This window comes from Solea solea, chromosome 1 (genome assembly GCF_958295425.1).
Source record: "Solea solea chromosome 1, fSolSol10.1, whole genome shotgun sequence".
Taxonomy (NCBI): Eukaryota; Metazoa; Chordata; class Actinopteri; order Pleuronectiformes; family Soleidae; genus Solea; species Solea solea.
This window is the reverse complement of record NC_081134.1, coordinates 6,834,666-6,977,439: the sequence shown is the minus strand read 5'-3', so window position 1 is coordinate 6,977,439 and position 142,774 is coordinate 6,834,666. Positions and strand designations below refer to the sequence as shown.

General features: G+C 41.7%; 8 protein-coding genes and 1 pseudogene across 11 annotated transcripts; 8 read left to right on the top strand and 1 right to left on the bottom strand.

Moving 5' to 3' along the window:
* The first annotated feature begins 31,389 nt into the window (after positions 1-31,389).
* On the top strand, positions 31,390-80,263 carry dab1b (DAB adaptor protein 1b). Of its 2 annotated transcripts, XM_058630705.1 has the most exons (15): positions 31,390-31,875; positions 48,923-49,521; positions 57,559-57,698; positions 60,619-60,717; positions 62,933-63,064; positions 64,616-64,735; positions 65,008-65,046; positions 66,944-67,009; positions 68,212-68,271; positions 74,360-74,407; positions 74,812-74,920; positions 75,828-76,475; positions 77,774-77,892; positions 78,298-78,402; positions 78,713-80,263. In XM_058630705.1, exons 2-14 carry the CDS (start codon positions 49,452-49,454, stop codon positions 78,385-78,387), a joined length of 1,740 nt encoding a protein of 579 aa, XP_058486688.1. In that variant the 5' UTR covers positions 31,390-31,875; positions 48,923-49,451; the 3' UTR covers positions 78,388-78,402; positions 78,713-80,263. The 2 variants fall into 2 exon arrangements, with proteins under 2 accessions (XP_058486688.1, XP_058486696.1); XM_058630713.1 differs by lacking the exons at positions 66,944-67,009; positions 68,212-68,271 and having other exon boundaries at positions 31,391-31,875.
* Positions 70,795-71,702, top strand: LOC131460335 (pre-mRNA-splicing factor ATP-dependent RNA helicase DHX16-like; annotated as a pseudogene).
* Positions 72,882-73,361, top strand: LOC131460344 (pre-mRNA-splicing factor ATP-dependent RNA helicase DHX16-like). Its single transcript, XM_058630734.1, has one exon. The coding sequence runs from the start codon at positions 72,882-72,884 to the stop codon at positions 73,359-73,361; it is 480 nt and encodes a 159-aa protein (XP_058486717.1).
* A 937-nt stretch (positions 80,264-81,200) lies between the features above and the next one.
* Positions 81,201-87,798, top strand: c8b (complement component 8, beta polypeptide). Its single transcript, XM_058630695.1, has 12 exons — positions 81,201-81,308; positions 81,552-81,699; positions 82,739-82,886; positions 83,609-83,750; positions 83,868-84,000; positions 84,291-84,488; positions 84,605-84,845; positions 84,945-85,073; positions 85,162-85,325; positions 86,438-86,591; positions 86,739-86,810; positions 87,595-87,798. Exons 1-12 carry the CDS (start codon positions 81,244-81,246, stop codon positions 87,744-87,746), a joined length of 1,746 nt encoding a protein of 581 aa, XP_058486678.1. The 5' UTR covers positions 81,201-81,243; the 3' UTR covers positions 87,747-87,798.
* Positions 87,799-88,257: 459 nt separating this feature from the next.
* Positions 88,258-92,650, bottom strand: c8a (complement component 8, alpha polypeptide). Its single transcript, XM_058647491.1, has 11 exons — positions 92,425-92,650; positions 92,223-92,331; positions 91,564-91,711; positions 91,315-91,462; positions 90,488-90,677; positions 90,220-90,402; positions 89,856-90,096; positions 89,648-89,779; positions 89,319-89,476; positions 88,971-89,196; positions 88,258-88,561 (listed from the first exon to the last, which is right to left on the bottom strand). The coding sequence occupies exons 1-11, from the start codon at positions 92,535-92,537 to the stop codon at positions 88,410-88,412; spliced, it is 1,800 nt and encodes a 599-aa protein (XP_058503474.1). The 5' UTR covers positions 92,538-92,650; the 3' UTR covers positions 88,258-88,409.
* A 1,568-nt stretch (positions 92,651-94,218) lies between these two features.
* si:ch211-188c16.1 (uncharacterized protein LOC562677 homolog) lies at positions 94,219-102,701 on the top strand. Of its 2 annotated transcripts, XM_058647469.1 has the most exons (19): positions 94,219-94,435; positions 95,927-96,869; positions 96,969-97,160; positions 97,366-97,906; positions 97,985-98,100; positions 98,199-98,224; positions 98,385-98,425; positions 98,547-98,594; positions 98,787-98,919; positions 99,095-99,254; positions 99,790-99,913; positions 100,007-100,038; positions 100,324-100,387; positions 100,484-100,521; positions 100,688-100,751; positions 101,488-101,580; positions 101,720-101,733; positions 102,003-102,036; positions 102,193-102,701. In XM_058647469.1, the coding sequence occupies exons 1-19, from the start codon at positions 94,427-94,429 to the stop codon at positions 102,260-102,262; spliced, it is 2,742 nt and encodes a 913-aa protein (XP_058503452.1). In that variant the 5' UTR covers positions 94,219-94,426; the 3' UTR covers positions 102,263-102,701. The 2 variants fall into 2 exon arrangements, with proteins under 2 accessions (XP_058503452.1, XP_058503460.1); XM_058647477.1 differs by lacking the exon at positions 101,720-101,733.
* Positions 102,702-103,726: 1,025 nt separating this feature from the next.
* On the top strand, positions 103,727-117,222 carry LOC131459944 (phospholipid phosphatase 3-like). Of its 2 annotated transcripts, none has more exons than XM_058630131.1 (6): positions 103,727-104,091; positions 109,082-109,236; positions 113,737-114,017; positions 114,096-114,153; positions 114,255-114,431; positions 115,248-117,222. In XM_058630131.1, exons 1-6 carry the CDS (start codon positions 103,953-103,955, stop codon positions 115,374-115,376), a joined length of 939 nt encoding a protein of 312 aa, XP_058486114.1. In that variant the 5' UTR covers positions 103,727-103,952; the 3' UTR covers positions 115,377-117,222. The 2 variants fall into 2 exon arrangements, with proteins under 2 accessions (XP_058486114.1, XP_058486106.1); XM_058630123.1 differs by lacking the exon at positions 109,082-109,236 and adding an exon at positions 110,135-110,292 and having other exon boundaries at positions 103,728-104,091.
* Positions 117,223-128,854: 11,632 nt separating this feature from the next.
* LOC131470793 (leucine rich adaptor protein 1-like) lies at positions 128,855-132,303 on the top strand. The gene is made up of 3 exons (XM_058646771.1): positions 128,855-129,377; positions 130,360-130,532; positions 131,305-132,303. The coding sequence occupies exons 1-3, from the start codon at positions 129,174-129,176 to the stop codon at positions 131,714-131,716; spliced, it is 789 nt and encodes a 262-aa protein (XP_058502754.1). The 5' UTR covers positions 128,855-129,173; the 3' UTR covers positions 131,717-132,303.
* Positions 132,304-132,525: 222 nt separating this feature from the next.
* Positions 132,526-142,395, top strand: pgap6 (post-glycosylphosphatidylinositol attachment to proteins 6). The gene is made up of 13 exons (XM_058638504.1): positions 132,526-132,803; positions 133,819-134,002; positions 134,208-134,409; positions 135,271-135,398; positions 135,528-135,793; positions 136,189-136,535; positions 136,637-136,733; positions 136,811-136,925; positions 137,804-137,946; positions 138,034-138,212; positions 138,856-139,002; positions 139,116-139,232; positions 139,630-142,395. The coding sequence occupies exons 1-13, from the start codon at positions 132,740-132,742 to the stop codon at positions 139,963-139,965; spliced, it is 2,325 nt and encodes a 774-aa protein (XP_058494487.1). The 5' UTR covers positions 132,526-132,739; the 3' UTR covers positions 139,966-142,395.
* The last annotated feature ends 379 nt before the right edge of the window (positions 142,396-142,774 follow it).

Here is a 142,774-nt window from a genome sequence, read left to right as displayed (position 1 = left end):
CATGAACCCTGCCATGCGTTTGGGATTTGCTGTCTGAAGATTTTTCCACCTAAGGATTTCCGCCGCACTTAACACTTAAAGCTGGCATTTTCAGGGCAGACGTTGGGATTTCATTCAGATATTGAATTTGTTGAATTTAAAAATGTGCCTCTCAAACAAAATACTCGCTGTCCACTTTGATACGGAAAGCTACTACTCATCCCTCCCTCCACCCCTCGTGAATTAAATGATTTTCCTTGTCTGTACAGTGGAGTAGCCCAGGGCACTATGACCTCCCCGAGTTGCACATATAAGAGACGAACCTCCACATCTCTTTATTTGTCCGTCATTTTTATTCTATTTATTTTGCCCTGAGTCTCGACTGTACAGTGACTCCACGGCTAAGCAGTGACATGGTGAATCGCTGCTGACTGCGTGTGAAATAGGTCGCGAGAAGGTCAAGACATCATGAAACGATGTTTTAACCCTCAGAACACAGAGCATTTTTGGCTGCTTTTTTCCACGACTATGTTAAAACGTACAGTACATACAGAGGCTATAAGAAATGATAGAGTGTCTTATATCCTTTTTTTTCAGCACAATCTGATGTAAAAAACATTTAATATTCACCAACTCTACAAACACACCTGAGCAGTAAGTACTCAAAATGCTTAAAATCGGACTGAATTTGTGAAATTTGCACAGTTCAAAGTTCCCCTGGCTCATGTTTTATGAACAAGAAGAAAAGAAAACCAGTCTATTTTTGTGTTTTCTGCACAATTATTGCTACATTACATTATATCACTACTAATAATGTGATACAAAATTAATCATAACACATAAGAAGATGAACACAGGTGACTCATTTACATATATGGCTGTATAACAAAAATTAAATCAAATTACATTTGAGTGCAGTGCCGTCACGCATGGGTGGCAACAGCAGGAAGAGCATTAGGTTTATTAGTGGAGACATTGACAAATGTTTGGAAATTGGTATGTAATGAGTGAATAAACACATTGATATATTTCACTATTATTAGGTTATTTGTAGCTCTCCAATGTCTGTTATTGTCTTATTGTCTTACTGCGACCTCTTATCCAGGACACCCGTGGAAACTATCCTGGTAAAATCTAGGTTAAATAAAAAAATTAGGGAAATCTATTGCACAGAAGATCAAACCTGCGATACAAAAATGGACAATGCTTCAGACTGAGCTCCCCCTCAGTGTCTCAAAGTAGGCTTTCAGGGGAGCTGGTGTGTCCTATTCCCCCGTAATTCGAACCATGAAGATTGATTGAAGCAGCCACAGATCAGTGTTAAGTGAATCTTGAAAGTGGCTAAAATCAGTTTTTACCCTTCTGTTCCAGGTGGCAGCCACATTATCGGTGTGAGAGGGAGTGGCCAGGTCCCGGGCGAAATGGCTGCTGCACACTTAACGGTGTGTTCAGTGAGGTAAGTGTCATTAAAGAGTCAATAGCTCCTCACCCAAAAAAACACCTTTAAAGAGAAACGGTAACCGGCGATGGCACCACAATCAAAATGTGGTGCCATCACATAAGTGCATGTCATATCATGTTTTGTGATATAATATGTATTTATGCAACGGTGCCCCATTGGCTCCATTTGAACGATTTAAAGATCATTAAAGAAATTAAGATTAGAGTGACCTGTTTTCTCTTGCTTGGGTGTTTTTTTTTTTGTTTTTTTTTCGCTCTCTCATGCGCCTGCAAGCTCTTTTCAAAGTCTGCACTGTGTGTCTGCCTGCTTTTACTTAATAAAGCCTGAAAATGAAAGGTGACCGGTGCTGTTGCCGTCAGGGCCCCTGTGGGCTTCTTTGCCTGAGGAGCTTAGACTGCCCGGAGTCAGGACTGCGTTTTAAATCACTTCTTTTACAGTGGGGTTGGCATTTTGTAGCCTGATATTTTTCACCTTTGTCTGTAAAGGTTACTTATTTATTCATTATTGGTTTTAATTTACATTTTAACCCTTGCGTTTTTAGATTTTCACCTCTTCTAAAGTGCCGTTCCGTGAAATATTAGCGGTAACATATTCGTTTAGATAATGCGTGATGCACAGTAGCAGGCTCCACTCACACATTCTAAAAGCACAGTCTGGTGAACATGTAATTAAGATTAACTGAAGGATATTCAAGGAGATTTATGATTTGGATGAGGTGAGCAGAAGGCTGTAATTTTTTTTTTTTATTAGTACATCTGATCCTCCAGGTTGTGACATTCTGGACTTACTGTTGGCTACAGCATATGGCCGTCTTTTATTCTCGTCTGTGGACGCTTTAATTAACCCAGTGGTCCAAATGAGGTTGGACCATTGGAGCAGTGAAGGAAGGAAAAACCATATGACCGCGCACGTGTGTGTGTGGCTGTAAATGGGGTGAAGTGGGGCAGCAGAGTGGGTGGAGTATCCTGAGTGCGCAAAATGTTACGTCATCCAGTGCCTGATTATGTAAGGTTGTGATCAATGTCGTAGTGTAATAGTAGGAGAGCTGAAGTCTATCCGTGCACACATGCTAATCACTGCTCTCTGAAGTTCACAGCTAATTGTTTCTCAGGAGAGGCGCCGAGCATCCGCTGCTTCTCCTGCTGTGGAAACAGAGATGCTGTTGCACACTGTGTTGTCAGACAGGCACAGGAAGGAGTGCACGGCTTTATTAGACAGGTTTCCCCCTGTGCTTTTCCTAACATTAAAGACACTGGGCATGGTGGATTTTTCCAAATTGACTGGCAGAAGAAATGGGAACCTTGAATTACTTTTGAAATGAATGTAGATCTCCCCCCCCTCTCTTGTGTAAATCACCTTCTATGCTACATCTTTCATAGCAATCAGCCTCGTGATCGCTCGCTTTAGCCAGCCAGCTAATGTAAAATATAAAAGCAGGGTACACGCACTTTTACTCAAATTTACTCATGTGACTGAATTTACAGTTCAGTTCTTATCCGAACTGTAGTTCAGTTAAAAAGACTTAACAGTCCTAAAAACGTAGGTTCATCTCAATAACCATGGAAATGTCTAAAATCTCAATATTTAACAGAGGAGTCTGGTGTACTTAGCAACATCACAAACCCTGCCGCTGTATTTCAGTCCGTGCTCCGGTCATGGCGGAAGTGCTGAACTCATCTTTATAATGAACTGATTCCAATGATTCAGTTACACTGAAAACAACTGCTTTACAAGTCACTCGTTTGCATGGAAAACGAAGTCTCCGCAGTTTCATGCATCCGTGCAGTGATGACTCCGCCTACGTTGAGTAGGTACTATTTTGGTAGTAAACTGTATTTCTGGCAGCAGACACAGAGAAAAGTAGACTTTCAATGAACAATTAAACAATTAAAACTTCCAGATCAACCACATACTAATTTGACAACTGATCAAATGATTTGAAGTTGTGTGATTTTAAACTTCTTACATGTGATTATTTGCAGGCGTCTTTTCTCCTCTCAGACTGTGAACTGAGTAAAAACGCCGTTTGGTTTGTCTACAAAACAAAACTATGGATGATTCAATTCCACTGTTTTGTGGTCTTGCTCTGCTTTTATTCTCCAGCTGTGGAACAAATTTTCTGCTCCCATAAAGAACAAATAAACAGCCCACAAAATGATTCAATTAAAATGCTGTTGCAGCTTTTATTTTTGTTTAGTTTTTATAGTGAGCGCTCAATAAATTATTGATGTGACATTAAGGATTTTTGGATTTTCATGGTTTTCTTATATGTGATCCACATTTATTGCCATTTTCTGACATCTTATGGACAAAAAAGCTAAAAATAATCAACAGATGAATGGATAATGAAAACAGTAGTTGCAGCCCTAGTAAACATTAGTAAACTACATGTTAATCTTTTTCTTTTACGGCTGATAATTGTAAGCTGTAAACAATCCAGTACATGCATTTGATTGTTGGTTTTCTGGACAGGCTAATAAATCCAAATTCATCTGGACGTGAAATATTCTTGGTGTTTACTGGTCAGCACACTGTCTGCCCATGGTGTATATGATTAAGCTTCCAGTATGTCTTTACCAAACTCGTAAAGACTCGTGTTAAAGCTTCATTACTGCAAATCGCAATGATTGAGACGCATCGTCCACCTGAGCACGATGCAGGGCAGGATTGACATTTCACTTGAGCTGAGCGTCTGTGTAAGTGAGTCAGAAAGCTGACATTGTGCACCGTGGAGCTCAACATGACACCTGTCAAGACGGAGAAATGGCTGTTCTGTGTTTTCCAATTCCCCTGCTGCATCAGGAAGCCCTTGTTCCTTTTTCTCACTGTGGAGAGAGACACACGATCACAGGCTTTCCTTCTTCTTACACAGCTTCATCTTTCTCACCCTCTCTTGTCTTATTTCCACTTCTTTGCTCTCTCTTTTTTTTTCTCCTCGCTCTCTCACATCTCTCTTTCAGTCCCTTCCTCTTTGGTCTTATTTCCCATCATGTACGTTGTCTTGTTGCACTTTTTTTTTTGTGGGCCCACTCGGCTTCACCTCCCTTCACCTCCCTCTCTGGGATTGTCCCTCATCATTCCATCATTGTTGCCCTGTGTTCCCCTCATCTCGACCATGTGATATTAAAGTCAGAGGAGACGGATCATGTTCATGGAAGGAAGGAAAAGAGACTTTTTAGAGCAGAGGAAAAGGGAAGTGATGTCACCCACAGCAGAGCCAGCGAGATGAATGCGCTCTGACTAAATCTTCCCTTTGGCCACTTATTATTATTCCGAGTCCAAACCCATTTCTACTGCGACTCTGAAACTGCATATAAAATATGACACGGATACATTCGTCGACAAACAAAACTTTTGTGATTGATTATGCACATAGATTAGTGGACCTCTGCCTCAGATTGCCAAGTGTGAACGACATTTGAATTTTATCTTTCCTGTCGAGGTTTGCATTTTTTATGCGTCTGCTTTTGATGGGCGACCAACTGTTTTTGGGACTAAATGAACCACTTAAATTTGCCCATTATGAGGAAAAAATGAGGAGAAACAAACACAGCCTTCTATTATAGGTCCCTCTGTGGTGCAGCCCAGTGAGGCTACATAGCAGCACATGTGCAATTAATGCAGGACAGATGGGCCAAGTTCACATCAAATCAGTGCTGAGGATGAAGTGATGGAGAGGGAAGCCTCGGTCGTCCCATGGCACCACCACCGCTTCACTGTCACTGATGCACATTTCAGTTTGACATGTTTGATCAGGTGACTTCATGCAAGCGTATCCACTTTGAAATTGAAATGCATGCCAGATAGTATTTACAGTTCCCCCTTTTTTATTACAAAACCTATAGCTTTACTGTACTGTATGTCGCTCTCATACATTATACATGTGACTTCTACCATTAGTGTAACACAGGTAGGAGGGGGGTTTAATGAATTTTTCAGATAATGTTGATAGGAGGATTTGCGTTCGTGGGAGGCGACATCCTGTTTGTTCTGGAAAATTGGCTGAGATTAAGGTTCATGGTCGTGGTGTTCCTGTCGCAGTTAAAACTGTTATGAAGAACAGAGAGACGTCGACGTTGTTCTGTGTGGGCTTGTAATCTTTGGATGTCGCCGAATGAATTATTCTCTGAAGTAATCTTCACCTTGTTGGGGTTCATTTCCATGTCGATGAAAAGTAAATATAACCCGGTCTGTCCCGCAGCTTTGCTGCACATTCTTTGTTTTTTGTGAGACAAGTTGAGGATTGTAACTGTATACTGTTTAATTTTCAAGTCACTGTATTTGTTACCGTAGGTTTGATTTGCAGTTTTGGCATCATTTCGACAACCGTCGGCACAGACATGACAAACATAATAAAGGGTAAAATGAGTGAAATACAAGTGCTCCAGGCTCCAGTGCTTTAAATACATAATAAATGACATGATTTCTTTTTTTATCAGTAGAAGACCATACACAGGCATACAATATAGCAATAATGTAGTAAGAATTCAACAGCAGCTTTAAAACCATACAATGTTCTGCACCGTCCTTGCACCCTAGTAACAAAACACTTTTTTTCATAGCACTAGAAACAATATTTCACAAAATGACCTCAACTCAAGGTCTCACTTACTTGCTTGTCCACAGCTTTAGACCACACCACACAGTATTATTCCCAGAGAAAAATGTTCCACTGAAAACCTCACATGACGAGCTTATACATTTTTACACCTGACATCTGACAGTAAACATCCTGTTTAGATTGTATTGGTAATTCAGATCCCTATCTGGATGCAGACAATAAACAACTGCACTGTGCATCTTTGAAATATAAAACAAATATCCATTCGTTTAAATCAAATGTCCGTCAAATTAGTTCACAAAATGCTGATTAAGCCTATCGCTAAAGCTCTCATCTCACCCTGTGACATGTGATTTGTTCCATGTCAAGACACATGGAGGCAGCAGCAACATTGCGCTAGTAAAGCCAGACGGCTGCAAAACAAGTCCACATTTAAAATCATCCAAGCTTGGGTTAGGGTTAGTGCTTTAGAGAGTTAAAGGTATAGAACATAAAAGTAAAATAGTAACAAAATAAAATAATAAAAAAGGGTAGAAGTCTTATCCTTGTCCTGAAGTGAAGGCCAAAGAGAAGAGGTGGGTCTTTAAGAGGGATTTAAAATGTTCTGAGAGGTAAGATGGTGCCAAACCGTTAAGAGCTTTACAAACTAACAATACAATTTTAAAATCAATCCTAAAACGTATAGGAAGCGCAACACTTTCTTCATCTTTCTTCATGCCCTGTAAAACTATACTGTCTATGTAAATGTATGTCAAAACTACTGTAACTCTACTTCACACAGTAAATATTTCATACTGACCTGCCACTAACCAAAAAATAACGACTTCCAGTTTCTGTCGGTAGCAGATTTGAGTGTGTCCTCTCCTTCCTCCGACAATGACGCAGACATCAGAGGTCATAAACTGGTCCCTCCACTTGCTGCAGACTGTTAATATTCTCCCAGAGGCTGTGGTTTAAAATCAAACAAGAGCAACGCAGCGTTATCTCACTCACCGCCTATGCTGCGTCAATGCATAGCAGCTGTGATCACTGACTCAAGTGTTGTGTTCATGACCTTGCTTCGAGGTCCTTGACAAGATATTAATTAACGCTTCGCCGTGTTTGTGAGTCAACTGTGGTCGTTTTTTTGTTTTTTTTTTAGATTTGAATTCACTCAAAAAAACACACACTCATGGTGAGGGGGGGTTGTTGTTGTTGGTTGTTGTTGTTGGTTGCGGCACAATGCTCCTCTGACACACATTCATGAACAGTGCGATGAAAAATCAATACAGTAAGTAAAGGCAAAACAATACATGTCTATTCAGTGCTAGTTTTCATAGCTGTCTGACTCCATCATCCATTATTTCCTTCTGCACCTGCACTCACAGAGGAAGGTTGAAGGAGGAGAGAGAGAGCGAGAGAGCGAGAGATGGAGCATCCTCGATAATTAACTGTTTCTATTTTCCTAACCAAAGCCTGCAGTCTCTCCCTCTCTCTCTCTGTCGTTCCTGCCCCTCCTTGTGTACGACAGCTCATTCTGATTTGTATTCAGGTGGCCTCCTCTCCCGCCTGTGTGTGACTCTGCAGAGCAGGTGTCCATGGCTGCGGCTCAGACAATGATAGCCCACTGATAAGCTGCCTTGCATGGACTGATAGATAGGCAGCGAGCCCGTGTTTCCCACTGATGAGAATGACATGTTTTCAGCAGGAGCGCTGCCGTTATAAAGGCTCTGGATATACAGGGAGAATAAACACCCACCCACCACCCCCTACCACCAGCACCACCACCACCATGGATGTGCACTCAAAGTATTGCACACACTGTGGCACTTGTAAGCTCTTATTATCACCGATGCGATAAAGGCTGTGTATTTATGAAAGAATAACTGCTGCACGGTACTTAATATTGTTTTGTTCTGCCATTTTAAAGGTGTAGTGTGTAAAAAAAAAAAAAACTAAACAGAGTGACATCTAATGGTGAGACTGCAGGTTGCAGCAAATGAATGCCTCTTCTGCACACCCCAGCGGATCACATGGCGGGACGCTGTTGTTCTTCATGGCACAAAGTGGTGGACTCCCGGTAAACAAATATTTTTATGTATAATATGTTCAGGTTCTGCAATAACCTCCCCTAGACCTCCTTTTTTTAAAATCAATAATTCAAATGTATGTATGCTTTAAAAAAAAACAACAAGAAGATAATTAAGCTTCTTATGACCATCATGACAATCGGGCCGCCTGGATTTATTTAGATTTTATGGCTGTAGAATTGTCAGAAAGTGAAAGTGAAAGTTATCTTTGCAAAAGTGTCAGAAAGCCACTTTTTTTTAATGTTCTAGATATCACAACAGTCTAGGAGATACGGTAATGAGAAGTACGCATGATGGTAACACAATGGTAAAATCTAATATTATTAAAGTTGGAGTTGGTACAAAGTTAAAGTTTTAATAGATTTATATTTCCAGTTTATTCAGGCAAAGTTCTGTTCATTCATTTATTTATTTTTCCTATACTGACTGATGAGTTTTGCTGCAGACTGGCTCTAGTTGTTTTTATATTTGTATCACGAACCGGGGACTTTAACCCCTGCTGGCAGTCATGGTGTTATCTTTTAACAGATGTCAGACTTATAGGCAGATCCCACATGGTCCAGCATTCCTCGAGTAAACTGCTCTCTATGTGCTGATATTGTGCAGCCTGATCCTGGAATCCGGCATGATACCGCTGTGATTATCTCCTGTAATCTTTAATAATGTCCCAGGGAGGAAGACAGAGTGCAATAAAGTGCATCAGCTGTTACAGGCCCTGGCCAAGCACACACACACACACACACAGAGTGAGAGAGTTAAAGATATGGCAGATATTGTATATTATGGTGTTTTATAGACTAACTATAGGGAAAAATGTCAGTTCATCACTTACAGTCCTCACAGTTCAGCTTATACAACCAGTGACCTCAGGGTCTTTTTTTTTCTTTAGCATTAGTCAATTTACTTTGAGTTGTTACCATAGACTGTATTTCATTTTCCAATCTGAAAGTAGCAGTATATTGAACAGCCACCAGGGGGTGACTCTACTGGCTGTAAAAGGAACCTGGTTTGAATGGAAGTCTATGGGAAAATAAACCTTTCTTTCACTTGATAATCGATCATCAGAATTGATAAGGATTAATAACGTCAGTAAACGTTATCCTGAGGAGTTAAGGAGTCTAAATCACTGGTTTGGGTTCTTCTTCAATAGCACATGATATGAGTTTCGGTCCACGGAGAGGAAAATGGATGATAAAACACAGCACATGAATGGACACCATTGGTTATTCATCAAAATACACACAAAAAAAGAGCCAAATGAGTTTATGTGACTTCTAACATTTGTTTTTTAGAGTAGATATAGATTTTTGTGGACAATCAATTTAAGACCACTTTCACTTTGCTGGACTTAAATCCCTCCTCAAAGAAGGTCTGGGGCCGCAAGTGAAACATCCTAACATCCAAACTAATGTGTTGTGCAAGTGTCCTCCCTGCAGACACGGCTCTGTGTGTGTGTGTGTGTCTGCCTGTAGAAATAAAAGTGGGTGATCGGTCAGCAACAAGCAGTGAGACAGTTCTGATGGTGTGGAGTTTGGGATAGTGACGATGATGGGCTCATGTTTTGTCCGCCTGTGATCATCACGGGGAGAGATTCAGGGTGGCCACGGCTGCTCCCCGTCTGCCCAAATCCAGAGAGAGGCATAGGAAGTTGACAGCACTCTTTCTCCCACGCCGCCCGGAGGAGGATCACACAACCTGTCACTCAGATTGATGTCTCCCCTGACGGCACAAGTTAAAAGAAAAGGAGGAGAAGGTAATGAAGAGAAGATAGAGGATGGAGAATGCTCCCAGGGTTCCAGGGTTTGCGAGGATGCTGCTGCCTCATTGGTATTCAATTCATCCCAGTGATATTTCTCGTGCATTCACAAAACATCACAGTACTGTATGTGCAAGGAGTTGCAGCCAGTGTGTGCTGTTGTGTAGAGCAAAGCTCCTCCATCTCACAGAGGATTTGTTGGAGTTGTCTTTGATGTGTAGCCCGTTCATGAGAAGAGAAAAAGGAACCCCGCGGGGTAGAGCTCGTGTCATACACTCGGTGCATGCGCGTGGATCAATCGAAGAGGGAAATAAAACATTGGCATCAATGTGACCTCGCTGCGCGGGAGGAAGATGGGCAGCTGCAGCGCGTCGCCTCGTCATTGCCTCTTCAAAATGGGACATTGTGTTTGTTTGCAGGTACATTATTCAGCTACATGCAAGAACGAATTTTCCATCTGTGCGCGCTTTGATATCACAAACGACTTGTTTGCATATCACGGCCTTGCATTGTGCAACAGGCAAGTGCCTCTACATAATTAAGAGAGGGAACATAATCTAATTTCTACTTTCATTTACAGGACAGATTGTTCAAATGGAGTAATAAGTATCTCCTCTGCCCTGTGCCGCCGCTCCTCGTCTCTTTCTCCTCCTTGGCCTCCTTCTCTCGCGCTCCGTCTATTTCTGCCTTATTCATTACTGGAAGAATGCATTTCAAGCCATGCAAATGAGAACAAGTGAACAAATGAATGTTTCATGAATGCTTTTATGATGAGAAAATGCAAATGAGGATGAGTGAGTGAATGAATGTTTAATGAACGCTTGTTTAATCAAAAGGACTTATTAACTAGAGCGCTGACTTAGCACGGTGCCACAGCTCCGGCCCACCGCGCTTCAAAGCATCACATTATATTTTGGCAAGGAGGTGATACAATACATTTAGATGAACAAGTGCGGCTAATCAGTCAGACCTGATTGACAGGACAGAGTTGACTGTCACTTATTTCCCCTGCCCGCACAGATATACAATCTGATCGAGCCGCGCTCTCCTGGCGTCTGTGTAGGAGCTGAGAACAGAAACCCACGTGTGAGGCGGATACTGTATATCATCTGTCTGACTACATATTTCCCTTCATTAAGCACATTTCACCCTTATGTCCACTAGAAGACACGACCGAGAGTAATGCGTTTTCTGTGTTGTACATATTTTGGCTCAAGACCATCTTTGTGGGGACATTTTAACAGGCTTTTTTCAGAGTTAAGACCCGGTTTTATGGTTAGAGCTGGAATTACACTCACCGGCTACTTTATTAGGTGCACAGGACACATAATAACCTAGAGACACCTGGTGAGGTCTTCTGCTGCTGTAGCCCATCTGCTTCAGGGTTCGACGTGTTGTGCATTCAGAGGCGATCTCTGCGTAACTCGATTGCAATGGTGAGTTATTTGGGTTATTGCCTCTCTATCATTATAAACTGGTCCGGTCACCAGGCGTTTTTGACCAGAGAACTGCATGCGGCTCACTGGATATTTTGTCTTTTTTTTTTTTTTTTTTTTTTTTTACCATTCTCTGTAAACCCAAGAAATGGGAAAAAAAGCAGGTACTGAAATATTTAGACCAACTCATCTGACATCAACAACCATGTCACTTAAATCACATGGTATACACATGTATATATGTATACCATGTATATATACATGGTTGTATATGCCACCTGTCGTCCTTTGCTGCATGTCTTCCCTCGTTCTCTCCCCACTTTTACACATAACTGTCCAGTATAGGCAAAAACATCTTGAAAAAAAAAGAGATTTGCTTTTGTTTAGGAGTCTTGGATTCGTTGTGATTTCACACTTCAGTGTTCAGTGTCTGCAGGTCAACCGCTGAACTTTTCCTGGAGCAGCGCTGTCCGTGATCTCTGCCGTGCTATTTTGATATTCTATTTCCCCTTCTCCTCCTCCTCCTCCTCCTCCTCCTCCTCCTCCTCCTCCTCCTCTCCGGTGGACTGCTGTTCTATTGTGTTTGTGTTTCTCCTGCCCTCACAACATCTATGCTCTGCATGGCTGGAGTCAGCAAAGACTGTGTGTGTTGCGTATTGTAGATGTGATTCCTGTGATTCTCTTCAATCGGGTCTGTGAAGAGTTCACATGTAGCAATTTATGACCTCTGATCAGGAGCCAGTCGGGTGCTTTTGTTTTTGGAAAATCGAGCTGGAAGTGTGGATTAGGATTGGAGTTGGTTATGAGTTTGAGGTGAATGAACAACTCGAGCTGTTAATTTAAGTTTAAACATGTGCACACACACACACACACCTTGAAATGATTGCTCATTGATTTTTCTGATTAATCTTTGAACATAAATTTGAGTCAATTTAGTGCAACTGTTTTCTCTTTATGGAATCCTCCTGTAGCCTCATCACTGTCTCCAGACCAGCCTGACTAAACCCAGCAACTGTTACTGTAGTTTGACTGTAATCGTGTTGTCGTGATGTTTTATTTTGAGCCGACTGTGGGTTCTATTTAATGTCAGTAACAAAACAGACAGAAACCTTCTCTGGATGCATGAGATTTCATTTCATTGTTAAATGTTATGAATACAAAGTGTTTGCAGTGTTTCCTTTTACGTGGCATTGGGGCTTTGGGGTTTCTTCTAATGTGCGTCTTGGTGGTGATTTAAAGAAAATGAGTTTGAATGAAGACATAAGGCTTGATGAAATTGCATCTTATTAACACAATTCTTGATTGGAAGCATGTATTTGGGGGGGGGGGGGGGGTTGTGTTGATCTTATATAATAAGAATAAGAATAAAGGGTGAGAACACTTAATATTTTATATTTTAAGTTACAGGATTTATATTTAAATGCTTGTACAGTTCTCATTAAAGAACCACATGAGAGTTTTCCCGCTGATGTTTTGTGTTCAAGAGTTGCTTAGTTTGTCCTTGAGAAATGTAATTTAGTAGATCAGATGAACATGTTTTTAAAAGTCCGCTCATAGTCGGCCTCTTGATTCAGCACCAGCTGTCTTGAGGGTCAGTCAGCGGATGTGTAGCAGCAGGGTGTCATTGTTTTATCATCCCTGAACAATTTTAAACCTTTTAGCTCTAAACAGAACCATATTATTCCAATAACTGTCATTATCCCTAATATTAGCTCAGCAGAGAGCGAGAGAGAGGGAGTACATGCCAAATGGCGAGGACCACTCTCTGTCTCCTTTTTGACCTTCCTCTAACACTTAGTGCATGTGTCCTCTCTCCATCACCCAGCCCTCCCTCTATCTCCTCATCTCTCTCCTCTCTCTTTCTCTTTCTCTCTCTCTCTCTCTCTCTCTCTCTCCCCTGTTGCTACAGTTGCATTAGGGGGAAATGGGGCTTAACAAAAATATTGTCAAACTGCCTGGAAAGCCGAGGGGAGGAAGCTGGGCGAGCATATCCAAATAGCCCCTATTTGAATTGCTAATTTGAGAAAAAAAAAAAAAAAAAGTGTTGACAGAACTGAGAGCAGAGCAGTGGAGACTACATCCTTAATTAAGCAACAGTGTTAACTCTTGGGTGAGCAACCTCATAGCAAGGTTAAAGCATTTTCAAAAGACTCCAGCTTCTATTGGAGACCACAATGGCCGATACACCTCTGTCTCCGTCTCTGTTTCTGTGTCTCAGTTTCCCACTAATTCTGTCCCCTCAGTCGCTCGTCTGCACAAATCCCCTTTTCTCACAGCTTGGGCTTTTGGATGAGAAGCGCTTCCTCAAAGAGCATACAAATGTGTCAATGTATGTGCTGCAGCGACAGAGAGTGAGGCTGAGGGGAGAGGGGAGGCGGGGGAAAGGGCAAGCTTTGTTAGAGATGTCTAAATTGGGTTGCCTTTGTGCAAATCCACTGATCTCTTTCAAATGAAAAAGGAAAACATGTGCTTTTGTGCTTTTTTAGAGGGCGTCCACATACCATGAAAAGGTCTGCATTGTGTCTGCGTGTGTGTGTGTGTGTAGTAGTAGTAGTTGCCTGTGTGTTCACGTGTGCAGATCCTCCTTTCGTCTGTGGTTACATGCAGGTCAGACAGGAGAGGACCACACTTCAAAACACAGAGTTGCTCATGTGGAAGAGGAGTCGCTCACCTGTGCAGATGTGCACACACACACACACACAACAACAACAACAACAACAACATGTGTGTCTTTACCTTCATGTTTACTGTAGAGTCACTGGTTCAGTTGTTAAAGGTGCTGCCAATTAACACAATCTGAGGTGTTTCTGTGTCTTTATTCACCATGAGAGTAAACACAACAACATAAAACTGTGTCCTTTTGCTTCTGTAACCTGTAAAAAAAAAAAAAGGCACATAAAAATACCCTCAAAATTAAGTTTATGCACGTACACTCAAAAAGAGATGGATGGATAGTGACTTATTTGAGGTTGTTATCTTTAGTTTCTGCTCTTTTTTTTTCCTCAGTATTAATTCCTTGAATACAGTGTTATCAGTGTCACATAAAAGAAATAACGCCGTCCAAAGGTTTAGGACAGTTTTCGGCTGAACTGCTGGAAAAGTGTTTCAGGTGTCTGCAGATCGTAAGTGACTGATGGATGATTGGATGTCCCTTGTGTAATAACAGCTATTATAGTAACAGGTTAAATGGACATGATGTCAGGGGCATTGGTGTCATGTTTACATCATTTCTGATCTGAGCTGGAGCAGAAAAAAAACCCTGAGTATTGAGTAATCTGGCCTGTGAATCAGTGAATGCTGATTGTATGCGGCAAAAAAGTCAGACTTTATTGGATGTTTGTTGGATTTCTGATCAACAGGAAAAGGATTATATGTTCTCTGTTCTTACTTTTAACGACCGTAAGAACAGAGAACATACAAGGATTGCTGCTTCACAATAACAGGAAAATAGAAAGAAAAAAAAAAAACGCTCTTTAAACTTTGAAATAAAACACAAGTTGCAAATAAAACAGTAAAATACAACACAGGGTCAAGAGGTCAAACCCCTGTTTTGACTTTGAAATAAACTAAAAATTTAATGAAACACAACACGGGGTGGAATAAAAAGAATAAAAAGGAGCTAGAGTAAAAATCCTTCTTTTTATCTAGTGCGCTTCCCTGATATCTCTGTGTTCCAATGCTTAGGGGTGATTAGCCTTGATTCAGAATCACCTGCTTTTGTTCAGATGATCTGCACGTCAGGAAAAGCAGTGTTCACTCCACGAGCAAGAGTTCAACCCCCCCCCCCCCCAAAAAAAAAGCTTTATTTAAATTTGCAGCTAAGACAGAAATCACCACACTCATTATTTTTGTCACATTTAGAAATCTGCACACACACACGCCTGGTTTATAAATTTTAATCACCGTCAAAGAAAACAGAGTTCACGTGCACAGGCAGTGGATGGTTGTAGACGTGTCACTTTGTGCGCCTGTCTGCTCCGGCTCTTATTACACTGTCAGTGTAAAAAGAGCAAAGAAGCTCAATTAAACTGACTGTGTCACGTCAGCGAGTTCTCCAAACAGTGCGGCTGCTGTCATTGCGTCATGACCGTTATACACTGCTGCTGCTGCTGCTGCTGCTGCTGATGCTATTTATAGCCCACATAATTCATCACATGTACCTGCAAACTGATTTCACGCAAGTCATCATTATTTCACACCAGAGATGTGTCAATGTTTAATTCATGCAGCTTACGAGGAACGTCACAGACTCCACAAAAACACGCAATTAGTTTGAATGATAAACGTGTGATAACATTCATATAAACAAGAAATGTATAAATACACCTGTGACGGACATTTTACAAAACCCTACATAGATTGTAAACAAGTATAGGTTCTAGGGTAGCAAATGTTGTGCCTTAGTTGATAAAGCATTATATATACACTTTATATATAGTAATATAATTGAATGTGTTATAGGCTACAAGTTTTTTTTATACTTTAAATTTAAAGTATTAAATTTAACATCTCCTAAAACTATGTGGTCTGATCTGAATATTTCTTTAAATAAACAACTGTGGCTGCTCACAGTTTATTTGTTGAATAAACTTACAGAATCTGACCATCTGCCCCAACCAGGAGGCAAGTATGTTTAACAGAAGGTGACCACGCTGATGATGATGCTGATGTACTCAAGTTCAAGCAAAAAAGGAACTGTTTAAAATGTACTCAGTGTAAAAGTGACTTTTTTTTATAACAAGGTTCTGATTCTTTCTTGTGTCGTGCAGTGACAAGGGGACACACAACTCACATGAATTGTTTTTAATTAAAGGCAAACCTTTACAAATTAAAATAAAGTGTGTAAACATGTAATGTATCAGTCAAAATGGGTCAAAGGTCACAAATGATTTAACTTTATTACTCAGTCAGGGACCTTAATTAGCGCCAATTCACCTGTCCTCACTAGTAACCTGTCCTCATCATTCACCTGTCTTCATTCACCTGTCCTCAACATTCACCTGTCATCATTAACCCGACCGCATCATTCACCTGTCATCATTCACCCATCTTCAACATTCACCTGTCATCATTCACCCATCCTCAACATTCACCCATCCTCAACATTCACCTGTCATCATTCACCCGACCTCATCATTCACCTTTCATCATTCATCTGTCATCATTCACCCGTCCTCAACATTCACCCGTCCTCAACATTCACCTGTCCACACACCTGTCATCATTCACCTGTCCTCATCATTCACCTTTTTTAAATTTTTTACTAACGTATCGAAGTACAGTACAGTACAGTACAGTACAGCAAAAAACATGCTTTCCACCTCTGTTTACAGGAACATTTACATGTAAATTTGACAGATTAGAACTATTGGCTAATTTAAATCCATAGTCCAGAAGCAGGTTAATAAAACATGTGACTACATACATAAAAGATGAGAACAAAACAGGCATTTTATAAATGTGACGATAACGACAAGGCACTATGTTTTACAACATGAGCAAGTGAAGTGATATTTCAGTTATGTGGTGCACACTCAGTTTTTAAACTCTGTCCAGACAGAGTACAGTGGGGAGTGTAATGCAGGTCAGGTGTGTGGGCTGCGGTGCTGGTTCACAGCGCTGACCCAGTAACGAGCCCTCTGTCCTGTTTGCTGTCAGCTCACTGTACCTGACACATGAGGTGAGGTTGTGTCAGAGAGCAGCCGGAGCTTCAACCAGGCGGCAACAACGTCCAGCTGTCTGATCATCTGCACCATCGGCAGAGGAAGGCAGCGAGGATGCCAGCGTTTTGACAGCTGGTTCTCACTATGAGGTCCAGAAAACACACCCAGTGGTCTAAGAAAAGATTTATTATATTATTCATAATTAGTATAAGTAATGATGCACAGTCTTTGCCTTTCCCTTCCTGCTGCTGTTCTTGCAGGTTATTTAACCTTGCTGTGAATCCTTCATTTCCTTATGAAAATTGAATGTTTTATATACTAATTAAACATACTATATATGACAGATATAACCCGTGCGTGAGCCTCACAATAATCTCGTTATACGATATCCTGATATAGGAGTGATGATGTTGTGGATTATGTTGGGATACCATAAGCAAGGTGTTATTTTGCGATTCCCCCACCCCCATATGAATTTTTGTTATGCAGGTGAGCAGGTATACACCAACACATGAGCCAGTGTTTAGTCTAAGATGATCCCCCCCCTCCCCTCCCCCTTTTGCTTTTTTACCCGCTGCTCCTCCTCCTCCTTCCACTCCTCTGACGGATGTCGGGGAGCTGCTCCACCTTACTTGTACCTGCCTGCGAGGCTCCATCACGGCGCTGTGTGTTTGTCGACTTAATGCCAGAGCAAGACTCTAATCTGCCATTAAGACAGGGAGAGAGAGGCTTACTGGTGTTTCTCTTACAAATCCACTTCCAGAAAAACCCCCAGCAGAAAGGCTGCACTGCATCCCAATGGATTAGTGGTGGTGCTGCTACCACTGGAGGAGAGGAGAGGAGAGAAATTATGTGATGGAGAAAAGGTGAGGATAAAAAGATTAGGGTCTACAAGGACAGTCAAAGATGAAACTGAATGTTCAAACAATGCATTACTGAGCAGAGGCTACGTTTTTTCTGTCCAAACCCGAGAGAACATTGGCCGAACGCGACCCAAAAGCAGACACGTGTAGACTGAAGCGCACTCTGACTGTTACGGTGGTCGTCTCCTTTATTTATGGTTACAGCAAATGAGAGAGTTATCGTTACGTCCAGGAGGAAACAACTACTGGCCCCATGAACACAAACGCACACACACACGCACCTTAGGAGTTATCGCCAGCACTTATGAGTAGAATAAATTCTTGTTGAACTGTAACCGCCGATAACTGTTCACATAATCCAACCATGGTGGTTTATTTTGAGTTGTTGGGGAGGGAAAGGACAGCATCCACTATGGTTGGCTTCAATAGCCTATGTGTTGCATTCAAGGTGCGTCATAAACTAAACTCTGCTACTTAACAGAAACACTCGGGTCACTCACTTATCAGTTTCTACTTTTGTTTTCCCTCGTTATTTATATATATATAAAATGTTTTCATCATCATTTTCAATAAAGCAATCTAAAAATGCTAATTCAATTCATCTTATTTTAACTCAACATTTCACTAAAATAACTGTAATTACCATGTCAACTGACGTGACTGAACCTGAACTAATGTTCCAAATTTTTGTGAGTGCTTGCATGGGAACACAGAGAGAGAGAAAAGACAGAGGGACCAAGTCAAAGAAGGCAAAAAGGGGAATGGAGAGAGTTGGCGGTGCTGTGTGGACGAATAAGAGGTTGTAGGTTGTAACGTTTAAGGTTCGGTGTCTGCACTGCATTTGCTTATTGCTGTGTACAAATATCAGTTTCTGACAGATCCCATCTCTGTGTCTCAAACCTGTTTCAACCTGTTCAAACATACACCACATTTGCCCCCACATCCTAAGTCCTTTACTCTTTTGCTCAGCCTTTGTATTTAATGATAGCCAGACTGCGCGACCCTTGTGGTGTCACTGTGATGGAGCCCAGGCGTGACTAACACCTTTCTGAAGGCTGTCCATCTGTAGTGGGAACAGCGTGGAGCCGGGGCGCTGGTTTGAAATGGTCTGAAATGGAGCAGTCCTGACAGGCAGATGGCTCGGCTCCTCTGTGCCAGGACTTTGCCCAAGTCCCTCCACCCCCCCACAACTAACCCTCTCTTAACTCAGCCCATCTGTGAACGACTGGCCTTGAGGGGAATGAATGTTGCCCACCTGGGCTGACTGGCGGCCTTCAGTACATTGTTTAGGTTCCTTTTAAGACATCAGAAGTGCATCAGTGTCTAAATTACACTAAACAGTGGGAAAAAGAACGCCTACGCTTATCTAAGGAGTTGCCCCTCTAAAGGTAAGCAAAGAGGTTTTTCTTCTTTCCTTCTCTGCAAAATACTCATGGATTTCCATGGGCAGTTTCCATGGCTACAGTAAAGTAAGCGACCACCTGTAGACTCGCTTCTGATGGAAAAGCAAAAAAAAAAGAAAAAAGAGACAAATCACCACATTGCAAACCGAGTGACTGTGAGTACTCTGGAATAAATCCAACATTTCAGATCCTCCGATGTTTCAAGACATTCACGGGCAGATAAAACATCTTGATTCAGCAGAGAGGAGGCTCTCTGCATCAGTCAGTTAGCAGCTCAGACTAAGAGGGCACGAGCAGCAGATTTTAGATTTGAACCCCCCTATAGCAGCACGCTCTACAGATTCCTCTCCTGCTGGACATTAATCTTCAGAGTTTCTGTCTCGGCGAAGAGCAGATTTGATTTGTCCACTGAACAGTGTTCAACCCTTGACCTGCCTCCCCTCAAAGACCCGGTAGAACCAAGTTGTTGCTATGGTTACTGTAAACGGGGTGGTTGCAGAACTGGCAGCTCTGCAGGATATGCAGAGACGCTGTGAACATTACAGGAATAGATATAAATTTGTGCAAGCCCAGAAGTGTAATTGAATGTTGCGCCCGGAAAAACCTGCCCCTGTCGATAAATGACATACTTATTTGTGGCCTTGAACAAGGTGACCGCGTGCTGTACGTGCCGTAGCGCAGTCACACTGTGCAGCCTGATGTTCTGACGCAGGAGAGGTGGATGTTATGTCCGGAAACACGCTCCATCATGTGTGTTTGTGCGCACGAGCATGTACTGTATGTGTGCGTACAACGAGTCGGAGCGCGCCAGTGTGCGTTGACTTGGTGCCAGCGCAATCCTCGTGCCAGCGCCACAGTCTGGTGAGGCAGAGGAGCGTGTCCGCCGCACAGCTGCGAGCGGGCAGCTCCCATTGGCTGAGGTTAACGAGGTAGAGAACACATCTGCATCGGAGCAGGCCATGGATGAGTAAGGCCACGGGCAGAGGCTTTCACGCTCTCTCTTTAACGTGCCTGTGTTTTTATTAATGTGAGACGTGCGTGACTGAGGCTTTATTTATAGTCAGGATATCTGTCAGTATGTCGGTGGAAAGAAAAGATGAAATGTATTTTCTATATGTTATTATTCGCATGAGTCGAATCTCGCCTTCCCCTCTCCTCTGAGACTCTGCTTCATTGGAATATCCATCCTTCCATCCATCTTCTACAGCTTTATCCTCCACATGCGGGTCATGGTTGGTGCTGTGCCAATCTCAGCTGACATCAGGCCCTGTACACGCCACGTTTAGAAACAAACAACCATCCACACTCACACCTACGGTCAATTTAGAACGTCCAATTTCGATAATCCCCAAATCTGCATGTCTTTGGACTGTGGGAGGAAACTGGAGAACCTGGAGAAAACCTTTATTGGAGTATAATCACTGTAAATTAAGACAGATAGCCTTGGCTTTCTAAAACCACGGACTTGCACCTTTTTAACAAATGGAAGTTTGTGAGTCAAATTCCTCAAACACATACTTTACAAATACACAAACTAGTGGCGTATCATTCAGGAATTGTATCCTAGAAGTCCCAGTATCGAAATCAAAAGATAAGATTCAATAACCAGCCCTGTTTATCACTAAATATTCATTGCAGGGGACTTATGTAATAAGCCGTTCCCGAGGGCCCGCAGTCAGCTTGGAGCCGCGGGCAGCTGCTGGTGACAGGAATATGGATCTGTGTTGTAACAATGATATCACAAAGTGAGACCATTAACGGGACAACATTCAAAACCATATCAATAATCTAAAATAGAAATCCTTGAAATCCCAAATGGATAAAAAAAAAAAAAAAAATGATACTGTGTTGTCATGTAAAATAAAAAGGTGGCTTTGCTCTGCTCATCACCTCTAAGTGGTTTTTATCCACACGTTTGATGAGCTTTTTTTTTACAAAGTTCAACATCTAAAGAGGTGTCGGCTTTGATTGTGGAAAGGTTGTTCATTTGTTTGTTTGTGTTCAGCGTAAACAGTGTGAATGACGCGCACGGCGACCGCGTTCCGCATCGAGTACTTGCTCCACTGTGAAGCACACACGTGAGTGAACTCCTTAACTCACAGTCTACCGCTTTATCCTCCATATGAAGGTCGTGGGGGTCGCTGGAGTCAATTGACACAGGGACGAACAACCATTTACACCTTCGTTTAATCTAGAGTGTCCAATAATGCATGTTTTTGGACTGTGGGAGTAAACTGGAGTACTCAGAGAAACCATACACACACATAGAGAACATTCAAGCTCCATACAGAAAAGCCTTTGGTCGGACTGGGGTGCGAACCCCGGTCTTTTAGCTGTAAGGCAACAGTGCTAACCACCGCTCCTCCGTGGGGCCCTGAGTAAACTCAGTCATGCGTAAATATGTCTTTGTGCTTAATGGCGCTGCGGCACACAGTAACTATCTAGGACAGTTGCATGTATTGATTGTTGTTTACACGGGCTATTTACATTACAAAGCCCTGCAACAATAGACATTCTCAACATGTAGCTCTCAGAACCGGGGGGGGTTTAACGCTGAAACCCATCGTCCTTGTTGTCTGCCTCACCCAGGGAATGTGGAATTAACAGATTAGTCAACCACAGGGAAGAGAGGAAAATGCCCACATCTGCTGTTTGATATCGAAAAAGGGAAGACAGCGGTCCGACGGTCTGTGCAAGGTTGTGGGAAATCAAACATATTTATGAGGATAGTGACTGACATCGTGTACACGTGACCTGATGACCAGCTGCAATGAAGTGAAAGTTGTGGATATGAAGTGAAGCATGTGGGGGGGGGGGGGGGGGGGGAGAAAGCAGAGAGATGAGGAGTGATAGAGAGAGGGAAAACATATTGCTCTTTACCTTGGATTCACTGGCTGAGTCACTGCAGACGGAGGGCATTCTTCATGCTGCATTGCTGCATTATTTTTTATGACACTCCTCCCCAAGGATGTAGTCTCAAAGACTGTGATTAATAGAACAGGCTTTACTGGCACTGACTTACATTTGAGTTATTCTCTTATGGCGTTGGGCTTTCCTCGTTTGTCACTGGTTCTGGACGACAGCCGCATGTCACGCTGCAGTACAGAATATTTAACTCCGTGTCAGAGGCTTTTCTAGATCCGTCTCTCATTGTCTTTCCCTTCTGTCACTCACGCCCCCGATCCAGTTTCTCCCCGCAAATATACACACACGATCCCTCATATACCTGCAAACCATGTGTTTCCCTTCCAAGTAGGTCGTGAGTATCACACTTGGCTGCGTCCTCAGAGGCAATCCTCCAATCAATCATCCAAACAAACTTGTTTGCACTAGGAAAGTTTCTCCTGTAAATAAACAGCACATTCATTCTTCATTAGGATTTTGAGTTGTGCTCTCATATGAAGTATCACAACCAACCCCCCCCCGTGGAAAAAACTGGGTCAGACCCTCAGATTATCAGAAGAGGAGCCTTATTAACATTCCTGTGTATTGTCAGGATTCATATTCTGCCAGATAAAAACTCTCTAAACAATAGGTTGGCACATTTAGGATGGAGAAGGGAGGAGAAGGAAGCGCACAGCCCAGATGTCAGTGCAGCAGCTTCTGCAGTGGTGTGTGTTCGGCGCAAACCGCCTGCAACTTGTAACCCATCACGCCTCCAACGTGGGCCCTGCACCAGTTACACTCCTCCTCCAAAACCTCTGTCAGGGCATCCCTGTGTGTCAGCATGCCCTCCATTTACATGTGTGTTATCTAAAGCGAAGTGTGGGTGGTTAAATATATATATGTATATGAACGTTAGACGCAGAGGTGTGCAGCTGCTGCACCCATCTGTCTGCAGGTGCACGCCACGGGAGTGTGATGATGTGAAGATGTAGGTGTGCCTGTGTGTCAGCTGTGAAGTGGAGGCATTTCAATGCTCTTGATGGGAAAATCAAATGCTTCCACCTCCCTCACCTCATTCCTCTACAGTAGCTGAGCTCCACTTTCCATATGCCCTCCTGAAACACAACCTCATGCCACAAAATGCACCCATCTCAGCACATCTCTTATCTGGGATTGAGTCTTAATAATATTTTCCTTTCCATTAGAAATCGGAGTGAATGTGGAAGTGGAATCTGGAAACCAATGAAATAATCTCCTCCACACACAAAGGGTTTTAACGTTGTGTAACATTTAGAGATGGTAGTATATGCTACTCACGAGTATGTTTGTACAAGTATATGACTGCTTTTAAAAGAAAACAACAACAACAAAAACAGTCTTTGGTTTTCACAGACTTAGCATTTGCCTTGTGCTTTAGGCCAGAGTTGGCCTTTTAGATATTAAGCTCTGTGACAGTAAACAAAAATATTTTAGGTTCAAGTCATTTGAGGTCGTTAAGTAATAAGTAATTTAACCCTGTATCGCATATGAGCGCCGCAGTTACGCAGCAGTTGTTGCTATCGGAAAAATGTCAACAATTTCTGAAAGCTGAGAAGTTGCGATTTAAATCCAACGTGTGGTTATTATGGTAATTTCACTCGCGCTGTTGCAGGAAGCTGGCGAATTAGCGTCTTTGTCACCAGAGAGGAGAGAGTTGGAAAAACGGCTGCTGTTTTTGGATGTTTTTTTCTCAACGTCTAAAAATCATAACAAACGTGGAAAATCTGGAGTTCGTGTACAACTACAGTGATTTTTTTTCTAGATAAAACTTTTTGTTTTTCTTCATTTTAAATTGTTAATACACTATTTTAACATACAGTGAATTGTAAATAACTGCCAGATAGTGAAAGTTATTCTGGAACAATAAGAAAAAGCCCTTAGGCACAGGACATTTTCTGGCACTTTTATGGTTAAAATAAGCCGGAAAAAAAAGTCCAGGCGGACATTTTTAGGTGTTAAAGGGTTAACAATGAATCGGGGGGACAGAGTCTGGACGATTTTCATTGCTTTAAACAGAATTTAATAATGTGGACATTTTCTGTTGCTCCTTCTAGGACTGCCCACACTTTAAGTGCATTTCTTTGCCAGCCTCCTTTCAGGACTCCGACAAATAAAGGTCATCACAACATACACCGCTTTTCTGTGGAGCTCGGGCAAACACAACAGGTAATCGAAAAGCCTTGTTTTCCAAAAGTGGAGAGGCACAGCTGTCCTCCACGTACTGTCTTTTTGTTTTGTTTGTCCTTCTTGAAAGAATAGCAAGGAAACCTCTCTCTCTCTCTCTCTCTCTCTCTCTCTGTCTCTGTCTCTCTCTGGATTCATTTGACACTTGTGTATAAGTGTCTCAGGATTTGATGCATTGAAATGTGCGACACACACACACACACCCACACACACACACATCCACACACACACACCCACAATAACATTCCAAGAAAAAAACAAACAGGTGCGTGGGGAGAAACTCACATCTGCCCACTTACACCCCCACTCTGTGCAGCACGGAGAAAATACAGTGTGTGTCTTTTGGCTCCATTTTCTCCAGGGTGGTGACAAGTCTTTTTTTCCTCTCACATGGTTGAAATGAAATCCAATTATATCTGTAATGGCTCTCCAACTCTTCTTCTGCTTTGAAGGAGTCAGCCTGCTTGAGTCACCACTGTTTGACCTAAATGTGCTCAGTAAATCAGTGATGCGCTATAGTGCAAATGTGCAAAACTGTATGTGTGTGTGTGTGTGTGTGTGTGTGTCAATGTCTCTTTGTAGACAAGTTAACGCCAAAAAAAAAAAAAGAGTGACCGAACCCCAGTCAAACTTTGTTTCTCTGCTTAGTGCATAGCAAGTTATGGTGATGGCAGTCAATTTGCATATTTTAATTAAATAGCTGGAATTTGGGATTAATCACTTACTAAATTTATGGGATAATTATATGGTGTTTGTCCTTGACTTGGCAGCATCACCCACCCATGAATAAATTCATCATAGTCTTGTGATGACAGACAAAGTTACACTGACACCTGCAAACTTTGTTTCCTGCACTTACCCCCCAATTACCCTTTTTTTACTTTCTCTTCTGACACAATAAATCACATACTGTCACACTGTCTTTGTCATCGGGCCCCGATGACAATTTGATCACAGTCGTGTGGGTGGAAAGATCACACACACAGTAAAGCCAGTAAAGCATGCGTTTGCTTGTGTGTGTGTGTGTGTGTGTGTGTGTGCGTGCTACAAAATAAAAGGCCCCTTTGACACATTGGATGTTGTGTTATGTTTCCATGGTACCCACAAGTACAAAGAGTCACTGGTTTGACTTGACATCAGGGACATGGTCATGGTTTACCAAACAAGTAATGAGACCTGTTTGTGTGAGATTTTTTTTTTAAAGATTGAACATCTTGTTAAAGCTTCACTGTGTAACTTCGTTTACCAAAACACTGCGACAACAGTGGCGGTTGCACTAAGACAGCAAGAGAAGCTCCGCCCCCTTTAAAATGTCATCAAATATGTACTGTGTTGTATTTACATTTCAATACCAAACGTGCGCTAGCATACGATTAGAACGTGTCACGAGTTTGTTCAGAACCAGCTGTTTATCGCGGATGGCGGACCGTCTTACGTGATTTTCCGTATTCCCGTAGAAGCCTCTGCATTAACAACCACTTCAAGCTCAGCTTGAACTGTTCTCGGACAACACAGAATAGGTTTTTTTTCACTGCAATGAGCTCGACGGTGATTGGACAAATGTGTCAAAAATGTCACTTCCACGGAAGCTCTGCTTCCCTGGGAGTCGATGAAGCAGTGGGCGGGCGGAAAAATGCTAGGCTTCTGCATGACGATTAGAGGAACTGTCTGAAAGGCAGAAACAAACACGACAGCGGAGCCTTTTCTGCCTCAATCCTGTGTGGATTTTGCGAGGGAAGTCTGTAGACAAATAACTGGTCGTTAACACTATTATAGCATTTCAGTTTTACAAAATCATTGCTTTTCCTTTCTTCTAGTTGTTCGTTTGCAGAACTTATGTATAAATAACTGGACCTGAAATGAAATGAGCTGAGTTTGTGTGTTTTCAGCCATCCTCCGAGTGTAAGAAGCTGCATGTTCGTCCCTCTCGCCTCCTCAGTCGTGACGTGGAATGCATCATGGGAATGTCACCGCAGACATGAAAAACAAAACACCACTATACTGAGAAACACAGAGAGAGTCGCGTGGAGCGGTCAAATCAGCATTGTGTGAACTCGTGTTTATATTCATAGCATTTTAGCACGTTGAATCGGCCACCCTACTGATGTGGGATTGGTTGTCGTGCAGAATACCAGAGGAGACACAATAATAATGAAGCAAGAGTCTGTCCGTCTTCTGGTTTTCCTTTTTCAATGTCAAAACCAGACTAAAGTTATGCAGAATGCACTTGGTCGGTCATCAGTCTACGCTGTCAGCTGACAATATGTTGTGGGGGCCGTAAGAATATGGAAAGGGGCAGAAAATGACTGATTTTCACATCCCAAATAAGTGCCATCAATGTGTCCGTATTATTTGCTGTGTTTAGAATTTCAGAACGTTGAACATTTAGCAGTTTGTTGTTCATAAAATGCAGCAGGAGATTGTCCGGGTCTGAACAGCTGGAACGCTTGACGCTTGGGTTATACTTACTGTACACCTGCCCACTTGCTCGCCTATTCGCTGCTATATTTGAGATATTATCCAGAAATATTACCGGGGGAGTGTCAGGAAAAGTTGCAGAAAATAAATCTTTCTGCCCTTCATGTCTGAAGCAGTCGTAGTGTCCAGCTGTGATGGACCCACACTGTGTTAATGCGTCAGGAAAATTCACCTAATGCTTCAAATTTGTTACATTTCCCTCCCAAAATGTGAACTGGCACCTGCCATTGATCATTTTGCTTTATCCCATCTGCTTTGATTCAGTGTCGGCAGCTAATAAATCTTAAATCACGGGCTTAAGCTTCAGCTCTGTGTGTATCCCCTCTACTGCACTATGAAAACTTTAAACCTGTAAAGTTCAGATGTGTCAGATGTTTGGTCAGGGATGTTTTCTGTTGTAGACGCATGGAAACCAGTTCACTGCTGATGATACCACTGTATCAGACATATTCATGAAGTCCCTCGTGCATTAGCAGAGAGTGAAGCATTCACACGTTCATCCAGTAAAACATCTCAATGTAGAACCAATTAAGGGTGTTGTTTTCACAAATGAGTGTTTATACATTCAGTAGCAGTAGTATCCATTGATTACATTTAGTTTTAGGGATCTTTATGACCACGATATGACATCTGGTGGCAACACAGAATTAATGAGCTGTTGTTGTGGCTTTCAACTTTTAACAAGTTGCAACACCAGCAGAGCATCAGGACACAAAGGCACAAATAAAGATAAACATGTGGCATAATAAAAGCATTTAAAAAAAAAACTGTTTTTTCTACAAGCGTATGACTGCACTGGAAACTTTGGCAGTGAATGATGAGGACAGATAAGGACAGGTGAATGTTGAAAACATGTAAGGACAGGTGAATGATGAGGACAGATAAGGACACGTGAATGTTGAGGACATGTAAGGATAGGTGAATGATGAGGACAGGTAAGGACAGGTGAATGATGAAGACAGGTAAGGACAGGTGAATGATGAGGACAGGTTAGGACAGGTGAATGATGAGGACAGGTAAGTACAGGTGAATGATGAGGACGGGTAAGTAAGGACAGGTGAATGATGGGGACAGGTAAGGACAGGTGAATGATAAGGACAGGTAAGGACAGCTGAATGTTGAGGACAGGTGAATGATGAGGACAGGTAAGGACAGGTGAATGATGAGGACAGGTGAGTGATAAGGACAGGTGAATTGGCACTAAATTATTATTAAATTGTAATTTTCGTTTCATTATAAAACTACATTATAAAAGATAAATTAGATAAATGAGCTGGGCCACCACAGGCTACCAGGTTACCATTCAATTTTAAAATTCATTTTAAAACCTTGACCCTAGCCTTTTAGAGCGCTGCATGGTCAAACTCCTCCTTACATCGCTGACCTGCTACAGCTTCACACCCGACCCCACAGTCTGAGGTCAGCAGGTCAGATGTTACTTGTGGTCCCAAAAACCCAATTTCAAGATGCAAGGTGATCGCTCCTTTAAAGCAGTAGCACCTCGGCTGTGGAATGCTCTCGCTCTTTTTGGCCTTCGCAGCTAAAGTCTTTCCTTTTTAAACAGGCTTTTAGTTATTCCTTTTTATTGTGTTTCCTGATTGTATTGCCTTTTGAAAGGTGCTATATCAATAAAACATACTACTTAAAAGTGTCCAGAAAACCAAAACGTTGAGATCAAAATTGAGGTTTGTGATCAGTGAATTTCTTCAAGCGTGTATTTTCATACCCTTTCATAAGCCAGAACAATCAAAACAGAAAGCATTATATTGTAGCTCTTGTGAATTTCGTAGTGCCCTCTTTTGAAATGAGATTTTAAATTAGTTTAGTCCTATTAAGAACTAGACTTTTTTTTATTAATCTTTGATGCAGTTTTAGGATTATGAACCATTTAATTCTTAACACAAACCCAGATCTTTACATTATTGGCCTGTCACACCTGAGTCAATCTTCTTCTCATGATGTTCGGTTGAAACCATTTGTTTATTTCCTTTGACAAAAATAATGAATGTGCTATTTTGCCACCTTATGTCCGAGGACATTATCATGAGCAACACTACAGGAAATGAAGTGGCCTGGGGTGAGATTGATAAAAGGAGAGGGACTTTCCAGGAGTCGCAGTAGTTCTGGTCAAGGGTCACATGGTTCTCCACGACGTCAGGCCTCTCTGAACACTAATCACCCACGCCCTGCTCTGACAATACAATCAGACTTGATTAAACAGTCCATTAGCATAGGACTCAGAGCAGCCTGAGCAAACAGTGCTCATTCTGTCTCTGTTTCCATGTGTCGAGAATACAGCTGAAAGGCCCCTGCACCGGTGAGGCTTTTTCTGCACACTGTGATGAAGTGCAGGACACGCGGGCACAGAGTGTGTAACACGCATTATGTTTCCCACCATTTAAGCACATGTCGTGTCGCGATCCCGAAAGAAGACTGTCGTCCTAACTAGGAACTAGTTATTGATCAGGCGTCTCTCCAAGGATGCTCCAGAGGGGGGAGGAAGTTAAGCATCTCTCCTCTCGGAGGTGACTAATCATCGGCAGTGCTGCGGCAATATGAATTTTGACTGCACTAATCTCGGGATTGAATGGAGATTAGGCACCATGTGGGGTGATGACTCTCCTCTTTGTCTTTTTTTGTTTGTGTGGATGGGGGAACTGTTTGCCTTATCTTATCGCTCTGCCTCATTTCTCCCGGGCAGTTCCCTTCCTTATCAGCACAGCTCCATCTACATTGAAATCAAAGCCAATGCAGAAGTGGAATACGATTAACGGAAGGGAGTAGAGGGGAGGGGAGGGGACGGGAGGGGAGGGGGAAAAAAATCAAATGATTTTATGCTAATAAAATATAAACGCCAGCAACAACGCCATAGCCACAACAAATGCTGGCTCTTGTGAAGGTGGATGAAAAATGGCACAAGAGTGACACGTTTGTGTGAAACTCATGAATCACTCCATCTGCAATTCTTACTTTTGTGTGTGTGTGTGTGTGTGTGTGTGGGCCTCGGAAATTAGGATTAACTCTCGCCTCACAGAACCCAGCTGCCTGATTCCACTGCTGACACTGACCTCCTTTGTTTATTTAATGACCAAACAGGCCATGCCTGTGTGTGTGTGTGTGTGTGTGTGTGTGTGTAATTTTTTTTAACCTGTTTCTGTCATAAATTATTAGTGGGTTAAGCAGGAAAGTCAATGAATTGTCCCATCAAGAATAGCTGTGCAAATCTGTTTGTGTGTGTGAATTCAAGGTAACAGTGCATGTTACGAGGGGGATTAGCAAATACAGCAGCCACCGTCCTCTGTCAACAAAAATACTTGGTCCTGTACAGTTTGTTTGTATGTGTGTGTGTGTGTGTGTGTGTGTGTGTGTGTGTAAATGTATAAACACACCAATGCTGGTAAAGCCAGACAAAAGAGAAAGACGAGTCCATCTGTGAATGCAGCCGGATTAAGCCGTGCTCAAGCCAAGGGCTACATGTCAATCAGCCGCTTAGTGTTTGTGTGTGTGTGTGTGTGTGTGTGAGGCCTACCACGAGTTTACAGTCACAGACACATGCAGTAGTTGTTGTTTTCATTCGTAATCTGAGGGATGGAGTGAAGCCAGTGATACGTCAATCACTCACTCAGAGGCTGCATCACTCATTCACACAAAACACACGAAAAACAACTTTCTTTTTGCGTTGGTGTGAACACAGATAACTTCTGCTATGGATGTGAAGCGCACATCTGTACCCAGGTGGTTTTTCAGTGTAGTCTGGTGGACGTCATCCTCAACACCAGTCTGAGGGCTGAGGGTCAAGACCTGATTCTGATGTGGCAGAACCTCCATTTTGAGGTACTGGTCAAGTTCAGGGCTAAGATTTGAATTGTTGTGAGGTTAAGGTGTAAGGGTCAGTCATTAACCTCTAATGCTTAAGGTGAGGGATAATGTTTTGTTCCGGCTGTCCAAATCAATGACGTATCTAAGAAGAATAGCTGCACAAACCTGCACGTGTGTGTATGTGATGGGGCGCTTGACCTGGATGTAGTGCCCCTCCCTCTGTGGCAGAGTGTGAAGGTGGGGGGTCATTATACCCCCACGTGTTCTGTGTGAGAGTGATTGAAGTTGGCTCTCTCCTCCACACCTTTCACCCTGGCTGGAGGGGGAAATTGAAATCAATACACCCTATGATGAGGCAACCAGAGTGGGACAGCGGCGGGAGGGAGTAAGAGTGAGAGGAGGAGGAGAGGAGGAGAGGAGGGGGTGGCTATATGGTTTGACGGGTGGCTGCTTAAAGAAGGGAGATCAATTACCCTGATGGATTGCTTTTTGGGGATGTTCAGAAATGAGACGGAGCTCTGCTCCTTAAAGACTGATGGTCCACAGGAGGAGGAGGAGGATGGAGAGGAGGGAGACTGCTCCTCTGCAGTTTGCATAACATCCTTGCAAGGCTGTAATATCACATCTTTGTTGTTTGCGAGAAGTGGCAACTGGTCCCTCCTCCTCTGCTCAATCCTTTATTTTTCGAAAATATTTAATCCCCTTCGTCCCTTCCCCCTCCCCCCTCCGCGCATTCTCCCTCTAACGGATCTCCCCCCCCTCTCAACCTCCCATTATTCTCTGTGCATTTTAATTTTTTTTTTTTTCTGTCACCGGGGGCCCAGTTTCCCCGCCCACTCTCCTCATTTTAGCCTGAAACTAGAAGAGTGGAGCCAAGAAATAGTTAATCTCTCCGGCTGCTGCTGTGATTGGCCGCTGTGTGCAGCGCTTCAGCCTCCTTGAATGAGAAACAGGGGTAACCAGGCAACTTCAGTGCTGGAGAGAAGAAGAAGAAGAAGAAGAAAAAGAAAAGAGGAAAAAGATTTGTATTTTTTTTTTACTGGATCTTAGAGTGAGGATTTTGAACAAGCAGAGACAGTGTGATTTCACCCTGCGTGTCCTGCAACTGGAATTAACAAATGGATTTCTCTTAAACTCGCTGCCTCCTTTCTGCCTCACTCTCTCTCCCCTTCTCTCTCACTCACACTGGGGGAAAATAGAGCGCTCAAATGAAGGAGACACAGATGTGGATTAAAACGCATAAATGGGACAGAACAGCATTCGCCTAGAGAGAAGAGGTGAGTGTCTCTGCTTTTATTACATGTGTGCTTCTCTTTCATTTGTATTTTCACCTGAGAAACTAAAGAGCTGCTTGAAGATGCGAGGCAGTGGCTCGAGCCACACGTCAAGATTTATGGATAAGGATGCGCTTGCAGCTGAATGGAAATGGGTTGCGGAACAGTGCGCTATGGATGACAGAGCCGGACACTCGCAAATGTAATAGAATGAAACAAATGAGATTAGAAGTCAACGTGTGAGTGAGACCGAAGAAGCCGCTTTAATGCATTTGAGCGTGGACTCGTTTACAGAGCAAACGCCGGTCGCCTGTCAAATAATCTGCTGTCCCATATTGAATTGCGCACAAACTGAGGATGTGACATGATTTCTATACGTAAGCCACACGTAAAGGCTGCGTTGCTTTACAAATGTAGTACTAAAACCACGTCTGCGCCTCCTCCCTCTCCACATTTATTCAAATGAAGGCAATATCATGTCCTGCTGCAACAGCAGTAAATCATCTCCAAACGACTGCGTTTGCGTCTCAACCGGCTCTGACGCCGAGTGACTGGTGACGCGTGTGTTGATAAACGCATTGATTTCTGTGCAGCAAACGGTTAGAAAATGTTCAGCGGGCTGCTCTGGAGGCTGAGGACCTGTTGTGGATGGACGCTTGGATGGGAGCGCGCATCAGCGCAGCGCAGCACAGCGCAGAGCGGCGCAGAGTCTGACAGCGGCAGCAGCGGCAGCAGCAGCAGCGCGGCTGAACCTACTGTAGGAAAGTCTGGCTCAAAGCTGTGAATACAGACCTGCTGCACACCAGTCTCCTGCTCTTGGTTCAAGATCAGAGGGCGTTGTGTGTGGGGATTAAACAATCCTGTTAATTGTGGATGCGCCTGGGCGTGTGAGCCACTGCGTCATGGTGCTGCTTGTGCTCATCTATGGATCTTCTTTATTAGAAATTGTTGCTCCGGAGGACATATATATTATATCCTATCCTACATGTCAGTTTTAAAAGGTTTTATATGTCCCTATATATTGTTGCAATCACAGCACACAATTATAATCATTGGTGGGAATGTTTTCCCCTCAAATGTGAGAACAAAATGTCCCTGTGTTTGTTTTCTGTCCATGGAAGAGTTGAATTAGTTTCACTCCGGAGCAAAACTCAAACTGTAGTGATCTGACATTTATCCCAATGATTATATTGAATGATTTTTTAATCTTGATAATGTTTTAGCCCCTATCATCCAGTCAGTTTTTTTATAGACACTTGTTATTTTTGCCCATGTATGTAAAAATCCACAATGACCCAGTTTAATAGAAATAGGAACAATATAGAGCTGATTGGATTCAGCCGTTGACCACTTCATAATGAACTATAATAGACGAGTTCTTTGGTTTCAGCTTCGTAAATGCAAATTCTACATAATTAAGGCTATCGCCATATTAGGAAACACTAACAAACCGCTAAATAATCACGAAAACAGTAGACCGGATTGATCGACATAAAAAACAAATTTGAAATGCTGCCCTAGAAAAGAAAGTTAAGCTTTACGAAATACGCACAAGAACAGGAACAACACTTTGAACGATCATGCATCTCCCATTGTTGTAACCTTTCAAAACCCTGAAACCCCCACTGGCTAAAACTGAATATGAGCCAAAAATAACCAGTTTGAATGTACAGTTCAGTATTGGACCATATGTCGGTATGGTCCAATGCCTTGTGTTTTCTGCTTGACTGCTCGTGCAAAAGCGTGTGGGAAGTGGCCTTGGCTCTATTTTGCTGTGTTCAAGCAGAAACATGACGTCTAAAACAGGCTGCTGTGAAAATAATGTGGCTCACCTACATCGTGTTTGGACAAACGGTAAAAGGTCATGTTTGTGTTTCCTTTTCTTGTGTGTTAGCTTTGTGACACCGGTGCCAAAGTTCACTGGCGACTTCTGCCAGTCGGCCAAAATGCCTTTAGTAATCTCCTTACAGAGGATGTTCTGCAACAGATCCTAAGCTGCACTCACTGGCTTGATTGTAGGACACATGTGCCGCACACACACACACACACACACACACACACAGAGCAATTTCCAGCTGTCCTTCCAAGACAGTTCTCTGCAGCCCAGTATGAGCTGTTGGGCTTAAGACGGAGCTGAACAAACCACTCAAGAGCCTTACTGTAACTTCTCCAGTTTGGGCTTCTTCGTTTAGTCTCCCAGTGGAATCATGATACTTAATTTAGCTCCTGACAGCAAAAGCAGTGAGTGTATATTGAAGCTATCTTCTCCGATTAAGGCCATGGTGGATTCTCCTTTTCTTTTTTCTTTTTTACTATTATCATAAAATATTGAACATTGTTTGATTTATTTTTTTTTATCTTCATGTCATCTCGAGACAAGAGCAAGAAAGCAAGAACATTGTTTTCCTTTATCTTAAGGGTTGTCTTGCCCTTTTGTTGTGCTTCTTGCCTTTTGTCGTCTAGCCTGGTGTAGTACCACATTTGCTTTTTGTTTCCTCTTATACTGCGGGGGCTTCACGTCAACCTGAACTCCCTTAAGACTTCACGAGTGCTGTGAGATAATGCATAACGCACAGAGGTTACACTGACATTAATGTCGCCCCCTCCCCGCATTAGACGCAAGATTGCCGGAGCGACCTAAATCTTTTATAGGAGTAGTTTTAATGAGCTCCCACGATTGTGTCTGAGTTCTCCTTTTGCCCGTGGTCTGACATTATTGCATTTAGACTATTCATTAAGGAAGACGTGGCCTCTGGCAGAGGAAGTCCGAGGTGATCTCGCTTGCCTCACTTGAACGAAAGGGGACGACGTTGTTCAGATAGTGATGCACGTATCTTACTGGGGTCTAAACTACCAGTAGAGGAGAAACTGAACTCCCATTTTGAAGCCTTGAGATTCACAATTAGGCTACTGCTACGATGGTGTCCACTGTGCCGTACTTTATCATCCATTTTGACTTCACCAACCAGTGGTGGCTATTCCAATATATTCTTACTTGTGGATTGTCCTCAGCCAGCAATCACTTTTAATAAGCGGTGTTTGGGTCTATTCAACATGGCAGGTGCATCTGAAGTTGAGGGTGCAATGGGAGAGCGGTAGCAACTTAAAAGCAAAACCATTTAAAGAAATGGTTGGAGCAATTTTGTATTTTTGCTGTACCCAAACCAAACTGGAGGAACTAACTCTCTGCATCTTTATATCTTCATCATCCATATAATAATAATATCCATAAACCCTTTCTGGAACTTCTGAGTGCACTCACTAAGTTTGACTACATGGATCATACGTGTTGATTGCAAAGCCTTCAGGAATTCAATGTGGGATCAGGTATGCAGGTGTGGAACACCACACCAATGCAGACCCTCTTTTTTGTATGAGTGTATAAACAATTCCCTGTGGACATAGAACACGGAAATGTGTGGAGCGACATCTACATAGCACATGACCCCCATCAAACCACAACTGTTGTATTGGTCTTTGTATATATTACACAAACCAGATATCGTACATCTTTTAGCATAAAGCAATAGAATCATTTATCCTTAGAAAACCTATATATGGGTCACCTGAAATCATTTCTGTGTTTCTAGAATCAACATCAACAATAATGCAAAATACAAAACTGAAAATAAATTGAATAAACATTTGCTCACTAATATAGGGACTTTCTTAAAACCACAAATTCCCCCACACATAATAAAGGACATTATTAAGAATTTTACTTTTCTCAATGAGGCTGGTAATTGCAACTTTATCTCGGTTCATATCTTGTCACATATGAATTCCTTTAATTCTGTCTAATATCCACTTACACATTGTGCAAGTAAAATGGGCCGTTCCGTATGACACTGCAGTTTAATTAGTATTATTGAATTATCTGCTGAAATGAGAAGAAAGTATTTATATTTTTTAAGTTACTGAGTTTGAAATGAAAGCCTTTAGTATAGTTATCAGTTGTCAGTAATTCCATCAGTTCATACATGTAATTTACTCAATTGCACATGAGTCTATAAATTCTGCAAAAACAGCAGCCAAGCGTCATTGACTCCAAGTATTGTCAGTCTCAGTTATGCCCCTCATCACACTGACCCTGTTGAGTTGACAATGAGGCAGCGACCTTACCACTATAGAGAGCGTTACTGGAATCAAATGGGCCAGTGAATTGCCAGCCCATCGCACAATTACTTCCATTGTATGGCGCTGGGCGGCTCATAATCTTTGTGCCTTGGCCTGTAACATCTGGTAAGTGAGTGAAGTGTTCGGTGTCGAGTGTCAGCGACTCCCATGTTCGGCCGGAGCCGCCGTCGCATGCCCGCTTCGCTTCCGGACGACTGGGCGTCTTCGATGCATCAATGACACCAGCCTTCACAAGGGACGTGTAGTCACGCCAGACCCATGATTCATTAGGACTCAATTAACTGGGAGGCATGGGGCGCCCTGCCATATGCCCCAAGCCTCGATGGCAATCTGTACCCACTCCCCACTACTGTACGTTTGGCAGTGTACTGTCTGTACATGTGTGTCGCACAGTAAGCACACGGTGCTGTCTGCAGTCTGCTCCACTTCACAGAGCCACAGCCTTTATTTATATATTTATTTATTCATTTTTTTTTTTTTAAATCAAGTAGTAGAGATTTAGCAGCTCCCTGTACGGCCACCCAGCTTCTGAACTGGAAATGAGTCACAATGACCTTCAGCTCAACTCATGGTGCGCCAGTTGGCACCGTATGAAATACTCATCCATCTACTGAAGTACAAGGCTGGAGCTCCAAATACTGTAAATCTTTTGAGGTAAGAAAGGCGCCCCCCCTGCTCAATATCGACTTCACTTCTCTTGCCAAGAGACGGCGTGCACTGCCGACAAGATCTATCCGCCTTCAAATGTAGTTTGTCGTCTTGCTTGTGCCAAGGTAAAGCACCTCCCCCCCCACCCTTCCTCTTCTCCCCCTCCACCTCATCTCACAACCTCAAATTAATGAGATTAGAGTTGAGTAATAAACGGAACGGAGAACAAGAGCCGTACGAACACAGCAAACTGCAGCTGTGTGACGTGGCATCGGATGCAGGTACACTGTCCGCTGCAATTTACACTTAGTGTTTAGACACTTTTTTTTTTATATCAATAGTCTATATATATCAATCTAATACTAATTTGATACTGGAGACGCGGGTGGGTTTAAAACCTAATTCAAAATCGATCAACAATTCACAAAGTGTCAATCAACACTTCCCTTTCACGTCACACACCAGGATATTACCGTCGTGAACACTGTCATAATGAGTTTGTCAGACCAAAGCATACTCTCCCTGTTGTTCTTTCTTCATTCATAAAACATAAACATTCATAAAAATGCACAAATACAGACACAAATATGCAAGTGTACGGAGGGATAAACTGTTGGGAATGATGTGATGTGATGGAAAGCTTTGGTTGGAAGGTAGTGGGTAGGTTACCATGGAGACGACTGAAACCTTTCACTAAAGCATGACGACGACGACATTAAGGAAATTCAGCTCAGGTGACCTTACAAACGAAACAGTGAATCAGCAGGTTTACCTTGTGTATTTTCAAGCAAATACACAAAGTTTTTCATGGATTCAATCAAATCATGCAGATAAAAAGATTGAATGGCTAAAGATTAGATGTAGCTTTGGGATCCCACGTCTCTAAAGAACATGAGTCTGCTTTTCCTCATCAGTCTCAATCAATCTAACCGCTCATCTCTGACCCTTGATATCCCTCAGCTGTAGCCAGCTATTTAGTCAGGTGCAGATGGGGAAACCTCAAAACCCGTTTGATTGGATACATTGATTTGTACGCCCCCATGTGTAGAAACTATGAAAAATGATTTTAATATAAAAGCAACAAGACGAAATCTTCAAGACATCTTCTGTCACGGATGACTTAATGTTTTGGCTCTTAGTGGGTTGTTTGTTTATTATAGATTGTTTTGTTTTTTGATAATATTGCTTTGCTTAAAACGTTTAGTTTTACGTTTATTGTAATGTGAGAGCGTGGAGGAGACTCATGGGCACATATATATATATATATATATATATATATATATATATATATACATATACACACACATATATATATATGTGTGTATATGTATATACATATGTATGTACATATGCTTTACTTGCACTGTATTGCTTCTTCCACCTGGCCTCCTCAGTTGTGTCCCACTGTGCAGGAACGTCGCCACAAACACACTCAGAGAGAGAGAGTCACACAAAGAGTCCTGTGGAGCAGAATCGTGTGAACTCACCTGACCATGGTCTGAATGCAGCAGACATTTGTTTAGATTTAAAAGTGACGCACTACAGCTTAATTTAAAAGCCACACGGTGTTTGTGTGAATGCATCGTTTGTGTAAATTCGCTACTTGTCAGTGTTGTGTTTAAGTTAAAGGGTTGCAGTAGATAACGGAGGGATGGATGCAAAAATGAAGAATCGGAGGACGTTGTTGCCAATTGAAAAGTGTGACAGACCGAACAATAACACCAGGAGCACCAGAGAGAAAGGAAATCGCGTCAGGTTAGAGAATCTCTGCCCCAGTTGTAGGCACGTGCAACCGGGGCCAGCTGCACTCCTCCAGCATTTTCACCGCATTACCCAGAAATGGCGCATCCGTGTGACCCAATTTGTCAGCCTCTCCTCCCCATTCATCTGCTCTCACAGATGCTCCGCAGGAGGCTCCATAAGCAGCCGAGCATTCATCACCTTTGAGTGGTGAGGTCCTCTGGTTGTATCCCTTGGTCCGTTCTACAACCCTATTCCCCACAGGCAGGACAGCAGCTCGGCATGTGGCTGATGATGATAATAGTGTGGCAGGCTGGCAGCAGGAGGCACTGTAGTAGCTTTGGATGCATTTGTGCGTGCTTTTTTCCTGTTTGTGCTGCTTTGTAGAATAATATGTTACCACGTATGAGTTTCGCAAGGTTTTTCCTTCAACTGACAGTTCATTTGAATAGTTTCGACTACATCTCCTTTACGGGAGTACTTTTACAAAACCCCAGAGGTAAATGGAACGTTTAGTTCAGCCCACAGGAACTATCAGGCTCCATTCTCATGTGATTTCATACACCACTCATTCATGTGTGTGTTTTTTCCTTATTGCACTTAGAGCACTTTCCCCCTGTTTGGATTATTTATAGTTTTGAGTAATTCAACATGCAATGACAACAGAACTTGATTCACTCCAGTGCGCACAATACATCGTAAAAAAAAAAAAGAAAAAGATTGTGTAGTTGTGTAGGTTTTTATGAAGTGTAAAACCAAATTAGATGAAGTCAGCAGATTGTGACTGTGCTAGCTTCATTTGACCAACATGGTGGAGGAAAAGAAGGATGTCGTAAAGTCAATTTTCATTAAATATTTAATGTATTTTTATATTAAATTCTTCACACAGTGTAATAAAAAGATCCAGAACTGTCGCTTTTGCCAAACACCAGAATCGTCTAAGAGTAAATATTTTCTAGACTCCTAATTGGAAGAAAGAGAAACACATTTAGCCAAACCCACACATTACTTTAAGCACTTTAGCCTCCTAAAAAAAAATGTCATGTAAAAAATAGACATTTATAACATTCTTCCCTTAGCCCTCGTCAACTAGAAACCAAAACAAATTAGCATCGGTGTCATTTTTTGATCCAAGCTGCTTAGCCACATGTTAACTGCCTTAAACACTCATGAAGAAACTGTGAAAATAGAAAAAAAGATTACGTGTCTTCGCAGTCATTTGTGTAGAAAATGAACCAAAAAAAAAAAAACTAAATTACAAATGAACCCAGAGCAGGGCTTAAGCCACCCTTTAGCACACCCTTAGGAAGAAAAACGTTTGCGAGACACTGAAGAGGGAGTAATAAGTCTGTGGTGTTAATGCTGCGACTGGAGAGTCACTCAGGGTAAAACTATGGAGGGAAAATAAACAAGTGCTTGCTGATATTATCATGCTGACCTTTGTTTTGCAGAAAAATCACTTTTTTATTACAGTCACTTCCTTGGTTGTTAATCACGGTTTTAAAAACAAAAATTGTGTGAATGGGTGAAGATTTTCAGCTGCGGATGTTCGACGACCACTGGTCTGTGGCAATTTGAGCACATATAGATTTATTTAAGACTACGTAACACACGACATACGCTGACATACACAAATGCGAGAGCCTCTACAAGGCACTGACTGGAGATTTTGCGACGATACAAGCATATTATTGATATTTGAATGTTAAACAGTGAACCTGGGGCCCACAGGTCAACATGGGTCAACATGTCATGTTGCTGACCCCCCTTGAGAAAACCATACATTCTAATGCATCATTCTTATATCACATTTATTATAATATCTGTGAGAGAAGCCTATATATATCTCCATGACTGTTAAATGTGGCACGTAATGAAAATGCAGGCTGAATAATGTGCTGTTAATAGCTGAGGACACTTTTTCTGCGCAGGCAGAGACGCTGCCGTTGATCTAATCTGTTGCTCGGTACCTTCTTTTTTAATTAAAACGTGCCTGCAGGAAACAGATTCTGTGTTTTGTGATGTGGAGTTGTGATGAGCGTGAAGCATCTGGCACAGCACCAGCGGTCAGCATGACGCCTTCTGACGAGACCCCTTTTAGATCACTTCTCATCAGAGCATCACAGCTGGAGTCTACAATGATGTTTTGCTCTAATCAGCCGTCAAGTGTCATACTCAGAAGGTTTCACTCAGGCTTGTGCCGGGGCCCGTGCTCCAGGGTTTATACAAAACAACATAAACTACCGAGGAGGCAGCTCCTCGGAGAGACGGCATGCGGCTCCGCCTCTGTCTCTCAGCGATCTGTGTGAGATCGTGACCTTGTGTCGCCATTGTTCTGAGTCAGTTGCATATTTCACTTATCATTAGCGGCATGATTAGCTGCCAATGGACTGTTCCTGGCATGGTTTAATCCTGCCGGTCTCCAGAGTGCGATAACATACGAGATAACAGTTTCACACCCAGTTTCACACCTCCCGTGGTTCCATACGTCGTGGCAGCCTAATCACTCATGTGAGATTAATGAGAGACGTTGAGGTGTGGTGGGAGACTCACTAATTACACCCACACTTATTGTATTGTGTTCAGGGAATACACTGCTCGTGTGCGTGCGCGCAGCGTTGAAGCGTCTTTTAAACGACAGTTTTTCAAGGGGCTTGTTCACAGTGAGGAGAAGTGGAGCGACAACAAAGACGCCCTCAGGCGATTAGACGCGATAGTTAAAAGTTCTTTGTTGGAAACTATATCGACAGCCTGAAAATCACAAGGCCGCTAATTAAGGGGTTTACAAAAGCTAAGTTATTTTTTAAAAACTGTTTAAGTTACAAGAGACTTTTAAAGTTGTCAAACAAAACCAAAATTGTGTTTGTATATAATGTCACTCCCCTAATGCTACAGTCTCATATATCAAACACTGCAAAATGTGGATTGTGTTGAACCGTAACAAGTAAATTAGCAATGAGGAAGAAAATCAGGCAGAAGAGCATCTCTTTTTAAGTCCATAATGTTTAACTGCAGGATGTGTAAAAAATAAAAAACAGAAGCAAGGTTACTTTATCAAAATTTGTTCCACATTTGTGTCCCTGACCCCTTAAATTCCAAAAATCTTGCACCATTTCAAACTCTTCATCCGTCAATGGAACAACAGTTTTCACATTATCTGCTGCCGTGATATTATACAATAGATAAGTGCATTACAGTCAGTACTGCTTTCTAAATCTTGATTTTAAGTTATTCCAAACAATGTCACGCTGCTTTCTCATGTCCATTAAGTGGAACTACGACCATCACTGCGAGCATGTGACGTGTCACGTCACGTCAACATCAATGGGTCGGTGTGATGTTAAGAGGAAAAACCCCAAAAGATGTCAGATTGGTGCTTCCCTTCAGCTTCATTAATGCAGACTCTCAGTGCTCAGTAATTTTGATCTTGACAACTTTTATCTTAGTTTCCCCTGGATCTTTGTCTTGTCATGTAGCCAGCGCAGAACAACCAAAACAAATCTGTGTCTCCTACGGCACAACCAACGTCAATGCTCACAAAGAGGCTGCTTGAACATTTTAATGATACAAATATACACACAATTATACACATCTCAACTGACCCATGTGCAATTAAAGAGGACACCTTTTGGCTATTTATTTGTCTGAAAGAGAGGGAAAAAAAAACAAAAAACAGATTGTTTCATTAATTACTCTCCGCAATGATCACTCCACGGCGTCCACTCTTCTGTTGTAGCTAACAAAGGGAGGCATGGGAGGAAATGGCAGCAAAATAAAGCGTGATTCAACCTCTTTTCACAAACAGACATCATGTTACAAAGAGGCGACCAAGAAAAGAAGAGGACAGGGGAGAACGGGAGAAACAAAAGATAATAGATACATAGAGTTGAAAGAGAGGGTTGTTTTGTTGTTGATGTAAAAGACTATAAATGATAAATCACAAAGAGTGGAGGTAAAGAGGATTGGCTGTGAGATAATAGTGCTCAACCAGGCCTTCTGAGGACTGCCCGGTTCTCTTCTCTCACCAAATGTGGTAAATAGCCTGTTTTTAACACACTGTTCAGACACTGAGACGCAGCACAACAACACACCAAATCAGCAGTGAATTAAAGACTCAACAGAGGAACATCAGAGGAGCCGTTTTGGAGACTCGCCTCCACCAATTAATTGTCCCGAGAGGAGTCCAGCAGTCTCACGCTGCCTTCCAGACCTGCCATTTAGTGGTGGGTGGAAATATATGAATAAAAGAAGAAATGGAGCCGGTCTTGTTTTCCTGCTATTGTTTACAACTTCCACAGAGAGCGAGTGACACTTTATTAGTCTCAATATGTCTGTCAGGCACGTACAAGCAGCCAACTTCCAAAATAAACCCCCATTAATATTTGCATCTTGAGATCTCTGCTGTGCCAACGTGAGCATATTTGTTCTTTTATGTCATGTATTTCAGGCTAAAAGGGACGGGGTTTCAAATTCAGGCACATTTACTGGTGAAGTTGCACGTTTCACCGGAGTATCCCTCACCTTACTCTTCCCCTCTGAGTGTATATGTGTACACGTGGCCTTCAGTTCAGTCATCAGATGTTGAGGGTTTTTTTTAACCATTATGTGATACTGTAAAAACATGGTGGTTCAAAAATGATAGCTGCAGAGCTGACAGAAGACTGTACACATAAAAAACCCCCCACATTTTGCTAACGGGACCATTAAAGGGGTTATTGTAAAATGATGGTTGCGTTTCGACTGAGAACAGTATCTTAACCTGGTAGGCGGGTTTAGGCCGTGCCCAATGGCTGCGTAGAGTGATGTCATACTAGTGGGAGTGGCATTTTTCTGTTGTCCAATCAGCTGACTGGAGTGGGTGGAGCTACCCTGACCGTAAAGTCATACAAACCGTACTGTACAGTACCAAACCCGACCGCTCCATGCCGTGAAAACACGGCTTAGATGTTAACACATGTCCACTGCAGACCCTAAATTTTCCTTCTACTCTCGTCCGGATGCTTTTTAGAGCAGGTAGTGAGGCTTGTTATGCTACGAGCTATGCTACTGGGTGTTTGGCAAAGGGTGACGCAACAGACCAAACCACCAAACTAGTGAAAATGACATTTGAAATAGTGAATATCCTGGCCGCACCATTACTATCAATGAAGCCAGTGTTTAAGTCTAACATGTTCCCTCGGTCTCAGTTTGATGACACATCATGGTCATTTTATGACTTAAGGTGATACATTTCTTACACATAGGCAGCTTAAAGAGATACCCACTCAAACACATCCCAGTCCCGTCTATGCCCTCCCATTTAAATTGTGCCATTATCCTGCAGCTGAGTGAGTAAAAAGGGATAATGTATAGGAGCACTTCAAAGAGCAGATCCTCACTGCCCTCCTACTTGCCATGCCCGGCCATGCTGGAGCCACGCCTTACAGAGTGCAGCGCTGAGGAGTTTACGGACGTAAATCTGCACAGCAAAGCAACTGTGTGGCAACGCAGGATTCAGTGTACCAGCTGTGGCTGCTGAACCTGAAGCAATGGGACCTCTCTTTTCTTCTCCCCAAAAGTAAATGGGAGTGCTTCAGATGCCAGAATTCTTCCTCCTTCCTCCCCTATTGCACACTTGACTGTTCCATTGTCAGAGGCCCTCCATCTTGTCAGAATGAGGTGAACTAATGGGCTATGGCTGAACAGCCTGAGCTCAGAGGCTATCGGTTCCCCCTGGAAGGCCAAGGAGGCAGTGGAAAGGAGAAAAAGAAAGGGAGGTTCTTCACTTCTTGGCTACCCTATATTTCTGTTCTGCCTCAGTGCAAAAATCAAAAGGAATCATTTAGTTTATAGCACTATGTCAATGCAGTGTAGTTATCCATATTTTTTGGCTCCTTCATGTTAATGTTATTTCATATTTGTACTTTCTGAGAGAGAGCTTAGTAATATGCGATGTATGTTTCATCACATACTCTCCTAAGGGCATCCATTTGACTTTTATTGCTCCTAAAAAAAAGTGTGTTTTTAGCCACAGCAGCAGTGAAGTGATACAGATGGTTTTCTGTGGCGAACACTTTGATATTTCGGTCTGGACCAAATTTCTTGTTCAGGATGAAAGCGTAATGATCCTGTTTTTGTTTCCCTGAAATGTCAAGTCTTTCGTATTCCCCTTCAGGTGAGTCTCACTTCTCTATGGTGATGACTTAACTCTTCATCGATCGCCCTCAGGTCAAAATGTCACTAAAACGCCCGTGAATTCAGATTAGCCTCAGCTACACATTGTGTAAGCAGTGCCAATTATTGAATGTTAGCATATTAAATATGCCAAACTAAGCTGTTAAATAAGAAAAATGTTAATTTAGCAGTGGGAATGTGTGTTAAATTGGTATGAAACTGGTTAAACTGAGGATGTGACCCAGGTCAATATGCTAACTTATTCTGAGTCTGTTTGATTATTGCCAGTGATGTGCCATTTCCATTTAAACACAAGAATGCATGTAGCATAGCCATTAGCATGGCCGTTAGGATTAACGTTTGTAGTGATTCTTACTTTAGCTAATTTAGGATAGTGCTCAGTATTAGGGCTGAACGACTATCGCAATACGGCCTATACTACAACTTTATAATCGTAAGAATGATGTAAAAATGACCATTCCCTCTGATATCAGGAATCATATCTCAATCGCAATTTCTGTCAAAATAATTAGATATTTATTCAAAATCATCCAGCCCCACTTGGTATCCTTTATTTCAAACCATAACAGTATCACGGACAGAGATGGAGTTTTTTTTTCTTTATCAGACTGGTTGTGGTTCCTGTCCTTGGCGTCATATTTGACGTGCATGTGACACAGGGGTAAAAAAAGAAAGAAAAAAGAACACTAGAGTGCAGAACAACCAGTGGAAATGTGGGTATGGTGTTAATTGCCTTTTTTTAATGACATAACCAAGTATTAAGACTGCGTGTGACATGATTAACCCAGTGAATCATATCTGTCAGAAGTGTTAATAGATTGCAGGATTACTCCAAAGACCCACATGCCAGTCAACCACTTGCTTGTCAGGAATCTAATTAGTCCAACAAAAGCAAATTAACCTTATCTTAGATTCGAGGGCTATCAGCCACTTGTAAGGCCACATGAGACGACCTTTTCCTTGATCGCGAGTCTGTGATAAGAGCTGATGGAGAGTACAGTAAAAAGCAACCCAACCCTGGACAAACATTACATTTCACAAACAACTCAAACCAAGGTATAGAGAGGGTACAGCAGTGGCTGGTCAGTCCTCACTGCCGTAGGTGACACACGGTAACACAGCAGGCCTGTTTAGAGGAGCTAGGCCATGTTGTGACAGTCATGTCCCACTTCATAAGCTGTGGGGGCTTCTTGTAACAAAGATAACCGGTGCAAGGTGCCAAAGCCAGTCTGTCGAACATGCACTCCACAAGCCCCGGGCCATGCCAGCTTTGGCCGGAAAGAGACGGTGGCGGTTCGGGGACAAGGCCTCCCCGCTCCTCAGCAGCCACATGCAAGCTGCAGAGCACAGACTGCATCTTCCACTGGGACCAGAGTGAATGGAGGTGTAATTGGCCGTATCTAGTGATAGATGGCTCCTCCGCCTTTGTTACTCATTGGCGACAGGATGCAGGAGGCCTGTCTCATAATGTGAGGTTGATTGTGAAGTCTATTAAACACCAGTCTCAGGAGGAAATGTTACTTACTGGGATGCTGGAAGGAGCGTAAGAATGACCCGTTTAAAACATGGATTCAGTGATGGCCCATTATATTTCTGAGACGGTAAACATGATTGGAAATCTGTGTTGCACATGGGAACAACATATAATTATATGTACCCCAAATATAGATGGAAAATATGCTTTTTACCTTTTGCATGCAGATTATCACAACACGCTAATTTCTCATTGTGTTGTATGTGCATTTATTACATAATTATGAAGAATCCATTCATTTGTAGAGTGTTTTCATTGAATTATACTTGAGCTCACTCAGGGTTTTTGAAAGCTTTATGCTAAATTAATCAAAACACTGTTTCCCTTCATGATCAGATTTGGGTCACATCTCATCCCAAAGCACTGAAGCTGGTTGACAAGATGTATGCACTTGCATGCTGCCTAGAGGGTCTACTTCACCCTTTGAAGGTATAAACCCCCCTCTTGTAAAATCAATCACTTACATGATTGATGTGCTTAATGTTAAGGAAGCCAGAGTTGTCATACATCAGGTTGCCTGTTTTTGTTCTGCTGTCTGGTTACAGGGTAAAGACTCGAGCAGGAACCACGGATCTCCAGAGATGATTTGTGAAAGTCAGACAGACAGACTGGCGATATGGAGACAAAGAGAGCAGCAGGTTAATGGAGGAAAATAAAGAAAAGGAAGCCGAAATGAAACTCACTTCCCTTAGGGACATTTCCTCGGGTGGAGGTAGTGTGCTAAAATGCACAAATTAATAAGTGAAGGGTAGTTTTTGTCATCCCGAAACAGTGGAGTAAAATAAGCGATGCTCTTTAACCCTGACCTAAATCATAAGAGACAATGGAAGCCGTAAAAACAGGGAGCAGATTTGGGAGACTGAGTGACCTAGATAGCATTGGTCTTGAAAAGCAGCCATACACCTCATTAAACTGCTCTTCCGTCTAATACAATGAGGCATCTCTCCTTTGGTAATGAAAATTACCTTCTGATAAGGTTCTTTGTGACATGGAAAATACCTGGACCATCACTGACACTACAGGGTCCTGTCTGAGACGTAGAAATAGCCCTGGACCTGGACCTGGGTGACATTAGCTGCCTCATAAACTTGCATAAAGGGTGACACATGGTCTGGAGAGCACAAGGAGAACAGGTGGTGATGAGGTGAACAGTTTTTCCCTGGGAATTGAAATTTGTCTCAGGATTGCAGGAGGAACAGGAGGATGCAGATGTAGTTATAGTAATCTTCTTTTTTTTTTGCTTTTCCATTAGCGATAGTAGTTGCTACTTTTTTAGTACACTCAGTCATGCAGGAAGTACTGAACTAATCTTTCTAATTAACTGATCTAATGTTTCAGTACTCATAAACAACGTCACGGTAATACGCGCAGCCGTGGTCTGACGACTCTGCCCACGTTGAGGAGGTACTATAGTAATGGAAAATGAGTCGAGCCGTGCTACAAATGTATCGTGGAAAAGTGTCATAACATGAATAAGAACTAATGTTTTCTCTACACTGTTGCCAACTGGACCACAAGTTGGCTTTCTCTAAAATAATTGTAAGGTCTTTACCTTACCATGTAAAGTGCCTTGAGATAACGTATGTCAATGTATGGATCGGCATATACAAATGAATTCAAACTGGATTGAATGGTAATTAGATAAAGGACATGGTTGAGCTTTCTATACTTGGGCAATTATGAGCAAATAAACAGAAGGTGCAATAATTGAAAATGTGCTTTGCATTCATTCCAACCACAGTCAGACAGCGTAATCTCAATCTGGTCACTTTAGATGTTAGCATCAGCGATAGTAGTAGATATGGGAGTCATTTTGGTGGACTAACCTAACTAAAAGTCACATCTTTAAAGGTCTAGTGTGTAAGAGTTGGTGACATCTAATGGTGAGAGTGCATATTGTTGCAGAATTCATTTACATACCAGAAATCGTGTTCCTCTTTTGCCCATTTGCTTCAAAATGACATATAACATGTTTTTTTTAAAGCAATTATACATTTATACAAACACACTCAGGGGTAGTATCTGTTAATACACCGTTACACACTGGACCTTTACAACTTTTAAGGTCATTCTTTTAAAACATTTCATTGGAAAAATACTGAATACAACAAAGGTGCTGTATGAAAATAAAGGGTTCTTGAAATGTATGATAGAAATGATCATCAGACTCTCACAATGTCATACAATGTCACATATTAATAGAGCCTGGCGCTCAATGTGTGGCAGCTCTTCAGGCCAGAGTAGGCTGAAGGCCTGTTTCTCCAACAATGGCCCGTCACCATGCCAACAGAAGCAGTGCCAGTCACTGTGCCAGCTTGGCATGGCCCTCATGTTAGCAGTAGATGATTCAAGGGCATTAAAGAACAATGTGTGGGGTTCTAGTTTATAGATAGCTGTGCCAGGATTCCCAACACAGTTTGCTTTGAAAATCACTCTTTGCTACTTCCCCTCCTCTCGTGCTGTTGATCTGAGCTGGAAGCATTCACAATCCGTCTCCTCTAAATATGCTTTGCATGCACAGAAGTGCCAGTCATGCTCTATTGTGCTATATTTACTCACAAGCAATACATAAAATATTTCGCCACAGGTCTCCTTCAAGGGTCAGCGCAGCACAGCACGCCTTTTCTCCACACTCATTAAGGATTGATGATGGAGAGGAGACAACAACGTCTTTGTTGATTTGCTAAATTGGAGAATGTCAATTTGTGTGTTAAATTACTGTTGTAATGAGTGACGAGGAGAGAAGTGTTTGTCATTTGAATTTTTAACCACCTTCAGGTTAACATTAACTGTCTTCTGTGTCTCCTCGTCCTGCAGGGCTCGGAGCAAGTGACGGTGATGGGCTGCTGGACTGCGTCTGAAGTGCTCTGCCAAAGAATAATATCCACCCCTGACCTACTCTGAAGAAAAATATTTGATTCAATCAATGCTGTAGACTCCTCAGGGGGGAATTACACCTGAGCAATAGGTGGGCCCTCAGGAGAAAATCAACGGTGGACCACGTGATACTTGACCTTCACAAAGAGAACTCAGACGCACTCGAGAAGATGTCACATCTGATCTGAAGCTGCTATTGAGACGGTCGCCCAGCTCATGTGTTGCTCAACAATACTCGGACGTCATGAGCCACCAGTGAAGGAGCATAATTATCAATGGTGGATCTTCATTCATTGAGGAGTACGAAGCACCTCACTATGGATGTGAAGGAGATTTTCTCCACCAAAGAGCGACTGTGAAAGAGACGGAACTGGGGGCTTTGGAGACTGGGAGTGAGGAGGATTAGCAAGTGTGCTGCTCACCCATGGTGCATCTACTGTGAGCACGTCAAGGGATTCAGCAGTGGAGGATGTCAGCAGAGGCCGAGCTCCAGCCGGGTGTCAAAACCAGCCAGCGAAAGGAGTCCAGGAGGATCAAAGGTATGTGACACTCTACTCAGGCTACGTATGCAGATCTTTCAATAAGAAAGATCTGCATCCAGACTGGCATTTTGACGCATTTCATTTGACCATTCAGGTACACTGGGCATGTGTTTGCTGGTGTAAACTGGTGGTCGATTCTTTCCTTCAGAGAATATTACAAAAGAGAAACAACAATGGTGCAAACTAAGAACAAGGATTTATTTTATTACACCAATGTGGTGAAACTGAAACTGAAAGTCACTGTTAATGGAGCTTTTTGGTTAACAGCTGATAAAAAAAGTCAGGACGCAAATGCAGGTAATAGTACGTGCACAAATTATTCTAGCTAAGGCCGTAGTCCGCCTAAAACAGGCAATCTGACAACTTGCAGAGTCCAAGTTTACATGTGGAGGAGAACATCGATTTCTTGGCCGTGTACGTCTGACTCCGCCTCTGTAGGTGGCACTGTATCTCTCTATAAGCGAGTATGTATTGAATCCGTTTCCTGTTGACCTTTTACGTCACAGAAAACCAAACAGCGAACGGCGAGCTGGATCGTGCTGTGGTTCCGTATGTTTTGTACCTGCTGCACATCGTGAATCAAATTAGATGGAGCATACGTCGTCTCGGGAAGGAAATGTTGACTCCAGTCCAACTAAGCGTATACGTGTAGGAGTAATCGGACTATGAATCACAATATCCAGGTGTGTTAGTCCAACTAAGCCTAGCTCGATTTTAGTCGGACTAACATGTTTACATGACATTAACAAAACCAACTTATTGCCTTAGTCTGGTTAAAACACAGCCCCAGAATTTTCTAATGACAATAGAGCAAGCAGCAGTTTTAAACTTCTCAGTTTTTTAGAGGAAATGTGGACATCAGACATATTTGGGGCAAATGTATGCATTTTTAATGTGGATGTAACCTGACTGATTGTCTGACTGATAGATGTATGTATGTAAAATATAAGGCTTTCATTCTCTGTGTAAATTGGTGTATTGTGAACAGTCTGCTGTGTATATACATATGTATTAATTAGAAGTGCTCAAAAGACATCCAGAAACATGAAGAAAAGAGAGACAAAGGGTTGAAATGGCAGCTTCCTCATGTTTGGCAGTCAGTAAACATAACTTTAAGCCATGTCTGGATTGAAATAGATAATACTGGACTAACTTGGAGAAAAGCATCATTCAGACAAACTCACTGAGAGGCTGCCAGCGTCATCCCACGGATGCAGTTGTAGTAACAGCTATTCTATGTCGCCCCGGGGTTTGGCGTTGCCATGATTCTGGTGTCACGGACAGGGTAATTCACACCCTGTTGCTTTGATGAACAGCATAAGAGACATAATAGGACAAGTCATTTTCAGAACGTTCACCGGGAGATTAGAATAGGACTGAATTGGTTGCGAGTGGGAAAAGAAGAGGAGCGAGCGTGAGGCAGATAGAGTGAAAATCACAGGGAGGGCGGCGGAAGTGTGTAAGAAGACTGCACTTTCTTGTTTGCCCTTCCTCTCCTCTCCCCTCATTTCTCCATCCATGAATAAAACCACTTCACGAGGCCAGGTCCTCTGTGGCTATTTCACTGGCTCTGTCAGCTTGCTCAGATAAATGGCTGGGCTGGAGGAGGGCTCATCGATTTGAGTTAAGTGGAGGGGGGGGGGGGGGGGGGGTAGAGTAAGGGGGCTATTACACACGTGGCTATGCAGCTCATCTGAGGGGGTTTCAGCACAGGCTATCAGCCCCTGACTTTGCCATGTTAATCACATGTGCAGCAGAGACCGCTGTCACAATCAGCAATGATGCTCCATTTAAATGGAAATGGGGCAACACGCAGCACAGTTAGTGGTGTTTGTGCGCAGATTGGATCCAGGTGAAGGACGCCCTCAAGTGTCACGTTGGGGCAGATAACAAACTTCTCTTCATGTTCATCATGTGTGTGGGAAGCAGCAGAAGAAATTGATGTGCATTAAAGGATAAGGCTGCTATTATTCTCTATTTTCCCTCATGTCAACAAACCACTTGACCAACTATAATCTATGTATGAGATTTAAGTGGTTTCTCTATCCTGTCAGTAACACTCAGACTCAAGGCCAAACCCACCGGCTGAAGACACGAGTCCTTCAAATCTGTTCACTACCTATACGGCATTATTTTATGCGTTAAATGGCTTTATTGGTTTTTCAAACCATACATGCAACTAATTAACAATTCAATTTAACAAACTAGTGAAATAAAAAGAGATGAGTATAAAAGTCTGAACTGTAATTTACTCTCGGGTCAAGATAATGTTTCTCCTGCCACTTATTTCCCAAAGTGTCGAATCTCTCCTCTGTAAATTTGATATATACATTTTCATCATCTTTATTTTCACTTCCATAATCGATTAACCTGTCAATTAATCGAGTAATCGTTTGGTCGATAAAAGGTTGAAAATTGTTGATCAGTGTTTTTCAAACCTGGGAATGATGACGTTCTTAAATGTATTGGTTCGTCCAAAAAAAATTAGACATCATTTTTTTTGTTATACGGCGCAAAGAAACCAGGACATATTCACATTCAAGAAGCTGAACCAAAATAGTTGCAATTCATTTTGTAATTGAGTAATTGTTTAAGCCCTTTAACAGTGGCAAGAATGATTATGGTCATTAGAAACAAACAACGACCTCTTCCTCCTTAAGCCAATTGTATTAAAGACCCATCTATTGATCACACTGACCCACAGACTCAAACGACATTGTAACTTGATTGCAAACATGTTTTAGGGGCATTTGCTTAAAAAGACTGATGCCATGTCTCGTGGCCTGTTAGATGCTGTTTGTTGTTTGGACAGTCTTTACATAAAACAAGCATGAGTTTATTAGAAAACACATTTTCTCTCATTTTGGCTTCGACTATCTACTTCACAAAACCTCAAGCCAAGCTCACACTGGCAGCCAAAAAATTGAAATAAGCAAATCAAAATTTTATTAATAATAACTCTTTAAATGATAAAGTTTAGAGTTTAGAAACAGCAATTTAATTATTGTTCTTTAAACTATAATTCGTGTTATGTCATAGCTGAGAAAATGTACCGTATTGTGTTATTCATCTATTCATTATTTCTCTTTCGTGGTCTTTGATGGCTAAAATGCAGAAGAAAATAGTAATAATAGGACATACTGGAAACACTGAGATTCCACATGTGAAAATATCAAATGTCACCTAATGAAACGCTGACTCAGATTCTAACGTACAAAGCTTCCCTCTGCCATTGAAATGATTGCTTTACATATGTGACTTTACTCCATCTCCATAGCAACTGTTGCTCCTCCACAATAATCCTTGCACACACACACACACACAGAATGATTCGTCTCCAAAGGAGAAACACGGAATATAACAGTGAGAGAGGGGGAGCAGAAGGACAGAGACACTGCAAACAGAAAGAGAGAGGCAAACGGCAGATTCAATCACCAGTCCACTCTGGTGATTGAATGAATGTCACTGGGAAGATTGTACGTTGCAGGACAAACACTGACCCATTTCCTTATTGCAACTGTTTCCTCATACTCTTTCACCATCATTGTGATGATGACATGGTGGTTCTCCTTTTACCGGACAACGATCTCCTCCATCACCACACAGCGCACATGAATACCTGCAGTGAAGCAGTGGAGCTTCCAATGTGTGCAACGTCCTCCAATAACTGTGTAAACCAAAACCTTAGACTTGTGTTCAGTTCCAAAGCTGGGTAGAGAGGTCTGGGTCTATTGAGTTTGGATGGGGGATTGTATTATGAAAAGTATTTCATGCACATGAGGAAGACAGATGGTGGCAACAGATTTCCCTCCTTTAGACACCCATTCTCTTTGCAACTGCTTAAACGCATCATTCACCTGCACTGGAAGGTCTTGCCTAGAGTTTGCATTGCAGATGACATCGAACGTCCTCTTCAGAGTGTGTGTTTACGTGAGGTGAGGACAAATGTACTATTGTGTTGGTCTGACTAAACATGTTTGTCCAGTTGGACTCATCCACCCAGTTAATGTGATTGGATGCTGCATTACCGCGGTGCGTATATGTTCAGTTAGGCTCAAGATGGCCTGGGCCCTCGGTGCATGCTCCACAGTTCCCACCACAGGGTTTGACCTGGAAAAAAATGGAAGAAGCTGGTACACAGAAGAGGACATCCATCGCCTACCGCTTTATCCTGAGGGTCGCCGGGGGATGCTGGTGCCAATCCCAGCTGACATAGGGCGAAAGGCAGAATACACTGTGGACAGTATAGGGGACGATCAACCATGTGTTTGGACATGTAGGAGGAACCCCCCCCCACACACACACACACACACAGGGAGAACAGGGAGAACGTTTAATCTCAGCTTAAAGAATTAAATATTTTGAATTAACGCATAATGGAAAGACATGGAATGACACTCTACTGGGAACATGTTGGGGGCATGTTGCCACCTGACTTAGCAGAGTCGGACACACTGCAGTCAGTAAACGGCGTAGTCGAGACACGACCTTATCTCGACTTAGCTGTGCACGGTAATGAACTGCGCTTGTGTAGGCTGCATTTAAGAGCACGTGTGGCTCTGGAGGCATCACTGTACTCTCTCATCGCTGCTAAACGAACGCCATGCGTCACACTGACAGAGGGACTGTGACACTGATGGAGAGAGACAGGCAGACACGGATACACACTCAGGAAGGTTCAAAGGTTAAGCAGCCTCCGTGCCCAGATCCCCCAACAAAAAGTTTCTTGCTGCCAAGTCCTCATATCTGGAGGGGCACTTCTGACTCTCCATCTGTTGCCATCTGTCCCCGCACTGTTCCCATTCTAGTGTGTCAAGGAGGAGGATGCAACGCTGTGATCAGAGCGACAGCATGGAGGAACACCAACAGTAATTGCACACTCCATGCAGGTGTAAGGCCTTTGTGAGTAGGTGGGGGATTGTAGTGTTTGATTTGAAACCTTGGGACATCCTGGCTGTTCATTTCCTCCTCAAAAATGAAGGGATTTCTATTATTGTTTGCTATTTTTTTTTAGAAAAACAGAAAACAGGAAAAAAGGAAATTGTTTGAATGGAAGTCTGTGGAAAATCTCATTAGCAAACGTTTTCCTGAGGAGTCGCCAGTTTCAAATCTAATTATGTTCCTATTTACAGGAGAAAAAAAGATGACACAGTATGGCACAGATGAGTGGACACCAGTGAGAGATCTATGCATTACCAGTTGACGTGGAGCTGGTCAAATTGCAAATGTTAAGGCTTCAGATCAGTTTGTTGTTGTCATCCTTCTGTTTTGTGAGAGCATCGGCCTTTACGAGCCAAAGGTACTGTGAGGGCCATTGAGTGATGGGGAAATATACGATATTATCGCTTACTGGGATTAAAAGCACTTACAATAAGTAAATCCTGGTGAATTTCTGTTACTGTGTGAAAAATCATCACATTTTACTAACTCACCAGTATACAGTGTCATACACCTTTGTCATTCATTTCATCATCTAGGATCTGTCATTCTTCACTAAAAAAGATGTACCCTATCTGCAGACAGAAGACTGCACCTGTTTACTCACTAACTCATCTTCTACCGCTTTATCCTCCACATGAGTGTCACGGAGGAGGAGGAGGGGTGGGGGGGTGTTTTCTGTGCTAATCTCAGCTGACATAGGGTGAAAGGCGGGGTACACCCCGGACAGGTCGCCAGTCCATCACAGGAACACATATAGAGACAAACAACCATCCACTCTCACACCTATGGTCAACATAGAGTGTCTAATGTGTCTAAAACCCAAACCCACGCACACACGGGCAAACTCCATGCAGAAAGACTCTTGTTCCGACCGGGTCAAGAACCCGTTTTTTCTCGCTGCAGAAGAACATTTTTTCAGTCATCGCAATAATACCGTAAAACGCAATTATTTTGTTCAGAATAATAATCGTCCCATGCCTTGGGCCATTCAGCCTTGTGCAGATTTAAATCCAGAAAGCCAGATGAATGCGTCATTCCCCTACACACACACACACACCTCTCTATTCTCCTTTCTTACAGTATACAACAGGAAACTGCATACCCCGCAGCTCTTTAGTTTTATACAGCACACTTGCTTGCCGTGATCTGAACCCAGAGCACGTAGTGCGCGATTTATGCCGCTGTGTCAAGGCTCTCATTCGGTATGCAAGGCCTACTTTTTGAATATCTGTGCATAAAACTCTAAATCTCTCCTGAAGTGTTATTAGGGGGAAATGGCGTGCTGTATGTAAAAAAAAAAAAAAACGAACGAAAAACAAATGGCACAGAACATCTGTTTAAGTCTCATATGAGAGAGCCGCACTGAGCTGGATGGATCGGGCTGAAAATGCAATTGGAGCAGTATGCATTTTACATTACATTACAGAGTGTGTGAGTCAGTAAAGCCAAGATGGAAGGCATACTACTTTATGAATAGACTACAGTCACTGTATGAGCAATGGCTTGAAAGGAGTGCAGCAATAGATATCACAGGAGTTTGTGTTCTTTCGCATCGAACATGCGGCGTTCAAGCAGCAGCAGCGCTGCTGCAATCAAGCACGTGCGTCAAAGCAGCGTTCACACTTCGCCTTCTCCAACAAGTCCCTCATTAAAGTGGGAATGTTCATTTCTCCACACGGTTGCGGGGTGCGTGCTAGGCTTCGTCTGGTTACCGTGCAGCGTTAACATGTCTGTATGTAAGGTTTAATTTTTCCCTCTGAATTAGACCCAGATTTGACAGCCACTTGCTTGGAGACTTTAATGACTTTGGCGTCATCAAACCCTCCCCCCACTTTTAGAGAATCCTACCCTCATGAATTAGTGAGAGGGTGTGCATAGCCAAGACGCGCATTTAGAACTAAGACATTTTATTCTCTCCATTTGCACAAGCTTCCCAGTTTACTCTTTTCTTGATTTCTCCCCTTTTGTCAGTATTTTGTTTGGGAAATTACATTTTTGTGTTCGAGTTGATATATCCTGTAGAGAGGATGGCAAATCTGTGTTTTTGGGTGAAATACGTTCATTTTGGTGTAATATGGTCTTTGAGTGCACGTTTTTAAACCTTCTTTTCTAATTTAAAGCTTAACCAGCCACTTAAATGTACCACTAAACGATGTAGTGCACAGACTCATGACCTAGAATTGAGTGGCCAAGGGGCCTGAAAACTGTTAAATTCTCCAAGGTGCTGGTGACCTTGATTTGAAATCCTGCTATCTCCTTAGTGCGAATGCAGTGGGGTTGTTGAAGCTGAGGAGCCTCGCGCAGATTATGAGGGAACGGTTCACGGATTGTAAACACGTGAGGCGTCAGTTGAGGCTCGCAGCCTCATAAGCGGGACAGCGGCACATGGCACGGAGACAAAATGAAAGTGCTGGTGTCAAGGTGGTGTCAGGGCAACTGAGCAGGCGGACGGACAGAATAACCAACGGCCGGAACGGCAGCGAAAAAAACAAGTGTGGGAATAAAAGTAGAATGCCCAAGGCCGTCCAGGCACACACTTGCAACCACTCCCCAATTTCACATCACCTCCCTGCCACCACCCAACATCCATCACCGGGGGGGGTGGAGTGAGAGCTCGTATATTGTGGGTGAGCGCTGGACCGAGATGATTCTTCTCAATAGCAACCATTCAAGGTGGTTTGTCACCATCAATAGCACCCATGGGGACGGTGGGTGGACATGGGTGAAACACGGGACTATGCACCCAAGCACCCTACCTACCCTATCACAACCTTCCACTCTAGTTTTGTGTGTGAATGCCTCACAACACCATACAATAGGTGATGGTGTGGTGGAGTGCAGCGTTCCACTTGTTTTCTCATTAAGTCTACTGGCTTAATCCAATTTCTCAAATTACATTTTTAGTTTTATTTAATCTGTGCTTGCTGCTGCTAATTTGCACGTATCCTTTCACATTTATGCCATTGCACACGTACACACACACACACACACACACACAGTGGCCTCTCTGAAGAGTTTATCTCACACGTCCTTGCAACACTCTTCATTTTCCACCCGCTCATTTCTGTTCTTTCCCTTTCTCTCACACGGCAGGTCAGGACCGCACCGAGGCGGGGCTTATTAAGCGTTTCCGTGGCGATGGCGTACGGTACAAGGCCAAGCTGATCGGGATTGATGAGGTGACAGCAGCGCGCGGGGACAAGCTGTGCCAGGACTCCATGATGAAGCTGAAGGTGTGTGTGTGTGTGTGTGTGTGTGTTTGCGACATCATTGAGCCTCTTCATTTATCTCAGACAGACTTTGAAAAGGCACGCCAGGTCATGACTGTGTTGTCTGTTGAATGAGTCATGGGACCTGTCTTACTTTATATGAATCACTGGAGCTCAGTACAGAAGTGACCAGATGGAACAAATAGAAGTCCAGCCTCATTATGCTGCGGCGCTTTGTCATGTAGAAAGCTACTGTACGGTTGGTTTTACATCACCATCTCTTATAGGCTCCTGTATTTGTAGCCTCGAAGCTCTTTTGCATTAATCGTAGCACTCGGAGGCAAACACAGAGACTAGTCCTGTATATTTCTTAAGCAGACAATGTTCAGTTTTGAGCTTATCACCTCTAATTTGTCTGCCTGTCGTCTACCTCTTTATGTCAGTCAACGTCTATTTTTACGACCGCGTCCATGCTCGCTGCACACATGCAAACTGAGATTATGTGACCCAGATTGTATATTAGTGAATGCTGCGAGTAAATCAGGTCAAACTCAGTCCTTCAGTAAGTACCAAAGCTGGGGGGAAAAAAAGACACAGCACAGGTGAGTTTTTAAAGTGTTGAAGTCCAGGTTTGGCAGGATATAGTTGCCATTGTTGAGCAGTAATTTCACAATATTGTTTCACTGTGATGTAAATCAGTTGATGTGAGAAAGAACTACACCTTTCTGGCTCCTCTGGACTCTATTTATAGTTTTGTAGAAGTCTGGCCGTGAATCCTTTAACACCGAGCGTCTCGCAGACGACATGTTTGTGCAAGCGCACTTTGCATTTCTGTAATTACGCGACAGTTTGTGCTATTGGAAAAATTCCAACGGTTTCTGAAAGGTGAGAAGTTCCAGCGAATCAGCTTTTGTCACCAGAGAGGAGAGAGTTGGAAAAACGCCTGTGCATAGTTTCCATTTTTTGGACATTGACAAGACTCCAACAAAGTTATTTTAAATATGTGTTATACTGTTCAAATTTCAAATTTAACATGCAAAATCTGATCATGTACAACTACAGTGTTTTTTCTAATTCTAATGTATTTGTTAATACACTATTTGAGCATGCAGTAAATTATAAATAGCTGCCAGATATTGAGAGTGGGATTTGCAATGCGTTTGCAAGGCCAGACGGACATTGTGAGGATAAGGTTTTAAAGGGTTAACAAGAGATTTCGACCAACCGCAGGCTTTATTTTAGACAAAGGCTGATTCCCATTGGCTATTGGCTACCATACAGATGCGCATGCATTGCCCTTTGGTGACCCGCCTGCACTGCTAACACACCGTCAGCACGACAGATAATAACAGAGTACAAACATGTGTCAATATTGATGTAGCATTTCAGAGATGGAGAGATTGCTTCAGGTCGTCTATCTACTGCCGAAACCATTCTGTCTGTCTGTGCTCATCTGGTGAGAGTGACTCAGGAAGTCAACAGAGCTGACGTGCCATGGCTGGTTACAGCTGTTCCACTATGATTAGACGATATATTATTCAGAGACTTTGGAAGTAAGTAAGACACAAAGTGACAAAGTAAAAGGCAAGAAATGCTTCAATTTCAGTTCAGAAAATTAAAGAAAAAAGCTGCATACAGTATATGTGAGTGTGTTTGCAGTAGGTGGTAAAAGGATAAATCCCCCTCCAACGAGGAGGCATGCTGTATGTGTGGCTCTTTCACTATATTCTCACAGATTTTGCTGAAGCCTTAATGTGTGGGAGGCTGTATAGCCAGGAGGCAAAGCCTCTCATCAGCCGTACCCATTGTGATGTGTCCAATAAAACAACCTTTTTCCACTGCTTCGTGTTCTGACATCTCAGCAATGCCCTCCGCATGACACCGGTAGTCACTAGCCACCAGCCAGTCACAGTCAATGGATCAGTCGATACAGACCCGCTATTATCTGGACAGGGGATAGAAGAGGGGACGCGGTCTCTATTGAGCTGCCTCTTGCTGCCTTGTTGCCTAATCCACCAAATGGAGAAGCCGATGGCTGATTGACAACATCCATCGACTGTGCTGCCGCCCGCCTCTTTCTCACTTACTTCATCTCCTCCCTGTTGCTTCTTCTGCTCTTTATCCTCTTTACTCTCCTCCCCCTTTATACTCATAGGCCCCTTAATCCCCTCATTTTTTCATATGCACTCAAAGATGAATATGTTTCCTCACTATTCCCCTGCAGAAAAAAACAAAAACAAACTTGTAATGGCCATGGTTTTGAATATTCGCTTGCCTTCAGAAACAGTCTGAATAGGAGGTCAGCTGATGTGCAAGCATGCATCTGTGTGCAGTTCTGTCAGAAATACTCAGCACAGCACGCTGGACTTTCCTATCCTCTTATCTCCTCTGTTTTCCCCTCTTATCTCGTCTCCTGCCGCCTTTGTTCCGTGCAGAGATCTTAATTATTTTCTTTATTATACTTGAGTATAACTAAGAGCGGGGCTTCTGCTGAGAAAAATAAAAAAACATACTATCGGCTTTCTGTGAGCGAGCTGGTCAGCAAATCTGTCAGTAAATCTCACCTCTTATTTGTTGTTAGCGAGCACTTGCGCGCGTGTCACACTGAAGTGCAGTCGAGCTACTTCAAAAAAAAAAAAGGAACAGAAAATAGGTGCTTGGGAAATAATAACAAGACTTGCTGCACAAGGTGATGTGTGAATTCCTGTGAGAGTGAAGCTTCAAGAAAAGGCAAATCAAAAGAACATTCTGTCCTATCACACCTTATGTAACTCCTATCACCCTACCCCACAATCTTCCTCCCATATCTGCCCATCACACCCTCCCCACTCCTGCCCCTATCTTCCGCTGTTCACCTGAGTACGACGAGGGCTCACACAGTCGTTGACGGGGGGGAGCTCATATCCTATCATCCCCTTATGTCATTTCTTTTAATCTCCTGCAGGGAATGGCATCCTCGGCACGTTCCAAGGGGGAGCACAAGCAGAGAGTCTTCTTGACGGTCTCTTTCGGTGGAATCAAGATTTACTGTGAAAGATCAGGGGTGAGTAGCATGTCGGTGAGTAAGCGTGCTGTGGCAGAGCTGCTTTGTAAGGGCCACTGCTGGTGCCAGCAGCTATTCACTGCACCTATAGACACGTATAGGAACGTCCAGAGGGCAGTTTGGGTTCACAGAAAGCTGCCATCGCGTAAGCCTGGCTGGCATGATTGTCAAGATAGAGCCAGTGTTGCAAACGGACGACACACACTGACCCCAAGTCATGACCAAGACTAATTTTAGGGGCTGAGACGAGGTCAAAACCAACATATCAATATGAGAATTTATTTGGTCCCTGACATTAGAATTGGCTTCAGCCACAAAAAGGTAGAGAGCCGTATTTTTCGAGCTGCATTCATTCATATTCCACCATAATCAGCTGGGATCATTGCTATTTATAACATAATAGCAGTGCACTGAAATAGCGAGCTTCACTGAAACGTATTTCACAACAAAACATTTTTACTACTTACAATATGTTAGTGGTATTATTTTTTTTTTTATCAAATCAAGCAAGGATTTGTACAAATAAATCCACTGGGGTCTTGGCTGGTCGGGATTTATTTGTCTTGTCCTCTACGACCAAGACAAGTGTGTGTAAATATGACCTTCAAAAAGTGGCCTCAAGACTCAAGTAACAACAGATTATTCAAACACTTGTGCTCAAATCAAATATGTTATCGTGATCACTGCGTTCTCAAAAATCTAAAAATAAGCGTTATCATTCCTTCCATATGACATTCTGCTCTTTCGTGCATAGCAACATAAACTGACAGCATTGATTTGCAGGTCTTTCATTTTAAAAAGGGTTTAACATGCTCTATACCCTAGAAAGATGAGTTGTGCGCTGCAGGGCCGACTTAAGATCACTCAGACCCCGTCTGTCTGCTAATGATGCTGATGTTATGAGAAGGGCCGTTTCTGTCTCCACCCTGGCTCTCATCCCCCTGGCAGACTTGGAGACCTGGTGTTCCATTACCGGATGATCGAGGGGCTCGGCACTCGCCTGTCCCGGGGCGTAGTGTTGGCTAGATAGGCCCACTCTGCTCATCAGCGCAAACCGATAATTAGCACTCAGTTCCACCCCTTAATGATCATTGCCGCTAATGCTAATTACACTGCGGCTCCACCTCAGCTGTCATTATTGCTAAACTGATAATTACGCAACAGCGCTTGTCCCACGTTGCCGACCTCCACCCCACCGCCGTTTATTCCCTAAAAGCACTCCTCTCTGACAACATCTCTTTTCAGTATGACTGGTGGTGATAGTGGCGCGTCTTTCGCCTGTAATGGAAATGAGCATTACGGCTGCTGCCGCCGCCGCCGCCACCAACCAGCTCGCCCCGTTTTGACAAGCTCATTTGTTGTTTGGGGAATCATGGCCCCTAATGCTCTTCATTTTATTTACTGATTACTGGCAGCAAATAACACTCCACACTTAATATCCCTCTTGAGTGATTATGGTGGAAATGGGGATCACTCCAGTGCAGCAGAGTCAGCGAGCATTTGGATGGAAATACTTATGTAAAGCTAACAGGATTCTCCGCCGGATCAAGTCGAGTTGTCATATTAGGTTTGTATTTTACATTAATCTGAGCCGTTACTAGCAACAGAGTACCAGCTAATACTCCAATAAAAGCTCCTCCCCGGTGCCCGAAGCTCATCTGTGTTAACAAGAGAGCAGCAGGTAGGTGAGTTGAGTGACAGCCTAATTAATCTGTGTGTGTGCAGTTATTTTTTTGTGAGCTTTTCTGGCGCATTTTATGCCTGATATTTCAGAGCCGGGTTTTGTCTTTTGCTTATTAACATGGCAGATATCGATGAACGATCACAGCATCTTGAATTCTGCTCAAATTGGAGCTGGATATGAGAAAACATCAGACATTCAATCAAGCAAAAAGCCTCATGTTATTGATTTTTTTCTTTTTATTTATTCTTAATCACAGAGAACCGCTTTTATAGTTGGCATATGATCTGTAAAGTAAACATCCTTGAATCCCTCCCCTCTCTGGCAGAGACTCGCTCTGTGTTCAGCTTTAACAATATGCAAAGATGAAGTGGGTCTGACCTAGTTTTTCACACAGCACTGTGCTTCTTTATATCCAACGGCCAATTAGTAAATGAAGTGTTTCTTGCATCTTTCAGATTAAAAGGCACATGATACCAGATGTATGTGACCACCACGTTTACCCTGGTCCTGTGTGTGTTTGTGTCGTACCAGGTGCTCCTGCATCACCACTCAGTCCATGAGATCAGCTACATCGCCAAGGACACCAGGGATCACCGGGCTTTTGGTTATGTATGTGGGAAGGAAGGCCATCACAGGTTTGTGGCCATCAAGACTTCGCAGTCGGTGAGTATCTCATGTTCTCATTCTTTAACTTTAACCACATAAAGTCACAAGACTTGCAGACTGTACGTTCAGATTCAAGTCATTTCAAATTCCTAAATGAAGCCCAGAGGAGGTGCGGGCGTCTGGTTCTTACTGGGATCACCTAATTTACATTATGCTGAAAGGTTATTGTGGGATTATTGCTCATTAGTCCCGAGGATTGTGACGACACATTTAGCTATGCTCGCAAGACGAGACACGAGAATGGGCTCTCAACATCGGGGCAAGATTTTAACACTATTTTTAAGAAAAAAAATCAATGACAAAATATCCATCCATTCATGACAGTTCGCCAGTCCATCACAGGGCCACATAGAGACAAACAACCATCCACTCTCACACCTACGCTCAATTTAGAGTGTCCTATTTACCTAACCCCCATATTGCATGTTTTTGGACTGTGGGAAGAAAACCGGAGAACCCGGAGAAAACCCTACACCAACCGTGTGGCCCATGGCAAAATATATGACTGGAAAAATGAGTCTTTAATTTATTTGCCCAACGCTGCTTTAAACATTGTTCTGTAATCGTCTCAAGTGACTCAAATCCTCCAATTTAATGAAGAGTGTGTGTGTGAAGCTATGAAATAATAAGGGGAAAATAATACGATAAATTGCCGTGGTGTCGCATATTCTACTCTGCGTGCTGTATCCTTTAACCTCTGTGTAGTTTCGTGTACATAAATTGTCAGTTGCTTTATTTCTAAATGACTTTGATGCAGGAGGTTGCTCTTTTGTTTTTGGAGCACCATTTTAGTTTTGCAATCTAAGAATCAAACATTAACCTGCTGCCTGTCACCACTGCTTAACTAGTTTTTGGACACTAGGCGAGTGACTGGATCAGACGCAGACATCACATAGTCTGCATTGACATTATCAATTCCAAGTGAGTTGACTGACTATAATCGTGAAAATAAACATAAAAAGAATCATGTGAAATACATGAAATAAATACATAACACATTAAGGCCACAAACAATTTGTCACACAACATACACACAGTCAGTCTGTAAGATTAGTACTGTAGATGAAGCCTGATTGATTCATTCATTGATTAAAAATAAATAATTCAACATAACTGCCATAAATGTGTGTAATTACGACGGAGTATTAGGAAGGGGGAAAATGATTATATTTTGAGAATAAAGTCGTAATATTAAAAAAGACCAAAAAAGTACAGATTTAACCAGCCCAGCGCTCTCCTTGCAGTGAACACCACGAGCCAGTTCCTGCTTCCCTGGTTTGTGAAGCCCAAACCAAAACATAACTTCACAAAATTGGTTGCAGCTGATCATGTGAGATTTTGCTTGGATAATAATTACACGACTTTATTCTCATAATATTGCACCTTTATTTTCAAAAGACTGAACATGTCTTTCTTCAGTTTGTCCCTAATACTCCATCGTAGATAATACCCCCAATCACAGAATTCTTTCTAAAGGTTATTTTACATGGAGGTGTATGCTTTTTTTTTCTATTATCTTCTTTCTATTAATCCACTTTTCCCATCCAGGCGGAGCCTCTCATCATTGACCTGCGCGACCTTTTCACTCTCATCTATGACATCAAACAGCGGGAGGAACTGGAAAAGAAGGCTCAGAAGGACAAACAGTGTGAGCAGGCGGTTTACCAGGTAGGACACTCCTGAGTCCCCTTTTTGTTTTTCTTCGTGATCTTGTTTCCCATTTGGAGGCGAGATCACACATTAGGAGTCAGTCAGCAATGCGTTCACACGACAGAAATAACACTAAACACTTTCAAGCTTCCCCTGAAGTGCGCTGCATCTGTTTGTAACACAGCAAATGACTGCTTCCGAGTTTAAGCGTGAATGCCCTAATGAGTCTGTGAACATCTAATGAAAAACAAAATGTGTCATTGTCTGCCTTCTGTCCCAAACTCGCACAGACCATCCTGGAGGATGAAGTGGATGATCCCGTTTACCAGGTAGGTCTCACACCGAGCAGGAACACGTCAGTGCTGTGACATCGATGCTCCTCCAGCTTCACTGGTGCTGTTTTCCACTCTTAAAGCTCCGGATAAAGAATAAGCAAATAATCCTCAATTCAAATTATCTTCTCCAGTCACTGATCTGCTTGAATTAATGACTCATGATACTCCACCATTCCAGTAATACACATTAGATCATCTTAGTGGACAGTTTTGTTCAACCATCCAACTCCCATTTGCCAGTGCAGTGTTGTAAAACCATTTTTTTTTTTAAGTTGATCTGTGTCAGTGTTCTGATTTCTTCCAAATATATGCCCCCATCCTGGACTGGTTGTTATCCCTCTCTCTTTACTGGCTGAACATGATTTTTTTTTTTTGTGTTTGCTCACACTGAATACAGACAACACTAACTCTTACTCTGAATGCTATGTTCAGCAGTACATCCAACCACCTCTCAGGTCACCTCTGTTCTTTGCCGTAGCTTGAAGTGTGTTTTACATAAAGTCATCCCATATTGCAGTTTTCAGTTTTTACGTTGATGTTGGTTGACAAAACTCCAGACTGAGGCCACAGTTCTAAAATCATTGATTTGACTTGTTTGGTACGTTGTCTTTCTGAGAGTTGGACAAGAGGATTGGTTTTAGGAGCTCGGTAAAGTGTTGAGAAAATCTATAGGAAATTCAAGGCTGGACAGTTTGCCGTACAAGCAGACGTTCGACCTTACACTCATGATGAATCATTATTGGGCTGACTGAGACTGAATCTGAAAAACTGCCTAGAGAACTGACACGAGAAGTTCTGGAAAATGTCTGGAGAGACTTTAGAGTTTCGAATTTTTGTACAATAAAAACAATATTCACTTGTTAGCCCATTTATTTTCATGCAGGTCGAACAAAAAGAAGCATGTGTTCTTTCCAGCGACGGTGACCAAGCACAAAACTTTAGCCCAGGAACATTCTCTGTTGTCTCTTTAAATTGGAGGTGGATCAAGAAGCCATTTAGCTTAGCTTAGCATAAGTAGCAGGAAACATTTAGCCCGACTCTGATCACAGGTGTCAAAATCCACATGATCACCAACTATTACACTAAATCTCGCTTGTTTTCATAAAAACTGAAGATTAGAAGTTGTTTCGTTTCGAATTATGTGCATGATTCTCGGGTGGGAACAGTGTCTCTCGTGACTCGTGAGATTAAAGTCAGAATTCAGACTTTTTCTCAGAATTCTGTTTGGTTTTTGTTTCCAAAAAAAAAAATCATTTATTAAGGATCCTAGTTTTGCTATTTCCTCACGCCATGTCTTTATGCTAATGCTAAGCTAGCCAGCTGTTAGTAAGAAAGGTATACAATCCTCTTCTTTGACTCTCAGGCAGACCATTAATAAGCATATATGTCCCAAAATGCCTAACAGTTCCTTTAATTTGTAGACATTTATTGATACAGTATCAACCCAAGAGGAAGTAATGACAGATTTGAGTACTTTCAGTCATGGATCTCACGCCGATAACCTCTGGGTCTATTTTCTCTCAAAGAGATGGAGCATCACGTGGTTGATGTTGGAGGGAAACCTCTAGCCAAGACCTCCATATTGCCTTTGAAAGACTGCCTGACCTATTATACTTGTGCTCTTTCCTCTTCCCACCTCACTCTTTTTCTTGTTCTCTCCATCAACCCATTCCTCTTCCACGCACCCTTTGTATTCCTGATCTCATTTAATTCCCTCGTTTGACGCCGCCCTCACTCCCCTGTGCTCTCATACGTTCTCATCATGCGTCACTCCCTTGTTGTATCTCTTTTCACACGCCTTTTATACGCCAACTCCTCGTCCTCTCCCTCCTCCTGTTCATCTCATTATTCTCTGCACCTCTTCACCTTGCCCACTACTTCTGTTCTGTAGTACATAGTGTTTGAGGCCGGACACGAACCCCTCCGTGGCCCCCAGTCAGAGGAGAGCGTTTATCAGGTACAAAGACAAGCATTGCCCCCCTTTTGTTCCTCCCTCTTGATACCCTGTCATAGATGATAATATTACAAACAACTTCACAGCACACTTTAAAGGTTACAAAGTGTAGATCTGATGGAAGCAGATCAAACTCATGTTTCTCGTTTGTTTGTAGCGATCTCCTCGAGATTCATTAGTGGAAAAAAGGCAATTTATTTTTTCCACTTTTGATGTGCAGCAGTAGCTTCAGCTCTGGTGTGGGGTTGAAAAAAGTGAAGTCGTACCCAAGAGGCTAATGTCAGTTTAACGATAACCATCATTGGATTAGATGCAGTTATTGCCTGTGGATCAATCTTGCATTTAAAGGCAATTTGAATCCAGCACTGAAAAACGTTATGTTGTTGCTGAATTATACACATTTAATGGTTATTGCTTTGCAGTCGCTGAATAATAGTTCATGAAAATCTTAAAAATCTTAAATTAGAAAGGAGCCTTAATGTTTCAATGGCAGGCTTATGTAGAATCTGAAAAGGCTGTAGCAGAGGCAAAGTCTGGGTCTGGTTACTGTACACCAGGCACCTTTTATGTATTCAAAACTTTGACCTTTTCAATTTAGGCAATTTAAAGGAGCAGCTTGGTCTCAGGTGATCTGTCATATGATTTAATCCTCCCTCCCCCGCTCCCGCTCCTCTGCCTACTGCTTCTGTGAGGGAGATTAATCACTTTGCCATGCCATTTGATCTCAGAATGAAACAAGATCAATAGACTTGGGCAAAACGTAACTAAAAAGCTAACCAGTCAGGGGAGACGTAGGAAAGGCGACCAGCAAGGTTAATAGCAACAGATAGTTTGGATAAATGTGGGCAAAAGAAAATACAAAGACGGCCAGAGCTGAAGCCCCTTCTGTCAAATAAACAGAGACATACTTTTGTAGAACAACAAAAGGCTTATTTAATTCTCGCAGAAGTAAATTGTTTGCAATCCATGTGGGATTGATTTTAACAGCACAGCTATACAAATTTGCGTAACCCCACCGCATTGAACGATAAAATAACTTTATCAAAACAAATGGACTCAATCTAAATTGATGCTTTTTATATTCCAATGGACATGTTTTCCAGTTCCTGTTAAATATCCTGCCAATGAAAAGAAAAAAAAGAAAAACTAAGAGAAATTGTGTTGCTCTGTTACTTATATTTGAATCGACCTCCAATCTAATGCAGGTCCCAACCAGTCAGCAGAAGGAAGGGATCTATGATGTCCCAAAACGCCATTTCATGACTGTAGGTGTTTTTATTTTTATTTTCTGTTACTTGTTTCTTTACTCTTCCACTTGCAAACCTCTCTTTAAGATCCTCCTGAAGTAAGTGCCTGAAGCCCCTTTTGACACCGTCCATTTGTAATCCTCTCAATTCAATGGTGAAACGTTACCACCAACAGACTCTAAAACATTCCAATGCCAAGGACAAGTCTGTGATGATGATGGTGATGACGAAACAAAGCTAAATTGGTCATGCAAAGCCTGCTCAAAGAGATAAGACTAACCGATTGTGTGACCAAGATCAGACGTGGCGGCAATTTCACAGAACATTAGAGAGGCGGGCTTCATATCCTAAATCCAATCCTGCACAGTGTCGGATGCATGTCGTATCCAGATGGTCGAGTTTGTTTGCTGGTCCCGTTTGACTAATTAAAAGGGAGGCTGCTCTGTCTTCCACTGAGGATAAGGATGAGAGGTTTGTAGGTGAGGTGGGTGTTGGGGTTGAGCTGCATGGAGTGAAGTCATGGCTACATAAAACCAAGGCCACCAAACACTCTGGCCCTTTCTCAATTCACAAGTATGCAAGTATGTACTGATGCGTACTATATGCGTACAGAAGTATGTACTTGAGAAGTACGCCGGGAGTATATACTTGCCAAGAACGGGAGTACACAAGTATGATTCTTCAATTGGAACAGCAGCGTACTTCCTTGTTCTACTGTCTGAATGGCGGGTGGCACCGAGTGCTTAAGCCTCATTACCGCCACCTACAGTGTTGATAAATGAACATATGAAATACTTTTAATAAATGCATATATATTGTATTTTCACATTATAAATATTTAACTTCATTTATTTATTTATTTCTATTAAAATATACAATACAATGTGGAAAATAGATATATTACAGCATTGTAGAGCAGTATATATGTGTATATATATATAATATATGTATATATGTATATATATATATTAAATATATATATACATATATACATATCAAATTATCAGTTCAAAACGTTTACATTTAAAACAAAATAACACAACAACAAATCTATTGATCGCACCAGCGGATCATTTCATCAGGACAGGCCGAAGTAACGCTGCTCTGCGCCGGGCACTGTGAGCGATGAGCTTCCGCAGAGGCGGAGCTGATCACCTCCGACAAACGTTGCTGCCAAACTATAAATACGTCATATCTTAATACACAAACCACATGTTTGAATTCTAAATGACTAATTTCTCGCCTCAAATCATCTTAAAACTGCATTCCGGGACACAGAAAAATATTTATTTCAGATTTATATTTCTATTATCTGCTGCTATGTTCCGCCGAAATGTATTCTGGGATACATGGCCATCCCAAGTACGCTTAAGTCACCTCCGATGCATACTTGGTAAAAATGGGTGGAGCGAGAACACTTCTGGGTTTGAGAACCGTCCTCGCTGTTCGCTTACTTGAGAATTGGAACAGAACTTGGACCGAGGCTGATGACGTTTTCACAAGTACAGGAGTACGCAAGTACGCACCAGTATGGATATTGAGAAACGGCCTCTGTGTTAAGCTGTAACTTTATGAGTAGCATTTTTCTTTTGGTGTGATTTGGTTTGATCAGCAAACAACACAAGCGCATTATTATTTATTATTATTTTTATTTTAATTTCCCTCTGTCATCGAACTGTGGATATATCTCATCTCGCTTTGGTGGGTTTTATGAGTTCTTAACCATCATGTCGTTAACTCACTAGTACATCTCTCAAATCGCTTATGAAAAACATTTATTCAAGCCTATTTTGGCAGCTATTCACCCGGATGGTTTTTCCATGCAACTTTTGAAAACAGCCCTAGCAAAGTACATATCTGCACTGTCAGTGTGTTTGTTGCTCAGCATATCAAGCAGATAAACTGTCCTGGCCCCCTCGCTATCTCACCCAAACAGCCCATGCCAGTATAAGTAGCAGCGCTTCCATATCTCCCAAGTGTTACTGCTTGTCTGTTCATTCAGTTGGAGCTTTTTTTGAGCGCCTCGAACTCCCTCGATGTGTGTCACTGCCTGCGTGGGGGGGGTTACCTTTTTCCAAATTCCGACTCATCTGGTGCCCCCTCGATGGATGAAACTGTGGGATCCTTTATGTCCCCCCTGTTTGCTGTGATTTCCCCCCTCCCCCCATCTTTCCTACGTTGCCTGTAGAACTTTCCAGCAGGCAAAACTATCATTCTATTTATCTATTTATTGTTATAGTTGATATCAAAGCACTGTTGCCTTCAAAGTTCGTTAAATATTAACCTTCATATGTGTCTTTGTAAAACGAACTACCATTAGAACCTGTACGACTTAACAGGAGCAGGTAATTGTAAAGCACCTGTTCGTTTATAGCTGTAGCTGAATTAGTTTAACAACCATAACAACAACAACAACATAAGTGGAGGGAATTGGAAGACGTTTTACAGAGACACCTAAAAACAGTCCACAAGCTAAAGTTAGCAGCTAAAAGTAAACTGTCGACTGATTTGGATGTTATTCTAGCCACAACTCGAGGCACCATGGCTAATCTAGAGCAGTGGGTGAACGACCATCTCCATGACATCTTGGGCTTGAGTGACAGATATGTGTCTCAGTTCATGATTGGCACTGCACGGAAAGCACAGACAGCTCCATATTTTGTGACTCACCTTGAGCAGACAGGCGTAATTGATGTTGACCACAGCTTTTTGACAAGATTCCGGGCAAGCCGGTTGTTGAGAAGGCATCCCCAGCGATTGAACGTGAAGCCATTGAAATGGAGAGGAAGAATTGGACATACACGTTACTGGAAGACAGCGACAGTGATGGGGACGCTGTGCAGGACAAACGGAAAGGGAAAAGGAGAAGTAAGGACAGAGGAGACAGTGAGTCGTCTCTTAAGGATGAAGTACCTAAAAGAGGCAGTTCATCCCAGTCCATGAGGAAAGAGGAAGAATGCGAGAAGGAAGAGCATGAGTGATTGCAGGACATCGAAGAAAGAGATGCTTTTGCTGAGCGAGTGAGACAGAAATACAAAGAAAAGACACGCAACATAGCAGAGAGGACTGACAAAAAGACTTAGAGGAGGCTCAGAAGAGGCTGAAGATGGCTGAGGAAGATCAGAATAAAATGGAGGAGCACCTCTTCACTACAGACAAGCGGACTGAGATGGAGAAAAGAGACTTGGATTACAAACGCACCCTTCGAGACCTGGCTAAAGATTACAAGAAGGCTGGAGCCAAGGGACAGGAGGAGAGGAAGAACAGATACTACATGCCAGAGGAGAAGAGAGGAGGTGCCCCAGAGAGACCTGGAGCTGGAGGAAATTCCCATGGAGTTAGGAGGAGAACAAGGTCATTGGGAGGAAGACAGGCTGAAGAGGGCCTCCCTCAACTTTGGGGCAAAGAAAGAACGAGAGCAAAGGATGAGGCGGGAGCAGAAGAAATAACAGCTGGAGGAGGATCTGATGATCAGCTTTGTCAGCACTGCCATCACTATGAAGGGAACAAGGACAAAAAAATATCATGAGGAACCGGTTCTGTCTTAGATGGAGCTGCGGAAACAGTCCCTGCAGGGGGTCAGGCGCAGCCTTCCCATATTTCCTTACAGAGAAGACCTGCTTGCTGCTATTCACCAGCACCAGATCCTGATCATTGAAGGGAACACAGGCTCTGGAAAAACCACCCAGATCCCAGATCCCACAGTACCACCGCCAGCTACAGTGTGGTCATCATCGATGAGGCCCATGAGCGAATGCTTCACACAGACATCCTGTTTGGTTTGATAAAGGACATTGCCAGGTTCAGACCAGACTTGAAGGTGCTGGTGGCCAGTGCCACCAGCACGTGGATCAGTTCTACAGATCCACGTCACCCAGGTTCCTGGAGACATTCTGGTCTTTCTCACTGGACAGGAGGAGATCGAAGCATGTTGTTAGTTGCTGCAGGAAAGATGCTGGTGACTAGGATCGAAGATCACTGAGCTGCTGATTCTTCCTATATATGCCAACCTTCCGTCAGAAATGCAGACAAAGATATTTGAACCCACTCCTCGTGGGGCCCATAAAGTGGTGGTGGCTACCAACATAGCAGAAACCTCACTGACCATAGATGGGATTATCTGTGTCATTGATCCAGGGTTCTGCAAGCAGAAAAGAGAGCAGGGCGTGCAGGCAGGGTGGCTGCTGGGAAATGTTTCAGGCTTTACACCGCCTGGTCCTTTAAACATGAAATGGAAACCTGAGATTCAGAGGACCAACCTCGGAAATGTTGTCCTGCTGCTGAAGAGTCTTGGCATCAATGACCTCATCCACTTTGACTTCATGGACCCTCCACTTCATGAAACACTGGTGTTGGCACTGGAGCAGCTTTACGGCTTGGGAGCCCTCAATCACCTGGGGGAGCTCACCAAGCTTGGTCGAAGGATGGCTGAGTTCCTGTGGACCCCATGCTGAGCAAGATGATACTGGCCTCTGAGCAGTACAAATGCTCAGAGGAGGTGTTGACAATAGCAGCCATGCTGTCTGTGAACAAAGCTATTTTCTACCGACCCAAAGACAAGGTTGTACATGCCGACAATGCCAGGAAGAGCTTTGTGGTGCCAGGGGGAGACCACCTGATGCTGCTCAATGTCTACACTGTGGGTGGAGAGCAACTTCTATTCTCAGTGGTGCTACGAAAACTTCATCCAGTTTCGCTCCATGAAAAGGGCATGGGATGTCCGGGACCAGCTCGAGGGCCTGATGAACCGTATTGAGGTGGAGGTGGTCAGCTCCCAGGGAGACAGTGTGCCTATTCGCAAGGCGGTGACAGCAGGATATTTCTATCACACAGCACGACTCAGCAAAGGCGACTACAAGACAGTGAAGCGTCAGCGAACTGTCTACATTCACCCCAGCAGCTCTCTGTTTAAGGAGCACCCTCGCTGGCTCATCTACCACGAGCTGGTCTTCACCACCAAAGAGTTCATGAGACAGGTGATTGAGATAGAGAGTGGCTGGTTGCTTGAAGTGGCTCCTCACTGCTACAAAAGCGAGGAGATTGAAGACAGCAGCAGCAAGACGATGCCGCGCAAGCAGGGTAAAACCAAAGAGGAGCTGGGCTGGTGAGAGGACTACCCACATAAGCTGTGGCTACTCACTATTTGTTGTTAGTGTACACTGTTGCCTTTTGGCATCACTTACGATAAAACTGTATAAAACCTTTTTTGCACTTTAAAAAAAAAAAAAACTGTCTAACTGCTATCTAACTAGCACTATCTGTGTGAGAAGTAAATCTTCAGAAAGACACTCAAGTTGTACCCGTCGTACTTGTTCTGGTTGCTTCTTCCAGAAGGGATTATTGGGTTGAAAGGATCAGTCAGTAAAAATCTGGACATTGACTATGATGCGCTTGTGTATGTTTATTTGTAGCATGCAAATCCTGTGTGTTCCGTCTGCTTCTGTGCTTTTACTGTGATCCATTGTCTGCTTGTGCATGGCCCCCAGAGACATTTCATGCAACTTAGCCATCCCATAGTCTCTTTCATAGCTGCATCCCCTCTCCTTGAAGTAGCGTGAATGGATCACAGAGGGGACCAGAGCAGGGGTCACGTCTGCCTATAGGTTGAGGTGGCCTCATTGTCTCGGTTGGGTGGTTCCAGTAGCTTCTTCTTTCATGCATCTGATGAAATAAACACACGCCTCTTTATATGAATCTGCTCACAGACTAGAACCAGAATGATAAAGCAGCCCGGGCTCTCAAGGGTGCCTCTCTTGATTGGCAGACATAAGAATATCTAATCAGAGTCTGCTTTATGGGCCTGAATAGCCTTTTTACCCACTCAATCATAGCAAACCATGAAAGATTCATTTTAGATCAATTTTCTAATAATGCAACAAAGGATAGTTGTTTCTTGCCATCCACAGCACAGACTGCTTTTGTGATTATATTTCACTCCCCACCCTTGCAACCACCGTACACTATTTGTAGATGAATACAAGGTTTTTATAACTGTGCAAATCTCATTGTGCTGATGTATCACTAGACTCTCCCCCTCTCTCTCTCTCTTTCTTTCTTTCTTTCTTTCTTTCTCTCTCTCTCTCTCATCCCTTCATCTAACTCGCAGAATATCAACCACTTTGATCTTTTTGGCGACATGTCCACTCCTCCCTCGGTGAGTGCCGCCCCGTTTCAAGTTTGCAAAGTTGACACGAGATGGAGATAGTGTGGTCACATTTTATTCTGTGATTTTATTTTATTTATTTTATTTTATTCTAATGTGTCAGCACAGCAGCCATTTTGAAATGTCGGCTCAGTTCATGTCAGTCAGGACAGTGTGACGGTGAACTTAAATGGAACACCATTAATTAGATTTAATTGTGATTTTGCTGTTGTGATGTTTCAAAATGTCTGCTGTGGTTAACAAGCTACATGAACTTAATGCTTTAACGTACGTCTCACCAAAGGTTTTACAACCATTTAGTTTTGTTTAACTGCTTAGTTACATGTGCAGCACTGTAACTTTTCACTGACTTTGATAGTGGTGACCTTAGTGTGTGTGTGTGCTTCGCCTCCTAGATGCCTCCGTCTCCTGCCAACACACTGGATCCAAGCAGGAGCAGTCGCCAGCAACAACACACTCCAGCTGAGTTGTACGCGCCGTTCAGTCCCACCTCCGTGCCATCAGGTATGTACCCAGACTGACACTCATGGTGTGACGGCTCAAGGAGTGCTGCAAATTACTGCCATGCTCCTCGGGTGTTGTCTTGAAACACTCCGAGAAGGAAGGAGTCCCTGTTAATTTAATAATACAAAAGACGGTTTCGTAGTCTGTGTGTAGATGCCCTGTCTTGGTTTTGTTCTGTTTCCATTTTGCCGTTCTTTTGTAGCAGGTTTGGAAGTAGAAGCGGTGGAATCAATGTGCAGAAAAACAGTGTAAAAACCAAAATGTATGATAAGCTTTGGGAGTTGCCGTTCGGCTAAAATGAAGTGTATGCATTGCATTTGTAGTTAATTGGCTGCATTATTCAGTACCAGCAGTGCGGTTTAAGTAAGTGAGAGGGCCCACAATAGCTCACATACACACACACACACACACCATATTTACAAGTGGAGTCTAAGAAAACGAAACTGTATTTTTAAGTTTTACGGTCGATGGAGGTGGACAAGTTGATGTAGAGATAAAAAAAGGAAACAATATCGAGTGCACTGGAAACAGATTCAGTGAATAAAGGATGATGTTGACGTGACTCAAATGTCCCTCCTGATTCCACATTTCACTGCACTGGGAAAAAAAGGAAAGTCGGAACAATGAATAAGAAGATGTATGTGTGGATAGTTAAGCAAACCATAATGTTCCTCGACTTGGTGCAAGATGCAAATGTTATTACAATAATAGATGGAATAGAAGCGGCAATTAAAAGCCAGCAGCTACTAGTGCTGCTCTTTTTTTTTGTTCATCAATTTGGTGCCTTTTTATACTTATGTAGTGACATACTTTTGCTCCTCCTACTTCTAAATAATAATAATTGTCCTTCCTTACTTAGTTGCCCTTATCAACAATTTCCTTTCCATGTCTTTGTTTTAACCTCCAGGTTATATGACAATGGGTCCAGTGCAGGCAGCCCAGTGGGCACAGCAGCCATTTCCTGCTCAGGCTCAGACTCTGGCCTTCCCCGTGCAGGGGCCCCTCCAGGTGGCTCAGGTCCTTCCTGGTGGTCAACCGCTCATCTGGAGCCAGGCCAACATTTTCCCCACCACTCAGCAACAGTGGGCGGCCATGGCGGCATATATGCCAGCCCAGACTGTTGGCGTGGGGGGCCATGCCATCCCAGCTGCCATGCTCCAAGGCCTGGTTCCTATTACTACCATGTGTCCCCAAGCCTGCGACCTGTCGGCACCGTCCTCGGCCATCACCAGCCCCCAGCACACGGCCGACCCCGCGCTGCTCCAGAAGCAGCTGAGCCTGGCTAAAGAGGGCCTCTGCATGGACTCGGATGCGGGGGAGGGCCCCTCATCATCGGGAGCCGGAGCAGCAGGTGTGGGATCAGGTATCACCTCAGCAGTGGTGAGCAGGTGTGGGACTCCAGGCCTCATGAGTGTACCAGACACACTGGCCTGCAGCCAGCTGCTGTCACCTTCATCTGCTACAACCCAGGAAGAAGAGGGGAGCTGTAGTGACCTTGATCTCTCGAGGATGACCTTGAGCCCAGGCACATCCACATCACCGTCCACGGAATCTCGTAAGTTCCTTTTTACTTATTCTCGCTCTATTTACTCACCAGTGTCTTTGCCACTTGCTTGAAGAGTGTTTTTCGGAGCATAATTTGGGATCAGAAAAGAGCAAACAGTAACATAATTGCTTTAAAAAGAGGCGGATTATTGTTTGTCGTAAGACAAAACTGGAATTGAATGCAACTTTGGGGAAAAGACTGCAGATGAATAATAAAATACAGTAAATGAAGCTGCAGCTCTGTTGGTTCAGTCACGGCCTATATGATTTTGTTTGCATGTGATGAACATTTATGAATGGAATAAATTGAAAAGTCAAGTTCATAAAGTAACGTTCTTTCTTTCTTTCTGATTCCCTGATTATGTTTGTGATCCTCTGTCCTCTCCTCTCTGACATTTGTGGTTTTGAGTGTTTGTATTGCACACATTCAGCACAGGATGATTCGTGTAATATCTGTGATCACCTAATATTTTCCACCAGGCATGTAATGATGTCTGGAAAAAAAGGAATATTATGGAGTAATAATACCATCTTATTTCTAGACTAATCACCAACTAACAGATTGTTATTAACAATAACAAAGGATGGATTTCAGCTTTCTAATATGTTGAGTCACAAACATTTTCATGTGAAGGAACATTGATGGTAACCTTTAGTAATTCTCATTACCAAGCTATTACATGGACTTTAATTTGAAAATAACATGCGATGACTCTGACAGTGTGTCCCTATTACCACACTACCATTACCAGTGTTATTACCAGGCTGGAAATTGCATTAGAAATAAAATATTTCATCATAATAAAATTGGTTAATACTTAATACCCGCTACTTTTGCTTAAACTCTTAATCTTTCACGAATATTCACAGATTCACGTACAGTGTTTTTTTGCTTAGCAGCGATGGTTTCTCTGTCTCCTGCTCTCTCTTGTGTTGTGTGCCACATGTTCTAGGTACTCCTCTGTCTCCTGTAGCTATAATAGATAGTTAGCCTGTCCTCTATAGTCCTTTCTCTCCCCCCTTTCTGACCCCCACCTCTCCTCTGTCCCCCATTTTTTTCCTTTCACCCCAACCGGTCGAGGCAGATGGCTGCGCATCTCTGAGTCTGGTTCTGTCAGAGATTTTTTTCTTTACACAATGTCACGTTCAATAAAAGGTCGAAATCTAAATTGAACGTCTTCATGTTAATAGCACAATGCTCTACAATACATAACGGGACAGATTAGCGTTAGACGGTGAGCAGTACATGCTACAGTCTTAATGTATCCTACTATTTTTCAATAACGCATGTACCGACTGTCCTCACAGCGTCCACTCCAGCTCCTCAGCAAAGCTGCTCTTCTGACTGCCCGCCATCCCAGGCCAGTGACCCCCCCACAGATCACTCGCCTACAGATCCAGAGGACAACCCCAGCAACACCAAGGAGGTACACGTTTGGTGACCGCCGACCCCTCGCTCACACGTTCATGGATTTGCCTTAACGACTGACAGTCGCTGACACACAGCTCCATAATCTGTTATTGTCATATGGATGATTGGCTCTCAGATTTGTCACTTTTAATTACATTTTCATGTGATTAATATGACTGAGTAGGATTGATTTTAGCAGCTTTTTTTTTTTTTTTTTTTTTTCAGAAAATGTCAAGTCAATTAAGCGTGAAAGGTCAAATATGATTTAAGTGTTGATTAGATCATATATAATAAGGTAAAATTGTCTCTTCAAGGTGATTATAGTTGCTGGTATTCAGCTAAAATGTGTCATGTTGATATTTGGGGAAAAGATAAAACATTTCATAGCTCGCTCTCTCTCTCTTGTCGTCGTCTTGTTTAGGGCTCTGTTGATGGAAGGTCGGTGTCTCCGGTGCTCAGTGAAGCTCCTGATCCTACACAGGATCCAGCCTGTTTACAGGACGACAGCTAGAGAACAACAAACTGAGTGAGCATTTCATAGTTCCCTCTCGTCTGATTTTGCACGACCCTCTTCACATTGTGGCATTTTATGTCTTTTTATCTCCAGTGTCCAACTCCCTCCCTCACCCTCTCATTGTTTCCTGGCACCTTTCTCTACTTTATTTATTTTTTATTTATTCAGCTCCTCCATGTGTCTTCATTTTTTTTTTTTTTTGCTGCCAAATGGAGACTAGTTCTGATTTAGTTCAACGCCTCTCACGTTATAACCCCTCTGTGAGGCACACTATCGCCCCTCAGTGGTCAGATTTGTAAGTGCACTGTTTTTATTTTCTCAGGGAATGGAAGCTTTCAAGGCCAAGGCAGAAGCTGAAAGAGAGAAAAAAAAAAAGAGACATGAGTGGCATCTCTCACAGCTGTGATTGCACAGACTTTGCTCTGTTTTTCCAACCTTTAAAGGATATTTTGGCAGGTCTGTAATAAGCTGGTGATCCAAGGATTTGCTTTCCTCCAGAGGCCACACACTGCACTGTACTCCTCATCAGCATGACAACCAGACTTTGGCTTGATTGTCCAATCAAAAACCGTATCAACCAGAAAGTGACCTTTTTATCTTTGACCGAAAACCTGCAACAGGAGGTGACTGCGTCCTCCTGTGGTGGATTTATATCTGTGAGGATACATTAAAAGGCTATGGTGACACACACACACACACACACACACACACACAGATGATGCAAATTGTTTTTTTGGGAACGATATAGAGGAGCAGCATTCCGACTGTACGTGGTTGACCTTCAGTTTTGTCGACTGCCACCAGCAGAGACTGTGCGTAGCAGATGGATTTGCCAAATATCCTCATCGTGTTGCTCCGCCTCTCGTCCATTTGCATGAACAGACTTAACGTGGATTCAGCTGTGAGCGAAACCTCCTCTCTGCAGCTTCCTCTTACAGTACAGATCAAGAAATATGGATTTTCTTTTTCTTATTTTTTAAAAGCTGTGAATTCATCGTGGATGGCGTTTGCGCCGTTAAGGATACCGGAGTGACTCGGAGGCATCCGTGTCAAAATCAAATTTGCCAAACATCTATTTTGTAAATAAGAAACCTCCCAGTCCCTGAACCTGAGCCTCTGTGCCATAACATAACTCTCTGGCTCTTCGATGCCAACTACCTGTGTTTCTCTCAAGCAATGTCCTAAACCAGCACCTCTAATTTTAACATCTTTTTACATTTGTTTTCGCTTCTTTTTTTATATATATATATATATAATGTCCTTGTTTCCAGTTGGTTTGTGAGCTATGAAGTGTGAATATGTGTTACATGGTCATTCAAAAATAAAGCCTGCTCAACCTGCATCACTCATCATGACCACGAGAAATGACGAGGTTTGAACCATCACAGACTATTTTTTGTTTTGAGGTATTCTTACATTTACTAAAAGTCACATTGTTCCGCTCGAATAAATTCAGCAGAATGAACCCACTTTGTTACGACTTGGGTTAATAACAACCACCGCAGAGACAGTAGATAACATTTCATGGCCTTATTAGGTTTGTTTTTTTGTTGCCCACTCACTGTTTCTTCTTTCCAGGTCCGTGTTTGTCAATGGTGAAACATACAGGGCGACTTTACATGTAATATGAACAAAAGAAATATCACTATTAACTGCTAGACTTATCAATAACAAATGGTAGCCTAACTGTACCCCCCCACCCCACCCCACCCCAGCTCGTGTAAGAAAAATAAGAAATAGTCCAAAAATATTTTGTAAATTTTATTTATGGAAATATGAATTGTCAAAAAGGGACTTTTGTATGTCTATGACTTCCCCATACACTGTACCCATCCCACTGTTCAGTCACGAATAAAATATCATGTGATTCCCACTTTGGTGCTCTGGTCTCTGTACTGTACAAAGAAACAACCGAGGCTGCTCTCCTCACACAAATATGTCTGAAATCCTATGTAGAGTCGTGTGAATATGTATGAATATGTGGTGACATTTCAATACAGAAACAATATGACGTGGAAATGCTAAAATGATGTGTATACCATCTTGCTTCGATAGTAATCACCAAGTAATAGTGACTGGAAGTTGGATTATGTTAGAAATAAAATGGTTTTACCATAATATTAACTACAAAATGCAACTGGATTAACCAGTGTACCTTCTGCAGTGAGTTATTAAGTTAGAACAGTATTAGTACACAAATGAAATTGTGTCATGCAATAAAGTCCAGGTCAAGGGTGAACAAAGTTGAAAGGTCACGAATGTACAAACATGACTCAGCTGATATGACCACACAAGCTTCATGATGGGAAATCACTTGATGGCAAACATTGTGTTTCCAGCACAGTAACGTCATTAAAAAGTAGGATTTTTACTTTTTATTGGAATTTCATCACCTACAATAAAACTGCTTATATCTAGGTTATAATTATGTATATATATATATATATATATATATATATATATATACATATATATGTATATATATAAAGGTATATATATATAGATAAATGTATATCTATATATATATACGTATATATATATATATATATATATATATATATATATATATATATATATATACGTATATATATATATATATATATATGTATACCTTTATATATATACATAAAAGTGAATGATGTAACGTTCTCTGTAAGGGACGTCTGAACTCTTTCTTTGTCGCGAGTCTTAAACCTTCATTGTCCCTGAATGTCTGCGGCGTTGTGTATTCAGCTCCACCTCTCAGTCTAATGGCACCAATGAGTTCATATCCAGGCCGGTATTGATCAGTGTGTGTTTGCACAGAGAGACGAGCAATGTTTTCCCCTAATTCACAGTCAGTAACACACAACCATGTTTCCTACAGTCAACTTGCACCGCTGTCTACTCCGTGTTACTCTGAGCCTGGTGCTTCTAAGGTATGGCTTTTATTTTTCTGTTTAATATCGTTGGATTGTCTGTTTAGGGACGGTCTTGCTGTAAATGACAAGTTTGACCACGGTGTAATGTTACTCTGAGACATTGAAAGTCATTTGGTAAGTAATTGACGTAAAACTCAACCCTGTACCGAACTAAATGTCTGATTTAGCTCTAGCAAATCCTCCAAGGTGGTACAAAATGTTTATTACAGTCCCCTATTGTATATTCATTACATGTTACAGTGAAGCTGCCGTCACAACAGCAAGCAGCGAGGGGCCCAGTGTTCGTGAAGCTCGGTCAGTGGGAGGCCAAGTGGCAGCTCAGGCGTTGGACTGTGTTTTCTCAGAGTGGAGCGCATGGTCACGCTGTGACACATGTCAGAAGAAGAGAGTAAGTATGATGATGATGATGCTTGATATGATGAAGGCGGACATTGGGGATGATACAGCTCCATTCCCCTGATCATCTGTGCAAAGCATCACCGTGCAACGTGCTGTTGCTTCAACATGGTCGTGAAGCAAGGAGTTTCAGTTCATCACTGGTCGTCCTTACGTGAACTTGCTGGGCCAGATTTTGACAGTTTGACGCGTATACTTGCTCGTCAAATGTACATCGTGCAAGCACAGACTTAAGAGGCAATAAAAGAGAGACTGAGAAGCTGTTATTTCATTGGGGAAAATACAGTTGAATTAAATGCAATCAGCCATAGCTGACAGTTTTAAATCATCAACATCTAAATAAATATTGTATATTTAATATCCTTTATTTAACCAGGTAAGAAAAGTCTGAATGAGATTAAAATCTCTTTTTCAAGAGAGACCTGGCCAAGACGGCAGCATCGGTACACTTGAAAAAGGACCACCACAACACAAATAAACAATAAAACTCAATTAGAGCAGATTTGTACAAGAAGCAGATAATAAAACAGAATTAAAATATTGTTTCATAGGAATTACAGTATGTATTCAATGTGTTAAATAAAATGTTCAATGTGAAATAAAGAGTTGTTTTTCAGCTGCTGGTCATCTTATATACAAAACATACACCTATTAGTAAATGTGTAGCACAAAATAAAATTCCTAGGTGGAGTAGAATGAATTTGATGAAATCCAATTAGATTAGATCAGAGCGGACTGACACAAAGTCAAAATTCTACATTCAACGTTTTGTCCCTAATGAGATGTAAGCCCTGTAAGACCTTCACTGACGACAAAGCTCTCACTTGAGTGCTGCGTCTCATCCACTTTACAAGGAGGGAGATTAATAACCTTGACACGACAAAGTGAAAACACACCACTAATGTGATTTTGTGTTGTTATCATTCCCTGAAGCACTTTTCAAGCTCTTCCAGCCCCTCTGTAAGGCACTGGCTGAACCCTCTGCTGTGCTTCTCTGACTGTTTATGTGCTTGTTCCTCTGCACCTCCCAGTACCGCTTTGCTAAGCTCGATCAGCCTTCTCAGTTTGGAGGGGAGCCGTGCAATTTTCACGACAGGGAGGAAGAGGCTTGTAGTGTTCCGGACCGCTACACCTGCGACAGTGTTCCTCTCTGTGAGGGGTTCCTCTGCACCCAAACAGGTAAATCTTACACCTGCCGACATGTGGCGTACCTTGAGTTACAGGTTACACTGTCACACAGATAATGATTCAAGTCAGATATAGCTGAACATTAATAACATTCTCTGCCTTATGTTAATCAGAAAATGTCTACGTTCATTTAGGAGCTTCTTTAACGTCATGAATGAGAGCTCAAAAACAAAAAGAAAGTAAAAACAGACATTTTCCTCCCAAACGCTGAACATTATCTGGTTGGGACGGAGTTATAACTAGAGTTTAAGTTACCATGGTGATGTGGATTAATGGAGAGCCAGTTTTGTTTGATGATAAACTGTACCAGATTATAGCTCCGAGCTAACGTGCAGCTACAGTCCCTTGGCAGTTTAAAAAAACAAACAGCAACAATAACATTTTCACCACAAATAAATGCAAATCAGACGAAAGTCTTTGTCCTCACGGCCTCTAAATCTTGCTAATAAAACATGTTACTAACTCTCTTTTTCAAATTTGTACAAAAAGCAACAATGTGTTGGTTTTGTGATGGAACGTTTCTTGGCCAGTTGTCGTGACATTGTGACGTCTTGGACACAGTCTGGCCAGCTGTTTCTCAGTGACCCCAATAAATCCGCTGCACATTTCGCAGATAGAGCGGAACGGAACAGTCGTGTTGATTTTTCTAATCTAAGAATAAGAGAATAAGGACACATTGTTGAAATGCCATCTGTTTCTTTGCCCTCCTCCAGGCCGCTGCATTCACAGAACTCTGCAGTGCAATGGAGAGGACGACTGCGGGGACATGTCAGATGAAGTCGGCTGTAAGAAGGTGCCCAAGCCCTGCAGGCAGGAAGCTGAGGAGTACTGGGGAATTGAAAACCTCGCCAAAGGGTGAGTCACATTCCCGCTAGTCTACATCACGAGTGGGAGAGTTTTTGGACACAAGTCGCGCAAACACGCTGCTCCTCTTAGCTCAGCCTATCATTGTCAGTGTTGATCTTCTTTCAGGATCAACGTCTTGAACAGTAACCTGGAGGGACTGGTCCTTGATAACAGATACTACGCTGGCAGCTGCCTGCCCCATTACATCCAGGACGTCAGATTCAGGAAGCCTCACAACTTACAACAATACACTCTACAGGTGGAAATCAAAATGAACCTGAATTGTCAACTGGATAAGACATTTTTTTGATTTATTACATTAATTATAACTATACATTTAAAACGCAGTACAGAAAACATCAAGCAGTGGGTTTTTCTGGACCTGGCAACAGAAAAGTCTGTCTGATTGATGTAGTTCATAAGAGAGATCCTCTTATTGATCGTTTCAGTTCGTATAAACTTGAAATCTGAGCTAAATGGGCTGTATCTTACTTTTCCTTGGCGTTACTGATTGTATCAAAGGGTAAATTCACCTCTCCTCATCCACAGACAAAGGGCTCGTATGATTTTAATCTGCAGTCTTTCGAGTCATACTCTGACTACATGGACTACACACGGAAAGAGCGCATGACCCAGATCAGTTTTTCCTTTGGCTTTGCCATCCCTGGTGTGTTTGAATTTGGCTTCAACTTCAATAATGCCAAAACCACCAAATCGATTCAGAAGATTCGCCGTGCCTCTGGCAGGGTGAGATTATTTTATTATTATTATTTTCCTCTGAAAAACAACCCTCATTTTCCCCTAGATCATTATAATACAACAAATACAAATGTCACCGATGTCCTTCACCCACGTCTCCACAGGTCAACAGCTTTGTGAGAGCCAAAGCAGAACTGGAGTTGGCCCAGTACATGCTGAAGTCGGACGAGCTGATGCTTCACCCTGAGTTCCTGCAGCGCCTGCGCTCCTTGCCTCAGTCCTACGTGTACGGAGAATACAGAGCGATCTACAGAGACTACGGCACCCACTACATCACAGAGGCCGCCCTCGGCGGACAGTATGAGCACACCATCATTCTGAACAAGGAGAAGCTCGAGAAGACAGGTAAAAAGTAGTATATTCAGATAAGATAAGGTAAAATCAACTTTAGTGTCGCAAAGGATAGTTGTCTTATAATTTCACATTTCATATTTGTCTTTCTAGATTATTCTTTGGAGGACTACAAGACCTGCACACAGGCAGGCCTTAAGGTTGGAGCCAACATATATGGAGTGTACGTGTCAGCTGGGGTTCAAGGTGGAGCCTGCAACGGCCTGTTGAATGAGATGGGAGGTGAGGACCAAACCCTCCACAGTCTGCAAAAAAAAAGGTCCATTCACACACACACACGAAGCTGATGCTGATCTTATTCCGTCTCCAGAGGACACGGTGGCGGGCAGCTCAGTGGAGGACTTTGTTGCTGTGGTGCGAGGTGGCAGCAGTGAATCCATCACTGCTCTGGTGTCCAAAAAACTTCCGACCCCACAGTTGATGAGGCTTTGGGGTGAAGGAGTGCGCTACAACCCCGACTTCATTCGTGCAACAGTGAGTTGCTTTTAGCCGAATCTCGTCTTTTTGATCATGTTAAAGCAGCGCTGTCAAAGAGGGAAAGAGCAGGTGAGGATGTATATCACAATATTCCCAATATTCATCATGATATTTCACAGAATTCCAATGGTATAGAGCTTGTTTTGAAATGGAACGACGTGTACTTCGGTTTCATGACAAATTTATGATGCAAAATGAATCTATGAATATCAAAAACAGAGAAATAAATCCAAAATTAAGTCAATAATAATGTGGACAACTGTAATTAAAACTCCAAACGGGCTTATATTAATATATACTGTATATATATTAATATGAAATTGCATTATTAATTACATATATATATATGTAATTAATAATGAAATTTAATGTTGAAGGCAATACATTTAATAATGTGATAATAACAACCGAATGTCTTGTTATTACTATGATAAAAAAAAATACCGCTTGCAAAAATATTAAGTATTAAACTACTCGCAGGCCGACCAGTTTGACACCCCTGTGTTAAACATCCAGTGTGTTAGAATTAGTGGTAATTAGTGACATCTCAAAAGAGCGTAAAAAAGCTGCTGATCGCTCGCTTTCGCAAATGCATAATTGAACTACGGTGGCCTGAACACACCAGAAAGGATGTAACACTCTTTGGGTTGCATTAGAAACATGGCAGTAAGATGGCAGCATCCATTTAGCAAGTGCATGTAAAAGGCTGATTCTAATGCTACAAAAATAATATAATGCCAATAAATCCTCCTTTAAATGGTTCTCTGTTTCTCCCACAGGCTTGTTTTTCCTCCATGTAGCTTCAACTTGTTTCAAAGTTGTAAAAAATGGACATGACTTGGCTAATCAAGGCCCAACAGTAACAAAACAGTTCATCTACCAGCACTGGCAGAAATACAGCGGCAAAATGGCCTACAGCTTAGTTAATCAATAGCAAGTTGGACAACAAACAGCAAATGGTGCCAAACAACTGTGCCAAATACAGCCGGGCAGACAGCGTTGGTACAACATAGCTACATTTCAGCTCATGTGGGACTTTCCACTTGGCTCTGTCTAAGACAACCTCCTGAAGACCAACTTTCAATTATAAGCCTGTTTTTTTATATCAGACCCTGCCGCTGTATGAGCTGGTGACCTCCAGGGATTTCACCCACGATGCCTCTCTGAAGAGGAACATGAAGAGAGCGCTGTCCGAGTTCCTGACGGAGACGAACTCGTGCAGATGTGCTCCCTGCCGCAACAACGGGGTGGCCGTGTTGAGAGGTAACTGGGAGAAAATGATTGTTAAACCAGTTGTGTACTTTTCACTCCTACTATTCCTACTCCCCTGCTTATACAGAACATTTAGACGACACAAAGTGACCTCTAACAAATGATGGGGAAAAGAAATAACGCTGTCTTCCTCTACAGGCACGAGGTGCGACTGTGTGTGTCCTGTTGGTTACACTGGACGGAGCTGTGAGATCACTCAGAGGCGAAAAGGTACACAGGACATCAAGTAATGTGTCTGATGTGGTCTTCGGATGCTGTAGCCCACCTTCTATTTGAGTTATTTTTGCCTTTCTATCATTTTTGAACCAGTCTGGCCCTTCTCCTCTAACCCTAACCCAGAAAAACTGTTGCTTACTAAATATCTTCTGTTTTATTCATTTATTTTTGTCATTCTGCGTCGACTGCAGAGATGCAAATGAGAATTACAGTGGATGAGCAGTTTTTGAAATACTAACAAGTCTCTTAAATCCCATTGTGAGGTAAACAACAATCACTTTCCCAACATTAAGACAACAGATGATATAAAAGGAATAAAACAGCGGAAAGAAACACTCAAAACTGTGACCCAATAAAAGCAGACTTGTTAAATAAGTTTGTAAAGTGAGCTTGGGAGTCTGATCTCCTCAGGCAGCCTAGATAAGGTCTTTGGATGAGGGCCTCAGTTTCGTGTAGGTTATATAATATGTTGTCTTTTAATGTGACTGCACAGCACTTTGCCAAACTGTGTTGTTTTTATAAATCAGTTCTAAGATGAATTTGGGGCCAGGGAAGGGAAGCTAAAACAGATATAATAGGCTCTGTCTTCTTTCTTTTTTGCTGCTGCAGTTTGGACCGTCTGTCATTTTACACACGCTCTGTTGTGGCGGACCAGATTACAGAGCGTCTCCGCATGCAGAATGCACTGAATTACGGCCCTGTGATTGATTGGCTGCGAGTGTAATTTACTTTGTTTGCGCTAAATCTAGTGAAACCCTGATATAATCCTTCCTGACAGACATAGGCATCGATGGCAGCTGGAGCTGCTGGGGTGCATGGTCGTCCTGCAGCGGGAGAACAATGTCAAGGAGTCGACAGTGTAACAACCCAGTGCCCAGCAATGGAGGCGCGGCCTGCTCAGGACTGCAGCAAGAGTCTACTGAATGCTGAATGTCAACGGTGACATAAATATTCATGTCATAAATAAACCTTCTAAAAGCGATTGTGGTGCTGTGGTTTGTGTTTGTACTGCTTGGAGAAACACAGGGATTTATATTTCAAAAGGAACCTCTTTTGGATAGTCTTTGGAAATACTTTACAAAGTATAAAGTGTATAAATGTGTCACTTGGTGATTGGCTTTAGAAACAATCCTGCATTTGGTTTCTGATTAACAGTTATATTGGCGGCACTTCGCGAAATGTCACACATAAATGACACTCTTTCTTTAAGGTTAAGTGTGTAAAATTAAGGTGAAACTATTCATTAGGGAAAATTTTAAGTGTATAGTCATCTGATTGGATGAAATGTTGTTTTTTTTCTTTGCCCCAGAATGAGACTTATATTGCAAGCTATTACAACCACCATGTTTTTGCTGTAGCCCACAATTAATGCTGAGGGATGTTCAGCTGTAATGCAATAAATGTCGCCAAATGTTACACACACGAAGAATAACACACAAAGTCGTCAATACACACATTTATTTGTACTTCGATGTACAGTTTGTCACACAGTGTGACCCGAGGACGGGAGATGTTATGTTTCACAGTTCTGGCATTCATGAAAGAAACTGTTTTCTTTGATTTGTTTTTTTATTTAAGAATTTTTTTTTCATTTTAACAACGCTGAGTGTGAGAGGAAGAGCCCTGACAAGCAGCTCCGCCTCCATCAGGTGGGGGATTGTTACAGGTCCGAGTCCGAGTCTTCCTCCCTGATGTACAGGATGACCAGGCCTCCCAGCAAGACCATGACCCGTCTGTCTTGGTATCTGTTGAGTCACATTAATACGTTTATTTTATTTTAATAGAATAGAATAGAATAGAATAGTCCACCAAGTTAGAACTTTGCCTTGATAAACAAATGTACAGATCAATAAATGACCAGTCAGCCAAGCATGTGTTGCATAAAGTCAACAAAAGCAAAAATCCACACAGTCCAAGGCAAAATCCCAATGTTGGTCAATACAATATAAACAGCACTGTTAAAGTTTGATTTTTAAATAGAAAACTCTGAAGGTGAAAGGGCAAAAAACACATTATGTCTCATGTTACAGGTAGATATAGTACAACTGCAGTTTGAATGGAGACCTTCAATAAATTCATCAATAATAATTCTGTTATTTGTTAGTTTCTCCTGATTGAAATCAACCTCGGCTGTTGTTGACGAAGAGCCCTCACCTCTTCTGAGAGTCTCTTCACAGGCCAGTCCCTGGTAGCCGGACTTACAGATGCACTCACAGGAGGTACCAGAGAGGACAGGGATCCCGCCGTGTCTGCAGGGAGCACAGCGACAGGAGTCGAATTGCTGCAGATACTCAGACCAGCCTCTCTGCAGGTTGGCCAGCCTCGCACCGACATGGTCAGCGGCTGTGCTGCGGCGCACCAGCTCGTAGATTGGCATGGTCTGGACAAGAGAAGAGGGGGAGGGAGGCCAGAGGCAGAAAAGTCCATGAAAATCACACGATCAAGAGGAGTGTGAGATCATTTTTTCTCTTTCTTTATCCTTCTGGGGTGAGATAATGTCACCTCGTATTCGATGAGTGTTGGGTTGTATTTCAGACTTGCACCCCAGCGACGGTAGGTTTCTGGATTCCTGATGGCCACCAGGCCGCTGCTGCTGTGTGTGAGCCCTCCCTTCACTAGAGTAACAATGTCCTCAATCACAACTGAACTCGAGTCCCGAGCTGCATTTCAAAACCAAAACAGTGAAAAATAACAAATCAATAATATGATCACGAAATATACTGCAATTTGAATGGGGGAGGAGACATGGTTAAATGTTAGCTTATAGACCAAATGTTATACTGATCATCCACTATATGACTATATTAAACTTCTTTTTACAAATGTCTCACCTCCACTAAAGTCTCCCTTCTTTTTGCACAGATTCCCGCCCACTGTGAGCCCTGCTGACCCATAGTCACCGAGTGGACTGCTCAAACCAAAAGAGCCGCCGATGCATCGACCAACTTGTTCGCCCTCGAGTTCTGTAAAACATTGTGGAAGAACATGAAACAAAGCTTGCTTCACATTTCTGACAATATGACTCTGAGCGCACAGTACTTGATTTGGCCATGGAGGTTTTGTTGATCACCACGACATATTCGAGCGTTCCTCCCATTTTCCCCTCCGTGACAAAGTGGGTGCCGAACGTGTTGAAGAAGTTCGAGTACATCCCAAAGTTATACTGCTCGGGGAGCTCCATGAGTGAGATGTAGAAATCATCATGAAGCATCAGTTTACTGGTTCTCATCTTGAAGTTGGCTGTTTGCACTTTGGCCCAAAGCCGAACAAACCCGAGATTCTGAGGACAAGAGGGATTTGCACTTATCTGATGATCATTCAGAAGATATCTAGAATGAATCCTTTAACTTTACATTAAATACAAGTTCTAATTTAGCTTTAAACATGGCTCAATGGTTTATACCTGGCTTTTATACTGTGTTATGTTCTTGAGAAACTCCGTCTCGACGCTCCCACTGAGTCCCACTTGCACATAATAGACCCCGACCGTGACGCCAGCATTGGAAGAATGCATGGTTTTTCGTGCCGAAACCAGGCTCGCCACATCGTCATAGTACTCATGAGAGCCCTCCGACGTAGCCTCAGCCTGAAACGGATGAAATCTTACGCCAAAATGTCTCACTTCAACACCATACATGTCTTAAGACGCTCAAAGAAGTGAATGACATTACCACAAAATGGTAGGTGTGATAGTTGTATGGTTTCCTGTAGTGTTTATTGTCCTCGTTGTAGTGCAGGTTCTCACAGAAAGAGTCATAGGTGAATGCCCTCCATTCGCCATTATAGACGTATTCACACGTTCCTCCAAAGTACTTTGGGTCAAGTACATGATCCATAAAGTCTCCAGTTAAGGCGCTGAAGCTGTGCAGAACAGAACAATGTCAATTAGTAATCTAAAGTACAGTTCAACATTTTAGAATTCAGAAGAAGAAAGCCAAACTGTATATATACTGTATATCTATATATCTATATATAGATATATATAGATATATATATCTATATATGTAGACATTGAATCATGTCTTGTTTACACCGTTTGCACAAACACTGGCATGTAACAATCACAATTTGGGGTTTGAAGGCTTTGTGGGAATTGGGCATGGGACCGGAGGGTGGTCAGTTTGAAGCCCAGGACAGGTGAAGGGCCGAGGTGCCCCCGTGCCCAGTTTGTGTCTTCACTACTGAGTCATAAGGATGGGTTGGATGCAGAAATGTGTGTGCAAATATAAAGAAATTTAAGAAAGTCTGATATTTTATATTCTTATATGTCATATTGTGACAGAGAGTGTAGCATAGTTTACAGCAGTTAAATCAGCTGACTGACTGAAGCCTCATTTGCAGATGGACATTAAGGTTGACACATGTATACTGTATAATTATGGGGCCTGGAAATCCAGTAATTCACACACAGAAGTTCTGCTTTGCTTTTAAAAGTTTTCCTCACACGTGATGTGAATAATAACCGTAAAAAAAGCAGTGAAAAATGTGCAGTATTTACCCCTGAGTTCCACGCTGGGCACCAGGGATCGTCAGCAGGGTAGAACACTTGTCGCTCCTCTGATTGAAGTCCTCACAGACGTCCTCGTCAGAAAAATCCTCACAGTCTGGCTCTCCGTTGCAGAGAAGTGACTGGCTGATACAGCGGCCTGCAAAGACACACTCACATTAACACACCATACAGTGTGTCCTCCACATATATACACACGTCAACCCTATGAGAATGTGTTGCTTGAGTGGATGTTGATGCCTGTTTCGTTGCAGGTGAAGCTCTCGCCACAGTAATCTGTCACCAGACACTGCGTGGTTGCTCTTGGACACGCCAGCCTCTCCCATAATGTCTCTATGCACTCTGTGCCTCTAAACTGTGAGGGTTTCTCCAAGTACCGGAAACGCAACTTGGGGAATAAACAAAAAAAAGACAAAAATGAATCAGCATCCATGCTGGGACACCATGTCTTTTTCACTGTATTATCATATCCAATAGATTCATTTACATATAATATGTTATTATGACAATAAATCAGAATTATTGTAAAAAATGTCAGATAACTAAAGATTGAATTTTGGTCCTGAGTGAAAACAGTTAATTGTGGTTTTCAAACGTCTTTATACGCAGACTGTCTTGTGTCTCCCATTGTTTGCACAATGGGTTACCAAAGTCCATACCATATACCAAAGTCAAAATGTAATTTATATAATACAAGCAAGGCCCAGAAGCAGGAAAGCTGATTTAATATAATCACGGCTTCCTTTGACATTGCATCCATTATATATTGATCTGACTTATCTGACAAAAAAAAAAAAATGTTAATGTCACCCATGACCCATGATAATAGTTGTAATCATAATTTTCATTTAGTGTCTTTAATGAGTGTATCATTCATTGTAGGGGAATTGTGCCATTACCTTTGTGTCTGTGCAGGAGTTACATGGAGTCCATGATGACCAGCTCGCCAGTTTACAGTTAACAGGTATGGGTTTGTTTACAGCTCTGGTCGTCCTAGTCCCAACCCTCCTGCCAACACCCCCCCAAAAAACAATTATTATTATCTAAACCCCAATATGTTTCCAGAGGATAGAAAATGTAGTGAAGCCAATGATACTGCACCCATTATCAGCTGTTGCCCACGGTTTCCTGGATGCATCCACAGATGTCCGACTAAAAGTGATAAACAGATGCAGCGCACATAAACCCAGGAGTAAATGAACAGATCCCCACATGCTGAAAATGAGCAGCTACGCCTTAAGATTGAAATGTCACATTACAGAACAGCTATTGTGATCCTCCAGTGGAGTTCTACCTCTGCTGTCCTGTACTGACCGACAACCAATAAGTGAATGATTGATCAAGAGTAAACACATGCTCTTACAAAAGATGGGGATTTTTAAAAAAAAATCTATCATTCCTATAACACTGCAGTCCATCCAGAACAGACTCTGTACACCAACACTTCCAGCAACTGATAAAACAAACTCAAGAACAAAGGCTTTCTGAGATGATCCACTTACACACAGTTTTTGTTACTTGTTTGTTTACTTGTTTGCTTGTCTCATAAAGGAAAGTAGTGAAGCTGGACAGATTTGCATGACATTTTCTGTGGATTTAGGTCACGGCCCAAGAACGAAATTATTAGATTGTGATCCAGAACTGGATTCATGTTTTTTAGGTTTGTTAGATTTTTAAGTGACATACAAACAAAGAAAATTGTTAACTTTGGTATAGCGTGTATTGACACAAACAAAAACAAACAAAGCAGCCTCGGCCGATATTTGTGCTTACTTTGTCTAGTTTTGATGTTTGTTTTTTACTTTTAGGCTTCAAGTCAAGTTCTTAAGGTTAGACCAACTCAAATCCATTCAGGTTCACGTGTTGATCTGTTTGTGAGCAGCATAACTCAAAATGTAAAATACAGATTTGGATTAAATCTTTCTGGGGCCACACGGTCTCATAAAGACTAGCACTGACATGTAAAATGACATGTAATGCAATGTAAAAGCACTGTTGCCTCACAACAGGAAGGTGAGTGTAATTTATGGCCCAAGAAGTAAATTATTTTATTCATAATATGGATTACCTTTGGAATATATTGACACTGTGGGAAGGTGAGCGGCCCTGGCAGAATCCTTCCTTCCTTTATTATTATACTGGAAAATCAATCAAGCTGGTCATTATATTAGATTCAACAGGCGTATTATTATAATTATCAACCACTTCCTAGCAAAGTGGCGGTTGACTGGATGCCCATAGCAAGCAGTTTTAACATTTATTCGATAGACGGGATATTCACTACTGATATCTGCAACATCAGTCTTACTAGTCAAAACTACAGTTTCAGGTATCTGGAATTCAGTTTTTACTATTTATACTAGATATCTAATTGTAATCCCAGTTTCTGTTACTACAACATCATTATGACTAGTCATAATTCAAGATCAAGATATCCTTTATCCTCAATTATCCTCATTTTAAGATATAATGAGTATAAATAAGATAAGCAGATCTTAATCTAAATATTGAAGATATTCTTTTTATATTGTGTTATCTTAATGTTATGTTATGTTGCGTTGTCTTGTGCACCAAAGCAAATGCCTTTTGCACATTTATTACTTAATAACAGAAACTGGAATAAGAGATATCAACAATTCAGTAGCGGATAATTGTAGATATCGATAATGACAGACCCCATACACATGAATGGCAAAAGTGATTTGTCATTTTAGTAGTAAATACTGAATTGCAGATATGTGAAACTGTAGTTATGATAAGATTCACGTCACAGATGTCAATTATTCAAGATGACGTCACAGATACCTGTAATTCCAGATAGTCAAACTTGGCGATTACAAATGTTCCAAAGGGCTTGCCGTAGGACGCCTCTGATTGGTCTATGAAACGCGCACGTCGGTGACGCACGCACAGCACACAGGTGCGTAACGCAGACAGCGGCGCTTTCCAATTGTTTAATGTTAGCGTCCTCCTTGCCCAGCTAGCCTAGCATCTACAGCTCAGTGTGAAGTTGTCAAAGTAGCCGAAAAACGTCGCGTCGCCGAAGCTGACACAGTTTTCCTGATGTGCAGTCATCAACAGTGATGAGCAAAGACGAGACACAATGGAAGAGGTGAAGTTATAAGAGTTTTCTGAGTGACTTTTTAGGGGAAAGCTACCTTGCTTTCATACCCTCTGCTAGCTCATATTTCATTCATGGGATTTGTTTTCCTTTTCCTTTAACTTTTCCCTGTGTCATATTTAACAGCCTATCGAATCAATTAACACATTTTCTGTCCATGTATGCATATAGTTTTGGTTTTATTATTATTTTATTATTTATTATTATGTGGCTATTTTAACAGTTGCTTACCTGTTGCATGTTTTCCTTCTTAGTGGACTAATTGTTTGCTTGTAAAATAGTTACACAATTCCCTGAAGCAATCATTCCTACACTAATTTGTCTAATTGTCTATATATGTACATATTTTATCCTTGCATTTGAGTGTAGAGCTGAAGCAATTCCTCGATTAATCGAATACTAAATTAATCATCAACTATTTTGATAACCGATTAATGAGTTTGAAGCTTTTTTCATTATTAAAACAAGATTTCTGATTGTTTCAGCTTCTTAACTGAATATTTTCATTGTTTCTTTGCTCCATATAACAAAGAAATCATTAAAGGTGATTTTTTTTTTGGTTTGTGGACAAAACAAGATTTTTGAGAACATCATAATTTCAAACACTGATCAACATTTTTTAAGTTTTCTGATATTTTATGGACCAAACGATTACTCGATTAATTGTGAAAGTAATCAACAGATTAATCGATTATGGAAATAATCATTAGTTGCAGCTCTATTTGAGGGGCGTTTATATTTAATGTTGTCTTGTGGACACAGAGTTTGTTTATTCACATCATGGTCATAATATTTTTATCACCATTAGATATTTCCCTCAAGTTGTTCAGCCTGACATGTAAGTAATTGTTCACAAACTGTTCACATGTAAGATCCTGTATTGTCTTTTGTATTGGTTAAAAACACCTCAAGCCAGTCATTTCTTAATTTCCTTTTCTTAACAGTTTTCTAGAAAGAGATGTTTCGGAGAGAAATGACTTTCCCTGTCATTGTTTTGTGTTGAAGGCTGTGTGAAATCTAATCCATCTGCACTGCACAAGTAGATAACACTGGGGAGTGAATGAAAAAAGTGTTCTTGTAATTTTGTTTTCAGCCCCTAAATTATGTTGTCAGCAAAAGTGGGGTTTCATCTTGTCTCTGCTCGTTGTAACCGTATCTGACATCATGTTTTGAGAAAATCAGATATTCACTTAAATGGAACATTTCTGAAAGTATGGGGCCCTTTTTAAATTGTTTCCAGACCTTGTAGATATTAATTTTAACTACACTCCATGCTACTCAATCATTCGGTAGATGTCAGTATGTCAATCTCTGGCAGTGACTGGAGAGGGAACGTATTGATTACACCATTTTTGCATCATATTTTCACACTTGTCCATCATTTCTCTCTTAAGAAAGACCAACTCTGCTCTTTTATAACCTGCATAACTCCAGTAAAAGTACCAATGTAAAGGTTGTTTCCAATTTTGTGTTTTTTTTTAGGAGGGGTCAATAGACTTCAAAGCTCTGAGGGCCAAGTTTCAGGAAGAGGCCCTTTTGGCTCAATCCAAGACCAGAAGACCAGCAGTTGCAGAGAAGCCCAAAAATGTCCCGCCTCCTGGAGGTCACTGTAGCTCTGTTGTTACTAATATGATTGTTGCTGATGAAAACAAGACATTAGTGGCTCCTCAGTTAATTTTCAGAGATAGGCTGCAGGGATCTGGAGGCAAGCGACCTATCTCTTTTCCACCCCACTTTCAGCAGACTTCCCCCTTACCCCCGCTTCCTAATGGAGACAACGTAGCAAGACAGTCTCTCAAAGAGCGACACATGCCTCTTGTGCTTCCAGCCTTTCCTGCAAAAGAGCAGCAAAAAGAATCACCCGTCAGAAAGATCCTCCATCAGAACACAGAGCCAGGAAAAGAAGTTCTTCCCCATAGTAAAATCAAAAAGAAGGGTTTGCTTCTCCCTTTCAAGTCGACCAAAGCATCAAAAGTTGGTACAGAAAATGGAGAGGAGCCCACTTATGCTGATTTGACAATCAGACCTTCCAGTGCTCCTGGAGAGTTGCCCTCAATGGAAAAACAAACAACAGAAGATGGTTTTCCACTCCAAAGTGACCAATCAACTGCTGAATGCCCCCCTTCCAGTCCAGATGTACCAATCACCCCTCCTTCTTCCGAGACAAGTGTTGACTCTGACAGCAGATTCATTAGCACCTTGGAAAGAGCCAAGAAAAAGTTCTCACGCCGGCAGATGTTCATATCCACAAAACCCAAGAGCTTGCGTTCCCCTGACTACACATCAAGAGACAAGGCGTTTCCTTTGCCACCAAAGAACATTGAAAGTGCTGAGCCTGAACTCCCCATACCCCCACCAGTCTGTCTTCCACACCTGGCTTGTATTTCAGCTCGGCCTTTCTTCAAAGCCAACAACTCTGCACGAAGTAAGTCACACTCCAAGAGTAAACATTTTTCTCTGCAAGACTGTTTGTTCAAACATTTTTTTAATGGATTTGGAATATATGTTTTCTCTCATTCGCTAGAGTCTGCATTGGCTAAGCACTTTGGCAGGGATCAAGCTGAACGTCCCTCAGTGAGGACTTTTGAACCTCATTCACAATCTGTTCCTCCAAAGAAACCTCTACCTGACCTGAGGCTGCTGGAACCACTGCCAGCAAAGCCCCCAAGACCGCCGTTAGTAGATCTTAGTCGGTTCCATCTACCCACAGTACATGGTACTTTATGTGAACTTTCTTTTCATCCTCTTCTTTTTTTGATTTCCTTTGCTTCTCCCTTTTTGTGGCCACTGGCTGAAAGCTATGATGGCAAAAAGTAAAGTATTTTACTTGGACATCAATGACAGTACTGCAGTTTACATCAGTCTTATTTGTGGTCAGGATGCACATCTACTTAAGGAAACCCATTTGTTTCTTTTCATAGAGTTATCGCCAGGTCTTAGCGGCCAAGCACCTCTTGAAGAGCCAGAATCTGAAGTCCCATCCATCCCCAATCCTGTGCTCGATGCTCCAGAGTTTCCAGAGTTTGACAATTCAGAGATGGAAACAGCAGAGGGGGAAGCTGTTGATATTGCTTCGCTGGAATTGGAGTCTTTAGACCTTGTCAGCACTCACCTTTCTGTCCCAGTTGACTGTGGGATCCCAGATTTGCAGGCTTCTCAGACTGATTTGTCAGTATGTCAATCTGCAGAGTCTGTGTTGAGGTTTATCATCCAAGATCTGAACCTTGGCAGTCAAAACATAATACCACTCGATCCAGCCAGCTTCCCTGAACCAATAAACCTTCCAGAGTTTCCAGAGCCTGCTGTAGCAGAGCAGTGGTCTCAGAGTGAGGAGGTGGTTGTTGATCCTCTTTCTCTCTCTCAAGCTGATGAGCTAGATGTGGGAGCTGCTGAGTCTGTCCTAGATGAAACTGAGCTTATTAACCACACAGAATTCAGTGATAATATTCAGGCACATCCAGGGTGAGCATTACTGTATCTGTATCTATTTTTTTTTCATATTTTGCCAATATCAATTTGACTTGATTTCTTCCCCTCTAGTGTTTATGAACAGGACAGTTACTATGAAAAGTGTGATAATGTTTACGAGGATGTTGAAAACCTCAAAAAACTCACCTTGGGCCAGAACTCTCGTAAACGTAAAGCTGGAGTGAAGAGTATGGAATTTTTATTCGTATTAATTCTTTTTCCCTCTCATTGTAAGACCTCAGACATAATTTCAATTTTAATAACAGCGTTTACATTCTTTTTACAGATCCATATGCTGACAACTACCGCACGGTAACCAATCTAATTGAGTTTGAATTGAGTGAGATCATCTTTTTAATGAGTAATTAAAGAAACTGTTATGTTTATGGTCAGACACTATCTGTGGAATTATGAATGTGCTTGTCTCTTTTAACAATCTGTGGTAAATTTAAAAAAATCTGTTTATTTGAAGAAGGAGGAGGCGAGTCATAACGTATGGCCACGGAATCCGTGGTATGTCCGGTTTTCCTTGTCAAACACAAGTCCTGCATTGTATTATTGACATAGATTTTTGCCAGATGTGGGACAGTCATTGATTTTTTTATTTTCTTCTACTGTGGTAATCGAACTACAGGGGCAGTGGAGGAGAACATGCTCATTCGGCCTATAATCATGTCCACAGGTATGTCAGCCATCAGTCACTGATTCAAAAAATGATTTAAAACAGGCTGGTCAAACACCTGATCCCTTTGTTTACACGTTCAAATCTGTTTTTATTTCTTACTGTTATTTTTCTTGCATGAGGTTTCATTTGCATTTCAGGTAGTAAATGTAATTCATAAAAAAAAAAAAATGCTTTCATTTTTGTTCTCAGTAAGGAACGACACAGCCCCAATACTGCTGAGCAGAAGGAGCAGAAGAAAAGGGAGAAACACAGACTGGAGAAGGAGAAAAAGGAGCAAAAAGAAAGGGAGAAGAAGGAGAATGAAATGAAAAAGAAGTACAAGGTTAGTCTAAAAATTGTGTTACCTTAAATCATAATGGGGTTGTTTTTTTTTTTTTCAATGGAGCTGGATTTTCAAGTCAATATGTGCAATCAAAGTAAGTAAAAAATTATGTTTTCTGTGAATAAAACGAACAAATAACTTAATTGTGTGTGTCTGTGTTAATTTCACTATCTAGGTGACTGGTGATGAGGAGCCCCTCTACCATGCCAAGGTGACAGTGGCCAGTAAAGTTCGCAAGAATGACCTACCTGTGAAGAGTGGTGAGACGGTCAGCATCATCCGCACCACTAACTGTCCCAAAGGCAAATGGTTAGCGCGAGACGCCAGCCACAAATGTGAGTTTTTTTTCATGTCCTCTCTTATTAAAGTGTGTAAGAACTGGTGACTTCTAATGAGACGACAAATGAAAAAAAATCTCTTTCAAGTTTGTCCTGGCTAAGACAAACTTGAAGAAAAAGGTACAAGGCAACAGTCAGCAGCCATATGTACTATACAAAATCATAAAATAATCCATATCCAACAATATGCAGTTTTCAAGATCATAATCATAACACCCTACACAATCATAAATCAGAAAAAACATCTACACAAACATATTTAGGGTTCATAAATTAACATCTGCAAAGAAAGCCTAATAAATGAATAAGCAATTGACCTTTAAAAAAAAAAAAAGCACATTACATCTTTAGTGAATATTAAAATATGAAAAATTAAAACATGAAACTAAGATGCATTTGTTGTTGCTATCAAGCGGTTTCACAACAGGAAACTAATTTGTAAAACAAATTAGTTGTTGTTTTCACACTTACTCCACAATGTTATTAGCATCTCACTGTTTTTAGTTTCTGTTCTCCCACTGTCTGTTTGCAGACGGTTATATTTCAGTCATGAATGTGGAGCTAAATATCAAGGAGATGCTGGAGCTGGGGAAGAAAGCTCAAGCAGCTGGAAGAGGAGGTAATGTGGAAGGCGACACCATCAGCATTGGGAGCAGGTACGCGGGAGGAAAACATATCGACTTCATAAATCTTTTCATAATGGTTCATTAGTGTGTATGATAGCAACTTTTTTTTGTCTTTGTTTGCAGATCCTCCAGTCACGCTGTACTAACAAGCAGCTGTAAGTGTCAAATAGGCTCTGCACTAAAGGTGGAGCTCCTCTCACCTCCCAACAGCCTGTCATTGGTGTAATAAATGGCCTTGTTGACTGACTGAGAACACTGGCACACAGATTTGAAAGCAGCCCAAAGTATTGTAACTAGTTGCCATCTGCCTGACAGCAATGTGTTATTTTATGATTGTAAAGGAATGCCATGTAGGCTGAGGGTTTCTTGCTGCTACACTGCCAAACCTCTATCGTCAACAAGCACACAGTGTTTAATCAAACTAAGTTGTTTTTCTGCAGTCACAGATGACAGTGAGGAGTGGGCCTGTGAAGACGAGACACTCTCACCCTCCAATGAAAGCCAGTAAGAGTTAATTAGTTTAATTTTCCTTCTGAAGATATGAGGTTGTTTTTTTTTGGTGGTTAAACGGTCTTTTCTTTCTCTTCGTTTGTTTTGCAGTAGTTTTGCCCAGCAGACTTCCTCCATGTGTGAGATGTGTAAGTAGTGGTTTCAAGGGAAATCCAAGCTCTGCCTGTGGTTGCTTTGTTATACAATGACATGTAAAACACTGTAACATGCCTTTTGATGTGCACTTTTCCAATGCCGATCCTTACCCACTTCCTCCTTCTATCTTACACAACTCAACCCCCAACCCTTCCTTAGTGTGTAGCCACGTTGGCGCCCAGCACACTCTGAATGATGCCAACCTGGAGGACCTACACACACAGTAAGTCTCACCACACTCAGCTGTTGAACTGGATACCACGGCAGGTTTTCCTTGTTGGCTCATATTCCTACTACCGTTTTCATGATTACCTAAATGAGTAGAGCTGAACAAACATGATGCCACAGTTGGATGATTAACAATATGTCACATTTCAGCATTAAAACATCAACATCTGAACAATGTGACTAAAGGTTTATCTTTTGTTGAGTAGTCTTTAAGTGAAATTCTATTTAAGAAAGTGGACCGTTTCGTTATATTCACCTATTTAATGAGTTTTATGACGTTCAGTACACTCAATGTCCTCTTTATTAGGTACACAGGACAGAGGTGTCCTCTGGCATCAACTACTCTTTTTTTTTTTTTTTTTTTTTTTTTTACACCCAGAAAACTGCTGCGTCCTGGGTATTTTAATTATTTCAAACTATTCTCTGTAAACACACTGGGATTTTCCCAGTTGATCGGCAGTTTCTGAAACACCCTCTGGCACCATCATCTATGCCACAGAGTTACTGCCATTTCATTAGCTGATTTAAATATTTGTGTTAACAAGCAGTCAAACAGGTGTATCTAATAAAGTGGCTAGGTGTATAATGAGGAAAGATCACTTCTTTTCGAGAAGCTGAAATCTGTAATTGTTGCATGAAGAATAAAACATAATGTATTCAAGTCAGTTACAGGAATGAAATATTCTTGGAAATTCTTCCATTTACCTTTTGGTTTCTTTTCTTTTTTTTAGGACCAGGCATGAAGCCCTGCAGAAACTAGCCGTCTTTTTTCAACACACCAAAGATGACTTTGTTGAAGTTGCTGAAGGAACAACACCCACAAAGTAAAGTGTTCTCTTCATAGCATGACATATTAGCTTGTGATCTTACTTTTCTGCATCAGTATATTCACAAATGCTGTCAGCAAAAGAAAACTTGTTCCTTATTTTAATATTTCACCTTTTCTGTCTCTCTGTTTTAAAGTGCTGAACCCTCAAGTAAGTTTACAGACCTAAATTCTTTCCATGACTGCACATTTGTCAGCACTTCTGTCTCACTCACTGATACTGGTGGAGCTTAAAGGAAAGCACTCTCACATCATTTGAGGACACTACAGTCTAACCACAGGCTGGCGTCTTGCCTGCCATGGAAAATAAACTACGTGGGGCTTTATCAGTTTGAAGTGACCTGGAGACACGGTGTCGGACATTTTGCAGAGACGCTAGTGAAGAGTTAATGTTACCTTTTGTATCTTGTCTTCATTCAGATTTCTTGAGTGACGTTGAAGAGCCCCCATATCCGTAAGTGTTGAGTTTCTTTCTTATCAGCAAATGAAGCCCGGCACTCTTTGATCTCTACAAGCTGAGAACTCTGAGATGTTGCCATAGAAGAGCACACAGCACTCAAGGCTCTGGCCTCTCTCATCACAAACTGTCCTGTTCTGTTTTGAATGACAGTGAACAGGAGGTTGACTTCACAGAGCTGGAGTTCCTTCCTCCTCCTCCACTATACGCTGACATCTTCTGATTACTCCATCAGCTACAGCCAGGAATGTCGATCTGAACAATTTCAACTGAGTTTACCTTTGGGATTTGAAACTGTGAAAGAGATAAGAATGCCACTGAGAATTGCCACATATTTCAACATGTTTTTTACTCTCTACAGTGGAGAAAAGAAAACACAATCATGAATGATTAATGGAGCCTTTTCTGTGACTGTGTTACAATCCAAATGTCACTTTTTTGTTAACCTTGTCATGCATATTGGTGCATTTTCACCTTACGTTCTGCACTTTTTCTTTTCTTTAAAGTTCCTTTTTAAAAAATAGCAAAAGGTGCACAAATTTAAATCAAAGCGCAATCACAATATTAACTTTTCACTTGTTGCTAATGTTTGTTTTTGAGTATGTTCTGTTTGGATTGTCTTTGGTTTGAGTGTTACATATAATAAATATTGGTCACATAGATTTATGCTTTTCATGACATTGTTCGCATTCTGCCATTTCAGAACACACGGACACCAATAATCTAATTGGAGTGTTTTCTCTAGTTCTCTATTTTTACTGCCATTTGTGTAACACCAATTACCATCCATCCATTTTCTACTGCTTTATTGTGGGGGGAGCTGTGCTAATCTCAGCTGACATCAATTACAATTAATTTAAATCTTAAGTAAGAAGCTGGAAAAAGTTCAGTTAATTTATTTGGCGACTCCAAACACATTTCCTGTGACCAGTATCAAAGTCCTCCCCAGCCAACAATTTTTGGTTCCCTGAACTTTCTGGGAACGTAACCTTTTGGTTGTGGGAACGTTCCTTGAAGGTCCCCCCCCCCCCCCCTGTGGTTGTTATGGAAAGTTTTCCTAATGTTCCTCTGACATTAGTTTTTGGTTGCACGTGTGGTTCCCAGAATTTTCCCCTAATTTTACTTTTCTACAACGTTCATACAACCTTTAGAGGACGTTCTATTTTGGTTCCCAGAATGTTCTCCCAACGTTACCTTTCTACAAACTTCATAGAACGTTCTCTTTTGGTTCCCAGAACGTTCCCCTAACGTTACTTTTCTACAACCTTTTACAGAACGCGCTCCCTTTGGTTCCCAAGTGAAGCTTAACAAATTGCAAAGGGTTTCCATTTATCACAGTGTGTATCTGACAAGAAAAAAAACCAAGTAATGTGGGGTTTTCTTTTGGGGAAAGGCTAGACTGTTTATCCAATAAAAACGTGAAATGCCAAAAAAAATGAAACGGGAAAAACACAGAACTTGTGCCACAGACTCTGGAAAAAGTCCCTTTTATCGGGTTAGTTTGTGTTTTGTGGAATCCCCCTTGTTATTGCTGCTGCAGCTGAGTTGCAGTGATTATTGTGAGAGGTGAGTGTGGGAATCAGCTTGTGTGAAGGACCCTGGCTGCATATGGCATTAATTGAAAAGGGAGGACTCTCTAACTGGAGGAGGGGCTTTCTGGGAAAGACTCCCTCCATGTAGAGGAGTAGAGGATGGTCAGAAGGTAGGAGTCAGCGGAGATGATGCGTGTGTTGGCATAGTAAACTTTAGAGTAACGAGACAGCTGCACGATCCACGGAGATCTGCTATACAGCCGCTTAATTGTAGCTAATACACACAACGAGCGTAGCAGCTCTGCGATAGTGTGTAGTAAAATTTTTTAGTTAATTCTCTCGTTTTTTTGTAGCATTTGAATCGCACACCAGTCGTTTTAAATGCAACGCTGTTTGATATATGAGAAAACAATGGCTGAGACGAGGAACGGCGGGAGTTCACTGAACAACAACAACAACTGCAAAGACCACCGCAGGAGAAAGTTACTGGTGGGAGTGGATCTCTTCTGCCTGTTCTTAGGTGAGTTATTACACTGCTGAGGCTTCTGTTTATTATGTATGTTTAACTCTGTTTAATCACTCTATTAAGCATTGGGTTAACCTCGCGTTTTCTAATATTAACTATAACGTGGTTGTCACTGTAATTATTGTTTTGTCAAAACAAGTCACGGGAATTCAATTTTAGTAAACGTTATCAGTTATTATCACCGTATTATTACCTTTCATCATATCACTCCGCCTATCTTAACTTTAGTTACAGGCAAGGTGCACCGTATAATGTAGTTACATATACCTGGTTTTACAGCATTATAAAGGAAATATCTCCATTTCTTCTGTTAACCACAAAATAAATGCATCATGTTGTAAAACGAAGTGTTAAAGTTGATAAACTAGTCTTTACTGCTACAACTACTACTACTACCACTATACTATTACTTTCTCAACTTTTGTCTTTATCAAGTTTCCCTTTAGGCTGTTGTGATTAATTTGTCTATTTTTCTTATCTGTGACGTTAAAATACACGATTGTGTGTGTATAATGTGATATTGGATACTTACATTTAAGACCATAAGCCTTTTGCCAACAAATGTTAGCTAAATATCAGGCTAGCTATAAAAAAAACAACAACACATTGTTTGAACTTAAGTTTTAACTATTAATACATTAATTTAAAGCTAGTTATCATATTTAAACACACATTTTGTGCGGTTGTGGCTAAGTGGTGAAATAGTTGTCTTCCAACTGGAGGGTTGGGATTCAGTTCCTTGCTCCACTAGTCTACATGCCGATGTGTCCCTTGGCAAGACACTTAACCCCAAATTGCTGGCGGCTGTGCCGACAGCGTAGGATTGGGTATCATCAAAGATATCCATCCATTCATTCATTCATTCATTCATTCATCTATTGCTTTATCCTCCACATGAGGGCGCCACAGCCAATCCCAGCTGACATATGGTGAAAATCGGGGTCACACCCTGAACAGGTCGCCAGTCCATCACAGACAATGGCTAAAATGCTGTAGATACACCTTATTCATGTATGGATGAAAAGCAAAAACCTAAGTGTAGCACACCTGGACTGGTCATCCAGACTAGAGAAGTGCTATATACATACAGACCATTTGTTCAGCCATATGCTGACAGTGTTCCTGCCAAAAAAGTACTGGAAAGGGGAAGCTAATTGATGAATTATCCCTGGAGGGAGACATTTCCTTGGTCTACACCCTCACCTGTACTGTAAACCTGTGCAATGACGCCTCATTATATTTTCCAGAATGGCTCACATTCCACACCAGCAGGAATTCTTCTGATCTCAACATCTGGCATAATATGTTTGAGTGTGTTGGCGTGTGTGTGGAGTAATTAAGGGAAGTGTTGAAAAGTTCAAACCTGTGTGTGTTGAGGTTCTGTGATGTTCAGCAGCTGCATGCTTTGACTTAAAGTTGTTATTGCAGGTGAATTCTTTTTCTTTCACACCGAAGTTTGAACCCCTATAAAAGGCTTGTAGCTCTACCTGCCCTACCTCATTTATTTTCTTTACCAGCATACCCAATATGTTGTTCTGTGAAACATGTGCCAGGTCACAATGGTAAACGGCAAGATAGCAAGGTTCATCTTAGAAGTAAAGCTGCTGAAACTGCATCGGAAAACCAGTGGTCTTACTATTGTGACTATATTTGGTTTCAGACTCTCTGGAGGGTAAATTCCACATGATTGTCTCTGTATGTATTTAGTACATACCCACAGAGAAGCTTGTTTATAAACCAGCTGTGTTTTTCTGATAGAAGATATGGTTTTAAAGAGAATGACCACAGGGAGGAAATGGTGGGCCAGTGCTTGTAATTGGCACTCCTTCACTTACTGTGATTACAGTATTGCTGTGCCCAGGGAAATCTCTCCTGCTTTGTTGTGCACAAGAACCATCACCACTTTCTGTGATTCAAGTACCCTAGACCTTCAGTGCCAGATAGAAATTTTCTTTCGTGGTAGTCACCCTGATTCAAAGGTGACTGAAACCAAACTCTGATGGATAATCCAGAGCATAGCACTGGGCTACTTGCTCCAACCGCTGTTGGGGTGATCAGGTTCAGTACACTAATCCACAGCAGCTGGCTTTTATATTTACTTGTTAGTGTGTTCCTATTGTTCCCCCGTGAGGTGGTTAATCTTCCACACTACCTATGTTGTTCAGGTTTGGATAATGAATTGTATTTATGGATCTTAAGTTCTTACTGTTACTTGTGAAATAGCTGAAATCACAGACATTTTAAAATGCTACTGGGGAGTCACTGACAGGTCCAGAATTAAGGAATGCTTAAATATCACTGTAATACATTTGTCATGTAGCACTAAACAATAATGAAACAAAAAGTGTCATACTTGGGATGTGTATGTAACCTTTCACATGCAGGACATAGCAATATAATTGATAATCTGTGTGATTTAAAGGTAATGCAGTAAAGTTGGAGTCAGTTCTACATGTTCTCTACCTGTTGTGAAACATACATGGTATATGCTTCCGTATTATAGACATATCTGTATGTATGTACAATATACATGTGTCTTGTACTGTAGTACATGATTGTATGTACATATAATCATCTGTGTACTTTCTGTGTGTTTCTGTATTCATTTGTGGGGGTATTGACAGTTGAGCCAGAGCAGGGTAGATGTGCATACAAGGGAACTGTAAATTACCTTGTGTGTTGTAGCTACCCCTCTAAAGAAGTATGAATAATATATATAAAAAAACAGCCATTTTAGCCTCTAGCAATTCAATTCAGTGCAAATGCAGCCATTATACCTGTTATTCTCTTGCTTAGAGGAACTAGGCAAAGTTTGTTGAACTTTTGAAGCAGTTCAGAGTGACTGACAGACGGACGGGGAGCAAGGTTGTGTGTGCGGGCGCCTGTGAGTAAAAACAACTGCATCTGTGTATACACCACAACTACCTCAGACATGTATACATTTCTACGCCAGACAGTGTGAGATCCCTACAAGTGGAAAATGTGTGTCTGTTTATTTTAACAGTCACACTTGGTGTTTTGGCAAATGCCCTCAAAATATGGTGGGGCTTTAATTCCGCCTGAGGGTTGTACATTGATTCTAGTTTCCACAAACGGCAGCTGAACTGGGATAAAGGCTAAGTGGATGAGCGCAGGAAATTCCAGCCAGTAGGTCTTAATAGTAGGTTTGTTGCCATATTCTGATGTGCACAGTTATGTGCTGAAAAATACATCATCATTCCTCATTTACTATTTGCTTATTTTTATTGGTGTCTCCCAAGTTGATTAAGCAAACAGCTTCATGGCAAAGCCTAATAGAAGGCACCTGATGTTTATATTAGAAACCAAAACCTCTCAAGAGAAAGTCGCTCCCACCGTTATGTTTGTTTCTGGTGAGCTAATGTGAAAGACATAGCCCCACTTGCTGACTGGTGTTGTCATTGGCAGGAACAGCGTTTAGAAGCAGGAAGGCAGGAAAAGGGGTAGGAGGGGAAAATCCCAAGATGCTGTGCGCAATGCTGATGCTGCAGTATTTACACGGATGGATGGGGTCAGAGGACGGGTACGAGAAGAAAAACCCTGCTGCCTGTCTGGAAGACAGGACCTGACAGTGTATTATTGTGTTGCCTCAGTCTTTTCAACCCACTATGTAATGTTCTTGACCTGGTGTTGTATCCGTAGGATTGTGGACACTTAATTTCATCAGTCCATTTTCACCACTCTATCTCTCTGGCACCCTCTGGCCTTGTGGTTTGTACTGGGTCTAAATGCGTTTAGAGGTCAGGACTTGAGAGTTAACATGTTTTATCCCCTGTAAGGCCATTGTGTTTCTGTTCTCTGCCAGCCAAAGCAGTCTAAACAATTAGACAATGAGTATATTTATACAGAACTACGAATCACATGAATCATTCAGCTTACACTTTTGGCCCCGGAGTTGCTTTGAGGCCAATTGTAGCTCTGGCCTTCTATTTGTTTTAAGAAAGATAATGTGAATCCTGCTGAATGTGGAGTGAAGGCCAGTGCTCTGGAGTTCCCATCAAACAGCAGAGCTGGATTTGTAATCTGAGCTCAACCCAGCTGGACCTTCAAAGACCAATCAGGTGTGTGTGTGTGTGTGTGTGTGTGTTGAGGGACTCAACATCAACTGAAGCCTGTGTTGACATGTGGTTTGAGAAATCATGCCCACCCCCGCCACCATCCTGCCTTCAGCAAGGCTCAGCACTGCTGACCTCTACACCTCAGTGCTTCTCAGCCTTTTAAGACGGCTAGACGGAGGAAAAGAATTAGAGAGAGGGAGAGAATTTGCGAGGCCGTGAGCGCTGATGTTTGCTTTTCTTTGTATCGGCAGAATTATTTAAAAGGGGACTTAAAAGGCCTAACATCAGTCAAACGTTGCTTTGAAGGGATTTGAAGGTGTGTTTTCCAAATTCTGCCAGACATTTGAAGCATCTCCTGGGTACCATGTCCACACTCCAATTTCAAAGTCATGCACTGAAGCTGTTAGTAAATGGGTGGAAAATAAGCTGTCCTTTCTGGCAGGAATTTCATCTACACCCCCTCAGTTTGTTGTTGGAGATGAATGAGATCTTTTTGCCACTTTAAGTGGTGAAACACTTTAAACTGATCAGACACCCAAGCCCCGTAAGGCGTCTTAGTCAGCCTTTTTTAAACACAGGAGGCAGGAAAGGAAGGAAGATTGTTTTTCCGTTAGCAGCAATGATATCTGTTTGGCACATGAAACATCCAAATCTAGCACTATCTCAGCCAGATTGTAGCTTTGATTTTAGCATTTATATCAGCTGACTGCATTTTGTTTATTTTAGCTAAATTTTAGACAGCATTAGTGTCTTTTGGGAATATTTCAATCTGTTTGTTTACACGTTGTCTGTGCCTTTGTGTGCTTTTTTGTTTATCTTCCTGTTGATAATGTGCCTGTAATTTTGACTATTTTGGTTTATAAGAGCTGTCTGACCTGCGCTCATTATGTATTTGTCCAACCATGCAGTGCTACTTGTTGCTGGGTTTTTGCACAAATCTGCCTTCCCACCTTACCAGAGAGGATTCTTCTGCAATGACAACAGCATCAAGCTTCCCTATAAGAGCAGCACGGTGTCCAACACCGTGCTCACAGCTGTGGGCGTCACTGTGCCCGTGGCCTCAGTAAGTCCTGGTGTGGTGCAGCAAGAGAAACGGAGAGCATATGCTGAGACACTCTCAGTCCATCCAGTGGTTGGCTCCAGACGTCTCAAATGATATGATTGCTTTGTCAGAATCTGACTCACCATCAGTGATGCATGTATTTTATACCTCATTAGCTGTAAATCATGTATGCTCTACGTTAATGCCAACCATTTTTTTTTTTCCAAACCTGACTGTTGTGAGCTCATGCCTCCAAGGTCTACTGTGTATGGTTTAGCGACACCTAATGGTGAGACTGCAGTTTGTCTGAAGTGGGATTTTTTATTTTTAAAGTAACTATTCCCTCATGCAAACATACATATGGGAAGTATATAATCTCTAAGTCCTTCTAAATGTTGCACAGTGGACCTTCAATAACTATTTTCTTCAACAATTGTAAGCTAAATATAGCAGTTCCCTTTTACTTAAAAATTTGATTCTATAGTTAAATTAATTAATTAATTAATTAATTAAGAGAGATTGTTAGAAAAAAAAAATACTTGATGTTTTCTGGAAGATGGCTGGCAAAGCGTACATGATCAGAAGCTAACAGACTACAATACAGAACACAAAATACAGGTTTTGTCCCTTAATTACACTCAAAGAATGTTCCAGATGACACATGATTAACTGTGACACCTGAACAAAAACGCAGTCATTAATTCTCAATTAGTCACAGAAAACAGCCACAAAAATGGATTGAGCCAGTCCCAGATGTTCTCTTGTTGCGTCTTGCTTGTACCTGCGACCTCTGTAATTTGCGTATTATTAACCCAGCACCTCCATCTCTCTCTCTCTCTCTCTCCATCTCTCCCTCTCTCTCACACCCATCCCCACCTCCTCCACTCTCTCTGTGCTGCTCACTGCTTCTTCACACTAGCCGGCCTGCCTTTCTTGGTCATTGAGACCAGCGCTGTTCAGCCTTACCGTAGAGGGTTTTACTGCGATGATGAGTCCATCAAGTACCCGGCCAAAAATGGAGACACCATTAGCGACGGTGTGCTTAGTGCTGCTGGCATTCTAATCACCATCCTGTCTGTAAGTCACCTCACTTTGATCACTAATGCCATCGTCACTTCTTTTTGCTGTTTCAGCGGCCTTCACTGTTCCAAGCAGCACACGCTGACACCTTAATAAATGTGATACTAACCATGTTATATTATCTTGAGTGCACTGTAGTAATTCTCAGAAGGGTTTTATATGACAATTATAAGATTGTCAACAAGTATAATGATTTACACACACATGTAATGTAATCCTTTTTAGAGATTTTTTTTCAGCTGTTGAATCTTTTATAATCCTGACGGGTTCATGTTTTTCTCACTATGATTGCACGCATGTTCAGGGAAATGCATTTGTTTACCGTCCATCAGAGGGATTAGTCTGACAGTTAACTCCCTTTAAATTGAGATTATCCAGTATGGCTGGAACAACTCCCCTCTTACCTGTGTTATCAGCACATCCTAGATAACCAAGCCAACATTTGTTCCAGGTTTTTCTCTTTGGGGTTTAAGTTTATCTCAAAAACACAATACACGATAAAAACACATTTTTAAACTGACTGTTCATGACAAGATTGCTGCACCTGCATTCCACCTTGCAAATTGGTTATAAACAGCGTGGGGGCATTCATGCCAACAGTAGGGAGGTAGTGACAGAGCCAAATCATTGTCTGTGTAAAAGCTAAACACCATGATCAGGGTAGCATGACGATAACACTTTTTAACAGCAATTTAAAAGGTGCTAAAGACAACTGAGAAAGTGAAGTGTTGAATTGTTTTAAATGTCCAGGGAATAAATGGAATCTCTCCTTATTCAACCTAAAGTCTTGTTATTTAAAATACATTCTCTTCAGAGGGTGCTGCTTTGATGAGAGGGAGGTTTGTGCCCACATTTTTCTCTATGACCCCAACCCGGCTTTGAGAATACTAAACTGCCAACCCAACAAGCACTCTTGTTTTTTTTCCAGAACTTGGAATTCTTTTGTAACAGAGCGCTCATACTTACACAGTTTGGGCTGCAACTGAAAAGCTGCTTATTTAGTTTGAATGGGGCTGTGTCACGCATTGCACTGCCTTGATTGGCATTGTGAGTTCGCTGCTTTGCACTGCTAGCGCTGCCTTCAGCAGAAGTTGAGATCTGTTCAACTTTCCCAGCTACAACACAAACACTGGCTAATCAAATGTGCAGGAATATTTGAAATAATGACATATTTGCGTTTCTGTCGGATAGGGTTCACCTAACGTAGCCATCACTTAAGCAACATTAGGAACTCTAGTGATGAAGTCAGCCTTGACACATACTGTAATCACGCTTAAAATCCTTACCAAAGGTCCGTGGTGCTCTGTGGTTTGACTCAACACTGCTGTAACATGCAGTTGTCACCTAGCAGACCCGCTGTTGGACAGCACTTTGCCTTATGGCATTGCCTCTCTATCTACACTCTCCTCTATGGGCTCAGGGCCACATGGGTTTTCATGGTGAGAAGGAGTCCTGGCCCCATGTAATTATGGTTGACGCAATGGTTGTTCGGTTAAAATCCTGTAATTGGTGGGGTGGAATTGTGGTGAAGGCCCCAAACAAGAAGACTTTGCCAAATGTGTCATTTTCCCCCCTCCTTGGCAAAATGTGTCTTTACAATCCAACATGCCCCCTAGAGTGTTCTGCCAACTTTGGTGTTTTCAGAGCCAAAAAAACAACAACATTATGTCATTTAGTACTTAATTTCTCATAAAGTCACATTATTTATATATGCAGATATTTATTTTTTTTAGAAAGAAAAACACCATGGTGTCATTTTGGAAACACAAAACTTTTGACATAAGCCATAAGTCAGCGTCTAGCCCTCATTATTATGTCTGAGATTCAAGTTTATCAGTGACATAATCCTACAATGTCAATTCATTGGTCATTCGCATAGTTAAATATTTCACACAAGAAAACCAGATCTTTTTTTTTCCTCCCATGAAAGTGGCTGGACTGTATCATGCTGGATCCAAAGGCCTGGATGGTGGAAACAACACGCTCTATCAGCTTGTTAAATCTGAATTTAGGGCTATTTCTCTGCAGAGAATGTTTCCAAGAATGGGACTTCCAGGACCCCTCGCAAGAATGTCTGATGAAACCAAGATACTAACATGAAAACAGCCAGACATCCCTTGTGAAATTGGAGATGTTTTCGAGGGAGTTGGAGCAGTGAAAAACAAACGTGCCCCCGACATGCGCCCTGGTGGAGTCTGGCCACCAAAATCAGACACGTTGCCTAGCTCAGCGCTTCTGCTGATTAGAACCAGCAATGCCTCCCCAACTCCCTCCCTACGCTCTCTCCCACCCCAGACCTCATTCCTCCCTTTACCTTCCTCTTTGCTTTTTCCTTTCTCCTTTTCTTACATTCCTACTTTTTTTGCTTTCTGTCCTCCCCCTCTGTCAGCGTGCCCTCCATCCCTTCACTCTCTCCCTGTAAATCTCCCATACGCTTTTCACCATTTCTCTCCACTACTTTAGTTTGTGAGAGCCTGAAAGGGAACATGGGAGCAGAGGGGTTGGGGAGGCATTTTCTGAGCTTGAACAGCTGTTGCGAGTTATGGCAATCCATCTCCCCCTAAGTGTGACTTACCCGTCAATCGTCGGTTTTAGATAGTGGTTTATTTACACACTTACAGAAAACTATACACAGTGGACAGTTAAAGTTACCTCTCAGAAGTAGAATGAAGAATAAAGTATGTACCGGTACTTTAACCGCTTTAAAGCTTTCTTTTTGAACTGTTCTAATAATATCCAGTATAACATTTTGGATCTTTGAACGAACAAGCTCAGTATGACCTGGTTTCAAATGTCCTTCCCCACAGAATCACAGACTTTTTGATTTAATTCTGTCCCTCTGAAATTAACAATAGCTTGAGGGTTTGTTCATGAATCTTCTCCCTACTCCTTCTCTTTACACACAGTTACTAATTTCCTAATTCAAACCTTGCATTCAAAAGTGACAGTCAGTACATTTACATAGATCTAATTATTGTCTTAGTCAGACTAAAGTTGGACCTTCAGTTTATCCTTGCCTTATTATTCTATGTATATGTTCAATCTGACACAAATAATCCTTGGAGCTCTGCGGATTCTCCACAGTTCCCAGGTTCCAAGTTACAAGGTGACCAAGTTCACGTTCTGCCACCTGAAAGAATATTGAATAAAATATAACTGAATCATTTAATGGACTATAGGACGACCCAGAATGGCACTCAACATGCTGCCAACTATCTGCCATGTAAAACAGGAACATCTCCATTCAATAAGAATATCTTCATTCAATAAACTTAATTCCCATCTGTGTTTTTTTTTCAAGCATTGTCCTATTTTTCACAAGGTTTTTGCTGAATTGCACTCACACATTCTCACTGAGCACTCTACTAATAATAACTGAGTAATTGTAAGGAGCTGTTGTAAAAACCCTGGTTCTCACCGACACCTTCACTGTCCTTTCAGATCATCATTGGCGAAAGCTACAGGATCTACTTTCTGAACGAGGGCTCCAAGTCTTTTGTGGGAAACCCCTACATTTCTGCTCTCTATAAGCAGGTCGGGGTGTTCATCTTTGGCTGCGCCATCAGTCAGTCCTTCACCGACATCGCCAAAGTGTCCGTGGGCCGCATGCGCCCGCACTTCCTTGATGTGTGCAAACCTGACTTCGCTACTATCAACTGCTCGCTGGGTTATATCACTGACTACCAGTGTCAGGGACCAGATAACAAAGTTCAAGAAGCCAGGTACAGTAACAAGTCTTGTGAAATCATATTTTTTACAGATTATACATCTTATAATGCTGATTGTTCTGTGTCCTTTAGGAAGTCTTTCTTTTCGGGACACGCGTCGTTCTCGATGTACACCATGCTATACCTGGTGGTGAGTTGTTGTTTTTTTGTTTTTGTTTTGTTTTTAACATGAATGCATAATGCACTATATATAAATACTATATGAAATCACAATTGTGTCTTTTTAAACAGTTTTACCTGCAGTCTCGTTTCACTTGGCACGGCGCCCGCCTGCTGCGCCCTCTGACCCAGTTCACTCTTATCATGATGTCTTTCTACACTGGGTTGTCGCGTGTCTCTGATCACAAGCACCACCCCACTGATGTTCTGGCAGGTTTTATACAGGGATCCCTGGTGGCCTACTGCATAGTGAGTGATGCCTTTTAAGTATTTGTTTTTGTTGACTGATTTCGATTGGATGTTGGAATTTGAATATCACCATGAGTAAATCTCAGGTAAATTTTCTAGTGTTCCACTTGAATAAACATCGTTTCTTTGTACACTTAGACATTAGAGGTTACATAATTATATATTAGATAAAATACTACTTGCAAATTAGGTGATGCCTGAAAATGACAAAGCCTGTCAATCCAATAAAAGTGGACGTCATGAGCGAAGCGGCTCTTACAAGTTTCCCTTGCATCTTAAGCCGTGTCCGTACATTCGCTCGTTCAATTTGAGGAAATTGGGCCTGGAGAGTCCTTGAATTTGATTGTTTAAACTACAGCCACTACATAGGTTCGAAACTTAGGCCAATATTTCATTATCAAACATTGCCGTTGTAATGAACATTAAATGTTTTGATTTAGTATTGAAAACATTTAAATTAACTGTATATGTTATGATAGGAAGATAACACTTTAAAAAACATTCTTTGTGGATGAAAACAGTAGTTGAAGTTTCTAACAAAGGCAGTGAAGCAGTCCTACTCTGTACTGAGGAAGTCGCATAAGATTTATATTTTATGTCAGTTTCACATAACGGTGAAAGTTATGTTCTGTAATTCACTTGTAAATTAAAATGAATAGGGTCTGCATGGAAAACAAAGGGACCAAGTACAGTGTCTTGTGGAACGCCGTAATATATTTGTAAAGGGAAGTTCCCCAGAAAAAAGAAACGGGACATTTTATTTATTGAGATTTTCATGGACGTGTTTTTTATTATTGTTCGTTTTTTCCCCCCCAGGTTTTCTTTGTATCAGACTTGTTTAAGCAGAAAGGAAGACGTTCCACCCAACTGCCAACTCCAGTGAAGAAAGATCTCGTCTCTCCGGCAGATATCAGAGAACGAAGCAACCATCTCATCATGGCATAGAGAATGCTGCTGACTGACTGTATAAGAACCCTGACCTGTGCCATTCAAATCACTACTAAAGCCACTGGTCCATACTGGATAAGATAAACCCCAACAATCTGGATAGTGCAGACAAATATGGAATGTTGAATATCTCAAAGGACAAGAGGAGGCTGCGGAAAAAAAACAATCAAGCCAGTTGCAGTGAGCTCTCTCAATGGAATCCTTTTCCTTCGTCTTACCAGACATTTTAATGTGGAAAAGAGAGAGCGATCGTGTGATATTTGTCCCTCCTCTCCTGTTTGTGAAAGAAATCTGCCTCTTCTCTGTGGACTAAGGTCTGAAATGAAACCAAACTGAGAAATGGCAGCTGTAAACGAAGCCCTCACCCCTCAGCTGCAGTCAGCATGGGAGCTATACTCGTATTCCTGCCACTCACCCACTCACTCACTCACTGTGTGACAAATGCAAGCAGTTTGTGCCAAAAAAAAAAACACCCAACAAATTCCTTGATATTAGGAAGGATATTCTTTAAGTTTGGTTTTAATACAAACGAAAGTATTACGTCAAATAAACGTACGTGTATGTTATAGCACTATTGTAGTTAAACTCAGTACTGTTTGTCACCACTTGAATGATCCTGAAGTGAAGCTTTCGGAAAGCTTCGTACGCCTTTTGTAAGCTTTTATTACGTCCATAATGTGTTCCTTAAAGTGTGCACATGAGTTACAGTCGGTGGAAAGTGCAGTGAGGGTTTAAATGTTGGACGTGGGCCTCTTTCTGCTGGATAGGACGAGCCCCCACTGAGCCATTTAATGAAATGACTGTGTTATATGTACCACGCGGGCGCTCGCAAGCGTTAGGTGAGAGTGTGTGAGAGAGTGGGAGCATCAGCTGTGTCCCCCGTATGCATGTCTGTGTGTATATTTGGGTGAGGCCTTTCCGTGCGTGTGTGTGTGCGCCAGTGTGTATTAATGTCATGTCTATATATTTCCGTGTTTATTGCCTCTCTGTCCAACCAGAGACCGGGCACCTGCTCCAACAGACACATGTAACTCGAGACTGGAACACTGTGGAAAAAAAAAAAAAGAAGCATCATCTACTCTACATGTATTTTTACTGTTACGAATCAATATGAGTATTCACAACACTGAGAAATCCTGTGATATCCTGTGATATATCAACATTTATATACTTTCAAAGTAAGACGGGGACTAGAACAGTGGTCAGGTACAATCATTTTTTTCTAGACATAAGCTCAGTTTAATGGTTATTTTGGTTTTTGTTTGTTTTTAGCTCATAAGACCTTGTAGAGTAACACAAGAGGCCTGAAAATAACTGTGTATTACAGACAAAAATCCTAACATTGAAGCTTTAAAGAGTCGTCATGCTAATTTGATTGTATGATATCGATGTAGTTAATGTTTAAGCAGAAATAATCCTGAAAACCACTGACTGAAAGTGTCATCCTTGCTTAGTTTTAACTGACTCCAACTTAAATCTGACATTGATAGAAAAACGAGTCTGTATACTTTTATACAGAATGGTAAAAATACCGTCTTTATGTATATACAGTGTGTCCTTTGAAAGAATATAGAAATGCCCACTATGACTTTGTGTCGAGACCTGTGTAAACGTCAAACATGCTGCTTTAAAGAGACACATCTTGGCAGACGTCATCCGGTCAAGCTGACAACTTGTGAATGTTAAGTTTAAAAACAAAGCTCTCCGTGTAGACGTCTTCATTACACTTATATTAAAAAAAAATGTATTTCACTATTTTTGTAATGTCATGTGATATTTTGTACAAACTGTGTAAGACGTATCAAAGATAAAGTGTCTTGAATAAATGAAACGAAACATCGAACGCAGCTGATGTTAATTTTGTGTGGCCTATGTGAAAGCGTGCATACCTCTTGACTTTTGTTTTAGAATCCAGAAGCAGGCGAGCTGCTGGTGTGATGGAGAGATCTGGGTGTGGGGTAATGGTAGACTTCATGCTTAACTTCCTGTGGGGAAATGGTGTACATTCCAGGCTGTAACCCTTCTCCCCAACGGCCCTCTGGAATAATATATACTCCACACAGAAACTATGCAGGAGGAGGGGCGTATATACACATATGAGAATGCTTAGAAGCAGCATTATTTGACTGAACGTCTTACATTATCCAGTGTAAGGTGACTTTTCTCCATTATACAGTTTATATAGTGCACAGTCCGGAGTTAACGGTCAGTGTACGAGTGGGTTCATGGGGGGGGGGCTAATGCGTTCACGTGAGCCACGGTTTTCAGTGGATCAGGCGCATTGTCCAGAAAGATTAGAACTGATTTGTTTCAAAAGCTGCAAGTTACGTTCAGATTTTAGGACCTTACTAAGGAGTGATTCTGCTGTGGAGCAACCGTCTTATATGATAACTTCTAAACTGCTCTTTCCAGTGTCTTAACCAGGTACATGTCTAAGTAATACTCTTAGACATGTTATAGATCCGTTATAGATCTTAGGTTTTATTGTATCATAATATTCATTTTCACCTGTTACAGTTTGTCACTAGTCGTTTTCTTTATCAAGATTTGACAATGTTTTCCATGTCATTTGTTCAACTGTAATATTCGTGCACTTCAGCTTGAAGTCGGGCAGTTTAAGTGCGAGCGAGTGAGTCAACATCTTTTGATGTTCTCCCCAATCCAAACAGTCTGGAACCTGGCCTGTAACTTGTTACCGTCGTCTGAGTGACATATATTTTCATCTCTCTTTCTCCCTCTTTGCTCCAAACCAAACACAAGGGTGTTTTGATCTGAGTGATTCAAACAGGGGCGTAAGAACGTCTGTGCTACCAAAAATGGTAATGCCTTTATTTCCTGAGTGGCGTTTTCTCTCTGTTCGCCAAAACGTTCACTTCTATTACCAAAGGCTTAACAAAATGTTTATCTTATGTGAACCAGTCTTGACCTGCTCCAATAAACCCATCACTGGTAAAAGATTTTGTCGAAAAATGTAGTCGACTGTAATTGAAAGCGATAGAGACGGCAGCGCGAGGATATTTTTTGTATGAACCAGACCAACAAATGGCACAGCTCCGTTTCCTTCACGTATTCAGCTGGACTCATTTCTTTCTTGACCAGCAGAGCTTAACATTCTAATAGTGGGTTCCTTTTCATGTGGTTTGGAGGAAAAACAGTTGTTGTGTTTTTCGCACCACAGTTCAACCCCTGGTATTTGTAAGGTTATTACCCCGTGTGATTTACAAATTCCTCTCATGGACTGTGGAGCTCTGTTGTGGTTGTTCTGAAGTGATCAGTTATTCTCGTTCATTGTTAATCTCTACACACACACATATACACACCTAAAGACGTAGTGTTAAACAAATAGTCTGTGTATTTCAATGCACGTTAATAAAAGTCTGATTTTAGACAGACTAAGACAATAATTTGGTTTTCTTAATGTCATGTAAACATGATAGTCCGACTAAAATCGAGATAGTCTTCAGTTAGTCAGACTAACACACCTGGATAATGCGATTCATAGTCCAATTACTCCTGCATGTATACGCTTAGTCACGGAAGTAGGAGGAGACGACGTATGAGCTGCAGTGCTGTTGCCGGATGTGTATCACGATTCTGCGACATAAAGGTCAACAGGAAACTGACTCAATACGCACTGGCTTATAGAGAGATACAGCGCCACCTACGGAGGCGGAGTCAAAGACATACACGGCCAATAAATGGATTTTCTCCTTCCTCCGATTGCCTGTCTTAGTCGGACTACGGCCTTAGTACTGAATGCTTAATGTAACAAATAGAGGACTGCTTTACTGGTTACTCCTTCTTTGTTTTGGCCTGCATTTGACAAAAAGTTCAGACAGTTCAGATAAAAAGGCTTATGTTACCCCTCGACTACTCCGTTCATCAAAGGATTGTTGTCTGGCGTTGCCAACACCCCATACAAGCCAATCCAGACTCTTTTCGTGTGTCGTTCCATGCTGGCGGAATGACCTACCGAGCGCTACCAGAATAGGGGCGTCCCTCAAGAAGATCTTGAAGACCCTGCTCGTCCAAGAGCATCTTAAATGTAAATGTAAAAAAAATAATATGGAAGAAAAGGAAAGAGCGGACCTGGTTCATTCCTCAATAAAGCTGCTCACTGGTCCAACATTGAACATGAAGCCTGTCATGGAGTTTGACGACACATCACACCACTGGCATTTGTCCTCTCCATGACAGATGCTAGCAGGAAGTGAGGCACACCCTCCAAATTCTCTCGCTGATAAGTGACCTCTTTAAATGTCCCCCGGGCATGTTTTGGTTTTTTTTCTTATTCACAGAACACCACCGCGACTGGCCTCGGCTCCTCAGGAGACCTCTGGTTTTTGCGCCGCGCCAAGCTCTCAGACTTTAAGAGAGTTTTTCTTTGCTCGGCTCGTGGCACACAGTCAGTTTCCAGGACGACCAACTGAAACACATACACAGAAATGCACCTCCTCTCAAGTCCCTCCAGTAGTGTACGCGTACATTCATCACTTGCAAATGTTTTGGTGACTCGAACCGAAACAAAAGCAAAGGGAAAACAGCAGGCTTTAAACATGTTTAAAAGTTATTCCCCTACACATACAATACATGCAAACACCCCTCATAAAATAGGATTCTAAACCCTGATGTTTGCCATAATGTATTGTGTCCATGCCCAGAGGTCCTCAGTCTTGGACGGCGTTGGGTTGCAGCGCCACAGCTGCAAGTAATTCCCTCTCTCTCTCTCTCTCTCTGTTTCCATTTTTCCCTCTTTTTCTCTCCATCCTCCCCTGTGTCTGGAGAATGTAAACACCAAGAGGGAGGCCAAATCTCTGCCATCACAACCTTTCAGGCGTCATGGACATGAAGACGGGGGGGGGGGCTACACTGACCGGGAGTCAAAATGTCATCAAGGCTTGGATTTAAATGAAACCGTTTTGTTGACAGTCAAATTCTTTCCTTGGCTTTTTTTTTTTCCGGCTCTACGTCAACACCTTAACCAGGCAGCCCATGTGGGACGTCCCATGCTGTGCTGAAAATGAAAGTCACGCCGTGGATGCACAGCTAACAGTCCAAATCGCTCCTTCTTTACAGCATCTTTTATTGCTGTTGAGGCCTCAGGGTTGTGATTTTGGCGCAGTCTGTCGTCCCAAACCACATTGTGTGGATACCAACCTCTGAGTCGATGTTACTGCTGTGAACATTGTTGTAAAGCAGCATCACATTCCTTTTGACCACAACCCTTTGTCTTGTGAGGCAGTGAGATAATTCCTCATGAACCTTGAGACTTCCACTCCTGATGATTGGAAAGGATTTCTAATACATGTTACGTTTGGTTATTACTGTGTTGATAAGAAGATGAGCATCACAGTGTGACCTGCAGAAGCGTGATGTTTTACGACATAACGCCCCTAAAGATTCATGGAAATTATATATTTTCTTGACAGTGGACAAATAAGTGTTCTGACTTGTCGTTGGGCAGAAATCTACTCTGAATTTATCCATAAGGAATGAATCATTTTCATTTTGGACAACCCATGACCCTTTGATACCAATAATACAATTGTATATTGTTCAGATACCCAAAATTGTACGTAGTCCTCTGGTTTGCTGGTTGAGGACAAGTAAGAAGTAAGAATGTACTGAATAGCCAAAAAATAGCAAAAAGAAATTGATCTACAATGTCACATCAACATTTTCATGATAAGTTAATTGTTAATTTACTAGTTTCAGGTCTTCTTCAATAGTGCATGATGTCAATTTTGTAAATTGTGCTCCCATTTAGAGGAAAATAGATGATAAAACAAGGCACTCAGCCGACACTGATTCTCCCAAACATTTGTTACAGGGTTTTTTTCCTCTGTCTTACATTAAGTGGAAACCTTTTCCACAATAGGGAAGTGCTATTGTATTTCTATATATTGGATATCCATTCTATTTTCAACCTGTTCCACACAGGCGGCCTTTGGTTTCCCTCGTGATGACAGTGCTGCAGCAGCTTCCATGAAATCTCTTGACCCACATACGATTAGGTTACTTGAAAGCCATTTGTCACGGTAAGTCCCTTCTCTCTGCAGCCTCTGAAGATCTGTACCCCCACTAAGTCCAAACCTTTAAAAACTGATTTCCAGCCTCCAAATCCCGAGGCCGCTTTATCTTCTCTTATTTCATTTTCTGCTGCAGAATTTGGACAAATTACCCCCACGTGTGTTTGAAGGAGCCCCATGGGAACAGGGGCCAAGAAGGATACCGTGTACTGCTGACGGAACACCAACACTGAACTCCATCAAACATCGCGATCAGCGCGCCGTGATGCTCTCCATATGCTCTGCACAGCAACATCACACCCATGATGTTCTTTATCTCCTGGTGCCGCATGTTGTTCCGCGGCTGACATGAGGAGGGTGATTGGAGGTTGTTCGTGCTGGTTGCTATCACCAGTGAGGTCACATGTCAGCATATGGAGGAGGATTTGTGGTTGAAATGATAAGAAGAAGATTGAAAGTGCCAATCAAATGTAAATGTTTTGCATGTAAACAGTACATTGCAGGGGTGTGGAGTTTAATTTCAGCTGTGTTTTCAGCTGTGACCAGAGGAACGGCGGAAGGGTGAAGCCTGAGACAGGACAGAAAAGTTGAGAAAAGAAAAGCAAAGAGCCTGGTTATAACTATCCCTCTGTGATTAACTTTACATTTTCATGGACCACACTCACTCTCACTGGAACCTGTGTTTCTTTTGGCACCTGGACAGAAGCTTATGACCTTCTTCACTTTCTTTCTCATGGCGTTTTGTTGTGACCTTTCAGGCCACAGACTCGGGGAAAAGACCACTTACAAAATGCCTCCCTGTGCTTTAAGGTGAAAAAAAGAGAAATAGAGTACAGCAGTATAATTTGCACAATGATGTGTCTGGAGCGGTAGTGCTCCAGTCCCCCCCCCCCCCCCCCACCACTCAGAGCTGACCTCCACCACCAGGAATGTGTGAATCACCAGGGGAGGGAAAGGTTGGACTCGGCTCATATCTACTGAGCTCCAAGCTGTACAATAACAGAGCTCCAGGCTGATCCACAGGAATCCTTTTAGTAGGTTCTGCCTCCTCTTCAGACGTCACAAGCCCCAAAACACTGAGGGGGAGAAGGACATGGAGCTGGATTTGACGACAACCGACTCTGAGAAGAAGTAGAGCTGTTGAATGATAGGGGGTTGCATGCAGGTCCACCAGTCAGCTGTTTGGCAGGTTGTTCAGGGGTGATGTGCAAAGGGAATTCAAAAAAACAACCAATACTGGACCGAAGAACTGTGAAAAACAATTTTTCTGTGTGTGAATATAATAAAGGTTTAATGTGAGACAGTGACACCTAAATACAGAATCACCAGTAATATGGTAGTATGTGTTCCTAGAGTCACTGTACACTGCATTTTCTCGTTTAAAGGTAGGTTTGGAGATCCTGGAAAAACAGGCTACATTTTGAATTCCAAAGTCCAGACTTCCCTCTGAAGCCACGCCTCCAGAGCGCAGGAACGCCCAACGAACGCCGATTCATGAGCCCTGCGTAGCATCGGTAACTTTCGGTACTTTTTTGGAGGGTGGGGCGGTTTGATTGATCACGATCTAATTAATTAATTCAGACCGTACAATATGATTGGATGTTTTTTTTTTACAGGCCTGTCCGACGTATGGGAAGATGAAGATATTCCGTGTCAGTTCTTTTCTCCTTACCTGTGATATTGAATCTGCGCTGATCAATAATTTTTAGCAATAGATCAAATTACCATGTACAATGTGAAAGAAAGTCACTTGCAGACAAACCGCTGGAGGATTAGCAGCTAACTCTGCAGTTACACACTCTCAAGTAAATTGGTTTAGCATCTTTGAGCCTCCGAAACCCAACTGTTTTATATTTATATATATACATATATATGTATATATATATATATATTTATATATGTATATATATATATATATATATATATATATATAGTTTTCAGTTCACAGAGGGGAAAAACAACAACCTGCCTAATGGTGAACAGACACTTTTAGCTACGAGACATCGATGTTGTTAAAATGAGATTCTGCATCGATCAATGTTTACATCCTCTCTCCCTGTGGTATCAGTATTGAATTTTACCTTAATCAGTATTGCTGTTTTTTTTTCCATCTATCAATATAGCATTTTTGTAGTACATGTATTTAGTAGTGATCTCTGCATTTGTCTAATGACAGGCCTGACTGAGGATGATGACTTGTTTCAGCATTGTTTGTTTGTTTGTTTGTTTGTTTTTTTGTTTGTTTCCAGACATGACACAAAATTATACTTTTTTTTTTCTTTTTTTTTAACTAATTATAGATGTTTGGAAAAGAATGTGAAGATTAAATATTGCAGAATTATTAGGAACACAACCTAAAAGGTGCGCTATTAAAATGAATGTATGACAATTCTAAATACAACACAATTGGCTTTTGTACGTCACAGTTTTACATTTCTATATACCATGCACTGACATAAGCATACTTTCATTAAATTAAATTAAATTAAATGAAGAATAACTTCTACCTGACTGACATCAAACCAGAATTTTTTCATGGGGTGCAAAATATTGGAGGTAGATTTCTTCCTAAGGAATGACAGGATTCTTGGCACCGGGTTCTTGAGCTCCTCCTGACCTGGGGCGATGGAAACGACAGAGTGATTCCCGGCCACTCTCCTGCATTCGAGGAGGAAAATCTTGTTTAAGGTCTCCACAATAACGCTCCCTGGGGTTGTTTATTCAGGAATGTTAATGTGCTTAGACTCCACTGGGCCCCGTGGCCTCTGACACTGGCTCCTCTGGGCTCTTTCCTATCAAGCTTTTCGATCAGGCACAGCACAAGCTCCCGGTGCCGCCGCCATCTGTTTAAACAACAAAGATAGATGCAGCAGGAATCTATTGATGACCCCTGTTGTCAGGCAGCACGGGTGATTTGTTTGTGTAAAGGCCGGCCTTGAATGCATTCACACAGCTTATGTGACATTGCACGTTAGAAGTAGATGTAATTAAATCTTTTTTAATGCCGCTTTGGTGGAAAATGATCAATTCTTTGTGTCTCTTATAGACTGTGAATACTGTTTTTTTATGCGTTCTCAGCCTCATGTTGTGGTTTGAATAAACACAACACAATTACAGGATATAAATGGGCCCCTCCATACATATGAGATCCATTACTTCTCCACACTCATTTAATCTCTCTGCAGGTTCCAAACCGGAAACAGATGCACGGAGCAGCATGATCGCTTAACTAAGAATTCATGAGCAGAGCGAGTTTTTCCACTATTTCTCTTTCTGCTTATTTTTTTTATACACTGTTATAAAACATATCGGTTTGTTTTGCCTTCATTTTAGGAAATGTCCTTATTCAATCTTTCATGGTGACTGCAGAGATAGCATTCGAGTATTTCTGCGATAATTATGCAGCTACTTGGTGAAAAAGCACAGTCTGTGGAAAACACAGGGAAACTACAAGCCTACAGTTTATATTGCTTAAATAATTTAAATTTGGTTAGTTTTTTCCCTGAAGAAAATGAAAAAGAACAGTTTTATGGACAAGTCTGCCTTTGGAATGATGTCATTTTTTACCCGTTTTACAATAAGTTGTTTTACATTTTCCTTTTGTTATGTCTTAGTCCTGACAAAGCACAGACTAGACGATCCAGTCAAGACACACGACCACACACTTCTTCGGTGTTTAATCAAACCATTTCAGGGAGAAGAGGGATTTGTGAACTTAAGTACTTAAGTACTTTTTTTGTATAAACTATTATATAAATATCATATTCTCTGGTAACATACTTGTTCTTTTACTCAAGTATCGCTTTAAGGTACTTTACACAGAATAATAACATCAACAATCACCAAAGGTTATACACTGAAGATTTAAGGCCTCATGTTTTTGTTTTTGTTACTTGACAAATGTCTCTCTTGAGGGTTGGCAAACCTGTGAGAACCTGAACTGAGTATGTTGTGGCCTGATTGTGCAGTAAAAAATGCAGAGGTCTCCTCACTCTCGAGCCGCTTTGTTTGCATGTGACGACCTTCCACGGGCCATGTGAACTTGAAGAATTCCCTGGCCCAGTGGCCTCATTTGTAATGTAATGTAATGCTGTTTTCATGACCCGCGACTCAGTGTATGCAAACACACACAAGGCACGCTGCGGGCTTATTCACGGGGTAATCAGATTACACCACGAGGATGTAAACACGCCCGCTGCTGCCTTTTTATTCCTGATTAATATTCATCCAAGACTTTAGTATGGATGCAGCACATCCATGGGGTCTAGTGTCCATCCCTCTGCACTTCACATTTGAGGTGTTTTGGCAAAAGAAATGTGCGGCCACTCCCGCCCCACATCGTCTTTATATTTGACTGTAAATCACATTTAATTGCGCTGACACATGCAGTAAAACCTTATCTGCTCATAATGCTGGCCTTTCAGTGACACTCACGTTTTGGACGGATTTTTTTTTTTATGTTTGTGTAACTTTATGATTTCCCTAAAACTGGAAGTTGGAGGCCCTGACTTATAAAGAACATAATTGTGACTGTGTGAAGCATTTTTATGATTACCCCTCTATGCCTCATGTAACGCTGACCTCAGGGTCTGAGCTGCACAGGAAACACTTGCTTGAATGTGAGCAGTATTTTACACAGGACCCCCTGTGGTCGCAACAACCTGTGTTTTGTTTTGTTTTGTTTTTAAATCCACTTTTCATTTTAGCTCCTCGCTTGCTTTGTCAGCCTGAGAAATGAACAAGAACGCCGTGTCACGTATGGACATTTATCTTTCTCGGATGAAATCATGGAAAAACATATTTTTCACCACTGGACAATTGAATTAATGGCCCAGACTTTTTCTTTTTAAAAACTACAGAAAACAGGTTCCTTATGCGTGTTGCGATGACCTCACACTGTTGACTTTGGCTCAGTTCTCGGGGTTGCTGAAAGCGAGAGCGCTTCATCTGTGAAACACAACCTGCACGCTTAAGAAAACAGATTGATTGAATGAATGAATGAATGAATGAATGAATGGGTGAGTGAATGAAATCCCACAGGTGCAGATATGATGGCTTGATTGTTCAATGTCTGAGTATGTCATCTCACGCCTGAATGTACACTGCCATCTACAGGCTGCTTTAGGGAAAAACATGACATTTAGCTGTATCATTCCTGGCACGCACACGCACACACACACAATTATGACTTAAGGGTCAAAAAGTGGCAGAGTGATTGGATTTGCAGTCATGGTACACGGAATAAAGCCTTTTAAAAATAGTGCCCTGTGGCAGACACTTAAAAATAAAGGTTATTCATCATTATTTATGATCATTTCAACGCAATACATATATCCTCGTCTAACAAACATGTTTCAGGGTGAAACTTTTAATTAAATATATTAGAAATTAAGTTTGAAATATCAAAACTGAATCTAAATTGTTCCAATGTTGCTGAAAAATTGCTCTAATAACCATTTCCATTTTGTTTTTAATTGTTGTAGTGAAAATAATCTTGCTGTAAAAATGTGTTTCTTTTCCGGCTCTCAGTTAATAAGAGATACAATTTCAATAATCAATACAATAACTGAACAGATTGGGGTTTTTTTGGGTTTTTTTTTAAAGAAAAGCTTGTTAAAGCTCACATTTATTTGCTGTCTGCCTGAGAACTGCTCTCTATTACACCAGCGTTGCACTGGCAGGCACACGAGACACCAGTAAAATAATCAGCCAGGAGATTGTGTTGCACTGCTGAGATTTAAGAGTGGAGGTGACTGATTTTTATGATCTTCTATAAACTGTAGTGTAACCCACAGAGGGAGGTCAGGCTGCAGGCTGCAGGCTGGTGCTTACAGTGTCCAGTGTCTTTTAAATCACAAATGTGAGCTTGTGACAGTTTTGCCACATTAGTTCCACTCTAAAATACACATACACTTATTATACTTGTGTGGGAAACACCATTGTTGTCTTTGTGATGCTGATTGTATGTTAACATTAGTTGTGATCATTATCCATTCATCCATTCACCTTCTACCGCTTTCTAAGAGGTTGGGTGTCAACAGTTTTCTTTTTGTCCTTAAATGTCCTAAATGCACGAAACTATAGTTCTTTCATATCTGTTGTTTATCTGTATAGAAAACCTTATACATTATTAGCTATATTGTATGGGTCAAATAGGTTTAGAGTGAAGAGGAGACAAAAATGGCTGCAGTAATTCAGTAGTGTTTGTCTCCCTCTAGAGTGAGCAGTGGTAAAAAACTGTTTACTCTGCAGTACAAAGTTCTTCTCATACTAGACACTGGTATATTCTGGAATTATTTCTTTACATCCCCATGATCTACTCTTTTTGGAGGTCCAAACACGACATATAAGAAACATTATAAGCCTCACTATTCATTTTTTTATTAAAAAACAAAAACATGCTTAAACTTGTCTCTTGAAGCTGCTGCTGCTGCAGTTTCATCACAAATGACTTAAATATACACAAACACTGCTCTTAAAGCTGTCATAACCCTTGACCCTGATTTTGAAGGCAGTTAAATGGGACACGAAGATGACCAGTAGATAAAAATACATTATCTATTTGAGTCGGTGGCAGATGTCGGCTGCTGGTTTGACCCATCTCTGTGTCTAAACTGAGTTCACTCTGTGCAACATAACATTATTACTATTATAATAACAATAATGATAATAATAATAATTATTATTATTATTATCATTATTGTTATTATTATTATTATTATTATTATCATTGTTGTTATTAATAATGATAATAATAATTACTTTTTATTTTATTATTAATTCATCAGGAACTAGACTTCTCCAGGATCAGTGTCGGTAAACGCAGCCTCATCGTCTTGAATCTGTTACAAATGCTGTAAATTAGGATTTACGTGACTCTTATATTACACTGTGTGTAGGTTTAGTGGCGTTTGAGTGAAAGTGTCTGGAGTGTACGCCATAAACAAGATTTAATTAGACTCTGACTAAAATAATGATGTAATATGATAGTTTGGGAACTAAACACATCAGTACCCATATCCTTTCTTTATCCATTCCTCTTCTTTTTTTTGCTTTTCCACCAGTGATGCACAGGTTTCTATCTTCTTGCCTCTTTACCGTCGCCAGCCGCCCGCGCACTCATTGTTGCGTTCCTCTTGTGAGGTTGTTGTTTGGCACAGTGGAAAATAAACCTGATTTGAATACATTTACGTCCCCAGGTGCTTGTCGCTCACAGGTGACACTGAACCCACTGAAACCTCTCCTGCTCCTCTGGAATGATATTGTTCCACACAAAGAGATTTTTTTTTACACTTTCCAGCATCATGTTCTGGGCAACATACCAGCCATTCCTGTGTGCTGTGAATGGTGACAGCAGCAGCAGCAGCAGCAGTCAGCGCGTTCTCTTCACACTTCCAGCGTTTTCACTGCTCATCCTGTGCTTTTTCATAGTGCCTCTCTCTCTCTCTCTCTCGTGTGTGTGTATGTGTGTGTGTTCTTTTATGTGACCAAAATAACCTGAGGACATTTTGGCTGGTCCTCACATTCTGACTGAGGACTGAGAATTTTAGGGGGTAGTGTTAGATTAAGAGTTAACGTTAGGTATTTAGTTATGGTGGTTAAGGGTAAGGGATTAGGGAATGCATTATGAGTGTCCTCACTGTGAATGTTGTGCAATGTGTGTGTGTGTGTGTGTGTGTGAGAGAGAGAGACAGAGGTTTACTCACAAACTCTTCTTCCTCCGAGGTGCTGCAATCTGCTTTACTCTGAAGTTTAAGGCGGACGAATGGCAGGAGAAAACCTCAGCGACTCACTTCCAGAGCTGAAGGAGGTGGAAAACAAGCTCGGCAGGAAAACGCCAGAGAGTCTCCTGACTTGGATGAGGGATGCTGCGAGCTGCGGTGATGATGTGGACGATGAGTGGAGAGACCACAGCTCTGCCTCCAGTGGTCGCCTTTCTGACAGAATCCTCACTTTAAAACAAGAGATGGTAAAGATTTATCTTATTAATTCATTTTGTCTCACAGTGTTTGTACATGTTCAAATAAGCAGACAAAATGGTTTAATGTGTGTTTAGAATGATTTTGCAGTGATTGAGTGCCACCTCAGAGGCGTTCAAGAGACTCGGGGGGGGGGGCTTTCAGGCAAAAGGGACCCCCCACCCCCACCCCAAAACACATAATACTAAACCTCAAAGCTATTTTTTTTTCCTGCTGCTACAAAGGTAAACAAATCATTTGTCTTGCCTTTATGAACCAGGACCATGGTCATTTAAAGTATTTCATGGACGTAGCCCTCAAGTTTGAAAAGACAAGTCTGAGGAAATAGGACAGAAGTAACAATTAGAACACCATTTGTGTTGTCCAACACGTGCATGGTTGCAGGGGACATCTGTCATGACAATCACTCTGGAACCAAAAGGCTATGTCCACTTTAATATACAGTCATAGATAGTTTTAAGGATGACAAGGAACTGAGGTCGGAGGCAAACCTCTTATTATTCCTATTTACGGCGTTGTCTCCTGTCGCAAACTGCGGTGTCCTCACAAAATTCTCATCAATCCAAACAACTGTTACAGGCTCTCGTGGTGAACCTGCACGTACCGGTGTGTCCTCTTTTATTGTGACAGAACTTGTGCAGCTTGTTTCAGTAATCACAGCTCTGTTCGTGGGGAGAAAAGTCAACACGTCTGGGTGCCATTGCGCTTCACTTCACCTGCTCATTTTCATTCATAATGACAGACACTGTGACCTGTCTCTGCACCACTCCTTCTCACTTATTCCTGAGCCCAGAAGCAGGGGCCTCACTGGTGTGGAGGCTGAGTGAACTCTGTGACTAAGCCCGAACGTGCGTCTTTGCTCATGTTCAAATATGTATATCACACACACCTCTGTCAGCTTCCTATATACAGATTCAGTGTATGCTCTTACATGAATCGCATGTTAAGCAATTCCTCGTGCTGTCCATGCAGAGGTGGCTGCGCTCTGCCGATGTAAGGATTCTGCGGCAGCTGGTGTCGGTGCATGAAGGTATCGAGGCCACGCGTTGGCTGATGGAGGAGCGAGGAGCCTTCGCCAGTCGAGGCAGCAGCTTGACAAGCAGCCTGAGCAGCCTGGAGCAGGCACCATCAGTGACCTATGGCAGGTACAGTTGTTGTATATATATATCACTTCAAAAAACCTGTTATTTATTTTTGCAAATAACAAACTGAATTCATCTTTTTATACCCACATTTGAGCTGGCTCACTGGACTTCTCTGAGAAGTCAGAACATTCAGCCACTAAATCTTATTTTTCTATTTGGGAATGCCAAGAAAATAACTATAATTTGGCATCTTAATCAAGAATGTACTTTACTGTTTGTTCATTATTATTTAAATTTTTTTGTAAAACAGTACATTTGAAAATCCATGGTTATTATATTTTAGCATATAAAAATATAATTTTGCATAAAGACCTTCTACATACGGGTGCATTCATTCTAGTTTTAAAGAGCGCCAGGGTCATGTTGTAGGCCACAACCTGTAGAAGCTGTTTTTCTTTTATGTGTTATTGTAAAACTGCGTAATCGTTTCCTGTATTTTCTGGATAGGTTCCAATAAAGTGACTGAGTAATAATTATACTGTATGCTCAGTATAGCCTTGCTAAAACAACAAGTCTAAAGGTGACCAAAGACCTTTGGCACATTACTGTGTGTTGATTGAACAAAGGATTTCTCAGTTGTGGACATTACAATTGTGTTGGGATCAGATACAGATTACAATGTATTTTTAATCTCAATGTTATTTGTTTTCTTAAAGATTTGTGCTACGTTCTTGAACTACGTTCTCGTCATGTAGTGAAGCACGTACCACAACAGCACATGTTTTTTGGTGTTTACTCCACATCTGGATCATTACTGATGTTTCTCTGACAGGGAAAGCCCGAGTCCAACCGGCCTACAGGAAACAACTGGTGAGGATTCAGCGGGTCATCGATCACCACACACTGACCACAACAGCTCCTTGGATGTTCTTCGTCCAGAGTCTTCAGAAGTGACTCCATTCACTCTCTCTGACCCCTCACATAATCCTGCCCATGGTTCAGTCAGTTTAAAAGAGTCACAGTCGCAGGACTGGGACACACGTCTGTCTGAAGACATCAAAGTTAGTGCTGGTACCATCACAAGAGCTCTGCTCAGATCCAGAAAGTCAAGAGGAGAAGTGAAAGATAGTAGTTTTCCTCTCACCCCGGAGAAGGCGAGTGCACCTAAAAGAGAGGAGCTTCTGCTGGGGTATGATGCTCAGTGGTGCTGGGTGGAGTCGCAGGATGATGTGACGTTTCTATGATTTTTATGATGAAGGAGTTAGATTTCAACTGAAATGCACTTTGATATTAATCGTGTGTCCTTTGAATAAGAAGCATGTTTCAAGACAAATACCTGTGTCAGGGATTTAGTTTGGAATGTTTACTTTAAAAAGACTTTCAAAGCCTATCCTGTATTTGTGACCTTGTGTAGTATTATGATTATGGATTTATTTATTTTCCATACCACTCATGATGGGACTGGTGCAACTCAGCTACATAAGCCAAGTACCAAAGTAACAGAGCAACAACACAATTGTAAAATATATAACTAGAGAAAGCACTCACAGAGGACACACCTTTACTAAGTTCCCCACAGTGTCAATATAGGCGAAGCTCCAGATTCTGAACAAACTACACAGTATTATTGACCCATATGAAGTATTAGGAAGTATTATGGATTTAAAAACTACATTTTAAAGTTCTTAATGAAAATGTTGAAAACTCCTCTGCCGTGCATGGTTAACAATTTATCCTCAATGTGACCTGAACACAAAGACTCAAGATGATGCTGATGTTCAACTTACATTTTTGACTTATTATGTTTCTGTAATAAACCAGACAAACGCTGGTTCTCACTCGTTTCTTAACCCAAACACTGTACTAATTGTATTAAGGTGTATGTGCAAAGGTAACATGTGTGATCATGGTAACATGAGCCCTCAGCGGTGGTGCCTTCACGTTTCTCTTTAAACCGTACAGAATTATTAATGTTAATATAATTCTAATATATCATTATGTCTAACAGGTGTTCGTTGTTCGTGCTAACACGTAACAATATTTTACGTTTATAGGTTTTTTTGTATGCACACAAACTGTCGGAGATGACCGAGGAAATTTCAGGTTATCGCTCTGTAGGTCTGACCCGCGTCCGATCATAATATTTCCGACGGACTGCAAACACATCAAAGAACGTCAGCGACGTGCAGGAAGTCTCTGCGAAACAATAGACGGTTACAGGTGGATAAAGGTTGATATGTGATGTTTCAGGCGGTTGGACGGGGAACATGGCGGCTTGTTTTCTGCGTGGTGTCCTTCTCGTCACCCTCACGGCGTGTACAATAGCGGACGGTGCGTGTTTTTTGTTTGTATGTTTGTTTAAGACGGAGGAAACGGGTGTTAGCATGCCGGCTAACTATCACTGCTAACTGACTACTACTGCGTTCACGATGACACTGAAATTTATTTGACTTGACCTCTTCAAATACTGTACAAAATATTTGATTAACATGTATTCATTATAGCTAACCTCCATACCAGCAAGTGTCAACTTCACTCAATAATCCACTCTGTCATCGGTCGGTGAACAGAAAACTAACCTGCAACTATTTTCATGATTAAATGACATTTATTAAGCAAAAATGCCACACGTGTGCTGATTCTAGTTTGTTAAATGTGAGGATTTGATGTGTTTGTTACAGATATGAAGATAAGGAGAATGTTTATGGGTCTGTAGCATGTAAATGAACCTTATTTAACCTGGTCCTGTCCTAGTCAAGACAGGCAGCAGCACAGTTACAAACAAACCAAACAAGGCTACAGACAAACAGTCAGAAGCCATTGATACTATTAAAAACTCAAAATAATTAAATATGTAATTTACAATCATAATCATAACCCCCCCCCCCCCCACACACACACACACACCATAAAGTAGTAGTGCATTCCAGTCAAAGGGAGCAGGAAACATAAAGGCCTTTTCCCCAATTCAGTTCTGACCCTTGGGACAGAAAGTGGGAGAATATCCTGGGAACGAAGCCCATATAGGAGACCGAGCTCCTCTGATTGATAAATGTCAACAGTTGGGAGAGAAGACCCAGAATAGCTCCGTAAATTAATTTCCGCCAATAATTTTCCCTCGTCTGATAAAATATATGAGTTCAATAATAACAAATTACATACAATTTGCTTAACCTAAATAAACATTTATCGAATAAACTTTGCACTTGTATATTTAAAATAAATTAGAAACTAACAGTGAATACAGGTAGTCAAATACTACATTTTGTTAAAACATTTATATTGATTTGCAGCATTTATCAAGACCAAAAATGTGTTAAATTGGTCTAAATCTTGTGTCTTACAGATGGACAGTTGACGTTCATGTCAGAGCTCTCATCCAAACCTGCTCAGACATTGTCAAAGTACAGTTGGTACGGCAACGTGAGGCTGCAGAGGTTTCACATTCCAGAGGAGACTGCCATCGCTCGCTGGCTGTTCTCAGTCACAAAAGTCAATAACTTCCACTGTGGACAGAAAAATGTCACCATGTGAGTGACTCCCACTTTCCTCCACTGTAATGTTTGTCTCCTCTTCTTTTCTTCTTTTCAGTAAAATCGGATCTTTGTCTCACACTTCAGCACATACGTACTTGTCTCACACTCGGCCAGTTTCTCTGCTGTATTTTCTGCACTTGCTACACTTGCTTTCGCTTTTCGTCTTTTTGAAATGTATGTTTTCTCTCACCTTTTGTAGCCAAATTCGATGGGGTGCCCCTCCAGTAGTAAACCCGATAAGTTCAGTGTTTCCTAATGCAACACTGTGGAGCCCCAGCCTGTCTCTGACCCTTCCAGTAGCTTCACAGAGCACCACCACGTTCAACTTGTCTGACCCCTCTCCTGGTGACTGGTATGTTACTGCCCACCTTCCTGTGGATGACGGGCGCATAGAGCAGAAGGTCTGCATCAAACCATTTATATTTGAATCTTGATACACTCTGTTATTTCTGTAGGTGTTTGAAGGTGATGACTTTAGAACATCATTTCAATGTTTTTGGAAACACTGATCAACATTTCTGAAATTTTTTGGACTGAATAAGTACTCAATTACTCGAGACAATTATCCACAGATTTACTGTGACTGCATGTTTATTTAAACCGATTTGTTGTTTTAAACTGCAAGATAAGGTTTTAGTATTCCATTTAGGTTTGCTAATAAAATTCCATTGTATCTGATCCTGTTCTACCATTGCAGTGGTTTTTGGGACATTAGTCTCTTATGTAAAGTAGCTAGGCCACATTCTTCTTTCTTCTTTTTCACAGCCTCTGTTTATGTAGCACAATTATATGTGGTAGTTTTGTGTTCTGAACCAATGGCTGGCCTTTTCTTTGTGTACATATATACTGGGTACAAATGTGCTGTAAGTGTCTCAGGGCACTGCCAGTTTTTTGTTGTTTTTATGTCTGTCAAATTCTGTGACTGAAAGTTGGTCTTGTATATTGGCAAGCTCTCAATAAGCTGGCATCAGAGACCTTTTTCACCGCAGAGGTTTTGTATTGACAAAGAAAAGTAGGACAAACAGGAATTACCAGTACATTAACTAGGGCCCCACTTCAGTTTTTAGAGAGCCAGGGTCACGCTATTGTCATTAGTGTTAGGGTAAGGGTAAGTTTTCTTTCTAAAAAATTGCTGTTATGAAACGACTTACATGTTTCCCATATTTCCTGCGTGTGTGTGTTCCAGGAAGGTGATTGTGAAACATTGTCATTAAAGCATTGTTAAACGTAATGCTGGCCTAATAAATGATCTTTCTTGTCAGGGTCTTCCGTCCTGCTCCTATTTTTTCCAGCCTCAGCTATCGATCAGGAGAGCGGTGGACACACCCATTTTACAGCAGGGTACATTCCTCCAACAATCCGCCACACCTGACAGTCCGACACGCCTTAAGTAAGTGTCGGTGCATGTTTGTATACATATGTTATTTTCTGTGGTGCTACAGTTGATACTGTTGTAATTTTCCACATTAGTTTTTGCTGTTTGCAGAAGGAAGAGTTAATGTATTTGTGTCTGTATTAGGCTGTATGTTCCAGAGTTTGCATCATCTCTCTCCATCTCTGTGGCCGACTGTTCATCAGGGGAAGGAACAGATGGTGGGAACTGTTCACTGGTTCTCAGACTGGGCTCTTCCTCTCTGCAGCAGAGCCCAGTCACAGTAAACTGCTCAGGGACTGGCTGCTCCGCAGTGCTCTCTAACCCTCCATGGGACTCATGGTTACGAGTTGTTGTTGAGAGCAGCCAAGACAACCGTACTGTAACCTTTAGTATCTTCTCAAACTACACAGGTGACTATAGCAACTTCATCTTGTGTCTCATTCTTATAACAGTTTATTTTAGGGCTGCACATTATATCATTGCAACATCAAGTAGTAGTGCTTTTTTTCTTTTTGAGCTTAGCATATTTTTTTAATGTTGATCTCCATAATTTCATACGGTAGGATAAAACATAATTATCAGTGAACAATATAGTATATGTAAATCCTTGTTAATTAATACTTAACTTGATTTGACAGTAGTGCATTGGTTGGAGATGTGAAATAATCATATAGATAGAAACATTATCCATGAATAGTGATTAATACACATTGTTATTCCTCTCGCAATTTTTTTATCATCATGATATTCAACAATGGCATTGCATGTTTTCCTAATATCATCCTAATATTTGTGTTTTCCTCAGTGGGATGTAAGCCAAAAAGTGTAGGCCTTAATGCAGATGATGACATCCGCAAGCTCCGTGGCAACAACAGCTATTCCAACTCAACGTCGCCAGGCAACGGCTCACTGTCTGCAGACACAGTCAGCTTCATCAATGAGTCGGCATCACTGTATGCGCTGTTGTTGGTGCCTGCATGTGTGTGGAACATCCCTGTTCTCTACGAGGAGGTGGATGTTCTGTCGCTGCGATATACTCCTGTGAACGGACCCAACGTCAGCGTCACAAACACGCACCCCACAATGCTGGCCTACCCTCTGCACACACAAGCCACTGGAGGCACGCTCAACCTGCAGCTCACACTCAACACTGTAAGTACTGCTGATCATTTACAGTCTTACACACAAACCACTCAACTATGTGACGTCTTTAAGTTGTACGCAGTGTGTGTTTCTTCGTTGTGTGTGCGTAGACTAATGTAAACCTGGGGAACAGTAGCAGCGTGGTGGCCTGTCTCTCTCAAGGAGCTCCAGTCCTTTATCTCAACCACTCTCAACCATGCCGCACAGGTATGGCAACTATTGTTTTTTTTATAACAAGAAATACAAGTGGATATAATATTAATGTTGCTTGTGCACATCTGCAGATTTCTTTGGAGGTTATGGTTTTCTCTTGAATGCCAGTGATCCTAAAGCTGTGGTCAGGCTGCCCTTCCCTCAGTCAGCAACATGGTACCTCACAATGCAGCTCATGTGTAACAGGTAACACACTCAGACATGCAGTGTATGCACACACACGTGTAGGGTAAATGCTGTTCATATGAAGATTTTGCAGACTGGTACTATAGCATTTAAGCCAAAGTGATAGTTCTAGTTCGTTTTTTTTAAGTATGTGGTACTAACATAGGGTCAGCGCTGCTTGAGCTGTGTGTGCCCCCTGAACGAGAACCAGCATAAGACGGGAATGCTCACCCTCACTGAAAACATAGCCGATAGAATACAAGGGGAAAAAGGGGGTTCAAGGTCAACCTAATAAAAGCTCTACCTGCTTAAATCTATGATATCTGTGTGAGTGTGTTTGACACTTTATCTCATCCATAGACTGCCTTTTTCAACAGGAAATTTGAAAACCACTTATGCTTCTGCACCAATATCTATTGAGAAAATCTGCATTTTTCGTTTGCAGGGACACATGAGCTCATGGTCTGCTTCTGTATCTTTTGTGTCACTTTAATGAATCAGAATGAAGGTTTTCAAATCACAAAATAATACATTTTTAGATGACGGGTGGGAGTCAGCAGTGCATCAACGACTCGTGTGCTGCAAAGTAAAATTGCTGATTTTCTTTATGGGCTTTAGTGTGGAGAGTGAGCAGTTTACAAAGTGGTACTTCCTCTCCAATGGTGAGATAAAGATGTGAACATGTTCTTAAGATACGGTAGACCTAAACAAGCATGGATTTCATTATTTTATTTTTACCTGTTCTTCCTTGCCCCCCCCCCCGGCTGGCAGTCATGCTTTCAGTGCGTGTGAGCACAGCTTAGGCAGGGCTGATTCTGTGTCCTCAGAGAACAACATTTTCAATGAGACATGATGTTGCTGTTTTTGGTTCATGTGTTCAATGTCTTCATTTCATGCAGCAGTGACTGTGGAAACACGTCTGCAGTGCATGTCGTCCCTGAGTTTTTTGTCAGTGCCTGTGTAGAGGACTGTGGGACATATGGTGAATGTAGACTACTGAGATCCTACAGCTACCTGTACAGTGCCTGTGTCTGCAAGGCTGGTACGACACACACACGTATACACACACACATATGCAGTGATGAGACTAAAATAATAAGTGTTTGTGTGTTTGTTCACGTGTATGTAGGCTGGAACGGTTGGGGCTGCACAGACGACTCGACAGCTCAGTCTTACTTGCGCCAGTTGACGGCGACGCTGCTGCTCACTCTCAGTAACCTGTTCTTCCTGCCCGTCATAGTGGTGGCCATCAAACGCTCCTACTTCACCGAGGCGTCCATCTACATCTTCACCATGTTCTTCTCCACGGTAACAAACCCTGCATTACGTACATTTAGCACTTCTTGTATCACTGCATATACGTTTTGAGGCAGCTGAATTTCTCTCAGGAGAATGTCTCCAAGCTTCATTTGCAGTTCTGACCATTCAGTGAAACTACAGGTAGCTACAGACGTCTTAGGCGTGAAGCAACAGCGAGAAGCAACTTTATACCAACAACAGTGTCAACTAGATGCAGCATCAGGTTTATCAGAACCTCCGACATTTTCTTAATTGAAAGATGAGCAAAGAACAGCACCTGAGGTTTTCACTCCTCCAATGATCGACGTTATAAATTGTGATAGAAAGACAGAGGCTTTGTCCAATCACCTGTAAGTATTCTTTGAAAATGTTTTCTCCAAACTGTTGCTGTCACAAACTGCCCGAAAGATCAGCTTTATTATCTCGTCACATGTGCAGACAATGATGAACTAAAATACAGCAAAACAACCGTTATCTATTACTGTATTTTGATATAATTTATTTTAGAGCACTTATATTTTAGTCAAGTGTAACGTTATTGCTCTGTGAACAAGATATGGGACATATTAACTGTTTTTAATGATTGTCGTCGTCGAGTCTTGTTGCACTCACAGTGATGACTCCATGTTTTTCCTCTCCTCTGTGTCCATAGTTCTATCATGCGTGTGACCAGCCCGGTATAGCTGTGATGTGTATAATGGACTACGATGCCCTGCAGTACTGTGACTTCCTGGGGTCGGTCTGTTCCATCTGGGTCACCATCCTGTGCATGGCTCGCATCAGAGACACTTTCAAATATGTATGTGTCGTCTTGTATCGCACATGCTGTCATTACACGTCACTGAGGATTGATATGATGATACTTGAACTGTACTTTCTTTTTCTTACCAACTCTATTATGTGTGTGTGTAGACTCTGTTCATGCTTGGCGCTCTGCTGATTGCCATGTCAATGCAGCTGGATCGCAAAGGCCTGTGGAATTTGCTGGGCCCAGTCCTATGTGCACTGCTGATCATGGTCTCTACATGGGTAAGAATTCTGTGAGAACTGAATGTGACACCAGTTTTTATGTAGGTTGAAGAACAACTGTTCACACCTGGCATTGATGCGTTCTGGATGCGTCTTCAGTGGCCATGATTGGATCTTACATCTATGTGATGTATGCAAATATTCATAGTAACATGATGTCCGTTTGTGACAACAGAAATTGTGTTTTTAAGTCTGACTGTAATCAATGTACGTGCACTGAGAAGTGTAAAAAACACTGTATCAGGTCAAATGACATAAGCTGTGTTCACACATTTAATAGATTGTGGCCACAAGGTCTCCAGACCCCAAATGTGTGTTTTTTTTTGTTTACCCTGAAGACATTCAGGATGCAAAAAGCCATTTTGCTGCTTTAAGTTAGTTTCTCTTCTGTTGACAGGTGTCCAGAGGTGTGGATCGGCGACACTGTTACCCGCCTTCTTGGCAACGTTGGGTCCTTTACCTGATCCCAGGGATAGCATGTGCACTGATTGGGATATGCCTGTATGTTTTTGGTGGAACGGAGGAAAACTACTACTACACACACTCGCTGTGGCACATCCTTATGGCCACCTGCGTGGTGTTCCTGCTGCCGCCAAAGGAGAAGAACAGGGAGACGTTGGGCTGGAGCAGAGGCTGGAACTGGAGCTGGAGCTGGCGTTGGAGCTGGAAACCCCGGGTTTGTGGGTACACTCTCTGTGAGAGTGGCAAGGATGAACTCTATACTGTCACCTAGTGGGTTAAGAGGTGCTGTATGGAGGTGATGATTGTCTTCTGTGTAAGTTCTACATACACTGGGGTGTTAACACAATGACTTTAAGCCTCAGCAGTCTGATTTATGCTCTGTTGAATGACACTTTTAAAGTTGCGGTGCAACGTTTCCACCGACTTAAGACCAAAGACTTCTTTTCACTCTGGCTTTCTTGATTGTTTCAGTCAACGCACTGACCACCTCTGTTTTGTGCACTGCTGTTGTGCTCTCAGTAAAAGTACATCCAAAATCTCTTCCTCAATTATGTCAAAAATTTCATCAAAACGTGGCTTTAATATTGATACAAATAAACAAGCTGACAGCACCCATCAGGCTTATACAGTCTCAACTGTAGGGATGAGCCGATATCATGCTCAGCCAAATATATATATATATATATATATATGTATGTCTGTATATATATATATATATATATATATATATCAGAGAAAGAACTTCCAAAACAAGCTGTAAACCCTAACTATGAAACGTGCTTCCTTTAACAAACATGCAGTAAAGAGAGAGGTGACAAGGTTATCGTGTGACAAGGACGTGAGTGAGATCTGCAAATGTCTTTGAAGCAGTTATTAGCCAAGTTGTTAAAAAGAGGTGAAAGACTACATCAGGCTGATATCAGGTGTTTGGTGACACAGAGATGACAGAAAGCTAGTTTAAGCGAATCGAAAGTGTCAAGAGATGGCGTTTAAATCGGGCTTCACTCACCTGTGGAATATTTAAACCTATACTCCCATAGGTCTGTGGTTTCTGTGCTCATGTTCACAGTGTGAAACTGTTTTTATGCGTCTCCAAAAAAAAAACAACCTTAATAATAATAAAACGTTGAGACCTAAAACAAACCTGCTGAAACCTCTTAGGTGGTTTACACCTGTTTACCAGCTAAGGTTTAAACGTGGGAGCCTTCAGGTAGTGGACCGCATGACCTCATGACCAGGACTTTGTACATAGTCTGTAGGTAAATATTTTATTGGGCTAAAGTATGAATATTAACAATATTTATAATGACAAGCACTTTGTGGAAATGTTTTTTATCCAGTCTGTCACTGACTTAACTGATAAAATATACTGTTATATTTACATGTGGTGTAACCGCTCCTCGTTAGCATCCTGTATTTTCATTATTCCCGCAGGTCAGGGTGAAAAAGTGTATCATGTAATCTTCATCTATTTGCTTCTCATCTTTAGAGTCGTCTAAGAACCATTTAAAGAAGAAAAAAAAAAAAAAGAGTAAACTGCACTTTTTGCGAAGCCTAATAAACCTCACAAATGCTATTAAATCATTTAAACTACTGCCTCATAAAGGGCTATTGTGTAGAAGTTTAGGGGTAACTATTAATGGAAACCTAAAATAATATTTGTATTTATTACTGTAAAAAAAAAAAGCCTTTTGTATTTCATGGGAAGTCTGCAAGAGGTTTTCTGTTAAGTTCAGTCACAATATTTCTCTAAACCCCACACACTGGACCTTTTACATCAGAGTCTCAGCCACTGGTTAAAGGTTTTTACATCATCGTCACATTTAGGGGAAATGTTTTCATTAGGCAGAAATTGAAGATATACTTTTTTTTATAAGTGTACAATCGCCTGATTGTATGAATTGTTTGTCGTGACAGACAAACTAAACATCTTTTAAGGCCTCATAGTTCCTTCAAGACACTTGGGCAAAGGGTGAGTTGAGGGATATTTATATTCATCTGCAACTTCACTAATGAATGTTGCTAAATTTCAAACACTGTACTTTTTTATTTTTTTTTGCATTGAGCAGCAAATGTAGGTGCAGTGATTTGAGATACAGGATACCTCCTCATTCCTGTAAACAAATCGATTGTTTTTGTAGACTGTAAATGGTGCGTTGGTCACGTGCTCGTACAATTATACATAATTTATATCGAAACTTAATGACTCGGTGTCGTATCTAATCATTCTATTTTATTCTCCCACTCTGAAACCTTACCTCTTTGCTGAACCACTTTTATGATTTATCCTCTATAAGACAATGTTCATAGCCCATACAGAATGTGTATGAAAGGGAGCCTTATGAATGTACATTGAGATTATTGTGTCCAGTGCCTCCTGCGAGTGTGTGTGTGTGTGTGTGTATATTCTATTTTAAAGACACGGTTTGTGTTTGGTCAGTGATTTTTTTTTCCTATTGATATTTTATTTTTCCACACACAGCCTTCCTTTCGTTGTTTTGTTTTTCTCATTTGTGACAGTGAATCAGTTATTCTATTTGTTATTTAAGTGTGAAGAGGAGTTTTATTGCTGTGACACACTCCAGCTCTCACTGCATGCACAATTAGGATGGAGAAACTGTAAACATGTTTGTTTTCGAAACTGTACTCTTTTAAAAACAAGCAAGTGAGACAACCAAAAATAAATGTTTTGTATAAAGAGGGCAGTTGTGAGATTTATGTTTTCAGTGCTATAAATATGGACAGCCACACTCACACTAACACTCTCATGCGCTTAGAGTGGATTGTGAAATTGTGTAAAGCAGATTATTGTAATCGGCGGAAATGTTGAAAGTGCTTGTGCTGAAATGCACGTCTTTGTGCGCGTGTGTCCTCGTATATAGCTTCCCTCTATCACTAATAAAACAGTCCTGCAAAGCTGACATGGATCAGGGCTGCAGATCAATTTAACATAAATGTAATAGTGGGGTTTTTTTTTCAGTGTGCCTGGCATGTGAGTGTTAAGAATTTTAAGTCTTGTTTTTGTCTGTAAGAGATGGGATTCAGACCCACAGTCCTTTAATTAGATATTTATTTTTCAT

What these genes read in the sequence shown, in the direction of transcription:
- c8a (XM_058647491.1), bottom strand. Translation starts at nt 92,537, where the DNA reads ATGTGGGGATCTGTTCATTTACTCCTGGGTTTATGTGCGCTGCATCTG. An exon ending in ACTCCTGCACAGACACAAAG is followed by an intron (nt 91,712 to 92,222) that starts GTAATGGCACAA and finishes TTATTCCCCAAG; the next exon opens with TTGCGTTTCCGGTACTTGGA. An exon ending in TAACACAGTATAAAAGCCAG is followed by an intron (nt 90,097 to 90,219) that starts GTATAAACCATT and finishes TCTTGTCCTCAG; the next exon opens with AATCTCGGGTTTGTTCGGCT.
- pgap6 (XM_058638504.1), top strand. Translation starts at nt 132,740, where the DNA reads ATGGCGGCTTGTTTTCTGCGTGGTGTCCTTCTCGTCACCCTCACGGCG. An exon ending in GGACAGAAAAATGTCACCAT is followed by an intron (nt 134,003 to 134,207) that starts GTGAGTGACTCC and finishes CACCTTTTGTAG; the next exon opens with CCAAATTCGATGGGGTGCCC. An exon ending in TCAGAGACACTTTCAAATAT is followed by an intron (nt 139,003 to 139,115) that starts GTATGTGTCGTC and finishes GTGTGTGTGTAG; the next exon opens with ACTCTGTTCATGCTTGGCGC.
- LOC131460344 (XM_058630734.1), top strand. Translation starts at nt 72,882, where the DNA reads ATGTCTACACTGTGGGTGGAGAGCAACTTCTATTCTCAGTGGTGCTAC.
- LOC131470793 (XM_058646771.1), top strand. Translation starts at nt 129,174, where the DNA reads ATGGCAGGAGAAAACCTCAGCGACTCACTTCCAGAGCTGAAGGAGGTG. An exon ending in TCACTTTAAAACAAGAGATG is followed by an intron (nt 129,378 to 130,359) that starts GTAAAGATTTAT and finishes CTGTCCATGCAG; the next exon opens with AGGTGGCTGCGCTCTGCCGA. An exon ending in CCATCAGTGACCTATGGCAG is followed by an intron (nt 130,533 to 131,304) that starts GTACAGTTGTTG and finishes TTTCTCTGACAG; the next exon opens with GGAAAGCCCGAGTCCAACCG.
- c8b (XM_058630695.1), top strand. Translation starts at nt 81,244, where the DNA reads ATGTTTCCTACAGTCAACTTGCACCGCTGTCTACTCCGTGTTACTCTG. An exon ending in GGAGAAGCTCGAGAAGACAG is followed by an intron (nt 84,846 to 84,944) that starts GTAAAAAGTAGT and finishes TTGTCTTTCTAG; the next exon opens with ATTATTCTTTGGAGGACTAC. An exon ending in CCGACTTCATTCGTGCAACA is followed by an intron (nt 85,326 to 86,437) that starts GTGAGTTGCTTT and finishes TTTTTATATCAG; the next exon opens with ACCCTGCCGCTGTATGAGCT.
- LOC131459944 (XM_058630123.1), top strand. Translation starts at nt 103,953, where the DNA reads ATGCAACGCTGTTTGATATATGAGAAAACAATGGCTGAGACGAGGAAC. An exon ending in TTCTAATCACCATCCTGTCT is followed by an intron (nt 110,293 to 113,736) that starts GTAAGTCACCTC and finishes CTGTCCTTTCAG; the next exon opens with ATCATCATTGGCGAAAGCTA. An exon ending in ACACCATGCTATACCTGGTG is followed by an intron (nt 114,154 to 114,254) that starts GTGAGTTGTTGT and finishes CTTTTTAAACAG; the next exon opens with TTTTACCTGCAGTCTCGTTT.
- si:ch211-188c16.1 (XM_058647469.1), top strand. An exon ending in ACGTAAAGCTGGAGTGAAGA is followed by an intron (nt 98,101 to 98,198) that starts GTATGGAATTTT and finishes TTCTTTTTACAG; the next exon opens with ATCCATATGCTGACAACTAC. An exon ending in GCCTATAATCATGTCCACAG is followed by an intron (nt 98,595 to 98,786) that starts GTATGTCAGCCA and finishes TTTTGTTCTCAG; the next exon opens with TAAGGAACGACACAGCCCCA.
- dab1b (XM_058630705.1), top strand. Translation starts at nt 49,452, where the DNA reads ATGTCAGCAGAGGCCGAGCTCCAGCCGGGTGTCAAAACCAGCCAGCGA. An exon ending in CAGAGGAGAGCGTTTATCAG is followed by an intron (nt 67,010 to 68,211) that starts GTACAAAGACAA and finishes AATCTAATGCAG; the next exon opens with GTCCCAACCAGTCAGCAGAA. An exon ending in CAAAACGCCATTTCATGACT is followed by an intron (nt 68,272 to 74,359) that starts GTAGGTGTTTTT and finishes TCTAACTCGCAG; the next exon opens with AATATCAACCACTTTGATCT.